This window comes from Sorex fumeus, unplaced genomic scaffold (assembly GCF_029834395.1).
Source record: "Sorex fumeus unplaced genomic scaffold, SorFum_2.1 ptg000126l, whole genome shotgun sequence".
Lineage (NCBI taxonomy): Eukaryota > Metazoa > Chordata > Mammalia > Eulipotyphla > Soricidae > Sorex > Sorex fumeus.
In genome coordinates this window covers 6,861,002-7,001,000 of record NW_026606183.1, presented here as the reverse complement: position 1 = coordinate 7,001,000, position 139,999 = coordinate 6,861,002, and the positions used below count along the sequence as shown (strand labels likewise).

The 139,999-nt window shown below is 50.4% G+C and overlaps 7 protein-coding genes across 11 annotated transcripts in view; 2 read left to right on the top strand and 5 right to left on the bottom strand.

Moving 5' to 3' along the window:
* Positions 1 to 2,651, top strand: part of ZNF771 (zinc finger protein 771) — an 11,161-nt gene extending 8,510 nt beyond the window's left edge. For both annotated transcript variants that reach the window (XM_056137743.1, XM_056137744.1), the window contains exon 3: positions 1,631 to 2,651. In XM_056137743.1, the coding sequence (XP_055993718.1) occupies positions 1,631 to 2,443 (813 nt within the window). In that variant the 3' untranslated portion in view covers positions 2,444 to 2,651. The remainder of the gene's footprint in view (positions 1 to 1,630) is intronic.
* Positions 2,652 to 4,927: 2,276 nt separating this feature from the next.
* DCTPP1 (dCTP pyrophosphatase 1) lies at positions 4,928 to 9,847 on the bottom strand. The gene is made up of 3 exons (XM_056137753.1): positions 9,676 to 9,847; positions 8,941 to 9,051; positions 4,928 to 5,286 (listed from the first exon to the last, which is right to left on the bottom strand). Exons 1-3 carry the CDS (start codon positions 9,777 to 9,779, stop codon positions 5,007 to 5,009), a joined length of 495 nt encoding a protein of 164 aa, XP_055993728.1. The 5' UTR covers positions 9,780 to 9,847; the 3' UTR covers positions 4,928 to 5,006.
* An 11,597-nt stretch (positions 9,848 to 21,444) lies between these two features.
* SEPHS2 (selenophosphate synthetase 2) lies at positions 21,445 to 23,683 on the bottom strand. Its single transcript, XM_056137739.1, has one exon. It carries the CDS (start codon positions 23,517 to 23,519, stop codon positions 22,179 to 22,181), a length of 1,341 nt encoding a protein of 446 aa, XP_055993714.1. The 5' UTR covers positions 23,520 to 23,683; the 3' UTR covers positions 21,445 to 22,178.
* Positions 23,684 to 24,446: 763 nt separating this feature from the next.
* LOC130045029 (zinc finger protein 688-like) lies at positions 24,447 to 131,815 on the bottom strand. Of its 3 annotated transcripts, XR_008795510.1 has the most exons (4): positions 131,546 to 131,815; positions 131,185 to 131,298; positions 129,731 to 130,446; positions 24,447 to 24,479 (listed from the first exon to the last, which is right to left on the bottom strand). XR_008795510.1 is itself a non-coding variant. In XM_056137747.1 (3 exons), exons 1-3 carry the CDS (start codon positions 131,739 to 131,741, stop codon positions 129,941 to 129,943), a joined length of 816 nt encoding a protein of 271 aa, XP_055993722.1. In that variant the 5' UTR covers positions 131,742 to 131,815; the 3' UTR covers positions 129,713 to 129,940. The 3 variants fall into 3 exon arrangements, 2 of the variants coding, with proteins under 2 accessions (XP_055993722.1, XP_055993723.1); XM_056137747.1 differs by lacking the exon at positions 24,447 to 24,479 and having other exon boundaries at positions 129,713 to 130,446; XM_056137748.1 differs by lacking the exons at positions 24,447 to 24,479; positions 131,185 to 131,298 and having other exon boundaries at positions 129,713 to 130,446.
* ITGAL (integrin subunit alpha L) lies at positions 69,672 to 108,876 on the top strand. The gene is made up of 31 exons (XM_056137678.1): positions 69,672 to 69,780; positions 70,817 to 70,925; positions 71,421 to 71,515; positions 71,621 to 71,688; positions 74,743 to 74,860; positions 74,946 to 75,076; positions 76,555 to 76,700; positions 79,187 to 79,319; positions 79,449 to 79,593; positions 83,964 to 84,034; positions 84,116 to 84,248; positions 90,848 to 90,996; positions 91,219 to 91,356; positions 91,640 to 91,834; positions 91,924 to 92,054; positions 93,962 to 94,122; positions 94,242 to 94,393; positions 96,908 to 96,994; positions 98,770 to 98,823; positions 98,915 to 98,985; positions 99,659 to 99,800; positions 102,122 to 102,232; positions 102,451 to 102,530; positions 102,610 to 102,696; positions 103,653 to 103,728; positions 104,706 to 104,846; positions 105,008 to 105,061; positions 105,141 to 105,242; positions 105,498 to 105,593; positions 106,037 to 106,147; positions 108,721 to 108,876. Exons 1-31 carry the CDS (start codon positions 69,726 to 69,728, stop codon positions 108,874 to 108,876), a joined length of 3,498 nt encoding a protein of 1,165 aa, XP_055993653.1. The 5' UTR covers positions 69,672 to 69,725.
* Positions 112,709 to 115,321, bottom strand: ZNF768 (zinc finger protein 768). The gene is made up of 2 exons (XM_056137737.1): positions 115,056 to 115,321; positions 112,709 to 114,786 (listed from the first exon to the last, which is right to left on the bottom strand). Exons 1-2 carry the CDS (start codon positions 115,141 to 115,143, stop codon positions 113,189 to 113,191), a joined length of 1,686 nt encoding a protein of 561 aa, XP_055993712.1. The 5' UTR covers positions 115,144 to 115,321; the 3' UTR covers positions 112,709 to 113,188.
* LOC130045025 (zinc finger protein 764-like) lies at positions 120,928 to 124,664 on the bottom strand. Of its 2 annotated transcripts, XM_056137740.1 has the most exons (3): positions 124,399 to 124,664; positions 124,187 to 124,300; positions 120,930 to 123,610 (listed from the first exon to the last, which is right to left on the bottom strand). In XM_056137740.1, exons 1-3 carry the CDS (start codon positions 124,586 to 124,588, stop codon positions 122,709 to 122,711), a joined length of 1,206 nt encoding a protein of 401 aa, XP_055993715.1. In that variant the 5' UTR covers positions 124,589 to 124,664; the 3' UTR covers positions 120,930 to 122,708. The 2 variants fall into 2 exon arrangements, with proteins under 2 accessions (XP_055993717.1, XP_055993715.1); XM_056137742.1 differs by lacking the exon at positions 124,187 to 124,300 and having other exon boundaries at positions 120,928 to 123,610.
* Positions 131,816 to 139,999: the final 8,184 nt, after the last annotated feature.

Sequence of the window (139,999 nt, the reverse complement as noted above, 5' to 3'; positions counted from 1 at the left end):
TTTCTGATTTTATTTTTGCTTTTTGGGTCACACCTGGCGATGCACAGGGGTTACTCCTGGCTCTGCACTCAGGAGTTACTCCTGGCGGTGCTCAGGGGACCATATGGGATGCTGGGAATCGAACCCAGGTTGGCCGCATGCAAGGCAAACCCCCTACCCACTGTGCTATCTCTCCAGCCCCGTTTTTTTTCTGATTTTATCTTGAGAAGCCCAGGCCTCATAAAACTGGCCTGTTTTCTAATATCTCCATTTTAGACTTCAGTATATTAGGTTGGGCTGGAGCAATAGCACAGCGGGTAGGGCGTTTGCCTTACATGTGGCTCACCCGGGTTCGATTTGTCCGTCCCTCTTGGAGAGTCCAGTGAGCTACCGGGAGTATCCTGCCCACACAGCAGAGCCTGGCAAGCTCCCTGTGGTGTATTCGATATGCCAAAAAAAATAAACAAGTCTCACAATGGACACATTACTGGTGCCCGCTCGAGCAAATCGATGAACAATGGGAGGACAGTGCTTCAGTGCTATAGTACGTGGGTTTTACCCTTGCTTTCTTCACAGCTTCAGTCTGACTGGTGCTTGCTTTTCAGCTTGCTGAAGAGCCTGGGCCCTTGGCCTTATTTGACTCTCGGCTGCTCCCCAGCCTCCTTTGCTGGCTGACCCCTGTCTGTCCATTCCCTGTGTGATCTGCTCCTATTTGGAGATTTTAAAAACCATCTGCAGGGGCCAGAGCAATGGTACACTAGGTCGAGCACTTGCCTTGCTGTGGCTGACCCAGGTTCTATCCCTGGCATTCCATAAGGTCCCCAGGAGTGAACTCTGAGCACAGAGCCAGGAGTAAGCCCCAGGCATCACTGGGTGTGACCCCCAAAAGCAAAAATAAATACAAACCATCTGCTGGCTGATAATTTCCTAATTAAATCTCCAATCTACTCTCCTAGGCTCCAGATATGTCAGAATTAAAGATCCAATCAAAATCCATCCAATCAACTGAATCTAATCTTATCATCAAATCTCCAACCCCCAAATATGCAGAAGTAGATCTCTTCACTTTGCACCTCCCCGGCTGGCAGGCCAGTGTCTTCTCTTACCAGGCTCCTGTTTCTGCCCTTGATCCTCCCTCATACCAGCATCCCAAGGGAGCCCTCACAGTGGAACTGCCCACTGGATCCCTGGCTTGCTCACAGCAGCGCCTGTGCATTCTGCACTAAGCACTTCTTGCCATTCCTGGAACTCAGCAGGCAGCTCCTGCCTCAGGAACTCACTGTCCGCTCTGTAGGCCGTTCCCTTCTCCTTTACCTCTTTGCTTTTACCAGGAAGGTTTTCTGTCGTTTGGCTTTGTTTCGAACACCACTCAGTCGCATCCTAACCTTTCTGAAAGCAGGAATTGGGCGTTTTAAATGCAGCGTCAGCCACGTGGTCTTGCTCAGTATTTGTTGAGTGAATAAAGAGTAGACAGCAGATAGAGTGACATCTGCCTCCCCGTGTGGATCTCCTTGAATGTCCACAAGCTTCCTCGGGGGTGGTCACTGCTGCCGGCGCTGTCTGGCAAACGGGGCGCTCGGAGACCCATGTCTCTGCTTCCCGGGCCTAGGGGTCAGCGGACCTGTCCCTGACCTGTCCCCTCTCCCCGCAGGTCCCGAGCGAGGCGCCAGCGCCGCCTGCCGACCCGGCGCGCCCGCACGCGTGCCCGGACTGCGGCCGCGCCTTTGCGCGCCGCTCCACGCTGGCCAAGCACGCGCGCACGCACACGGGCGAGCGGCCCTTCGCGTGCACCGAGTGCGGCCGGCGCTTCTCGCAGAAGTCGGCGCTGACCAAACACGGCCGCACGCACACGGGCGAGCGGCCCTACGAGTGCCCCGAGTGCGACAAGCGCTTCTCGGCCGCCTCGAACCTGCGGCAGCACCGGCGGCGCCACACGGGCGAGAAGCCGTACGCGTGCGCGCACTGCGGCCGCCGCTTCGCGCAGAGCTCCAACTACGCGCAGCACCTGCGCGTGCACACGGGCGAGAAGCCGTACGCGTGCCCGGACTGCGGACGCGCCTTCGGCGGCAGCTCGTGCCTGGCGCGCCACCGGCGCACGCACACGGGCGAGCGGCCGTACGCCTGCGCCGACTGCGGCACGCGCTTCGCGCAGAGCTCGGCGCTGGCCAAGCACCGGCGCGTGCACACGGGCGAGAAGCCGCACCGCTGCGCCGTGTGCGGCCGGCGCTTCGGCCACCGCTCCAACCTGGCGGAGCACGCGCGCACGCACACCGGCGAGCGGCCCTACCCGTGCGCCGAGTGCGGCCGGCGCTTCCGCCTCAGCTCGCACTTCATCCGGCACCGCCGCGCGCACATGCGGCGCCGCCTCTTCATCTGTGCGGGCTGCGGCCGGGACTTCAAGCTGCCCCCCGGCGCCGCGGCTGGCACCGCCACCGAGCGCTGCCCAGACTGCGAGGGCAGCTGAGCAGTCGATCGTGTCCGCGCGCCCGCGCGCGCGTACGCATGGGGGGCGGGGGCAGCGGAGGGCCGCCCCGGGGGCGGGATGGCCAGCCCAGCTGCCCTGAATGTGGGAGGCGGGAGGAATCCCCTACTTGGGTCCTGGGAACCCCGTGCCCACCTTCCCTCGCTTCATCCTCTCGGCCCATGTTAGTGAATAAAGTATTATATCCTCACCTGCCTGTGCCTCTTTTTTTTTTTTTTTGCTTTTTGGGTCACACCTGGCGATGCACAGGGGTTACTCCTGGCTCTGCACTCAGGAGTTACTCCTGGCGGTGCTCAGGGGACCATATGGGATGCTGGGAATCGAACTCCGGTCGGCTGCATGCAAGGCAAACGCCCTACCCGTCGTGCTATCTCCCCAGCCCCTGCCCGTGCCTCTTAAGTGGGGGGGGGGAGGGGTGGGGAAGGGGGCAGAGGGCTGGACCCAGGCTCTGGCTCTGAATTGAGTTCTTGGGAAGCACAAGTGGGGCTACCAAGTCCGTAAGGCTTGTGTGTGGGATGATCCCACACTTGATCCTTAAATAGCCTCGCGACTCGGGTCCAGCCGCAGCGCAGGCTGGCTAACTGCTGCCTCCTGCATCTGCAAAGAGAGCAAGAGTGAGTGAACCTTCCCTGCACTGTTTTGATTTGTGGGCCACACCTTGCAATGTTCAGGAGTTACTCACGGCTTTGCACTCAGAATCATTCCTGGTGGTGCTCAGAGGACCATATGGGATGCTGGAGATTGAGCCTGTTTCAGCTGTGTAGAAGGCCAGTGCCTTAACGCTCTGTGCCATCTCACCAGCCCTTCCCTGCTTTGGGAGTCACACCCAGGATTGCTCAGGGCCCAGCATGCCAGGGATTGAATTGGAGCATTAACCCCTGTACTCTCTCAGGCCCCTACTGTGTTAAAGCTTTCAGTGTTTCGTTATTAGCTTACTTTGATCCTCAAAATTTAATGAAAAAGCCAATTGTGTCTGTGGCAGGTACTTCTGCCAGTGCCCAGGGGGAACATGTGATGCCAGGATCTAACCAGGCCTCCCATGCAAGCATGTACACAAGCCCCATCACCCTGGTGGGGTAGGGAAACCTGCATGAAGACAGGTCTTGAATTCAATCTTGGCCTTGCAGAGAAGACAAATGTATTTCAGGTGCTCAGGACTAGGATTTATTCCTGGCTCTGCGCTTAGGAGTTGCTCTTGGTGAAGCTCAGGGAAGCATATGGCGTGCCTGACTGAACCTGGGTTGGTCACACGCAAGGTAAGTGCCCTACGTGCGGTACTCACTCCAGCCCAGATCTGGATTGCTTGACTTCGAGGGAGCAAGGTCATTAATACATAAGAATGAGCCTGGCAAAGGAGAAATCCTCATCTTAATTATTTGGAAAGAGGCTCGGAGAGACAGTGAAAGCAGGTGAAAAGGTCTTTTCTCTGCATCAGCCTTCCTGGGGAGGGAGCCCAACACAGCGATCTCAGAGAGGGAAGCAATGCAGAGAAGATAAGGGGACACACACAATACTGGCATTGGGAGGGCAGGGACCTTTGGGGGGCTGGGGTGGTGTTGATAAAAGGACCCAAGTCACAAGAAGAAAGGACGCCATATTCTCCACATAAGACCCTGATCCTAATTTATAATGGGGTCCAGCTGGATTCTAGGCTGGAGACTGCCTTAACTATTGGTTTCCTGCTTTGGATCCCCCAAAATTTTGAGTTCAGAAGGCAAACAGGTAGTAATGATTGCAGGGCCAGGGTGACAGCTCAAAGGGCTGGAACCTATGGTTTACATACTAATTCCTGGCTCAGTCCAGCAAGGCATGGTCCCCTGAGCACCACTGGAAATGAACCCAAAACCCAGAGAGGAAAAACAGCAAAATTATTTAGTACCCCTACTGTGCGAGGCACTGTATTAAGATGTATATTAGACCTACAACCCTGTCAAGTAGGTATAATTTCATTTTGAAGATGAGCAAACTGAGGTGCAAAGATGAAGTAATTTGAAGATGCTCCTAAATAATCCTGGATCCCGATCTGGATTTTTGGGGTGGGTGTTGGGAGTACACCTGGTGGTGCTTGGGGCTCCCACATGCAAAGCAAGGGCTCTAGCCCTTCAATCCACGCCCTAATCCCAGAGTCTGAGTTTTTAACCATCACATGTAGTCTCTGAACTTCTTTTGAGACCCAGAACAGGGGAGGGAACTGCATGAAACCTCAGAGGGAAATTGCTAGAAATTGCTAGCAGTCGGGTCTCTCTGTCCTACAGAAGGGAAGTACTAACGACAGGAACACAGGAGTCGGGGCTAAGAGGCATCACTGGCACCTTGATCAACTTCTGAGTCTCCCCTGCCTCCTGACCCCCAACTCTGAAGAATCTAGAAGTTGTTAACCACAACTTCTACGAGAAAAAGGTTTATTGACTTCTGGAAAGTTTTGGGACCTTAGAAAGGTTGGGATCCCCCCACTCTATTAAGAAAGGACTAGAAGGAAGTTCCATGGCCAGGTACCCTCTGCTCCTTGGGTGCCACGTTTAATCAGAGAGTCCGTGCCCATTTTCTAGGTTGACGCCTGCTGTGCAGGCCCCACGGTCTGGTCTTCAGAGGTGGCCCCAAGGGGCAAGTCCGTGTACTTGCGGGCGGAGCCTCGGGACAGATGCGCTGGGTAGCGGCGCCGGTTGATGTCCATCTTGGCGAGCACTGCCTGGGGCAGATCCACACGGCAGCGGGCTGCTAGTGCCACCAGGTAAATGAGAACGTCACTAAGTTCCTCTTGAAGGGCTGCCCGATCCCGGGGAGGCCAAGCTTGGGGGCCCGGCTCCTCATCAGGCTTCCACTGACTGAGGACAGAACATACAGGTCAGCAGGCGCGCACACACATGCACACAGGTTGGTGCACGCACACACGTCACAGTTTGGTTTGCATATACACACAAACGCTGACTACGACAATGGGCTCTACCTTCTCAGAAGCCCCCAACCCTTGTAGCAGTGAACTTCCTCCCAAGAAAACTCACTGCATCCAGGCCCTGAGCAGAGAGTGGGGAGGATCTGGTATGCCAGCTGATGTTCTATTTTGGGCTTTTTTTTTTGGGGTTACACCCAGCCATGCTCAGGGGTAACGCCTGCCTCTGCACTCAGGAGTTACTTCTAGCAGTGCTCGGGTGACCATATGAGATGCCAGGGACTGAACGTGGGTCTTCAGTGTGCAAGGCAAATGCCCTCCCTGCTGCACTATCGCTCTGGGGCCCCCTGTCAGCTGATGTTCACATTGACCTGTGTTCTTTCCTGAGCCAAGGAGTCTCTCAAGAGAACATTTCACTTGACAAGACCCAATTCTCCTCTCATCCCTGATGCATATTTTAGAATAAACTAATCCTATAAACTAAAAAAAAAAAAAAAAAAGAATAAATAGATAAACAGGGGGCTGGAATGATAGTACAGCAGGTAGGGCTTTTGCCTTGCATGAGACCAACCTGGGTTCAAATCCCGGCATTCCCTGTGGTCCCCTGAGCACCACCAGGAGTAATTCCTGAGTGCAGAGCCAGGAGTAACCCCTAAATATTGCTGGGTGTGACCCAAAAAGGGGAAAAAAAAAGAAAAGAAAAAAAAACCAACCAAACCAAAAATAAACTGAATAGTCATTCTGGATGAGCCTCAGACCTGGATCGCTATTTTATCTACTACCGCAACAGTGTCATTTTGGGGGGCCGGGGGTCCATGCCTAGCAGTACTTGTGGACCATGTAGTGCCAGGGATTGAGCACAGCTAAGGTTTTAGCCCTCTGAACCATGTCCCCATCTCCTCGTCACTGTCGGCAGTGACCCCAAGTCTCACGCATTCAAGGAAAGTGCTTCACCACCGAACCACGTCTCTGGCCCAGTGCTCATCTTTGAAAAGCATTAAGTATATTTTATCTCTCCTGGTAAAATTCCCCAGTGGTGCTGAGATTAAAATCTAGGCTGGGGTTGGGGCTGGAGAGAGAGCACAGCGGGCAGGGCGTTTGCCTTGCATGCGGCCGACCCGGGTTCGATTCCCAGCATCCCATATGGTCCCCTGAGCACCGCCAGGAGTGATTCCTGAGTGGAGCCAGGAGTAATCCCTGTGAATCACCAGGTGTGACCCAAAAAGAAAGGGAAAAAAAATCTAGGCTGGGGAACTGGCATAGCCACAGAGCACATGCATGAAGCCCGGACACTGAAGAAACAACCACCCCTCCAATGCATCCTGATGAGCTCGCTCCTGCCCTCCAAGTGTTGCCATCTAAAGCTCTCCCTCCAGCTCCCCTCCTAAAGCCACTTTGCCTTCAGTGTCCTACAAACGGAGCAGGCTGTCACACGGTCCTTGACTTACTGCTCCCTTTGCGTTGAGGTTTTGTTTTGTGTTTGTTTTAGGGCCATACCTGGCAGTTCTCAGGGTTTACCCTGACTCTGCACTCAGAGATCATTCCTGGCAGGTTTGGGGGACCATGTGGGGTTCTGGGGATCAAATCTAGGTTATGTGTGTGCAAGACAAGTGCCTTACCCACTGTACTATCACTCCACCCCCTCTGCCTTTGGATGTTCCTTCTGCTCCCTACTCCTCCGGCTTCCAGAATATTTTTTTCCTTTAATGTCAGGTATCAAACTAATACCTCATACATGTACACCAGCAAGGAGCCACATCCCCAGCTGTGCAACTGCATTTCATTTCTAACTCGTTTGCTTTGTCTCTGCACCACGAAGGTGGAAATCACATGTCTTGTTCTCTTGATTCTGGAGAATCTAACAGAGAGAGGCTCAAAAGCCGGTTCCAAACAAACAGCTCTCCCGCTTGCACATCTCGGCGCCCTCGTTTCTCCATCCCACAGCGGCTGCCCTGGTCCCGCATGATCAGAGCAGCTGCCTCACCAGCTGCTTCAAGCCTCACTGACCCGGTTTCCCTGCAGGAACAGTGATCGCCTCACCACCCAGACCTGGGCAGGTGTTATAAACTCCATCATTTCCTAACCCTGGTTCTCTCTCTGGGTGCACAGCCTGCCCTTCTCCCTCACAGCCCTTTCATTACAGCTGTCTCCTGAGCTCCAGGCACGGGACACAGAGAATGAAACAGATTCCACAAATCCTTTCTCCTGGAGAGCCTTTCTAGAGACACCTGCATTTCACCTGCCCTTTGCCCCCTCTGCCTTTACAGATGCAACCTTGCCTGTGGAAAGCCACAGCAAGTCTTCTCTAAAATAAAGAGAAGCCTTCCTTTCCACCTCAGAGATAAGGTAAAAGGTGCTACCATCTCTCTTTTTGGCTCTTTGGGTTACCCCTGGTGATGCTCACGGGTTACTCCTGGCTCTACTCCCGGGAATTACTCCTTGCAGTGCTTGGAGAACCACATGGGATGCTGGGGATTAAATCCAGGTCAGCTACATGTAAAGCAAACACCCTACCTGCTGTACTATAGTTCTGTCCCCAACCACCATCTTTTAAAATTAGTATGCACATTTAATCCCTCCCCTCCTACCATACCAGTGATGCTTGGAATAAAATCCAAACTCTGGGGGATGGAGAAAAGGTGGGACACTTGTTTTCGTTCCACGGTACCCCAGAGGGTTTTCCAAGCCCTGACAAGAACGATTCCTGAGGGCTGGAGTGATAGCACAGTGGGTAGGGCCTTTGCCTTGCACGCGGCCAACCCAGTTTCAATTCTCAACATCCCATATGGTCCCTTGAGCACTGCCAGAAGTAATTCCTGAGTGCAGAGCCAGGAGTAACCCGTGAGCATCACCAGGGGTAACCCAAAGAGCCAAAAAGAGAGATGGTAGCACCTTTTACCTTATCTCTGAGGTGGAAAGGAAGGCTTCTCTTTATTTTAGAGAAGACTTGCTGTGGCTTTCCACAGGCAAGGTTGCATCTGTAAAGGCAGAGGGGGCAAAGGGCAGGTGAAATGCAGGTGTCTCTAGAAAGGCTCTCCAGGACCCAAAAAGAACAACAACAAAAAAAAAGAGAACAAAAAAAAAAAAAAAGAGCAATTCCTGATTCCTGAGCACAGAGCCAGAGTTGGGTGTGGTCCAAAAACCAAACCAAAAAAAAAAAAAAAAAAACCCAAACCCCCCCAAATCCAAACTAAATGGCTCAATAGTAGAGCAAATGCATTACATGCCTTATATGTGTGAAGCTCTGGTTCCAACCCAGCACTGCAAATAAACAAAAACCTACTCAGCGACCTGAATGGGCTCACTTCTGCCCCTTCCAGTGTCAGCATCTACACTGGAGTACACAGTTACACTGGAGTCTACACTGTCTACACCTGGATCTGCCTTGGTGTTTACACAGCTCTTCCCTTTCCTAGCAGACTGGCTATCCTTAGAGGGCAGAGCAATTGCATCATCTCTGTATCATCCTGGCTCTAAGCCTGACACTAAAGCAGAGGAAATGAAGTCCTGGATATTTGATAATCAAATTCGATGACACTTCTCCCTCCACCCCCTCCACACACTTCCAGAAAGCTTAGCGTCTACTCACAAAAGTTCTGCCAGCTCCCCCACTTCCCCCACCAGGGCCAGGAGAAGGTTCCGAGGCTGGTGGAACTGTTCCCAGTCTCGTTCCGCAGCAAATTCAGCATGGAGGCGGCGGCTGGAAGAGGAGAAAGCCCAGGTCCCAAGGTTAGCGGGTGGGGAAGGAAACTGAGGGCCCACCTCAGTGTTATGTAAGGGGTACACGGGAACATGTGACCAAGGGATGCAACTATTTCTTTGGATGGCCTTAAGCCATTTCTTCTCCAAGATGAGGTTCTTGGTTTCCTCATCTATAAAATGGGTGCGTCTTAGTCCATCTCCTGCGGCTGCAATTTCATGCTCGCGCAACGTCCCTAACTCTGCATCCTGCCGGGCTTACAGAGTGCAGTTCCACAGGCCTTTGCCAGAAGACGCCTTCCTACATTTCCTCCAGCAAGAAATCTCTCCCGCCTCTCGGGCTTTGCATATGGCAAAGGAGAGGAGCCTAAGGACCTATTTCCTATTTCCCCAGGTTTGGGCGGTGGGTTGGTTCTAATCTTGCTCACCAGGAGCCACGATTTCCCTGGCCCTCAGGTATGCATTGCTAAACTTTTTGCAGACAGGTTTGAAGGTTCGCCCCGGGGAGCCGGCTGAGCTGGGACCCAAGCGCGTAACTGAAGTTTTCCAGCCCACGTGGAGGGACCCTCCCTACTATGGAGAAAGGGGCGATCTCTCCAGCCCAGAGGGGGCGAGGACGGCTTACATGTCCTCGAGCGTGGGCTCCGGGCTGAAGCTGAAAGAACCGGCCGCAGCAGTGCCGGCCTCTTGCCCCGTGTCCCCACACGCCTTCCCTCCCGGCGCAGACATGCCGCCCACCACGCCGCAGCAGGGACCGCAGAGGACGCGGCGCCAAGCTCGGAGCCCGCCTCCGCCGCGACCACCAATCCCAGGAGCTCACGGTGGCTTCACGGGGCGGAGTCGCAGGGAAAACCAATGACTTAGGCGGAGTTCACTAGAGCCCGCCTCTCACCGGATTGGACCAATCAAGACTTCTAGCGTTCGCTCCTCGGCCTAGGCCCTCTAATTCTTAGATTCTTAAAGATATAGGAGCCAAATACAACCCGGGCAGAGACAAAGGGCAGAAGGGTGGGAGAGCGCAAGCGCGTCACTTCTCTTGTGGGCGCCAGAGGGCGCCAGAGCGAAATGGTGACGCAGGGACCTCTAGAGGGTAGAGGCACTTTGGAGAATCCCTGCAGTGGGGGCTGTAAGCAAGAAAGGGGTATTTGGTTTAAGGATGCAGGAATGTCTACAGAATACAGCTGGTCTAGGGAGTGAACCGAAACTACAGTAGCGTTTTAGCGTTTTAGTAGAACGTTTTAAGCGTTTTAGTAGACTTGTCATAGCGATGACGTCATTCAATCCTTACAACGACCCTATCAGGTGGGTGATAGCGTCTTGGTCCCCAAGGTAATGGAAAGGCTCTAAATCCTCTCCGGGAGTAGCCCCTCCAGGACGGTACCTGGGGGGGAGGGGTTGGTGAGCACTGAGATAAGCATTTCCTACTATGGGGCACTGGGAACGTGGAAGATCCTTCGAAACTGGGCTGATCTCTTGACCCCGTTGCCTGTCATTGATCAATCTATGGCTGAAGATGTGGCCTGGTTCTTTCTCGGTTGTTTGGTTTGGAAGCTTCCCAGGCTGCCCTATTCAAAGCACACTCTTCACGCCTGCGACTCATCTCCGTGGCCAGGTTCTTTTTCACTTCTTTCTTTTTAAAACATTCTCTTTTTATTGGTTTGGTGGAACCAAGATAAGTCGGACAGGTTTTATTCTCAGGTTGAAACTGATTGTTCTTAGGGATCGGAGAGATTGGCTTGCACAGAGGTACTGGGATTCGGTCCGCTGCACTCCATGTGGTTCCCTGAGCCGCCAGGAGTGATTTCCTGAGCTCAGAGTCAGGAGTAAGCCCTGAGCACCACCAAAAACTAAAATATTGGTTTTGTTGGTGGAATTCCACACTCCTTATAGCTTTTTTTTGGCGGGGGGAGAGGCGGCAGTTAGGGGAACCAATCACACTCAGCAGGTCATTCTGGCAGTGCTTGAGGGACCATATGCAGTGCTGGGGATGGAACTGGGGTTGGCCACATCAAGTCAACTGTCTTACCCCTGTACCATCTCTCCGGTTCCAAGGACTTTATTTTTCTGGGAGGGGACAGGTACACTTGGAGGTGCTCAGGGTTTATTCCGAGTTTTGCATTCAGGGTCACTCCTGTCCGTGCTCAGGGGATCATATGGGGTGCTGGGAATTGAACACATTTCAGTCATGTACAAGGTAAGCTTTCTCCCTACTATACTGTTTCTCTGGCCCTGCCCAAGGAATTTTTGTTTGTTTTGGGGTCCTACCCAGGAGTGTTCAGGGCTCACTCCTGGTTCTGTGCTTAGGAATCACCCCTAGAGATGCTTACAGACTGCATGCAAGACAAATGCCTAAGTGCTTGTACTATCTCTCTAATCCCATTATTGCAGGTAACTTGTGTGAAGTGGTTAGGAGAGAGGCAGCAGCCTCGAGAAGGGAGTCTACTACTTCACTCTCTGCCAACCTCAGTCACCCCAGAGAAGTGCCTGGGAAATCTAGGGCTGATGGAAGTCTGCAGTGAACCCCTGCCCAGTACAGACCTCGCTTCTCACCAGCCCCACGAGGCAGCCATTAAGCTGGCCTGAGTCCACTTCTTGTGCACTTTGTGGAACATGATCCCTGTCACCCAGATTTCTGGGGGAGCCGTGGACTCAGGCTGGAGTGAGGAATTGTTCTTTGCAGGAAAGGAAAGTCTGTCCTAAATCTTACCCAGGCTTTTCTAGGTTCATCACCTTTCCCTCACAGAAAAGAATTTCAGTAGATAGTGAAGTAAAACAATTTTATTCAGAGATTAAGAGGAAGGAAAGAGGAGGTGAAGAGAGCTGAGAGTTCACACCTCAGGTGGAAAGGCGGCCACAGCCCCCAAATTGGGAGGCCCACATTTGTTTTGGCAGAATTGGTCTTATTTATTTGTTTATGATTTTTGGCCACACCAGCACAGCGGTAGGGCGTTTGCCCTACAAGCGGCCAACATGGCCGACCCGAGTTCGATTCCTCCGCCCCTCTTGGAGAGCCCGGCAAGCTACCGAGAGTATTCGATATGCCAGACACAGTAACAACAAAGTCTCCAATGGAGACGTTACTGGGCCTGCTCGAGCAAATCGACGATCAACGGGAGGGCCTTTACCTTTACCTTTTGGCCACACCCAGTGGCTCTAAGGGCTTCTTTTTTTTTTTGTAGGAGTACTGCTATTTATTCAGCCACTGATTAGCTGATTGAATTGTGCATGAACTCCACCTTACTTTTTTTTTTTTTATAATTTTATTTATTGAATCACCGTGAGAGCAATTACAAAGCTTTTGGGTCTAAGTCTCGGTCATACAATGAAACACCCATACCTTCACCAGTGCCCATTCTCCACCACCAAAAACCCTAGTATACCCCCATCCCACACCCTCCCCCCACCTGTGGGGCAGATGATTACCACATTATTCTCTCTCTCTACTTTGATCACATTCAATATTTTGACACCAGACCCACCATTATTATTTGAGATTTTACCCCAACACTCAGATCTGCTGAAAAGGCAACAATAGACAATTTGTGTTCTATTTCTGGTTATGAATAACATATGATGTCGCGTGGCTGCAGTAGGGCCATGTGATTTTGAAATTCCGAAATTTTAACACTTAAATCTGGAGGGATTACTGCCAAAAGTCACTGGGTTTCGAGATTTGCTCCTGGGTCTCTGGGATCATGGCTGTTGAGCTGCTTGATCAGGAGCCAGAGAGGCTGTTCGTGGGCGATGACTTGTGGTCTCGTTGGGGTGGGGAGGACAGGCCCAGCTCCACCCCATCCCATGAAGCCCAACAAGTTTCGTCACTGCGGGCCCAAGCTTGACTGTCCAATGGCCGCTGGAGGATTGCGGCCACCGAGCCACCAGGGGGAAACAGGTGGGGGGGACAGCACCCTTTCCCCCCTGGGGTGGCCTGGCGACAGTAACCTACTGCAGGGTCCAGACACATTTCTGCCAAAAGCTGCTGGGTTTCGAGATTTGTTTCAGAGTCTCTGGGATCAAGGCCGTTAAGCAGCTTGATCAGGAGCCAGAGAGGCCATTCGTGGGCGATGACTTGGGGTCTCTTTGGGGAGGGGAAGACAGGCCTGGCTCCACCCCCATCCCGTGAGGCCCAACAAGTTTTGTCACTGCGGGCCCAGGCCTGACTGTCCAATGGCTTCTGGAGGATGGCGGCCACCGAGAGGCCAACAGGGAGCAGGTGGAGTGACAACACTCTTTCCTCCCTGGGGTGGCCCGGTGACAGTAACCTACTGTGGGGTCCGGACGCATTTCTGCCAAAAGCCACTGGGTTTTGAGATTTGTTTCTGAGTCTTTGGGATCATGGCTGTTAAGCAGCTGGATCAGGAGCCAGAGAAGCCATTCATGGGCGATGACTTGGGGTCTCGTTGGGGTGGGGAGGACAGGCCCGGCTCCACCCCATCCCATGAAGCCCAACAAGTTTCGTCACTGGGGGCCCAAACCTGACTATCCAGTGGCCTCTGAAGGATGGTGGCCACTGGGCCGCCAGGGGGAACAGGCCAAGGCACGAAACCTATTCCCACCTGGGTTGGCCCAGCACTGGTAACTACTGCAGGGACCGGATGCATTTCTACCTAAAGCCGCTGGTTTCCAAGATTCGTTTCTGAGTCTCTGGGATCATGGCCATTAAGCAGTTCAATCAGGAACCAGAGAGGCCTTGCCTCCAAGTATATAGCTGAGCCGTAGGTGGTTTGTGGGTGTGTTTCCCACATACCTAACTTTTGGCCGTTTACTTTCTTGGTAAACTTTGCCCCAAGTTTTTGGGGTCTGGCCAAAGGCACAGCAGCAATTTTGGGGTATCTGGAAGTCTGAAGGTGCCATCAGGCTGCTGATGCACTCGCCTCACAGGTACAGATTGGCTTCTTTTTTTTTTTTTAATGTAGGAGTACTGCTATTTATTTAGACACTGATTAGGCTGATTGAATTGTGCATGAACTGGACAGGGCTTCTTTTTTTTTTTGTTGTTATTTTTGTTTTTGGAACACACCCAGCAGTGTCAGGGGTTACTCCTGACTTTGTATTCAGGAATTACTCCTGGCAGGCTTCAGGGGACCCTATGGGGTGCTGGGGATTGAACCTGGGTTGGCTGAGTTCAAGGCAAACTCTCTTACCCATTGTACTAACTCTTTAGTATCTGCTCAGTGTTTCTTAATCTGGGCTCTGCTCTTAGGGGTCACTCCTGCTGGAGTTTGGGGGACCTTATGAAATGCCAAGCATTGAATCCAGGTCAGTCATGTGCAAGGCAACCATACTACCCACTGTCCTATCACTCTGGTCCCTTATAGAGTTGCTTCTATAGATTTTATCCCAAGCTGTGAAACTTTCTATCTAGATAAGAGTCCATAACTGAGCTGGAGCAATAGTGCAGCAGGTAGGGCGTTTGCCCTGCATGCGGCCAACCTGGGTTCAATCCCCAACATCCCATATGATCCCCCAAGCACTGTGAGGAGTAATTCCTGAATGCAGAGCCAGGAGTAATCTCTGAGCATCACTGGATGACCACCTCCCCCCCCCTAAAAAAGCCCATTGCTATGGCCTTGTCAAGGAGAAGAAGAACTTAAGCCTTTTGGTGTCCACTTCACACAACCCTTTGTTTCTGCTGGAATGTCTCTCCAGAGGGGTGGTTCAACCTTCTCTGGACCTGTGTTGGTGCCAGTTGGAGTCTTAGCAGTCCCCAGTTCCTGTGTTCACATAGTGGGTTCAGTCATAGTGGGTCTTGTTACTTCAGGGCTCGTTACTTCAAGTCTCATCTTTTTTTTTGGGGGGGGGGGAGTGGAATCCACACCTGGCGATGCACAAGGAGTTTACTCCTGGCTCATGCACTCAGGAATTGTTCCCGGCGGAGCTCAGGGGACTATATGGGATGCTGGGAATTGAACCCGGGTCGGCTGCGTGCTTGGCAAATGCCTTACCTGCTGTGCTACCTGCTTGCGAAGGACTCACTTCCAAGGGCCTCCTCCTGTCCCCCTGCCTGCCTTGTGGCAGCTTTTCACACGAGATCTTGCCTTCCTCTTGCATTTGTGATGTGGGTCGTCAGAGGTGCGTCCTCTGTCAGTGCTTCTCCCTTGTCTTCACATGACAGGTGTCCACAGGCTGTGTTCTGTGATGCGGTGGGATTACTGAGATCCCAACGGTTTTCATGCTGCACCTACGTTCCTTCTGGACTTCCAGCTGGTGTTTGTACAAATAGGCTAGTTTCTCATCTTGTGCCAAGCAGGATTGATCCCAGGGATATTCTCAGATATTAGACTTGAAACCATAAAATATACTGGCGAAAAGGCTAGAGTGATAATACAGTGAGTAGGGTGCTTGCCTTGCAAGTGGCCAACCCAGGTTTGATCCCTGGCATTATATATGGTCCCCCCAGCCCCACCAAGAGTGATCTCTGAGTGCAGAGCCAGGAAGAAGTCTTGAGCACTGCCAGATGTGACCCCAACAACAACAACAACAACAACAACAAATAAGTAAATTAATTAAAATAAGAAAGAAAGAAAGACAGAACGTTCCAAGATATTGGCTTCCGGGGTGATTTCAGATATTTGAATCCATTGCAAGGAAAATCTGGTGCTGGCTCACCTGGCATTCTCCCTGAGTTACTAACTAAGTAGAAGGCAGAGCTATCCAGGGTCTGGTTCTTGACAACAAGGAGTTAGAAGTACGTTGGAGACTTGTAGAAAGTGGTATTTAAGTGGGGCTGGAGAGATAGTTCAGGGGTTAAAGTGCATGCCTTGTGTGTAACCGATCTTTGTTGTTCTTTGGTTTGGGGGCTTCACCTGCCATTATTAAGAGTTTACTCCCAATTCTGTGTTCAGGGATCACTCCTGGCTATACTCAGATGGCCACATGTGGTTCTAGGGATCAAACTGGGGTTGGTCATGTGCGAGGCAAGTGCCCTACCTCTCTGACCCCGGGAACCTTGTTTAATCCCCAGCACTGCTTATGGTCCCCCAAGTATGGCCAGGATTGGCCCTTGAACTCCACTAGGTATACCCAACCTCCTGTCCCCAGAGAAAGTGATGTTTGAGTAAAAATGAAGGGAAATAGAGTTCTAGGTAGAACCAACCAATACTCAAAGCAGGAAAGACTTGATAAAATTGCAGTCTCAGAAATAAAGTGAGGGGCTGGAGCAATAGCACAGTGGGTAGGGCATTTGCCTTGCACGCGGCTGACCCGGGTTCAATTCCCAGCATCCCATATAGTCCCCCAAGCACCGCCAGGAGGGATTCTTGAGTGTAGAGCCAGGAGTAACCTCTGAGCATCGGCTGGGTGTTACCCAAAAAAGCAAAAATAAATAAATAAATAAAGTGAATAAGGGGGAGAGTGGTTGGATATGACTGAGAAGTAAATGGTCTTTATTATGTTTGGATGTGAAGTCTATGGAAGCCCTTTGGAGGTTTTTAGGCAAGAGAGACAATAAGATCTTGTATTTATGAGCCCTCTGGCTGCTGTATTAAGAATGAAGGGAGGGGGCTAGAATGATAGTACAGCGGGTAGGGCATTTGCCTTCCACTTGGCCGACATGGGTTCAATTCCCAGTATCCCATATGGTCCCCTGAGCACCGCCAGGAGTAATTCCTGAGTGCAAAGCCAGGAGTAACCCCTATGCATCTCCGGGTGTGACAAAAAAAAAAAAAAAGAATGAACTGGAGGACCTAACAAAGGGTGGCTGCCTCATATGTGATTGTGGCTGAGCTTGTTCAAATTCCTGTATATCGCATATGGTCCCCCAATTGTGGCTCAGCAGGGTTGAGTGTGGTCCCCCAAACCAAACCAAAGCAAAAGAATGACTTGGAGAACCCCTGGAAGATGAGCGTGCCTTACTCCCTAGCCGCTGTGGGTCATTTATGCAGTTGCATAGCTGAACGTGGGGGTTGCAAGAAATTTGGCAACAGTAAGTTTTCAGAATGCACAATTTCAAAATTGACCATGTAATGCATTTGGGGTGTTTCTAGCAGCATTTGCCCAAAATGCATTTCTTGGGAGATCAGAAAAAGTTGAATAATCCCTAGCTTAATGCACGTATCTGGAAAGTGCAAGACCACGCATGAATTCACGTGTCACCCATGTGTGCCAAGGTAATCCTGACTGCTACCCATCAGGGTCCCTAGTGAGAAAGGGCTGAGAAGATGGGTCAGTGGCTTAGAAAGCGCCTCGGGCAAGCGTAAATTCCTGAGGTTAATCTCCAATACAATGTATGTCCTGATACTCCTGAGCAGCCATTGGTCTGGGGTCTCCATTGCAGACTCAGAAATGTTTAATAACAAGAAGCATGGGAGAGGCGGGCATATGCACACACTCTCTCTTCTGCTAGTCAAGTTGGGTCACATTTCCCACTAGAGTCAATTGTCACTTTGTCACTTGCCATCCCGTTTTTCATCGATTGCTTGAGCGGGTGCCAGTAATGTCTCCATCCCAGCCCTGAGATTTTAGCAGCCTCTCCTTACTCGTCCTTCCCAACACTGCCGTACTGGAGGCTCTTTCAGGGTCAGAGGAATGAGACCCGTTTTGGTTTTTTTTTTTTTTTTGCGTCACACCTGGCAATGTACAGGGGTTACTCCTAGTTCTGCACTCAGGAATCACCCCTGGCAGTGCTCAAGGGACCATTTGGGATGCTGGGAATCAAACCCGGGTGGGCCGTGTGCAAGGCAAAGCCCTACCCGCTGTGCTATTGCTCCAGCCCTGAGACCCGTTTTTGTTACTGTTTTTGGCATATTGAATACGCTACAGGGAGCTTGCCAGGCTCTGCTGTGTGGGTGGGATACTCTTGTTAGCTTGCAAGGCTCTCCGAGAGGGATGGAGTCAAGCTGGTACTATTGGCTCCAGTCAAACTCTTTGGGAAACCCTGGAGTGGAACATAGCAGGGAACTGGCCTATAAACTACACAGGCAGTTTGGGGTGGGGAACCTGAGTCAGTCAGAGGAGATGGGAAGCTAAGAGGTGGGTGATTCCATCCATCAATATCCTTGGGAAGATTATTTCACTTCTCTGAGTCCCATTTTTGTGTTACAGTGGGGACCTGGGCATATTGTTTTCAAAGGATCCTTTGTATGCTGGAATGCAATGTGCATTTTTGCAGGGGGCAGGGGTGGTCACTCCTGGCTTTGCACTCAGGAGTTACTCTTGATGATGCTTGGGGACCATACAGAATGCCAGGGAATCAAACCCAAGTCAGGCACAGGTAAGGCAGGTACCTTACCTGCTGTACTATCTCTGCATCCCCCACTCAGTTCCTAGTTTTAGTTAACTTTTTCAGAAGCCTCATGGCAGAGACATTTTTACCTAGTTTATTCCACTCAAGTCCCAATACCTTTAGCCATCTCCCTGCCAGAGCACTGCCCAGACCTGGTACTTGAGTAGATCTAAAAAATATGAATTTATTGTAGTACCTCCCTTGGGGTCCTCTCCATGACTTACTGGTCACAGGTGGGTACTACCATGCCAGTGAAGAAACTGAGGCCCAGAGACCTGAGATTAGCCAGAATGCATTCCCTGATGCTTCTCAGTGAGTGGAAGTCTACCTGTGCCCCCAGACCTGCACACGAGACAGCTCACACGTGTGAACGTGTGCTCGTCACCTTACTACCCTCTCTCCCGTTATTTTTTGTCTTCCCTTAGCTTCCTTTCTTCTTCTGTCCCTTAGCTGCCCTTTTCTATTCCTTCTCCTTCATTTTCTCCGGTGCCTTCCTTCTGTGTGTACCCATGATTCTGTTCTGATCCCTACTCCAGGCTTGTTCTCTCCACCTGCTACCTCCATTTTGCTGCCAGCCTCTCACCAAGGAAGTTGGATGACTTCCCTGATCTCAAGGCCTCACCCTTTCTAGTCTGAGCCCAGACCCGGGAAGCATCCACTTATTCCCCTGCACTTTCTACTGCCAACTCCTAGTTAAAAAATAAACCTGGGGCTGGAGCAATAGCACAGCGGGTAGGGCGTTTGCCTTGCACGCGGCCTACCCAGGTTTGATTCCCAGCATCCCATATGGTCCCCTGAGCACCATCAGGAGTGATTCCTGAGTGCATGAACCAGGAGAAACTCCTGTGCATAGCTGGGTGTGAACCCGCCTTCAAAAAAATCAGAGAAGTGGCTGGAGAGGTAGCTCAATGGGCTGAGAACATGCAGGAGATTCCCCCTAGCACTGCCAGGAGTGACCCCTGAACAACATGGGATGTGGCCGAAAATTCAGAAATAAACTGGTAAATGTGTATCTCATTTTGATTCAATTAAAACAACTAATTAAACCAGGGGCCGGAGAGATAATATAGAGGGCAGCATGCTTATCTTGCATATGACCAAACCAGGTTTATTCCCTGGCACCTCACCGGGTCTTCTGAGCACCATCAGTAATGATCCCCGGCCCCCAAACCAAATAAAACAAAATAAAAATAATAATTCGGGGCCAGAGATATAGTACAATAGGCAGTGCACTTGACAGCAGTTATTGGCCAATCTTAAAATTCCCCAAAAGTGCCCCCCCAGCTCTTTCAGGACCCCTAGCTGCCAAAACCCCAAATAATACTAATAAATCAACTGGAAAGGTTTAATTGCAAAAACCAGGACCAAGGTCTGAATATCTTCTCCAATGTTGAAGGGATTGGTGGTACCAGAAGAGGGAGCTGGTGCAGAGGCTGAAGGGCATGCTTTGTATATGGGACCCCTGGATTTGGGTTTAGTCCTTGGCACCTTATGGTGTCCCAACACTGCTGGGAATAACCCACAAGCAACATGCTTAGAATATAGCCACCCCACCACACTCCCCAGCACTTCCTGGTGTAACCCCCAAACAAAAAGATTGCTTATACCATTTTCCACCACTAGGAGACACCAAGAGCAAGGAAAAGTGTGAAAATAATGGGGCTTGGGGTTCCCAGTGTGGATTTCTTTACCTCTCTGTTTCAACATATCCTGAGTACCATGTGCCAAAGGTGGTTTTAAGTACTGGGTGTGCAAAATACCTCCTGCTATCTTGGAGTTTACATAATGGCAGTAAGGGACAATCATAAATTAATACACTCTCAAGATGATTATAGATTAGGATAAGAGCTATCTAGCCAATGATGAGGCATAGAGTAGTTAGGTGTTGGAGGTCAGAGAAAGCTGATTTTATTGTTTTAGGGCCACATTCAGTGGAGATCACTCTTGGCAGAGCTCAGGGGACCATATGGGTGCTGGGGATAGAACCTGCTTGGCCATGTGCAAGGCAAGCACTATACTATCTCTCTGGCACCAGAGGAAGCTTTTAAGGTTTAATTTGGACTGAGACAAGACTGAGAATGAGCCTGATAGGCCAAGAGCCTTAGGTGAGGTTTCAGACATGAAGAACTAGAAGCACATAGGATCTGGATTTGAATGAAGCACCTAGTGGAAGGCTAGTGGGCAAGAAGTTAATGAGAGGGAGAGTACCACAAATTGGGAGTTTGTAGTATGAATGTTATGAAAGGTTATTTAAGCAGGACAGGGGCAGAAATGTGGGGGCAATCTCAGCACCACCTGACACCACTACCCCCAACCACAGGTGTGACCCTGGTGGCCCCATGATCACTGCTTGAGGTCCTGTGCATCCCCCCAAAGAACTTTGACCAAGGAGAAAAAATAAAATTTATTGAAATTTGTTATTGCTAGATTTTGTCTGTTTTGGGATCTAATGATGCTCAGGGACTACTCCCAGCATATTGCTCTGGCCCTTTATCTCCCTAACTCAGTATTTATTATTTTTGGAGGGGGTTGAGGGGTAGGTGATTGGGCCACACTTCTGGCTCTGGGCTCAGGGCTCACTCCTCACCAGGAGACCGTATGGGTTGTTAGGGAGTTGAACCCAGCTTGCCCATGTGCAAGGCAAGCACCCTACTTGCTGTGTTATCACTGTCCCAAATACTTCATTTTGTATTCTTATGTAAATACCTGTTGCTGAATACTTGGGTTTTTCTTTTCTTTTTTTTTGGCTCACACCCAGCAGCGCTCTGGTCTTTACACCTGACTCTGTGCTCAGGGATCACTCCTGGCAGTGCTCTGGAGACCATCTGAGTACAAGGGATTTATCCAGGTCAGCTGCATGCCAGTGCCCCACTAGCTGTATAGCTAGCTGCCATGTGTAGCTGTATAGCTAGCAGGCTCCTCAGTTCCAGCCTGCTCATTTGTATACAAGGTTTATGTAGGGTGGGGGTTGGAGTGTTGATAACGCCTTTATTTTTTCCATTAGGTTTTCTTATCTTTCTTTTTACATTAAATGTATCAATACTCCTGCAAATTTCCTTTTCCCAGAACCCTCCCAGGTTCCTTGACTCCAAAATTTGTCAGACTCCAAATAAGTAACTGGCTTATTCCATATGATTGTGAAAGATACAGATAGCAAGGATCCACACAGTAGAAGTTTTGCGACAAAGTTTTTATTTCACCAAAAATTTGATTAAATTAACAGACTCTTTTAGCACAAGACTTACATCTTATAGGCCATCAATGCCTGGCCTCTGGGGCTTGTTCTGACTCTCCCAATCCCTAGTGGGGTTTAGAGGGAGAGACATCATTAATAGAGGCCAAGTCAGACGGCTACAGCTCTTCCTTTTCCAAGCCTTGGACAAGCTGCTCAATTCTTGTCCAAAGCAGGAAAGAGCTAGTATATCAGAAAAAAAAAATCGAATAAACAATTTGACACTGCATTGTAAGATCTCAATTTTTTAACAGCATTGGTCCAGTTATTCTGATCTAAATGTTTTTTAGCAATTTGCTATTTTTTTCTTCTTTTTTGGTGTGTATGTACTTTGAATCATCTCATTCTCTGTGCAAAAACCAATTAATTCTGCACCAAGAAAAATCCCCCATACCTGAAAAGCTTTATCCTGCCCTTAGAAAGAGGAAACAGGTTTTCCTATTCCTCTTCTATGCAAGAGATGAACATACATCCCATCCCCCTCCCCAAAAGTTTAAAAATGTTATTTCTGGCCTTGGAATGTGCAGCTTTTGATGGGCTGAGTCAAATCACCTGGAGAGGGTAGCTGGAACTAGGATGCAGGCAGCCTTCTTTGGAAATTTCTCCTTAAAATCAACTCCTGAGGACTGCTGCACAATGTCTCCTCGGTCCAAACAACTTCTGCTAGCCCATCTCAGGAGCTAGCCTCAGAGGAGACATTGGGATTGTCAGGGGCTAAAGCAGTTGCGGTGGACCCACGAGGTAGGACTTCAATGACGCGAGGCTTATCAATGATTCGGGCAGTCCGGTTTCCCTTTTCCACAATGCCGACAATCCATGCCTGGAGGCCCTCTCCATACTTGGAAGATTTGATTTCGGAACAGAAGCGAGCTGCCTGTTCTCTAGGTAGACAAATGAGGAGTCCACCGGAAGTTTCAGCAGACGTTCCCTGAAGGAGACCAAACCGGCCACTGGCCTTGCTGATGGCAGCCATTTTAGCAATGATCGGCAGATTATGTATGACAAAGGACACTTCGTTTCTTTGTTCTTTTGCCAGGTTCTGAGCGTGGCCGAGGATGCCGAAGCCAGTGATGTCAGTGGCGGCGTGGGCATTAAATGTGTGCATCAATCCAGCGGCCGTTCTGTTGAGGGTGGCCATGTTGAACATGGCCTCTTGATAAGCCAGTTCTACCTCTTCTCTGGAGACCACCATCTTGATCTTATTCCATCGTTCCGGGTTGTCCAGCCACTGGTGGGCGTTGACGGCAACCTGGGTCCCTAAGGGTTTGGTCAGCACGAGCACATCGCCCACGACCGCACTGTCGGGCATTATAAATTCATTGGGCTGACAAACCGCGGTGGCGACCCCGCCGACAATGATCCAAGGGTTCACCACGGTCTGCCCACCCGTCACCGCCGTGCCGCCTTCCTCTGCGGCGTCGCGGAACCCTCGGATCATAAGCGGCGTTATCTTTTCTCGTTCCTCCTCGCTCATGCTCTCGCTGACACTCAGGAGCATCAGCATGTTGTCACATTCGGTGATGCCCATGGCGTAGAGGTCGCTCAGCACGTTGGCGCAAGCGATACGCCCCATCATGTAGGGATCTTCCACCAGGGGGTAAAAGAAGTCTGTGGTCTGCACCAGGGACAGGCCCCCGTGCCTCAGGGGGATGACACAGGAGTCCAGGCCGATGTCCAGGGCCGGGCAGCTCGGGCTGGCTTCCGCCCCGGGCAGGCCGCCTTCCTGCGGCGCCTCCTCGTGGCCGCCACCACGGGACCGGCCCAGCGGGGTCCCGTCCGGCCGCATCAGTCCCGCCAGGAGTTTGAGCAGCGTCTCCTGCGGGACCTTGCAGCCTCAGCCCTTCATGCCCGAGAAGCCGGTGAGCCGCCAGCTCGGGCTGAGGCCCAACGCTTGGGGTTCGAAGGGCCGGTAGTTGGAGAAGCCCCGGCCCAGACACCAGCCCGCCGGGCCCGAGGAGCCTTCGGCGGCCGCCATCGCCTCTCCGCCGGCGCCGCAAGCCGCGGCTTCCGCCATCACGCCGGCCCGGCCCGGAGCGCAGAGAGAGCGGGGAGAAGGCAGGCCCGCAGCTGGCGGCTCCGGCTGCGGGGACCAACAGTCAGAGATTACCGCGGGTATTCTCCGGCGCCACTCGCGCAGCACACTCACGCCGCTCCGCGCGCCGACCTTCCTGAGGGACCGCCGGCCGCTTCCCTCTTTATAGTCCCCGCTGATTGGCAGCCCTTCCGCCCAATCGCGACCTCGCCCCCGAGAGGCGGGCCTTCTTGGCCTGAAAAACGTACGTGGTGTCAACCCACCTGCAGCCTGCGTCACGGAGCCGCGCGGTTTCAGAAGCAGCTCCCGGCTTCGCCCGCTGCAGGAAGGTAACTGACATCTTGGGAGTGCCTGACGCGGCGCGGCGCCCCTGGAGGCGGTTCACCATGGGCTGCAGTTTCCAAAATAATAAAACCCTTCCTTTGGCAAACCTCAAACCTCCAGCAACTCAACTCTGAGTCAGAATCGGTCAAAGGTCACTTGACCGAATACAGGATCAGTCCAGGGTAGGAATATAGACCGTGGGGGAAGGGGAAAGGAGTGCTTAGGCAGCGAGCAAAGGGCAGCAGCGAAATAAGATTAAAATAGAGTTTAAAGAATTTTTGGCCCCTGCGTAAGTTCTGCTAGGCTACTGCTTGTCTGAGTCATTTTCCCTTTTCTGACATAAGTTGACTCATTTGATCAGCAAAGTAACTTACTCAGATCTTTTTAAAATTATTATCTCTTTATATTGAGAGAAAGTGTGTGTGTGTGTGTGTGTGTGTGTGTGTGTGTGTGTGTGTGTGTGTATGACCCAGGTAGGACCCAGAATCTCCTACATACAAGGCGATTGCTCACTGCTGAGCTATATCTGTATTTTCTTGCAGAGGTTGCTCCTACCTCTACACTCAGGAATCACCCCTGGCGCTGCTCAGGGGACATATAGGATGCCGGGGATGGAACCTGGGTTCATCGTATGCAAGTGTTACCTGCTGTACTATCTCTCCGGCCCCTATATCTGTATCTTTTTACTATATAAGAGGATTTGTAGTGTATTCATAATGGGCAGTTTGTCGGTAACTGTTACAGGATAACCACACTGCCTCTGACTCAGCAGTTCATGAACCAGTTCTAGGACATTGTTCTACCTATGTATTAGCCTGACCAAAGCTCCATAATGCTTAATTATAAGTTAAGAGCTTGGGCATGGACGAATGCTGTCATGATCCAAAAAGTAATAACTAGATTTGGACCCTGCTAGGGTTAGGAATGACTAATCTGGCCTGAGTGCTGTAGTCTGAGTCTGTGGCAAGATGTTCCCAGGAGAGCCGCCCTACAAGCCTCAGTGTTATCTCTTACTGTGTCCATATAAAAACAACTAGTATTAAGATGTTGATAGAGTTATTGGACTAAGTAAAAGAGAAAAACACCTTAAGGGGTATTTTGCCCTTGGGCAGTTAGGAAGGGCTTTGGGATACCTCTTAAGTGATGCTCCCTTTGAATTTGGTGCGCTCTCAGGAAGGGCTTTCTTATGTTGATTTTGCTACCTGACTGGGTGCAGTGTCAGCCCAGAGTGTGGGAGAGGCAAGAGAGCTGGAGAGAGAAAGAAAGAGAGAGAGAGAGAGAGAGAGAGAGAGAGAGAGAGAGAGAGAGAGAGAGAGAGAGAGCAGCACCTTGATGGACCGTGGAGAGGCTAGCAAGGGGGGAGACAGAGAGAGAAGAATGTAGACGAATACAGGAGCAGGCACGTGGAGAGAGAGCCCAGGCTGCGAGATGGAGCGTGGAGAGATGAGCGGGAGAGACAAGAGGAGATGGGAATGAGAGGCAGTGTGAGACTAGAATGGGAAGCTCAGGGAGACTGGGGCAGGCGCTTGGGGAGAATGGAATAGACGGTATCTGATCAATCAACCGGCTTGGCCCTCATTTCTTCCACTGTCTGCCCCACCGCCCGGACCGCCCTGGCTGCAGGAACTGCCCGAGCCCACCCCGAAACATGGGCGGCTAGGGGGAGAGCCATTGCCCGCCGTCCCCCCCCCCCCCCCGACTGCCCTCAAATATTTTTTACAGCCAAATTAATGTTTTCAGGTTTGGGTGTAATTATCCGGGTGAAATCACTTTGTCATATGGAAGCTATTCCCCCCCCCCCTTTTTATTGATTCACCATGGGCTGGAGCGATAGCACAGCAGGTAGGGCATTTGCCTTACACACAGTCAACTTGGCCGACCTGAGTTCGATTCCTCCGCCCCTCTCGGAGAGCCTGACCAGCTACCGAGAGTATCTGCCCGCACGGCAGAGCCTGGAAAGCTACCCGTGATGTATTCGATATGCCAAACACAGTAACAACAAATCTCACAATGGAGATGATACTGGGCCCGCTCGCTCGAGCAAATGGATGAACAATGAGAGGACAGTGCTACAGTGCAGTGCACGCATTAGCCAATGAGAGGGAAATGATACTATTTATTATTGTGCTGTTTGTAGTCTCAACGTACTAGAAACAACTAAATGTTTATCAATTTTGATACACCACAGGCACCTGAAATAACAAAACATTGATATATTGAAAATACAGATCTAGGACTGGAGCAATAGCACAGTGGGTAGGGCATTTGCCTAGCACGCGGCCAACCTGGGTTCGATTTCCAGCATCCCATACAGTCCCCTGTGCACCGCTGGTAGTAATTCCTGAGTGCAGAGCCAGGAGTAACCCCTGTACAATGCCGGGTGTGGCCCCCCCCAAAAAATACAGATCTAGTAGGCACAGTTTTAAATGCTTTACATATGTAAAATTAAATGACCTTTCCCAGGATACAGGAAATTTGGAGTGAAACTGGATATGAATCCAGACAATTGGCTCTAAATGCTATCAGAGTTTTGTTTTTATGATGATCCCAGGACCTCACATAAACAAGGCAAGCACTCTATCTGCTGTGCTATCTCTCAGGCCCAAGTTTATACCACAGTTACTTTCTCCATTCATCTGTTATTGGACATTTGGGCTGCTTCCATATCCTGGCTATTGTACATAACTGCAATAAAATACAAATGCATATATCTTTTCCTTTATTTGGTTTTGGGGCCATACCCATACCTAGCTCAGCAGAAATTACTGCTGGCAATGCTTGGGGGATCAAATATAGGTCAGACGCATAAATGGCAAATGCCCTGCCTGCTGTACTAATGCTCCAGGATACATATATATTTTTTCTTTATATATATATATATTTAATGAAACTCTAAGAAAAATTGGATTATTCACAAAATATAAAGAGTATATGGGTCTTAAAAGGGGTTTCCTTCCTCCATCTTCCAGAGGTCAATGGACAGCCAGGTAGGGGCCTCATGAGATGGGGGCATGGCTGGTCCTTTTCTCCCCTGCCCCAAGGAGACTTTGAGTTGCTGCCCACCAACGAACCCTCTGGCTACTCAACAAGCAGCTTAAACCATAATCCCAGAGACTCAGAAACAAATCTCGGAACCCAGCAGAAATCCCTCCAGATTTAATTATTAAGATTTCAGAATTCCAAAATCGTGTGGCCGTTGTATACATTATCAACAATAGAAAACAACTTGTCTACTGTTGCTTTTTTGGCAGATGTGAGTGTTGAGGTAAAATCCCAAGTAATAATGGTGGATCTGGTGTCGAAGTATTGAATGTAATCAAAGTAGAGGGAGAGTTATATGGAAACCATCTGCCACACAGGTAGGGGAGAGGGTGGGATGGGGGTATATTGGGGTTTTTGGTTGTGGGAAATGTGCACTGGTGAAGGGACAGGTGTTTCATCATTGTATGACCGAGACTTAAATCTGAAAGCTTTGTAACTGCTCTCACAGTGATTATTTATATATATATATAAAAGGGGTTTCCTGTTTTACATTTTTAGACAAGGAATTGGGGGAGTAAGGCGATTTAGGCCACACCCACAGTGTTTAGGCAATATTCCTGCCTCAAGACTGACTTTTTATTTTATTTAAATTTTTTTTTTATTGGATCACCATAAGATACAGTTACAAACTTTTATGATTACAGTTCAGTCATGCAATGATCAAGCACCCATCCCTCCACCAGTGCACATTTTCCACCACCATTGTTTCCAGTGTTCCCCCCTGCCACCCCACCCCTCCAATATATTATATCTTTTAAAAAATGTTTTTGTTATTTGGAGATATATGCATAGAAACAAAATAGCTTTATTAAGTAGAAGCTCAAATTTTACTTTATTTTGCTCTTCTTTCTTTACTTTTTTTGGTTGGTTTGTTTTTGGACCACACCCAGCAGTGCTCAGTACTCCTTGCTCTGCACTCAGAAATTAGTGCTGGCAGGCTTGGGGAACCATATCAGATGCTGAGGATTGAACCAAGATTGTCCATGTGCAAAGCAAGAGCCCTTCTCTCCGTACCATCTCTATCCAGCCCTATCATTTTTACTTTCTTTTCTTTTTTTTTTTCTTTTTGGGTCACACCTGGCGATGCTCAGGGGTTAGTGCTGGCTCTGCACTCAGGAATTACTCCTGGTTGTGCTCGGGGGACCATATGGGATGCTAGAAATCGAACCCAGGTCAGTTGCATGCAAGGCAAACGCCCTACCCGCTGTACTATCACTCCAGCCCCCTCATTTTTACTTTTTTTTTTTTTTTACTTTTTGGGTCACACCTGGCGATGCTCAGAGGTCACTCCTGGCTCTGCACTCAGGAGTCACTCCTGGCAGTGCTCAACCATATGGGATGCTGGGAATTGAACCCAGGTCGGCCGCGTGCAAGGCAAACGCCCTACCCGCTGTGCTATCACTCCAGCCCCTCATGTTTTTATATTCATAATTCAGATAAAATTCATGTTTATGAATATATTTCTTTAATGGCAAGTGTCCTACCTGCTGTACTATTACTCTGGTCCCTGTTTTTAGTTTTTTAAAATTAGAAAAAATTCCAAGTTCAAATAATATGGTCACAATAGTGTTAAAGTTTATGGTATTGATGTACAAAGTTACAGCACTCCACAACCAACATAAGTGTCTGTGATCCCCAATAGAAAGAGCTCTCCTAGAGGCAATGAAACAGAGGTTCCTAAAGTTTTACAGTTTGTTCAAGGTCATAGAAGAACCAGGATCTCAACTGATTCTAATTCTAATGTATGACTGCCTTCCAATTCACTACATACCGGATTATATAATTTTAAAAACCAAATATAATAATGAGTTACAAGATCTACGAATATTTTAATTGTAAATTGCACATAACAGCAGTTACCATATTTAAGTGCACAGCTTGCTTGTGTTAAGTACCTTCAAATTATTGTGTGATCAGTCCCCAGTGATCTTACAATCAGTATTCCACATGTCTTCTGGGGCACATATGCAAAACTTTCTCTAGGGCATGTCCTATGGGCAGAATTGCTGGAATATTCTATATATGTTTGGAATTACGTGAGGTTTATTGGTAAAGACAAAATTGTTTTCCAAAATGGTCATACCAATTTAAACACCTGGAGACAGTTTTAAACAGGGGCTGGAGCAATAGCACAGTGGGTAGGGCATTTGCCTTGCTTGTGGCTGAACCAGGTTTGATTCCCAGCATCCCATATGGTTCCCCGAACACCGCCAGTAGTAATTTCTGAATGCATGAGCCAGGAGTAACCTCTGTACATTGCCGGGTATGACCCCAAAAATAAAAATAAATAAATAAACATGTACTACATTCAAATGCTTAGAAAATTAAGTTTCAGATGTTAAAAGAATAAAAACAATGAAGTGGAAGAAAAAAATATCCTGCCCCTTAACCATCTCATTCCAGTGCCATCAGTTTCTGCTGATTTTCCTTCCAGAAATATGCTACACATGTATTTCTCCCTCATACAAAAAACTGTGCATTCGGTACACAGTATTCTGAAACATACTTCTCTTCTTAATAGGTACTTGGGGATTTAGCTCATTAATAGTGTAATCTCTGAGCTCAGAGCTGGGAGTAAGTCCTGAAAACAAAAATGTTGTGGTATATATACACAATGGAGTATTACACAGCCTCAGAGGGAAAAAAATGTCATGCAGTTGTGGCAACTTGGATGAAATTGGAAGGGTGTCACGCTGAGTGAGCCAAATCAGAGGCTGAAGGATAAGTATGTGATGATCTCACTTATCTGTGGTAAATAGAGAAACAAGAGTGTGGACAATATCCATCTATAATAAACCTTGGGCACTGATCACAGACCTGAGAGTACTGATTTGGGGAAGGGGGTTGATGTGAGGAGCAATGAGGTTCACTAGAAGTAATATGGGAATTCAGGCAGAGGGTCTGATGAAGAGAGGTAACAGTATGCACCAAAATTATAATAGTCAGGTGCCGGAGAGGTAGTACAGTGGATAAGGCAGCCGACTCAGGTTCGATCTCTGGAATCCCATGTGGCATCCTGAGCACCGCCAGAAGTAATCTCTAAATATTGCCGGGTATGGCCCCAAAACCAAAAACCAAAACAAAACAAAAAAAACCCAAATCAAAATTGTCCAGCAACAAATAGTGGGGAGTTGTTGGAAAGGAGGGTCATACATACGCATGGGGTGGAGGGTCATGGGCAATTCAGTGGAGGGGTGTGCACAACTTTGTAGATCATAAACTTAAACACTCCCTGATGTAATTAATATAAAAAAGATAAAGGCAAAGCAGTAACAGATAAAAGACCACAGGAATGTAACTGACAGTCCATCGCATTAATCAACAACTGCACTCTTTCTTTCTTTCTTTCTTTCTTTCTTTCTTTCTTTCTTTCTTTCTTTCTTTCTTGGTCACATCCATCGATGCACAGTGGTTACTCCTGGTTCATGCACTCAGGAATTACCCCTGGCAGTGCTCGAGGGACCATATGGGATGCTGGGAATCGAACTCGGGTCAGCCACGTGCAAGACAAACGCCCTACCCTACCCGCTGTGCTAACGCTCCAGCCTCCGCACTTTTTGCTGACTCTGGTTATGTCAGTCCAAACAAGAAAGGTTTCCTATGGAAGCTGCAGTAACTTTTTATTACTATGGATCATCACTTTCTATGCAGCTCTTTCCTACAGTTTTAAGAATATTCTGCTACCATGGAGACCGCTTCATCAAAACCACCCTCATAATGACTGCCTGAACTTTTTTTTTTTGTTGCTTTTTTTGGGTCACATCTGGTGATGCACAGGGGTACTCCTGGTTCTGCACTCAGGAATTACCGCTGGCAGTGCTCGGGGGTCCATATGAAATGCTGGAAATCGAACCTTGGTTGGCCGCGTGCAAGGCAACCGCCCTACCTGCTGTGCTATCACTGCAGTCCCTGCCTGAACTTCTTCCGCCAAAACTTCCCCTCATAGATCCATAATTTGACTGCTGTTATTCACTATAATTTCCAAAATCATTGTATTTCCTGCCATCATCATTGTTACCATGACCAAAAAAGTTCCTCCATTGTGTTAGACCCTTTACCACCTCCACCATATCCACCACTTTGGTTTCCATATCCTGGTCCTCCACCACCATAGCCCCCTCTCCTACTCTAATCTGTAACTTCTTAGAGCCTCCACCACCACCTTTAATTTATTTATTTTTGCTTTTTTGGGTTACACCCAGCAATGCGCAGGGGTTACTCCTGGCTCATGCACTTAGGAATTACTCCTGGCAGTGCTCAGGGGACCATATGGAATGCTGGGAATTGAACCCGGGTCGGCTGTGTGCAAGGCAAATGACCTACCCACTGTGCTATAGTGCTAGTCCCTACCATCACCTTTAAATCCTTTATATTCACCATTGCCTCTTCCATAACTACCTCTGCTACCAACACCTCCACCATCACAGCCTCCTCTTCCACCAAAGATTCTACCATGACCAGTTTCCTCCACTACCTCCAAATTATCTCCATGTTTTCTGAGGTTGCTGTATCCACCTCCATGACATCTTTGCCTCTATCAAACAGCATTTTCTGTTTAGTTATGGCCTTTTCACATAACAATGATACCCATTAATAGTGTGGATTTCTGAACAATTTTATCAATGGCGAAATTACAAAGAAAAAGTTACAAAACCAAATCCTCTTTTTCCCCCCTCAGCTGGTCCTTCATAACTTCTGTGGTACTAATTTTGCCATACTTTTCAAAACATTCTCTCAGGTGATGTCTTCTGTAGTTTCTTTAATACCTTAAGCGAAATATTTCTTCAATGTTCTGTGGGTACCAGGCCTTACAGAATCCTCTAGAAACATTTCTCTTTGGCTCCGCTACACACCCAACCACCTTACGTGGTCAAGCACACAGGCTGCCTCCACCTCTTCAATACAAGAGCAAGTCACCAGGGGCCAGAGCGATAGTACAGTGGGTAAGCAGCTTGTCTTGCACGTGACAGACTTGGGTTCGATCCCTGGCACCCCATATGGTCCCCTGATTTCCCAGAAGTGCAGAGCCAGGAGTAAGCTCTGAGGATAACCAGGTCTGGTCCAAAAAACCAAAAGCAAAACAAAAGAGTACATCACAAAGTCAGAACTGCTGGAAATGTTTTTGGGTGGGATCTCTCATTACCACACAATCTCTAAGTAAGCTCATTTCTCAAAAGCCTCTCTCTCTCTCTCTCTCTCTCTCTCTTTCTCTCTTTCTCTTTGCTTTTTGGGTCACATCCAGTAATGCTCAGGGGTTACTCCTGGCTCTAACTCAGAAATTACTCCTGGCAGTGCTCGAGGGGCATAAGGTATTCTGGGAATTGAACCTGGGTTGGCTATGTGCATGGCAAATGCCTTCCCTGCTATACTATCGCTCCAGCCTTCAAAAGCTTCTCTTAAACTGCCATCCATAGTTTCAAGACTCAAACTGTTTTCTCAACTTCTCTGTCTCCTTTGGATTATTACCCACCTCCTACTCACCTGACCAGTTGGGGGAGGTGAAGGCAACTTTTTACCTCTACTCTGAGTCCAGACTCACTTCTTCCAACTCAAACTGAATAAGCAACTGAAAGGTAGAATTAGCACTGCACTGTAGCACTGTCCTCCCGTTGTTCATCGATTTGCTCGAGCGGGCACCAGTAACATCTCCACTCTGAGACTTGTTGTTACTGTTTTTGGCATATCCACAGGGAGCTTGCCAGGCTCTGCTGTGTGGACGGGATACTCTCGGTAGCTTGCCGGGCTCTCCGCGAGGGGTGGAGGATCAACCTGGCTTGGCCAGGTTGGCTGCCTGCAAGGCAAATGCCCTACCCACTTTGTAAAGATAAATATTTTTATCTTTAAAATAGAGTAAAGAAAAAAATTTTTTTTGCTTTTTTTGGGTCATACCTGGCAATGCACAGGGGTTACTCCTGGCTCTGCACTCAGGAATTACCCCTGGCAGTGCTCAGGGGACCATATGGGATGCTGGGAATCGAACCAGGGTTGGCCGAGTGCAAGGCAAATGCCCTACCCGCTGTGCTATTGCTCCAGCCCCAAGAAACATATTTTTGAGTTAGCTTTTCTCGGGGGGCCCTTCCTGGCAATTGCTGGCCAGTTGTGTGGGCTGTTCCAGTTTGGGACAGAGAATGTGGTCCAAGCTCAGGTTCCCCAGGGTCTTGGAATGAAGAGTGCCACAACTTCCGGTGAGCACCACAGTTGGGCAAGTGTGCTCAGGTGCTCTGGGGCCTCCAGGGCTGCACGCAGCTATTCTGAGGCTCCATGTGGTGCTGGGGTTGGAATCAGGGTCAGTTGTATGCAGGGCACACACCTTAAGCCCTGTCCTGTCTCTCTGATCCCAAGATAAAGACAGTTTTTGGAGGTCAGAGAAGGTCAGCAGCAATAGCACAGGGGTTTAGAACTCTTGCCTTGCAAGAGTTTAAATTTTAAATTTCAACTTCAAGTTTAAAGTTTAACTTCCTGGTGTCTCAAGTACAGCAGGTATGATTCTGCAAGTCTGCATTTGAGTCTGGCAGCTCTGAGACAGTCCCATTGCTGGGGCTCCAAGCAATTTCCAGCTGCATCGCATGAGGCAATGGTGTGTGAGCAGCACAAAAATGGCGTCAAATGGGTCACACAATGGTGTGCGACCCCTGGTGAGTATATAAGAGATGTGCAAGCCAGGAAGTGCAAGGAGAGCACTGTGTGAGCACTGCAGCAGCCCTGAGTGAGCACCACAACCATAATTTGTGGGTCAACGAAGAATGTCATAACTTCCGTTGAGAACCACAGCTGGGCAAGTGTGAAACCCCTGGTCATAACACTAACAACAGGAAGGAGAGTAGGAAATAAACACATTTAACATTTTTTAAATTTAGTTTTGGGTCCCTACCCGACAGTGCTCAGTGATCACTTCTGGTAGAGCACAGGGGACCATGTGTGGTGCCGGGGATGGACATGGCTCAGTCATGTGCAAGGCAGGGACCTGACTTGGGGAATACTTTTTTTAAAGATTCACGGACACCACATGTACTTGGCCATGTGGACAAAAGCAGCACATGGGTTTGGGCAGCATATATGCTAAAGTTGTTCTTTAAGTAGTGAGAATGTGGAAGGGATACACTATTTTGTGTGGCTGAAAACAAAGAAACAAAACTAAAACAGTACAAGTAGGCCAGGGATTTGCTACACGGCAGAGCACATGCTGAGCATATTTGCCACCATGAGTTCAGTTCCTGGGACTGCATGGTCCACTGAACATGCTGGTATAGGCCTAAGAACTCCTGCTCCACAGCACAGTGACCAGTGGTCAGGCCACCCCACTGGCCGAGCATTACTGGAAATTGGTGTTGGGACAATATACTCCTGAAAATCATAAATATCTTTACGATTTTGTAACTCATGGTGATTCGAGAAAAAAAAATCCCTTAAGAGAGAAAAATGAACTGAACAGGTATTTTGCACCTTCATTGTAAGTAAGCTGTATTTCAACATTAAGAAAAATCAATATGGGCTGGAGCGATAGCACAGTGGTAGGGCGTTCGCCTTACAAGCGGCCAACGTGGCCGACCCGAGTTCAATTCCTCCGCCCCTCTCGGAGAGCCCGGCAAGCTACCGAGAGTATTCGATATGCCAGACACAGTAACAACAAAGTCTCCAATGGAGACGTTACTGGGCCCGCTCGAGCAAATCGACGATCAACGGGAGGGCCTTTACCTTTACCTTTACCAAGTATTCAGGAACTGATGACTGGATAAAGAAACTATGGTATGTACATACAATGGGATAGTATTTGGCTACAAGAAGATATGAACTCATGCAATTTGCTGCTCCAGGGTTGGAACTGGAGAGAATCTTGCTGAGTGACATCAGCTAGAGGAGAGGGACAGACACAGAATGATCTCTCATATGCAGGATCTAATCACTTAATCACTTAACTTCCCGTTAGTCGTCGATTTGCTCGAGCGGGCGCCAGTAACGTCTCCATTTGTCCCTGTCGCGTGCTAGTGTAGCCCAATGGCATCTGTTCGCTCCGGGAACATGAAGGGCCTCAAACCGATCGTTCATGATCTTGACGAAGAAGTCTGACCATCTGGTAGGTGGGCGGCCACGCGGTCTTTTGACATCCCATGGAATCCGATCAGTAACAGCTCTAGTCCAACGGTCGTCTTTAAATCTCATTACATGACCAGCCCATCTGATTTTCGACACCTTGGCAAATGAGACAGCGTCCCTGATCCTTGATCGTCGACGGATGTCAGAACTCCGGATTCGTTCTCTCATTTGAGTGAAACGTGATATTCCAAGCATAGCTCTTTCTATTCTTCTTTGGGAGACCTGAATAGCGTTCTCATCTTGTTTGCGTAGGGCCCAGGTCTCTGAGGCATATGTTAATGCAGGAAGAACAGTGGAATCAAAGAGATGTGCCCGGAGCCGGAGGTTCTTCGTCCTCTTAGCTATTTCTTCGACGTTCTTGAAGGCGTTCCAAGCCGCTCTCTTCCTCCTGTGCAGCTCGGGTGCCAGGTCATTTGTCATGTTGACCTCTCGACCTAGGTAGACATAGCTGTTGCATTCGGAGATGGTCGTTCCATTGAGAGCGAATGGGGCGTCAGGAATAAGGCTGTTTCTCATAAACATTGTCTTCGTAAGATTCAGCTGTAGTCCTACCTTTCCACACTCACGGTCAAAGTCGGCCAGCATTTGTGCCGCTTGGCTGATGTTTGGTGTTATTAAAACAATGTCATCAGCAAAGCGGAGGTGGTGTAGTTGCTGACCATCTATCTTCACTCCCATTCCTTCCCATTCCAGTCGTCGCATGACGTTCTCGAGGGTGGCACTGAAGAGTTTCGGTGAAATGGTATCACCCTGCCGCACCCCTCTCTTGACATCAACAATCACTTCTTTGTAGAATGGTGAGATCCTGGTAGTGAATCCGCAATACAGCTCACGGAGGATCCTGATGTATTGGGCTTGAATGCCCTGATTGGCTAGGGCTTCAATGACCGCTTCCGTCTCAACAGAATCAAAGGCCTTCTTTAAATCAATGAACGTTAAACAGAGCAGCATCTTGAACTCCCGAGAAACCTCAATGAGCTTGGTTATCGTGTGGATATGGTCGATGGTGCTGAATCCTTTGCGGAACCCTGCTTGCTCACATGGTTGTCCTTCATCTAATGTTCTGCCAATCCTATTCAGGATGACTCGAGTGAACAACTTGTAGATGACAGACAATAGGCAGATCGGGCGATAGTTGCCAATGTCATGGATGCAGAGATGCGATCAAGGAAGACCTCAAAGAGAGAAGAGCAGAAGTACTGGTAGATGCGGCAGAAGCCGGGAAAAGTATTCGTAACGCCCGCCTGTCCTTCGCCAACTACAAGACCAAGATGACTGCCCTCCGACGTCCTGATGGATCCATCACATCCTCCAGAACGGCAATGGAGAAGATTATCCATGACTTCTACTCAAATCTCTTCGATAGCCATGTCCACTTGCCAACATACCAAATTCCACAGGATGGGTATGTTGTTCCCAACGTTCTCCCCTCCGAAATCCGACACGCCATTTCGTTGGTAAAGAAACAAACAGCACCCGGCCCAGACAAGGTCAGACCTGAACACCTGAAGAACCTGCCGTCAGTACTCATCAATACACTGGCTCGGCTCTTCACTCGCTACCTTTCTGAATGCAAGGTTCCGTCCCAATGGAAAACCAGCAGGACCGTACTACTGTTCAAGAAGGGAGACATGCAGGATCTAAGGGAGTAACAAAAGGCCACCAGCAACAGAATTTCAGATCTGGTCTTCGGAACTGAGTTCACCATAGCGTGGAGATGGCAGTGGGTGTGGGATGCGGGGGTACGGGAGGCTCAAGGGGATTCTGAGACAATGGTGGGAGGAAGCGTTCACCCTTATGGATGGTGTGGGGTTGGAAAACTGTATGTGTGCAACCCTATCATTAATAGTACTGTAAATCACGGCAATGGAAGTAAAGTATGTTTTATTAAAACATAAAAAGAAGGGAGTCAGAGAAAAGTTTTAATTTTAATTTAATTTTTTTTCTTTTTTTGTCACATCTGGCTATGCTCAGGGGTTACTCCCGGCTCCACACTCAGGGATTACTCCTGGTGGTGCTCAGGGGACCATATAGGATGCTGGGAATCGAACCCCGTTCGGCCACGTGCAAGGCAAACGCCCTACCCACTGTATTATTACTCCAACCCCGAGAAAAGTTTTAAATTAAATTGTCACTGTCACTGTCACTGTCCTCCTGTTGTTCATTGATTTGCTCGAGTGGGCCCAGTAACATTGTGAGACTTGTTACTGCATTTGGCATATCCAATACGTCACGGGTAGCTTGCCAGGCTTTGCCGTGCGGGCGAGATACTTTCAGTAGCTTGCTGGGCTCTCAGAGAGGGGTGGAGGAATCGAACTCGGGTCAGTGGTGTCAGCTGGATGCAAGGCAAATGCCCTATCGCTGTGCTATCAAAAAGCAATAGATGAGGAAGCAAAAGGCTGGATTGTATCTGACCTCTGGGTGTGGCTTATCCTTGAGCTCTCTGTCATACAGTTTCCCGACCCATCCAAGGAGAGTTACGCTCTTTGCTTTGGTTCTGCTCTAAAGAGTTGAAAATCTCCACCATGAAAAATTCTTGGCAAAATGTTCAGCACATGGGGCACGTGAAAGGCCGGTCACTAGGAGAACCAGAAATGTCGCCCTATAGCCGAGGCCTGGGTTTTCAGCGACAACCAGATCAGGGGCACCTGCTGGCTTTGATCTTTGCACTTTCACCTCTCAGCATTCAGCGCAATTTGTAATCCTGCTCTCAGGAGTTGGTGCCTCGAGTCTGTAAGCTTCGTGTTCAGGACTCCTTGGTTCTCTCACATGACAGCAACTGAATGAAGACAGTTGTGTCGCTGGGGCCAGCTCTCATCCTTGATATCCTCCCTCAGTCCTCACTGCAGTTCCAGGCCACTGGCGCAGCTAACTCCGTTTTCCAGATGAGGACACTGAGGTCCCTGAGGGGAGGTGTCACTGGCTGGGAAGCAGCTGCCTGAGGATGTCACCTAAGCCGGTCCTCTCTGAAATAGCATGCTCAAGTGTCATTCTGGAGGCGCTCCTTGATAAAGTGACAACACCCCCACCCCACTTGGGATCTTTCAGGAAGCAGCACTCTGGGAGGACAGTTTCTACCCCGGGAGCATTATGATGCAGGACAGTCAACAACTTTAGCCAGTGGCCAATGACCAATAACCAATGACGGGTTCAGAACAAGTAGTTTATGCGCCCATTTTCCTCAGGTGACTGGGGTGGTCCTTGTGACTGTGTCAGGAGCCTGGAGACAGGGCTGGAAGCAGGCAAGGCAGAGGTGGAGCTTTCAAGAATCAGCCGCTCTGAGGCGAGTCTGCATTTATTTCCACACAAAACAGAAGCTCTGGGACTAGAAATTGTTCCCCCCCCCACCCCAGAATCATGATAGTAATTTAGCTCTAACACTACACTTCAAGCAAATTTTAAGTTTTTTGAAAAATAAAATTATTGGGACTGGAGTGATAGCACAGCGGGTAGGGCGTTTGCCTTGCACGCGCCCGACCTGGGTTCGATTCCCAGCATCCTATATGATCCCCCAACCACGGCCAGGAGTAATTCCTGAGTGCATGAACCAGGAGTAACCACTGTGCATCGCTGGGTGTGACCCAAAAAGCAAAAAAAAAAAAAAAAGAAATTATTATATATACATTAGTAATTATATATATTTTTATTTATTTACTTTCATTTTGGGTCGAGTCAGGAGTAACAATTATTCTTGGTGGTTCTTGAGGTACTATATGCTACTATATGGTGTGCTGAGGATTGAAATTGGGTTAGTTGCATACAAGGTAAATGTCCAACCTGATGTACTATTACTCCGGCCCCTACATCACAGTTTTTGTTTTGTTTTGTTTTCAGGTCACACTGACTATGCTTAGGTATTACTCGGGTCTGAGCTCAGGGGAACATATGGGTTGCTGGGGATGGAACCCCGGTCAGCCACACGTAAGGCCCTACCTGCTCCGGCCTCCCCACTCCCCTATGTAAAGATTCAATCTTTATTTTTGGTGCCAGAAGTCAACTCAGGAGCATGCTAAGCATATATCCTATCACTGAACATATGTTATATCACTGAATATATGCTTCGTTCATGAGGGGCCTAGGGTCCACTGTGCATGATGCTTAACCCTGGGATTTACTACTGGGTGGCGTGCTGAGGCAAACTGCCTGGTGGTGTCAGGAGGGAACTCAGTCTTCATGCTGCTAAACATGTGTCCTATCACATTTCTTTTGTAGTTTTGAATACTTTTGCTCTAGCGGGCTCAGTAGCATCTCCATCATGAGACTTGTTGTTACTGTGTTTGGCATATCGAATACATCACGGGGAGCTTGCGAGTTGGCGAGTATTTTAAAAATACTTTTAAAAACATTTATTTAAAACACTGTGATTTACAAAGCTGTTCATTATACAGATGTTTCAAGCATTTAATGTTCCAACTCTTCCCTTGACCCACATCCCCTTTCCCTTCCAATCCCAACTGGCCCCCTTTGGCAACTGACAAATTTGCTTTATATTGTTTATTTCTTTTTTTTTTTTTTTAATTTATTTATTGAATCACTGTGGGAAAGGTTACAAAGCTTTCAGGTTTATGTCTCAGTCATGCAAATATCAAACACATTTCCCTTTACCAATACTTATTTTTTACCATGAAGAACCCCAATAAAACCCCACCCCCCACCCCTCCCCGTCCCTGTGAAGCAGATGAATTCTAGTTAACACTCTATCTGCTTTGATTAGATTCATTGTTTCAATAAAAGATTCACCACTATTATTTAGAGTTTACCCCCCCCCCCAAATCAGACATGCTGAAAAAGCATTGTGAAGTGATTTGCTTTCTACGGCTGGGTTCAAGAATTAAATGTTGGTTTTGGATTTCTGCTCTTTTACCTATTGACCCTGGAAGTATTTCTACTGAAAGTCAGATAGTTAAGAAATTGGTTTCTGTGTTCTGGAGTCCTGGCCGTGCTGGAGAGCCGCTCGCGGGGGGCAACCGGTGGCCTCGGTAGGGCGTGAAGGGCGGACCGAAACACCCCCCTTCCCATGAGGTTTTAGTCGCCCCCACACTCCCGGCTCATACCTGCTGTCCACAAGGCTCCCATGTGGCCGCCATCTTTCTTTCCAAAGAGGAGAGGGCGAATGGGGCAACACCCTTTCCCCTCCGGCAGACTTGATGGCCTGGATTAACGCATAGTCCTTTCACTTTTCTGCTCCAAGCTGCTGGGTTCTGCATTAAGTCCTTGTGCTTCTGGGGCCGTGGCCGTGCTGGAGAGCCGCTCGCGGGGGGCAACTGGTGACCTCGGTAGGGCGTGAAGGACGGACCAGAACGCCCCCCTTCCCATGAGGTTTTAGTCGCCCCCACACCCCCGGCTCATACCTGCTGTCCACAAGGCTCCCATGTGGCCGCCATCTTTCTTTCCAGAGGGAGGAGGGCGGAAGGGAGCAACACCCTTTCCCCTCTGGGCAGAAATGATTGCCTGGATCAACGCATAGTCCTTTCACTTTTCTGCTCCAAGCTGCTGGGTTCTGCATTAGGTCATTGTGCTTCTGGGGCTGTGGCCGTGCTGGAGAGCCGCTCGTGGGGGCAACTGGTGGCCTCGGTAGGGCGTGAAGGGCGGACCGAAACGCCCCCCTTCCCATGAGGTTTTAGTCGCCCCCACACTCCCGGCTCATACCTACTGTCCACAAGGCTCCCATGTGGCCGCCATCTTTCTTTCCAGAGAGGAGAGGGCGAATGGGGCAACACCCTTTCCCCTCCGGCAGACTTGATGGCCTGGATCAATGCAGAGTCCGTTCACTTTTCTGCTCCAAGCTGCTGGGTTCTGCATTAAGTCCTTGTGCTTCTGGGGCCGTGGCTGTGCTGGAGAGCCGCTCGTGGGGGGCAACTGGTGACCTCGGTAGGGCGTGAAGGACGGACCAGAACGCCCCCCTTCCCATGAGGTTTTAGTCGCCCCCACACCCCCGGCTCATATCTGCTGTCCACAAGGCCCCCATGTGGCCGCCATCTTTCTTTCCAGAGGGAGGAGGGCGGAAGGGAGCAACACCCTTTCCCCTCTGGGCAGAAATGATTGCCTGGATTAACGCATAGTTCTTTCACTTTTCTGCTCCAAGCTGCTGGGTTCTGCATTAAGCCCTTGTGCTTCTGGGGCTGTGGCCGTGCTGGAGAGCCGTTCGTGGGGGGCAACTGGTGACCTCGGTAGGGCGTGAAGGACGGACCGGAACGCCCCCCTTCCCATGAGGTTTTAGTCGCCCCCACACTCCCCGCTCATACCTGCTGTCCACAAGGCTCCCATGTGGCCGCCATCTTTCTTTCCAGAGAGGAGAGGGCGAATGGGGCAACACCCTTTCCCCTCCAGCAGACTTGATGGGCTGGATCAACGCATAGTCCGTTCACTTTTCTGCTCCAAGCTGCTGGGTTCTGCATTAAGTCCTTGTGCTTCTGGGGCCGTGGCCGTGCTGGAGAGCCGCTCGTGAGGGGTGACTGGTGACCTCGGTAGGGCGTGAAGGACGGACTGGAACGCCCCCCTTCCCATGAGGTTTTAGTCGCCCCCACACCCCCGGCTCATACCTGCTGTCCACAAGGCTCCCATGCGGCCGCCATCCTTCTTTCCAGAGAAGAGAGGGCGAATGGGGCAACACCCTTTCCCCTCCGGCAGACTTGATGGCCTGGATTAACGCATAGTCCTTTCACTTTTCTGCTCCAAGCTGCTGGGTTCTGCATTAAGTCCTTGTGCTTCTGGGACTGTGGCCGTGCTGGGGAGCCGCTCGTGGGGGGCAACTGGTGACCTCGGTAGGGCTTGAAGGACGGACCAGAACGCCCCTCTTCCCATGAGGTTTTAGTCGCCCCCACACCCCCGGCTCATACCTGCTGTCCACAAGGCTCCCATGTGGCCGCCATCTTTCTTTCCAGAGGGAGGAGGGCAGAAGGGAGCAACACCCTTTCCCCTCTGGGCAGAAATGATTGCCTGGATTAACGCATAGTCCTTTCACTTTTCTGCTCCAAGCTGCTGGGTTCTGCATTAAGCCCTTGTGCTTCTGGGGCTGTGGCCGTGCTGGAGAGCCGCTCGTGGGGGGCAACTGGTGACCTCGGTAGGGCGTGAAGGACGGACCGGAACGCCCCCCTTCCCATGAGGTTTTAGTCGCCCCCACACCCCCGGCTCATACCTGCTGTCCACAAGGCTCCCATGCGGCTGCCATCCTTCTTTCCAGAGAAGAGGGCGAATGGGGCAACACCCTTTTCCCCTCTGGGCAGAAATGATGGCCTGGGTTAATGCATCGTCCGTTCACTTTTCTGCTCTAAGCTGTTGGTTTCTGCATTAAGTCCTTGTGTTTCTGGGGCTGTGGCCATGCTCCAAACTTAACTCTGATTTTCAGGGAGAAAGATTGGGTGGTTTACTTCTCATTGATCACTTTGTATATAGAGAGATGACGCGCGGCCGCTTATGCGGCCGCGCGGTTTTGAGAAAAAGTCCTCGTTCCCGCATACTCGAGCTGTGTTTGTAGAGGCTTCTGGTCACCAGGGTTCCATCTGGGGGAGGCGGGATGCGGCGCCTACTCCATCTGGAACTTCCCGGTGCTCTCGGCTCTTTTTGGAACCTGTTTTTTCTTTTTTCTTTTCCTCCGGGATCCCGCACCCTCCATGTGTTCCTTCTCTTATTCTGAACGTTTCAAAGATGGCGCTGGGGGGCGGGCTGTGGGCATGACTTCCGGGATCAGAGGTTACCTGGGAGGTGTAGTCCGGCAGATTTGAGAAAAAGTCCTCGTTCCCGCATACTCGAGCTGTGTTTGTAGAGGCTTCTGGTCACCAGGGTTCCATCTGGGGGAGGCGGGATGCGGCGCCTACTCCATCTGGAACTTCCCGGTGCTCTCGGCTCTTTTTGGAACCTGTTTTTTCTTTTTTCTTTTCCTCCGGGATCCCGCACCCTCCATGTGTTCCTTCTCTTATTCTGAACGTCTATATTGTTTATTTCAACAAAACTTTAAGAACTGGAAAATAGAATGAATTATTTTCAGTAAGGACCAATTAGCGATTACTATATGATTTTAATCTATGTAGCACTGTAGCACTGTTCTCTCGTTGTTCATCGATTTGTTTGAGAGGGCACCAGTAAAGTCTCCATTGTGATACTTGTTACTGTTTTTGGCATATTGAATATGCCATGGGGAGCTTGTCAGGCTCTGCCATGTGGGTGGGATACTCTTGGTAGCTTGTCAGACTCTCTGAAAGGGAAGGAGGAATTGAACTTGGGTCGGCCACGTGCAAGGCAAACGCCCTACTCGCTGTGCTCCAGCCCATTTTGACCTAAATAAGAAAATTAAATAAGAAAATTAAAAGCATTTAATACAATATAAAAATGCCTATTCTCACTTACATATATATGTTTTCAACTCTGGAATCTAAAGTATATTACATCAAATTTTATTTTATACTTGGATCTCATCATGGTAATAATCATGCCTCAACTGTAATCCATAACACTTTTAAAGCAATGCTGTGTTAATATATTTTGGAGTTTTCATGGAATAGGTGAGGCCTACATATGTAAATTTCCCCTTACCCTTTATATAAACACAAAGTTGTTTATGATGATTTGTTACAGGCACTCAATATTCCAACACCTATTCCAACACCTTTCCTCCATAATTGTCTCCAATTTTTGTTAACCACCCCTGAAGCCTGCCCCCATAGCATGCCCTCAATAATTTATTTTCTGTTGCTTGATATCAATAATTTGCTAACAGAATGACCAAAAAATGTTTCCTTAGAAGAAAGGTAGGGAAAATTGTTGTTTCTCATCATGGAGCCATTAAGCCTTTGTGTAAGAGATTACTAGCATGATGGTACAGGTTAAGACTTTTGTGTTTATATTTTGCTATTCAAGATTGGTTGTTTTCTGCATTACATCCCATCCAATCTGGTATGCTGAAACTGATTTATCAGTATTGTAGAGTTTGAGATGTTGCTCCAGGAAGTCTGGAATTTTTAAAGGAGTGATACAGCTGGAGTTAAATTTTTAACTGAGTGGAGGCTTTGGGATGTATGCATGACTTCCAGGGCTTCTGAAAGTACATGTTGGGTGGGATGGGGGTGATGGGGGGATGGGAGGGATACTGGGAGCATTGGAGGTGGAGAATGGGCACTGGTGGAGGGATGGGTACTCAATCATTGTATAACTGAAACCCAAGCACAAAAAATTTGTATGTCTACAACTGTACCTCATGGTGTTTCACTAATAAAAATTTCAAAAAAAAAAAAAAGAAAAGAAAGTACATGTTCGATCACTTGGAACTATGTGCCAGCTTTTTCTTTTATTTTCTTTTCCCTTTTTTTTTCCTTTTATTTTTGGGGGGATTGTCTCATACTGGCTGTGCTCTGGGCTTACTCTTGATTATGTGCACAGGATTACTTCTGGCTGTGCTCTAGGGGAAACCAGACGTGGTGTTGGGGAATCAAACCTAGGAAAGCTACGTGCAAAACAAGCACTTTTCCCACTGTACTATCTCTCTGGTCCCATTCCAGCTTAAAAAAAAAATTTTGGAACCAGAGCGATAGTACAGCAGATGTGGTGTTTGCCTTGCATGTGGCTGATGCAGGTTTGATCTCTGGCATCCCATATTGTCCTTCAGGAACACCATCAGGAGTAATTCCTGAGCACAGAGTTGGGAATAACCCCTGAACATCACTTGGTGTGGCCTCCCCAAGTGAAAGAATCTCCCTGCAAAAGAGTAGTTGGGCTAGAAATAGTAAAACCTGTAGGACATTTGCCTTGCACACAACTGCGTTCAATCCTTAGCACCTCCTATGGTCCCTCAAGCTCTGCTAGGAGAGATCTCTGAGCACAGAGCCAGGAGTAAGCCTTGAGCACAATCAGGTGTGGCCCCCAAATCAAAGTTAAATAAAATTAAAAAAATTTTTTATTGCAGTAAACAGACATTATATTAAACACTGAAAAATGTTTTCAGTAGATTCTTTTTTTTTAATGTTATACGAGCTCGAACGGGCCCAGTAACGTCTCCATTGGAGACTTTGTTGTTACTGTGTCTGGCATATCGAATACTCTCGGTAGCTTGCCGGGCTCTCTGAGAGGGGCGGAGGAATCGAACTCGGGTCGGCCATGTTGGCTGCGTGCAAGGCAAATGCCCTACCGCTGTGCTATCGCTCCACGTTATTTTGACAAAAATGAGAAATAAAGGTATACCTCAAAAAACCAAACTTTTTAAAAAATGTAGTACAATTAAATTCTATCCTTAACACTTTTTTGATTGGGAAATGTTTGATTTTAATCAAAATGTGTCATTGACTTTAAATTATAATGTTATTACATTAAAATTAAGCTTAGATCCCTATATTTAACACTTAGAGTAACCTCATACAAAAATATTTGGAAGAAGCAAGAAGCAAATAAGACCATATTACTCAACAAAAGGCAAATATCAAGTATGCCAAAGTACAGGAAGGGCATGAATCAATCAAAAACAAAGGAACAGAGACAAACTGAAATAATAGCCACAATCTGTTTAAATAGATATGTATATATATATAAATATAATACATACATACATCATACAATTGTCAGTAATTCTTTCCACTAATTGTCAGTAACCAGAATTTAACGATCAAAAGGTATAACGAAGCCAGACATATCAGAAAGCAAAAAAATTATACTTCCCTCTACAGGAGACAACACTGAATTCTTTTCAGTAGATTCTAATAAAAAATTTTTCCTACTTCATAATCATTCTTGTGTCATTATAGAAATATCAAAAAATGTTGGAGTGATGGTACAGTGAGGAGGGCACTTGTCTTGCACAGGCTGATCCGGGTTTGATTTTTGGCATCCCATAGGATTCCCCCAAACCCTACCAGGAGGGTTCCTGAGAGGAGGGCCCTTAGCAACACCAAATGGTGGTCCAAAAAAATTTTTTTATCACAAATTGTAATTTAATTTAAAAAAAAAAGTCAAAATAACTTGAACTCTCTTCTCCCAGAGAAAAACTGTAACACTTTGGAGGAGAGAATTTTAGTTTAATGTTCTTCATGCAAAAGAAGGCCTGCATTTTCACATACTGAAGTCGAGGGGCATCCTGTGAGAGCCCCCCACCCCAGCCTGTGGATCAGTGTCCATGCCACCTCCCCTAACTGCCACATCCGACATCATTTTCTACAACTCTTACCGTCACCAGTAACCCGGGTCACCTTGTTTCCAGTGATTCCTGCCTCAGGGTCTTTATACTTGCCACTGGCTCTTCCTGAAACACTTCTGGACAACTGCCTGCCCTTTTCTTTCTTCATTCCCAGGGGTGCTCAGGAGTTGTACCCAGTTGGGTGCTCTGGGTTGTTCCCAGCAGTACTCAAGGAACCATACAATTCAAAGGATCCCTGTCTCTACACATATATACATATATATGCTTGCAAATATACTTAGCTTATTGAACTATCTCTCTGACCAAATGAATGGTATCACTGTATCACTATCATCCCATTGTTCATGGATTTACTCGAGCAGGTGCCAATAATGTCTCTGTTTGCCCCAGCCCTGAGATTTTAGCAGCCTCTCCTTACTCGTCTTTCCCAACGCTGCCATATTGGAGGGTCTTTCAGGATCAGGGGAATGAGACCCATTATTGTTACTGTTGTAACAATATGAAGAATTGTTAATATTGTTTCAACACTTTTTAATATCAAAAAATGAATGGTATTATTCTTTAATGAGGGGCTAGTTTGAGAGGGTATTTAGGAATACCCAGCAGAGTTAGAGATTACCCTCAGCTCTGTGCTCGGAGTTCACTCCTGGTTCTACTCTGAGGACCTTGTAGCACTAGGAATTGAGCTGGGGTCAGCCTTAACCCCTGTGCTCTTTCTCCAGCCTATATATATATATATATATATAATATATATATTTATTTGTATATATAGAGAGTACATAATTCATTTACAGAAAGAAAGTAATGACTAGAAAGTAGATAAAGAACCAAACATAATAACCTCTCAGGGTCTGTATTGCAAATCATAATGCCCCAAAGTAGAGAGAGATTATGGGGAATCATGTCTGCCATGGAGGCAGGGGGAGGGCGGGAAACGGGGGGTATACCGGGGATATTGGTGGTGGGGAATATGCACTGGTGGAGGGATGGGTGTTTGATCATTGTGTGATTGTAACCCAAACATGAAGGCTTGTAACTATCTCATGGTGATTCAATAAAATTAAAAAGAAAAAAAAAGGAAAGGAATGGCTAAACAATGCCCAGCACATTGACAAATTCACAAATGTTGGCTGACAACCTGTTTAGTGCCAAACATCGACACTAGCAATCTAGCAGTGAGCCCAGCTGATGTCATCTGTCCTGATGGTGAGGACACACTGAAGGAGAGAGACACCAGCAAATATCATCACAGCCAGTTCGGGTTAGATACTGAGGAGGAGAAATGGACTCTGGATGGAGTGGGGTAGGATGACTGTTGTGTGTTTGTGTATGTGCTCTGTGTGAGTGGCCAGGAAATGTGTTGCTTAGAAGGTGTCTTGGAAGTGAGCCCTGGAATACAGAGGAATTAGCATGCAGATGACTGGGTGTGATTTAGCAGAGAGAATGGCAAGTGCAGAGGCCCTGAGGCAGGGAGGCTCTGGGGACTAGGAGGCCAAGGTGACTGGTACGTGGTGACTGGGACAGCCGCAGCAAATGAGGACGCAGCAAATGTGGTAAAGGGTCGAGAGAGATGGCAGGCCAATGACTCAATGGTCACTGTGGATGGACATAACCTGACTATAATTTTTTTGTATGGGGAGGGGGCCTCCTATATGATGTCACAGATTGAACCCAGGCCAGCCATGTGCAAGACAAGCACCCTTCCTGCTATACTATCACTCAGCTCCAACTGTAGATTTTTATCTGCAGAGTCAAACTCAGGAGTCCAAAATCTCTGACTTGGGGCTGGAGAGATAGCGTAGCGGGTAGGGCGTTTGCCTTGCATGCAGCCGACTCGGGTTCGATTCCCAGCATCCCATATCGTTCCCTGAGCACCGCCTGGAGTAACTCCTGAGTGTAGAGCCAGGAGTAACCCCTGTACATCGCCAGGTGTGACCCAGAAAGCAAAAAAAATTAAAAAAATAAATCTCTGACTTGCTTTTTCTGTTGGTCCGAGCCCCACCACTATGGCCTGATGTCCAGATCTATGACGTCCAGGTATTGCTGCTCCCTGACCTGGATCTGACCTGGGCCAGGCACAGCCTACCTCACCAGCCCTGGCTCACTGCACGTGCCTTCAGCAACAGGTCCTGCCTCAGACATGAGAAACAACACCTGTAGCCACATTTATCACACGTTTTTGTCATCTGAGAATCAGAAAACTTTGACTTTTATGATGGGAAATGTGAGAAAGTCACCAGTGACTCACCTCTTGTCAAGAGACAAAGAGAAAAGGAGAGAGAGAGAGCCCCAGAATGATGGTAAAACTCAAGGGAGGGGGGATGCAGAGATAGATGAGGGACCTGGCATGTGGTTCAGCAGGAGAGCATTTGCCTTTATATATATGAGAGAGAGAGGGAGAGAGAGAGAGAGAAACAGAGACAGAGACAGAGACAGAAGAGAGACAGAGAGTGTGTGAGAGACCGCCTGAAGTGTTGGTGAAAATTCAGAAAAGGCCTCTGGCCTATTTGCTAGTGCCACGTGGGCGGGGACACGGTGGCAGAGGTGCTGTTGGAGAGAAGAGAGGTGTTTCTGCGGGGTTCATGGCCACGGCTGGGCCTTTGGCTTTGTCTCGCGAAAGATCCGGGCCATTGAGGTCTTAGGCCACAGGAGCAGCAAGGCCACTTTGGTTTTGGGTGAAGCTGGGCTGGGCTGTGCCGGATGCCCAAAGAATGATGAGACTCCTGCAAAAACCTGGATACCGGGGGGCTTGTGTCAGGTGGTTACACTGGAGCTGGTTTAAGGTGGTCAGATCCTGGGAATTTGGTGAGGGGCCATTCCCAGTAGAGCTGGGAACTGGGGTGGTGGTGCTGGGGCAGGAGGGGGGCGCCTGTGTACCAGGGATCAAGCCTGAGGCCTCATAGGTGCGAGGCATGTGCGCTACTGCTTGAAGGAAGAGTCAAAAGACTTCCTGATGGAGTGAGCGCAAGATCTGATGGGTCACTGGGGGTTGGCTGGAGCAATAGCACAGAGGGTAGGGCATTTGCCTTGCACGTGGCCAACCCGGGTTCGATTCCCAGCATCCAATATGGTCCCCTGAGCACCGCCAGGAGTGATTCCTGAGTGCATGAGCCAGGAGTAACCCCTGTACATCGCCAGGTGTGACCCAAAAAGCAAATGAATAAATAAATAAATAAAAGATCTGATGGGTCACGGGGAGGATCCTAGAGCCGAGGGCTTTCTGGCTTCAGCAGAAGCTGCAGGACTGGCTTGCAAGGCCTGTGTGTGGTCTGCTCTGTGTTTGGTGGCCAGGTGGACAAGAGGCTGGAGAAGAGGCCGGAAGAGCCGCTTGACTGGGGTTCTCTTCAGGGGTGGGCGACAGAGAGCGCTGCTCTCAATCTCCCAGATGTCCTTTATATCCAAAAAACATTCTTTTTTTGGATTTTGTTTTGATTTTTTGGGCCACAGGCAAGCACCCTACCTGCTGTGCTATTGCTCTGGCCCTTCCAACAAACACTCTTATTTTCTTTTTCTTTTTTTTTTTAGAATGCAAAATGGTTTTCCTTTCTTTCTTTTTTATTTTTCCTTATTTATTTATTTTTTAAGGAAACCCCAGAATGCAGTTTGTTTTTTTAATTTTTTTTATGTTGGAGTACTGCTATTTATTCAGCCACTCTTTTTTATTTTTGTAATTTTTATACATTTTATTTTCATAAAGTCGTTCACCGGTGGTTGGTGGGAGCAAGCAGAGAAGCTCTGTCCCTGGGTCTGCCGAGCCTGGAATCCAAGGTCTCAGAGAGTTCCGCTTATCTTGTTCTGTGGGTCTTCAGTAGTGCATGAGTCTCGGCCGGAGCTGCCACACGGGATGGAATTCTAATCAGGAGCCCCACCCTACCCTGCCCTGTCTGCTTCCATCAACCTCCCAGGGATCGAATTGCGCACAGGAGACCCACCCTACCCAGATAAATCCCCCACTGGCACTTCCACTATCGACACTACTTCCACTACCCAGCCGTCGCCACACTTCAGGACGCTTTCCGGACCGCGGCCGCACGACACATCATAAGACACTAAATAACCATCTTCCGGAATTGTCGTACCGTATTTGATAGGGTTCAAACATGGTAACACCTACAAGGGTGATTAGAGGTCGCCCCAAAAACCTCTATCCCTCTCGGAAAGACTGGCAAGCTACCGAGAGTATTCCGCCCGCACGGAAGAGCCTGGCAAGCTATCTGTTGTGTATTCCATATGCCAAAACCAGTAACTACAACTGGTCTCATTCATCTGCCCCTGAAGGCTTCACCGACATGGCAGCACTGAGAAGGATAAGAAAGGAGAGGCTGACAAAATCTCAAGGCCGACCTAGGCTGCCACAACGAAGGAAGACAAAAATGATCGTCTGTACTTTCAATGCACGTACGCTAGCATCAGATGCATCCATCGAGGACCTGATGGTACAAGCGCGAATGATCAAGTACGACATCATTGGTCTGACCGAGACAAGAAGGCACGAATCTCACCATGCCGTTTTCGACACTGGAGAAGAATTGTTCCTCGGAACATGCGATAAAAGAGGTGTCGGAGGCGTAGGTGTCCTTGTCAACACAAACTTGGCCAAGAGCATTGATTCATTCGAATGCCTAACAACCCGAATCGGACGTTTACATTTGAATAGATGTGGCTCACTGCCTGCAGTTTCTATCTTCGTTGTCTACGCACCAACATCTCATTATGATGAAAGAGAAATCAAGAAGTTCTACATGGAGCTAGAGAAGTTCTATAAAGAAGACCACACCGTCTACAAGATCATTGTGGGTGATTTTAATGCCAAGATAGGACCGAGAAGATCAGCTGAAGAACTTGACATCGGGACCCATGGCCTAGAATGGAATGAACAGGGTGAGAGACTGTCTGAGTTCATCATGTCGACCAAGACCATTCATGGTAACTCAAAGTTCCAGAAGGCAGAATCTAAACGTTGGACATGGGAGTCTCCCGGTGGACGATTCCACAATGAAATAGACCACATCATATTCAATCGATGGTTTTGCCTGACCGATGTCGCTGTTGTCCCAAAATTTCGAACGGGATCGGACCACCATCTCCTTCGTGCAAAATTCTACTTCACAGACCGGGGAGAAAGGGCTGCAAAGTTCAAAAAGAGAACTCCCAGAATGACCACCAACTGGGAACTCTTTGGTACTATTGTGGCAACATGGGAAGATGCCATTGTTGACAATATTGATGAGGAATACGATCGACTGGTTCAGCACCTCCATGAATGTGCGAGGAACGCCAAGAGAGAGATAGCCACAAAAAATCACCTATCTTCGAAAACTCTTGAGCTAATTCGCCAGCGTGGTTTGGCGCATGCCTCAGGCAACCGCAAGCTAACGTCCGAGCTCGAAAAGCAGTGCAGAGATGCGATCAAGGAAGACCTCAAAGAGAGAAGAGCAGAAGTACTGGTAGATGCGGCAGAAGCCGGGAAAAGTATTCGTAAGGCCCGCCTGTCCTTCGCCAACTACAAGACCAAGATGACTGCCCTCCGACGTCCTGATGGATCCATCACATCCTCCAGAACAGCAATGGAGAAGATTATCCATGACTTCTACTCAAATCTCTTCGATAGCCATGTCCACTTGCCGACATACCAAATTCCACAGGATGGATATGTCGTTCCCAACGTTCTCCCTTCCGAAATCCGACACGCCGTTTCATCGGTAAAGAAACAAACAGCACCCGGCCCAGACAAGGTCAGACCTGAACACCTGAAGAACCTGCTGTCAGTACTCATCAATACACTGGCTCGGCTCTTCACTCGCTACCTGTCTGAATGCAAGGTTCCGTCCCAATGGAAAACCAGCAGGACCGTACTACTGTTCAAGAAGGGAAACATCCATGACATTGGCAACTATCGCCCAATCTGCCTATTGTCTGTCATCTACAAGTTGTTCACTCGAGTCATCCTAAATAGGATTGGCAGAACACTAGATGAAGGACAACCATGCGAGCAAGCCGGGTTCCACAAAGGATTCAGCACCATCGACCATATCCACACGATAACCAAGCTCATTGAGGTTTCTCGGGAGTTCAAGATGCTGCTCTGTTTAACGTTCATTGATTTAAAGAAGGCCTTTGATTCTGTTGAGACAGAAGCGGTCATTGAAGCCCTAGCCAATCAGGGCATTCAAGCCCAATACATCAGGATCCTCCGTGAGCTGTATTGCGGATTCACTACCAGGATCTCACCATTCTACAAAGAAGTGATCGTTGATGTCAAGAGAGGGGTGCGGCAGGGTGATACCATTTCACCGAAACTCTTCAGTGCCACCCTCGAGAACATCATGCGACGACTGCAATGGGAAGGAATGGGAGTGAAGATAGATGGTCAGCAACTACACCACCTCCGCTTTGCTGATGACATTGTTTTAATAACACCAAACATCAGCCAAGCGGCACAAATGCTGGACGACTTTGACCGTGAGTGTGGAAAGGTAGGACTACAGCTGAATCTTACGAAGACAATGTTTATGAGAAACAGCCTCGTTCCTGACGCCCCATTCGCTCTCAATGGAACGACCATCTCCGAATGCAACAGCTATGTGTACCTAGGTCGAGAGGTCAACATGACAAATGACCTGGCACCCGAGCTGCGCAGGAGGAAGAGAGCGGCTTGGAACGCCTTCAAGAACGTCGAAGAATTAGCTAAGAGGACGAAGAACCTCCAGCTCCGGGCACATCTCTTTGATTCCACTGTTCTTCCTACATTAACATATGCCTCAGAGACCTGGGCCCTACGCAAACAAGATGAGAACACTATTCAGGTCTCCCAAAGAAGAATAGAAAGAGTTATGCTTGGAATATCACGTTTCACTCAAATGAGAGAAAGAATCCGGAGTTCTGACATCTGTTGATGATCAAGAATCAGGGACACTGTCTCATTTGCCAAGGTGTCGAAAATGAGATGGGCTGGTCACGTAATGAGGTTTAAAGACAACCGCTGGACTAGAGCTGTTACCAACTGGATTCCACGGGATGTCAAAAGACTGCGTGGCCGCCCACCTACCAGATAGTCGGACTTCTTCGTCAAGGTCATGAACGATCAGTTTGAGGCCCTTCATGTTCCCAGAGCGAACAGATGCCATTGGGCTACACTAGCACGCGACAGGTACAAATGGAGACGTTACTGGCGCCCGCTCAAGCAAATCGACGACTAACGGGAAGTTAAGTGATTAAGTGAAGTGAAAGTCGTTCACAATAGTTCATTACAGATAATATTCAAACACCCACCCAACCAGCAAGTATCTTCCAGCCACAATAAGAGGGAAGTGTGTAAAAGTTGCTGATTTCATTCTGGAACCCTTTAAGCCCGTATATAAGAGAATACAAGCAAGTATGTTAAAACCAAACACATGTGTGCTGCTTTAGGTACATCAGTGGGCTAGAGTAGGTTCCATGAATGCGACTGAGCACTCCAGGAAAAATTGCATCTCTCCCTTCTGGGAGCTTTGTTTTATAGTCTCTGGATCTTGACCATTGATGAGGTTACTTTGCGCCGGAGGCAGTTTGTGGGTGTGACTGCCAAGCTACTGGAAAACTGGGGATCTGGGTGGAGGAGGCCCAGTCCCGATTTGATTCGAGCAGGCTTGGAGATCTCAGCCACAGGTCCCGCATACCTGGGTTTCTCGGTTGGTTCCTTCATGGGTGAAGCTCATCTGAGCATGTGGAGAGTGGCCTTGAGCATGGCTGTGCCTGGGTTCTGGAGGTTTTCGGCTGCTGGGGCTGTGCTTGGGGCGGGGAGGGAAACTCAACCCGCTCCCCTCTGAGGGGGCCCCCGGTGAAGACAGCGTGGTGGGGGGGGAGGGGCAGGAGATTCTGCCAAACATTCTTATTTTCTTTTTCTTTCTTTCTTTTTTTTTTTTTTTTTTGGTTTTTGGGTCATACCCGGCGATGCTCAGGGGTTACTCCTGGCTCATGCACTCAGGAATCACTCCTGGCGGTGCTCGGGGACCATATGGGATGCTGGGAATCGAACCTATATCGGCCATGTTGGCTGTGTGCAAGGCAAATGCCCTCCCCGCTGTGCTATCGCTCCAGCCCCATCTTTCTTTCTTTCTTTCTTTCTTTCTTTCTTTCTTTCTTTCTTTCTTTCCTTCCTTCCTTCCTTTCTTTCTTTCTGCCAAACATTCTTATCTTCCTTCCTTCCTTCCTTCTTTCTTGGGGGGCACACTGGGTATTGCTTGGTTCTGCCAAACACTCTTATTTTCCTTTCTTTCTTTCTTTCTTTCTTTCTTTCTTTTTTTTTTTTTTGGGTCACACCCGACGATGCTCAGGGGTTACTCCTGGCTCATGCACTCAGGAATCACTCCTGGCGGTGCTCAGGGACCATATGGGATGCTGGGAATCGAACCTATATCGGCCATGTTGGCTGTGTGCAAGGCAAATGCCCTCCCCGCTGTGCTATCGCTCCAGCCCCATCTTTCCTTCTTTCTTTCTTTCTTTCTTTCTTTCTTTCTTTCTTTCTTTCCTTCCTTTCTTTCTTTCTGCCAAACATTCTTATTTTCTTTCTCTTTCTTTCTTCTTTCTTTCCTTCCTTCCTTCCTTCCTTCCTTCCTTCCTTCCTTCCTTCCTTCCTTCCTTATTTTGGGGAGCACACTGGGTGTTGCTCAGGGGTTACTCCTGACTCTGCACTTAGGAATTACTCCTGGAAGTGCTTGGGGAACCATCTGGGATGCTGGGGATCAAATCTGGGTGGGCCACATGCAAAGCAACTGCCCTACCCTTTGTACTATGTCATTGACCCCAAATACTCTTATTTTCAATACTGCAAGAAGCGCTTCTCTGGGATTCCATATCCCGAGGTTTCCCCAGTTCTGTCATTTATCACGTTGAATTTCTTCTTGTCCATGGTTTCCCCTCCCCACCAGGACCCTCACCTTATGATGTTCCATGAACCTGAGTCCCCAGTGCAGAGAGAGCCCTTGAAAGTATCTGGCAAGTGAATTGATAGAATGTAATGAGGGAGTGGTCAACACCCTATATTGGCATAAAGATAAAGAGAATGCTCTGCAGTTCCCACCTTTATGACTGTGCTCATCTACTTTTTATGCAAATCATTGCGTGGATAAACAATGTAACTAAAAAAGAGTCAGACTCAGACACTGTTCTCTAATAAGAATGCAACATGTACCTAGTAATGATGTACACAGTTCAGGAAATATCCTCTCCCATTAAAAAAATGTACACAACAACAACAACAACAACAAAATGTTTATGAGGTGAAGAAGAGGGAGAGAGGGGGGCTGGAACGATAGCACAATGGGTAGGGCATTTGCCTTGCAAGTAGCTGACCGGGTTCCATTCCCAGCATTCCATATGGTCCCCTGAGCACCGCCAGGAGTAATTCCTTAGTGCAGAGCCAGGAATAACGCCTGAGCATCGCTGAATGTGACCCAAAAAGAAAAAAAAAAACCTGCCACGCTGTCAACGGTGTCGCCCACGTAGCAACCTGCTAAGGTGACCTGGGCCTGGCCCAGGCCCCGCGGGAAAGGGAGGTTCGCGACCTTTGGGTCTATGCCTCCGGCGCCCCCCTTTTTCTTATCCTGCTTTGTGTGCTTCTGTGGCACTTTGGTATGTGGCTCTTCTGCATCCCGGATGGAGTTTATAATGGTTGCCTGCCAATTTTACTTATAAGTTAGGTATTTAGAATTAATAGGTAGAAGCTTTGTAGTTATAGTTTGTTTTTAATCATTGTGAAATCTGTAGGAAACTAAGGAGATGTTAGGTTCGACAAAGGTCAGGAGTCATAAGTGAAACCAAACAATAACAGGAGCCAGAAAAACCGCCAAATATTGTGGCTGAAACAATTAGATTCTTAGCATACAGTACAGCCCTTAATTTCAAGCAAGGGCGCCTAACATAAAAGAAAACAATAAGTTACCGTATGAGAGAATGAGGGACATTGTGAAACCTTTATCCCCCCATACAAAAACTGGTCTAAGCACATACATCCTGGAGTTTATTAACAGAAAAACAAAGTGTTGCAACCCAATATATGGGAAGATCCGAGACCCTTCCTGGATTGTGATGTGTGGTTAAGACCCTGTCAGATGAGAACAAAAGTTGCTGAAGAAAAACAATGATAGAGAACTCTGTAGAAAGGGGAACCATGGTTAGACATTAAATCCTGTGTAATCACTGTAAAGAATTCATAGGTAAATGTTTTGTCCTAATTTAAAGCAGGAAGTGTATTAAGGAAGTGTTTTTGTCCCTCGATATTTTTTGGAATATGTCACCAATAAGTAACCACGATATGATGTAATGTCCAATTGTATTCTGGCCCTTTGTTCTATGATTTTGCCTTGATTGTATAAAAAGGAACTCTGTGCTCAGTAAATTTGCAGCAGCACTCAGCCTCACTTGTGTTGGTGTCTGTCTGTCATCGCCGAATCTCCTGCTTTCCTGTAAACCTTCTCCCACGTTCCCTCAGCCTGGTGGTTCCCGACCGAGCCAGTCTGCGGCAAAAACCCAGAAGAAGAGGGAGAGAGGTGGAGAGAGCCTTCCTGCATGACTTAGGCACGCATGACGTGACTAAGTTGTAGCACACTGTTTGGTGATTTTTTTTTCTACTTATGACATGACAATATTCTTATCTAGCGGATGATATGCCTCTAAAGGATGAATAATAGCCTACGAAAGGATTTACTTAACCTGAATTAATTATAAATTCATGTAACTACCTTTCTAGTATTTTTGGAATTTTTGTTTACTTCCTTAAATTTGTTTTCATTTCTTCATATTTTTGTTTTCTTAGGGCCACCCCAGCAGTGCTGGAGACCACCAGGGCTGTGCCCCTCAGTGCTCTACATGCCACAGGGTGCCCGGGATTGATCCTGTGTTGGGGGGCCTGCAAAACCACTCTCCGGCCCGCGGAGGTGGCCCTAGGATCCGTAGGTGCAGGGAAGGACCAACCGAATGAACACAAGACACAAGAGACAGAGTATAGTTTAGAAACAGAGAGAAAAAGGGACAGGCTTTATTGAGGCATACAGGCTGTTTATATAGGGTCTGGGATAGCCCAGTCACAAGCAGAAGCAATATAACCATACATGGTAAGGTCAGCAACAAGAGCTTTACCTAACATTCAAGGTAGACATTTGTACATCAAAGGGTCTTGTGGCAGTAGGTGCATCCTGAGCTTTACATTTGTATATCAAAGGGTCTTAGGGCAGTAGATGCATCCTGGAGGTTACTATAGATAAGGCCAGATAAGATAACTGTCAGCCTGATGTTATGTGGCTATAGATCAGGCATCCGCTGAGGTCAGGAAGCCCTGGGAGACTGTCACCAATGTCTGTCCCAAGCAGTTCCTAACATGGGAACCACGGCTAGGGTCTATGAGAGGGCTCTTGGCTTCCCACAATCCTGGGTCTTTGTGCTTGCCAAGTATGTGCTATGGCTCTCTGAGCTACTTTCCTGGGCCTCTTTTCTGCCTCTTGTTTTTTGTTGGGGAGATACACCCAGTTGTGCTCAGTGCTTTCTCCTGTATCTGCACTCAGGGATCACTCCTGGCAGGCTCGGGGGACCATAGGGGGTGACAGGGATTGAACCTAAGTCAGCCATGTACAAGGCAAGTGCTCTACCTGCTGTCCTTTTGCTCTGGCCCCAGCCCTTTTCTGCCTCTTAAAAGATTTCCTTGGGACTGGAGTGATAGCACAGCGGGGAGGGTGTTTGCTTTGCACACAGCTGATATGGATTCGACTCCCAGCATCCCATATGGTCCCCTGAGCACCTCCAGGAGTGATTCCTGAGTGTAGAGCCAGGAGTGACCTCTGAGCATCACCAGGTGTGACCCAAAAAGTAAAAAAAAAAAAAAAAAAAAAAAGATTTCCTCAACCATTCTCATGGCATTTATTTTGGAATTTTAGGAGGGTAATTGAAATAGGAGCTCTATGGGTAGGCAGGGACTGGAGCTGTGATCTGGGGAACTCCGGGGAAGTTGGGAAACAAGACCCCACTGAATTCAGTTCTCCATCTGAATTTCTGCTTTCAGAAGTGGGCTTCGAGAGTAAAGAAAACAGGCTCTTCCTGGTCATCTCTGCAGCATAGAACCAGGTTCGAAGCACGAAGCCGCAGAGGAGCAAAGTTACATATAATACAGGAAAGGCTTTGCCCATAGGTGGAGGTGCTGGGTCAGTGGGTCTCTGAGAAGTCCTGAGCTTCCTGTCTCTGGGGGTGTGTAAGCAGGGCCTGACGGAGGGTGTGATACTGATACAAGGGACTTTGTGCTGCGGGGAGCATTAATTTAAGTGATATTGGTCAGGTCGAAAAACTATAAAAATTTGTTATTATGCTATAATCCAGAGGCTCCCAGACTAACTTGGCCTACCACCATCTTTTCATAAAAGCATCACTGGGGGCTGGAACAATAGAAAAAAAAATCATCACTGGGCACCCCTTGGAAAGCTACTTTCTTTCAGTGAACAAACAAAGCACTCCCAATGGCACCCTAATCAACTTCAGCACCTCCCCCCAACACCATTCCAGCACTGCCCAGGACAGTCTCAGCCACTTTGGGAAGCACTGCTTTAGTCCAAGTCATACAAGATGGCGTGGCAAAGTTGGCGTGACGCCTTAGAGGACTCGGAGATTGTGACAAGAGGGGACATGTATCCAGGCCATGGGCCGGCTTGTGAGGGATGAAGAAAGAGGCTAGGGAAGATCTGGGGAAGTTATGGAGTGATGATGAGTTTTGTCCCAGGTGACAGAGAACTTGTGGTGCCTCTGCCCAGCCCAGCTACCTTTTCTGGATCAGGACACCCCTTTCCAGGGGGAAGGGACGATAGCCTGATGATGGTTTGCTGTTGCATTGAGAACCTGCTCCCTGGTCTTGCTGGCTAGATAACGTGGGCGCCAGACTCCTGCTGGCCATAGTCTCCCTCCTAAAGGTCTGGAAACGCAGGGGCTGAAAAGCCAGTGCAGTAGCAAATAAAGCACTTGCTTGACACGCGGTTCACAGTTCGACCCCATACGGTCCTCCAGCACCTCTAGGAGTGACCCCTGAGCACTGAGTTAAGAATAAGCCCTGAGCACTGCTTGGCATAACCCAAACACAAGCAAACAGAAAACCAAAAGATGGAAACGCAGAGGTCACAGAGTGTGAGGTTAAGTAAAGTGGAGATGAGACTGCTCTGGGGGAGAAAGGTTGGTGGCGGGTGATTAAAGGAACATTTTTAGCAGGGGCCACACCTGGCAGTGCTCCGGGCTCTGTGCTCAGGGATGGCTCCTGGTGGGGCTCAGGAACCATAGGGGGTGCCAGGGATTGAACCTGGGAATATTTATATATTTTTATTTATTTATTTTTTAATTTTATTTTTGGCATTTTGGGTCACACCCGGCGATGCTCAGGGGTTCCTCCTGGCTCTGTGCTGAGGAATTACTCCTGGAAGTGCTCAGGGGACCATATGGGATGCTGGGAATAGAACCCGGGTCAGCTGCATGCAAGGCAAACGCCCTACCCACTGTGCTATCACTCCAGTCCCGATATATATATTTTCAAAGCTGGGACTAGAGAAATCATTCCAGAGAGGTGGCTTAAAGGGCAGCCAGAGTTCTGTGCTGGGCTCCCGGAGCCTCAGAGCACCGCAGGGTATGACCCCAAAACAAGACGTTACTTGTGCATCCTGGAACCCCAACCGCCCCAAGGACACATGTAACATGTTGTATAACTCGAAGCAGAGAGACATTCTCCATAAGTGCCACATTTCCCCTCTGCTTGGCCTTGAGAGGGCAACAGGCCAATCGCAAGAATTGCTGTAGCCAGCTCTCAGCTGCAGAATGACAGCCCAGGGCTGAGGCAGGGAGGGGGGCATGGGCAAAATTAGTGGAGCAGCTCACGGACGTTGGACCTTGGTGAAAGCTGAGTGGGGGGGTGCGAGCAGTAAGGCACTCCTGGGTGTCAGCATGATTAGGTGGTTATGATAATACGGTTTCTTTGCTTCACGTTTGACTGAGGGTGCTGAGATGAAGTATGTGATAGTACAGAGGAAGGAAGTGAAACCCAAGAGGTAAGATTTGTCAGCACAGCACAGCCACCAAACACTGCCCAGATCTGCTTTCTGAGGTTCTGGTCTTGGTTTCTGTGCTCCCTTCGGCCACAAAACCCAACTCTGGGTCCAGAGGCTGGAGGTGACAACCTGGGATGCAGTAACCTAGGGAAAGTGGGACCATGGGCTGCCCCCCTGAGAGAAGCGCCTGGGGTGTGTTCAGTCAGTGCTCCCTCAGAAAGGCCGCTAGAGTTTCCACAACTTCAGAACACTCTAGGCCGAGAGACCCTGAGGACTTTGGATGAGGTGGTGGCCTGAAGCAGTGCTGGCCCTTCAGGGACCTCCCTGGGGACCAGCCTCTTTCTCACGGGAGTTTCTTGGGAAAAGCGGAAGAGCGCTGAGGTGGCCCGGATGTTTCAGAGTCATTCTAACCAACACAGTCGAGTCACTGCACCCAGGAGGAAGTGGTGGGTGGAGAGCTCGGGCCAGGGCACAGCAGATGGTAGCTGGTGGCATTTGTGCAGCCCCAACCATGCCCAGGAGCTATTGCAGCTCAGATGGCTTCTTTCTTTCCTTCCTTCCTTCTTTCTTTCTTTCTTTCTTTCTTTCTTTCTTTCTTTCTTTCTTTCTTTCTCTCTCTCTTTCCTTTCTTTCTTCCTTCCTTCCTTCCTTTCTTTCTTTCTCTCTCTCTCTTTCTCTCTCTCTCTTTCTCTTTTTTCTTTTTGCTTTTTGGGTCACACCCAGTGGTACTCAGGGGTTACTCCTGGCTTTGCACTCAGGAAATACTCCTGGCGGTGCTCAGGGGACCATATGGGATGCTGGGATTAAACCCGGGTTGGCCACGTGCAAGGCAAAGGCCCTACCTGCTGTGCTATCACTCAAGCCCCTCTTTCTTTCTTTCTCTCTTTTCTTTCCTTCCTTCCTTCCTTCCTTCCTTCCTTCCTTCCTTCTTTCTTTCTTTTTTTCTAGGCGGGTCACACCCAGTGATGCTCAGGAGTTACTCCTGGCACTGCACTCAGGAATTACTCCTGGAGGTGCTTAGGGAACCATATGGGATGCTGGGGATCAAACTCGGGTTGGCCATGTGTGAGGCAAATGCCTTGTACTATCTCCCTTGCCCCTCCTTCGCTCTCTTTGGGAGAATAGTTTTCTGTTTCAAAAATCTTGAGTTTGGTCGGTGGGGGAGGGGGGGTCAGGTGCTTGCTTGATATGTGGCTAAACCACTTTTGATCCCCAGCACCCTAGATGGTCCCATGAGTCTGCCAGGTGTGAACTGCCAGTACAGAGCCAAACTAAGCCCTGAGCACCTTTGGGTGTAGCCCCAAATCAACCAACCAAACAAACAAAATCTAGATCTTGGAGAGCAAAAGGCCTGGAAACCAGGAGAGTCCCAATCATTCAGTCAGTCAGTATTGAAGGACTGAAAAACTTGGCTTGTGAGGCCCCAGACATTAATTTAGATACTGGGGACATGTAATTAAAACAACAACAACAACAGCAACACACACACACACACACATATACAAAAACAGCAGCAAAATGCTAATGCCTGGGGAGGGCGGAGCTTACAGTTTGGTGGGGAAGATGGAGAGAGAATTGGGTAAATCAGTAAAGGAGAGAGCTTAAGTCAACAGTGCTGAGGGAGCAAAGATCTCAAAGAGAGAAAGGGATGAGTCAGAAAAGTTCCCAGGGAAGTCAAGCTTGAGAACAGCCTGGTGCAAAGGCCAGAGGCAAAGGCAAGCCGAGTGGGCTGGGAGGAGAGGGTGGGAGGGTCGGGAGCCAGGAGCTAATGAACTCCTGGTACTTTCCACGCCCACAGGGAGAACTTTGTTCTTGAGTAAATGGGGAGCCACTGGAGAACTTTGAGCAAGACTGTGAAGTGACCTGATTTGTATTCTAAGGGGACTCTAGCCCTCTGCATGGATAGACGTAACAGGACCCCAATCAGGGGCTTGCTGCAAGGTCCAGGTGAGATGTCCATGGCTTGAACCAGGGAATGAGCTGGTAAGGATGAGGTAAATCACCTGATTCTCACTCAGTGCTTTCAATTGAGCCTAAGAAAAAGCAGAGGGAGGGGGCCAGAAATGACAGTATAGAAAATAGGGCACTTGCCAGGGTTCCATCCCCAGCACCCCATTTGGTACCCCAGTCCCCGCCAGGAGTAATCCTAAATGCAGAGCCAGGATTATTGCCAGGTAAGGCCCTAACCAAAGGAAAAAACAAGAGGGAGGGAATTCCAATCCTTTGACGAGGACAAACTGTGCTTCAGGCAGATGTCCACTCGAGAGAGGCCTTTGTCCCTGCTCTTCTGGAATGACATGTTGGGGTCCATTTCCTGGTCCTGTACGCAAGAAGTCAGAGCAAGCAGAGCTGCCAGGTGCTGACGTCCTGAGTTCAGTGCCCTGAGCGGGGCTTTGAGCCTGGTGTGCCCAGCTGTCAGCCACAGGGCTGCTCCATCCTGCCATGACCTTCTGCAGAGAGCACCTCTGAAACAGCCTCCCACTGCACCCCCTGGGACACCCCTGGGAGCTTCTGGTTCTGGGTCATGAGAGGTACCTCGGACCTGAAGCCATGCCAAGAAGCCAGACTTGAAGGGCCTAAGCCACTCAAGTACTGCCGCTAGGGCGTTTGTCTTGCAGCGCTGCTGACCTGGGTTTGATTCCCAGCATCCTACATGGGCTCCAGAGCACCACCAGAAGTGATTCCTGAGTGCACAGCTCTGGAATAACCCCTGAGCATCACCTGATGTGACCCCAACACAAACAAACAAAAGTAGTCAGACATGATGTGTGTCGGCAAAAGGGGTATTATCAAGGTTTTGAAATCTAAGAGCGAATCCAACAGCCACTAGGCTAGTGGAGTTCACGTTTGATCCCAGCACTAAGTGGTGCCCTCAAACCAAAAGTAAAATAAAATAAGAAAGGAAGTCCTAACATTTGCAACAACATGGATGGGCCTAGAAGGTATTATGCTCTGTGACAGATACTGTATGATTTTACTTCCATGTAGAATTTTTTGGGGGTAGAGGTTGTTTTCGTTCCGGTGTCATACCCAGCAGTGTTCAGGCAAGAGCACTATCCACTGTATTATCTCTCTGGCTCCACATGAGAATTTTTAAACAGAAAAAAAAAACCACCAAAAAAACAAACAACCTCCCCCCATCTCCCCCCCCACAAAAAAAACCCAAAAACAAAATCAAGAGCAGCTCCTATGTACAGAAACCAGACTGGGGGTTATCAGAGAAATGGGTGAGGGGCAGTCGAAGCTTCTTAACAACTTAACTTCTTGCAACTTAATCCAACTTAACCTCACTGAACTATTTCTACTACCCCCCCAAATAAAATTTAAGAACAATTTTTTTTCTTTTTGGGTCACACCTGGTGATGCACAGGGGTTATTCCTGGATCATGCATTCAGGAATTACTGCTGGTGGTGCTTGGGAGACCATATGGGACGCAGGGAATCGAACCCGGGTTGGTGTGTGCAAGGCAAATGCCCTACCCAATGTGTTATCACTCCAGCCCCAAATTTAAGAACATTTTTGCACTGATAAGGGTCCCATGTCCTTGGCCATTCAGTATCAACTAGTGGAGACTGCAGGAGAATCCATTTTGATCTCGGTCCTCCTTGGTCTTCATCATCATGGTTAAATACACATCCACCTGACATTTCTCTGCTGCTTTCTGTTCTGGCAAAGTATGTTCATTTGTGCAGTCTTGGCTCCTCATAAATGTATATGAGTTTCCTGAAAAATTACTAGCATATCCATAAGCTGTTATGTCACTCGGTTTCTGCTGGGCATAAAACCAGACCTCTACTCCCTCCCTCCCTTCCTCCCTTCCCCCCTCTCTGTTTGTGTGCAGGTTTTGAACCACATCAGCAGTGCTCAGGCCTTACTCCTGGGAGGCTCAGGGGACTACATGGAATGCCGGGGATTGAACTCAGATTGGCCACATGTAAGGCACACTCCATACCGACTGTTCTATCACTCCAGCCCCCTCTTCCCTCTCTTTGAGGCCATTTTCCAGCCTAGGCAGGTAGCCGTCCTTCGCAACTTAAGTTGTCCTTAGCAATAAAACTCTCGTTCCTGTGCATTTGTTCCTGTGCCTTGTCTGGGAAGACAGGGGTCTAGAAGCACAATTTCCAGATACAAAAAAAGGCCAAGTCTTGTGGTTGTAGTGTACAGCAACCGTCCCTGGAGTTAGCCACACTTCAGTGTGTGTGTGAAAGTTGCTGAGAGAATTCATATCAAAATCTGGGAATGGGGCGGCACAGGGATCCCTCAGTCAGATTCCTAAGCTGGACAATCAAACACAATATCAGACAGATGAGGGAGAAAAAGCCAAATTTTGTACCATATATGGAGAATTCTGCATGTCACTTCTAAAGCACATGGGACAAAGCAGGGACGTATAAGCTCTGCTAAGGGATTTGGAGTGTCAAGGAGAAAAAAGGGTGTTGCTCACAATGAGGAGAGTGACTTCAGATGACAAAAACCTGTCTCAGATTTCTCTGATCAAGAAGTTCTTTTTGGGGCTGGAGAGACAGTACAGCAGGCAGGGCTTGCCTTGCATATGGCAGTGTTCAACCCTGACACCATAGATGATCTCCTGGCACTGCCAGGAGTGATCCCTGAGCACAGAGCCAGGGGTAAGCTCTGAGCACCTCTGGGTGTGGTCCAAAAACAAAAACAAAAAAAAGGAAAAAGTTTTTCTTTTTTTTTCTGAATAGATCTCTTAATCTAGGTAAACGGGTAAACCACACTCAAAGTTGTTGTTGTGGCCACGCCCAGTAGAGTTGGGGGGCACAGTTGACTCAGAGGATGGTCCCCAGGACCTTGCAAGGCATGTACTCTACCACATGCTTTGTTGACCATGCGACCCCTCCTGTCCTTAATCCCCAAATCATGGTGGCACATGTGAGGAAAGGTGTCCTATGGCAGACATCTTGGGACCCTTCATCAGGGGGGCTATATTTTGGATGCTCAGGGATCACTACTGACTGTGCTTGGGGACTGTGTTTGGTGTCGGAGATCAAACTTAGGTCGGCTGCATGCAAGGCAAGTATCTTCCCAGCCCCCACCTTGGGACCTTTATAGAAAGTGATCTTATATGTTGAATATGGTCTAAAGGAAAATCTTCAAATTGGAGATGGTTTATTTGGCTATGTATTCTGGGTTAGGTGTTTGTGGTAAGATAATTAGAGTTTTCCCAAACAGGTTCAACCTGTATGTTTAACAAAACAAACTAGTATTTTTTTTTTGTCATGAAGCATGTTCGCAACTGTTAACAGTGACTATTTTGAGAGTTAAGAGTGGAAGGCAAATAGGGCCTGAGTGATAGCACAGCAGGTAGGGCATTTGCCTTGCACGTGGTCGACCCAGGTTCGATCCCCAGCATCCCATGTGGTTCCCCAAGCACCTCCAGGAGTAATTCCTGAGTGCAAAGCCAGGAGTAACCCCTGAGCATCGCTGAGCATGACTCAAAAAGGGAAAAAAAAAAGAGTGGGTGGCAAATAGGGCCAGAGTGATAATACAGCGGGTAGGGCGTTTGCCTTGCACGTGGCCGACCTAGGTTTGATCCTATATGGTTCCCCAAGCACTGTCAGGAGTAATTCCTGAGTGCAGAGCCAGGAGTAACCTCTGAGCCTTGCTGGGTATGACCCAAAAAGCCAAAAAAAAAAAAAAAAGAGTGGGAGGCAAATGTTCAAAGAGTGGTTTTATCATTTTACTTTATACATTGCTGTACTGTCTATATTTTATTTATTGATTGATTTGGGGGCTACACCTGGCTGGGCTCAGAGCTTACTCCCGGCTTTGTACTCAGGAATCACTCCTGGTCAGTGTGGGTGCCAGGGACTGAACCCCAGCTGGCCACGTGCAAGACAAATGCCCAACCCACTGCACCATTGCTCTGGTTTCTGTACTGTTTAAATTTTAAAATGTTCTTTTTATGCTAATATCCAAGGCCAGGGAAAACAGGGGCCAGGAGGACTGGTCAATGGTCAGAAGCTGGCCAAAGAGTGTGTATGGGACAAAGGGCAGTTAGAATAGAGAAGGGACCAGTATGACAATAATAGTTGGAAATGATCATTTTGGACAGGAACTGTGTGCTAAAAGTAGGTAAAGAGAAGAAAAGTGCCTGCCGTAGAGGCAGGCAGGGATGGGTGGCGGGAGGGAAACTGGAGACATTGGTGATGGAAAATGTACACTGGTGAAGGGACGGGTGTTGGAACACTGTATGTCTTAAATCTAATCATTTGTAATTTTGTATCTCACTGTGATTCAATAAAAAAAATTTAGCAAAAAATAAAGTGTTCTTTTTTTGATTTTAAAACAAAAAAATTTGGTTTGATATAAGTGAGAATTTCTGAATCGTGAATCAAAGAAATCCCGATTGCCTGATTCTGAGTTTGGAAAAAATTATTTGGCATCAGGTACTAAGAGGAGCCAACTCTCGTGGCACATCTGCCTGGTGCTGGTGCTGGTGGGTTATGGTGGGCCCACTGTCGGGGATCAGCACCGGAAAGGAGTCTGCAGGCTGTCAGGATGTGCTCGCAACCCCGGGAGAATCCAAAGGCACCCCCCACCATCTCACAAACTAATGCACTTCCTCTGCTCTTTTGTGTTTTTAATATTTTTAGTTTTCTTAAATTACGCAAGTCTTACATCCTCATTGTAAGACAAATGCAGACAATGGAGAAATGTGTGCAGCCTCTTTGTCCATCTGAGCAGGACAACGTCCAGAGTTGGGTCGTGTGTTTTTTCAGATTGAGTTTACATGCATAATTTCATTTTCCCAACTTTTTTTAGATGTTTCTCGTGTACTACACACAACACACAATTTTAAATGATACAATCCCGGGTTTTTAAAGTATTATACAGAGTTGTGCAATGAAACCACTAATCTGATTCCAGAATATTTCCTGACACCAAAAAAAAAAGACCATAAATAGTCCCTCCTTACTCACCCACGCCCTCCTATCCTGCAACCACTAACCGACCATCTGCCTCTGTAGATTTGCTTCTTCTGGAAGTGCCATTTAATGGAACAATATAATATATAGTTTGTGGCCTGCTTTTCTCACTTAGCATATTTATCTTTCCATATCCATATCATGTATCTGTCTATTCACGACTGAATAATATTCCATTATATATACCACACTTTATTTATCTGTTAGTTTACGGATAGTTAGGTTGGGCCCAGTTTGGGTTTAATATGAATAAATAACACTGCCAGGTACATTCATGTGTTTTTATATGAACCCAAGTTTTTAAATCTTTTTAGTATATACCTAGAGAGGACTAAAATTCTTTGCTCAGCTCTGAGAAGCTGAAAGTCTAAGGCCTTTGGAGGGGCTAGAGTCAGAAGGAGGCCTGCCTTGTTCTAGAAGAAGTCATGAAGAAAAATCCATATGCAGTAGAGAAATCCATCACTTTCCCATGTCAACTGCTGTCCAGAAGGGAGTGACAGGAAAATCACCAACTAGTACCCAGCCAAGAATTTCCTTCCCTTCCCATCTTGCCTTCATGTGTAGACAATACTCTTAAGTCAGAACAACCAGCACAGTTTGACACCTTATACTGTACAAATGTAAAACATCCCTGTTAGAACTTACTGCAATGTTTTTGAATGCTGTTCTGTTTGATGTAGACAGTGATTGATTACTCCCTTTCTTTCCTAGGTATGCTAGCTCACCAAAGCTTGTCACTGAATGAACAGTTCTCTTAAACCTGGTACTCAAGACTGATTGTCTAATCAACTTTGTTTGACTATTTTTTTTTTCATTTCCTCTTTTCTAATTCCTTAATTTTGATTTTCATTGAGACTTTTTTTTTTGTTTTGGATTTTTGGGTCAAACCTGTCAAGGCTCAGGGTTTGCTCCTGGCTCTGCACTCAGGAATTACTCCTGGTGGTGCTTGGGGAACCTTATAGGATGCTGGGGATTGAACCCGAGTCAGCTCATGCAGAGAAGATGGAAGTACCTGCTGTACTATCTCTCTGGCCCCACTCTGAGACTTTTTAGTCTAGGAATTGCTCATTCATATGATAACTCTTCCCACCAACCTCACAGTGCACAGGTCCTGATTTTGTGACCTCCTCACCAAGACTTTGTTTTTCGGTGATGTTGGGAATCGATGCCAGTTTTTGCATGAGGAAGGGACGCTCTCTACCGCTGAGCCACATCTTCCATCTATTTTCTATTTTCATCCTGCCGTCTTAGTGAGTATAAAGTAGTACCTTATTTTGGTTTTGATTTGCATTCATTCCAATAATGATTATGTTAAGCATCTTTTCATATCTTTAGTAACTGCTCATGCATGATCTTTGGAGAAATGTCTAAGTTCTTTAACCATGAAAGAAATTGGGTTTATTATTGACACAAGGCTCTTACATATTCTGGATACAAATCCTGTGTCAAGGTGCTAGAGCGCTAGTACATAGTACAGTAGGTAGAACATATGCCTTGTACCTGGCCAATGCGGGTTTGATCTCTGGCATCCCATATTACCCCCTAAGCACCACTAGGAGTAATTCCTGAGTACAGAGTCAGGAGTAACTCCTGAGCATCACTGGGTATGACCCAAAAAGCCAAAAAAAAAAAACAAATCCTATCTTGATATATTATTTCCTAATATTTTCCCCTACTCTCTGGAATTTTTGTTTCTTTTTGAGGGGGTGGATTCTCTTGGTGGTGGGGGGGGGGCGTGGGATACCTGTCCCTGTGCTCAGAGATCACCCCTAGTGGTGCTCAGGAGTCACTCTTGGCATTTCTAAGGGAACCATATGCAATGCCAGTGACTGAACAGGGTCAGCCACACACAAGGCAAGAGCCTTGTTCATTTTATAGAATTAAAATGAGTTACTAAATCCTCTGTTACGTAACATTTGGGGGGGTTGCTTTTTCATGCTTGGTTTGGTACGGGGGCCACACCTGGCAATGCTCAGAGGTTACTCCTGACCCAGTGTGGAGGGATCATGCAGAGTGACAATCAAACCCAGGACCTTCCACAAGCAAATCATTGGTTCCAGACTTCTGAGCTACCTCCCAGTCTGGTCACTTGCTCCTTTTCATTAGTAATGGGTCTGGGATCTCCGGTTCCTTCGGGTGACTCAGCATTCCAGGGTGTAGAAACTAGCCGAATGAGCCCGTCCACTCCTGAGCATCATAGAATCTTAAGTTTGTGCAGTACCAGTGGCTCCAGGCACCAGAAGTAGTCACTGACCCAGCACTTCCTGGGTTCTCAGTCTCTCCTGGCTGGGAGCAGAGTCCCCCAGGCAGGGGTTTGCTTTCCTCTCTCACTCCCTGTACCCCTCATGAGTCCCAGGGCCAAGCACACAGGAGGGTTGGAGCAGTGGAGACAACTGCTTCTTCTCATTGGCGATATGCAAACTTAAAACAGGCAGGGAAGCAGGAAATGTTTAACCTGCTTGCACTTCCTTTCCTGTGGTTTCACCACCCCTATAAGCACTCCCTCCCACCAACACTTGTCACCCGGCTAAAACCTTGGTGTGAAAGTTTCAGTGTAGGCCTTCCTCTATCTTACAGAAGCTGCCAGAACATCCCCAGTGGAGAGAGATGAATACCTGTATCATCCACGTGAGGCTGCTGCTGTCTGGGCCTTTGCTCCTGGGTAGGCAACAGGGAAGGGAAGGGATGAGTGTATGTGTGTGTGTGTGTGTGTGTGTGTGTGTGTGTGTGTAAGACTAGGGAAGCTGCAGGCTGTGTGGATCCCGAGCACAGGAGGAGCTGCTCTAAGGATGGAATTGGCTGCAGGTAAGAAGGGCCCAAGGAGGGAGAAGGAGGAAAAGAAAGAGAAGCAAGGTGAGTTTAAAATATAGGCAAGAGGTTTGAAAGAGAAGACATAGGAGGAAGACAAAGGAGCAACAGTTCGAGACGGGCTGCCAAAAGGGAGATGATTAATTGGCCCCAAATCTGGTTTGGGGCCAGTCATACCTGACCCTCCATGTCAGTTCTGGTCCTTTTTTTGGCCTCCTACTTTTCATCTGAACAAGCAGCCAGGTCAGCATCTTCCTCTCTGAGAGAAGCCTTGGTGGAAGGTCTGTAGGAGACGCCAGGATGCCAGAAGTTGGGCACAGGACCTGGGATGGGTTAAGAGGGACCAGGGTGTGGGAGAAGATTGAGGAGGTGACCCCTTGGAGCCCTGGGGATCTTGAAAGCCTGGCTCAGTAGGAGAAAGCCTGAGGAAAACTATCACCCTGCTGGGTTGTCAGGGGCAGGGGCCCCAGCCTGGGGTGGGGGGGAGGGGGGGCGGGGAACGGATGTGTGGGAAGCTTAGGGCAGCCCCATGTTGCTCCTTACCCCAATCCTGGCCTCCATGTGGTCTGTGGGCCTTGCATTTGCTCCTCTCACCAGCTTCCTCCTTGTTATCTTTCCATCTTTGCTGAAAGGACAAACAGGAAGTCCTCGTGGCCTTCCTGGCTCTGGGTCAAGGGTGCTGCTTCCATATTTCCCTGCCTCAGTGGGAGTTTTAAGGGGGAGTTCCCAGGGCACCCAGCCTGCTGACGTGGGAGGCCTATGTGTCAACCATCTGCTCCAGCATGGGGTGACTCTGGGGGTGGGGACGCTCCCCAAAGTAGAGGGTTCTGGAGGGTTTGTTGAAGTGGCCCCAGGCAGGAAGTAACTAACAAGCCCTTTGTCTCCCTCAGGCCTTGCCTCGAGCTACAATCTGGATGTGCAGCACGCCCAGAGCTTGGCCTTACCCGCTGCCGACACTGGCAGGCACTTTGGGTACCGGGTCCTGCAGATTGGAACTGGGTGAGCTGCAGGCCTGGAGATTCCCCGGGGATTGGGGACCTTGGGGACCGGCAGGTGGGCAGGGCCTCCCACAGCATCCCCTCAGCCCCGAGTTCTGGCCAGCACTTCCTGGGTTCTCAACAGCTCCTGGCTGGGAGTAGAGTCCCCGAGACAGAGGTTTCCTTTTCTCTCTCCCTCCCTGCACCCCTCGTGGGCCCCAGGGCCAAGCACACAGGAGAGGGACCAGTAACAACACCTGACTTGATGACCCCAAATGAACACATAACTGTGGGCTACAGTTTTTCTAGTGGATGGAAAAGCACTTTCACCTTCTAGAATTCTGACTGCATCAGATGATTTAGCCAGGATTCACAGGGCACTAGATGGTGGGTTGTCTGAGAGCCTTCCCGGGGAGCCGCAGGTTTGCTTTGAGGTACCTGGTGGGAGATCTGAGCCCCTGGGTAGCAGGGGGCATTTAAAGAGCTCCATCTAATGCAATGCGAGGCTTCTCCCCAGGGTTGTCGTTGGCGCTCCAGGTGAGGGGAACAGCACGGGACACATCTACCAGTGCCAGCCAGAGACGGGACAGTGCCTGCCAGTCAGCCCGAGTGGTGAGCTCTGGTGGCCGCCGGGAGGGATGTCTCAAAGACACTGAGTCTGGCGCCCCATACCTGAAATGCCTCCGTCCCTCCAGACCCATCTTCTGTTGCCTACAGGTTCCAACGACACTTCCAAGTATTTGGGGATGACCTTGGCGACAGACTCCACAACTGGAAACCTTTTGGTAAGAATTCTGGGGAGTGTGAGAGCAGATCTGGGAAGACCGATGCTAGAAGAAACTGAAGATGAGGAAGGAGTCATGGGTCAAAGGTCCCATTGAAGGCTAGGGGTCAAGAAAATTGGGTGTGTGTTTCTAAGAAATAGCTATGACTTGGTTTGAGGCAGAGGGACCCCTCCTGACAATGCTGGGCCTGAGTCTGTGGTTCTGGGGCTGTCACACCCCAACTCACATATCTGCTTCTCCTTCAGTCACATCCCTGGCACATGAGTTTTGGTGTTACACACGTACCTTTTACTTTTGTTTTTGTTTTGGGGCCATAGCCAGCGATGCTCAGGGCTTATTCCTGGCTCTGCACTCAGGAATTACTCCTGGCTGTGCTTGGGGGACCATATGGGATGCCAGGGATTAAACTCGGGCCAGCCCCGTGTAAGGCAAATGCCCTACCGGCTGTATTATCACTCTAGCCTTTGCACCTTTTACTTTTCTTTTTTTTTTTTTTTTTTTTTTTTGCTTTTTGGGTCACACCTGGCAATGCACAGGGGTGACTCCTGACTCTGCACTCAGGAGTTACTCCTGGCGGTGCTCAAGGGACCATATGGGATGCTGGGAATCGAACCCGGGGTGGCCGCGTGCAAGGCAAACGCCCTACCCGCTGTGCTATCTCTCCAGCCTCATGCACCTTTTACCTTTCAATCATTAAGTATTTATTTAATGGTCTATTAGGAAATATTTAAAACAAGCACATCAAATTTATAATTCCTTGGACCACATTGCTTAGGAGAAGACTAAACTTTTAGCATGGGGCCAGAGTGATAGTACAGTGGGTAGGGCATTTGCCTTGCACATGGGCCAACCCAGGTTTGATCTCCAGCACTCTGTACGGTCCCCTGAGCACTGCCAGGAGTGACTTTTGAGTGCAGAGCCAAGAGTATACCCTAAGCACAGGTTTAGGTATCCTCCCAAAATATTTAGTGATTGGGAGGATACTCAGATGGCTGTAGTGCCTTAAATCAGTTAGCTCCAATGCCTACAGTGTACGAGGCCCTGCCAATCGCTGGCACCACATGCCCCCACCAGCTCCTCACCAGCACCAGCACTGGGTGTAGCCCTTATCCGCCAGTATCACATCACCAGATCCAACTATCCAATTGTCAGGCTTACACCAACAGGCCAAGCAACCCCTGAGCCCCCCAAAACACTTCTGGGGATCTCCTACTTAAAAACATTTTTTGCAGTAAGTGCTGGAAACCAAACCCAGGGCCTCCAACATGTGAGACACATGCTCCGCTCTGAGCCCCCTCCTCCCTCACCTCCCCCCACTGATTGGTTTTGGTTTGGGACCAAACCAGCCCCTGGCAGTGTTCAGGGGCTACTCCTGGCTTGGTGTTTGAGATGCCAGGCAGTACTGAGGACGGACCTGAGGCTCCTACATGCAAAGTGTGTACCCAGCCCTTTCAACTATCTCCCTGGCCTCGGATTTTTGTTTGTTTGCTTGCTTTGGGCTTGGGTGCTAAACCTGGCAATATCAGGGCTTACTCCTGGCTCTGCACTCAGGGATCACTCCTGGTGGTGGGTGCTCTGAGAACCATATGTGGTGTCAGGATTCAAATCGGTTGACCAGTGCCAGGCAAGTGTCTTAACTCCTGTACTATCTCTCCAGCCTTCCAATGAAAAAAAAATTGCCTTCACTGAAAATTTAATTTTAATTGCCTTCAGTTCTAATTGCCAGGTATGTGGCTTAGTGCCAGTGTGCATGCCTTGCACGTATGAGGTCCTGGGTTCAATCCCCAGTGCCAGAAAAAAAAATTGAGATATTAGTGGCATGTAGCTTATTTGTTTAATGTAGTCTCATTTATTTTCACTTCTGTTACCTTTGCTTTTGTGGTCGAATCCCCAAAATAATTACTTGAGGCCTATTTTGAGGAGTTGAATAAAGGAATTCTTTTAGAGTTTTATATATTTTGTGGTGTCAGGGATCAAGTTCAGGGCCTCCCACATCCAAGGTATGTGCTCTCCCACTGGCCCACTGGGACACATCCCTTTTCTTTTTTTTTTTTCTTTTTGGGTCACACCCCGCTATGCACAGGGGTTACTCCTGGCTTTGCACTCAGGAATTACTCCTGGCGGTGCTCGGGGAACCATATGGGACGCTGGGAATAGAACCCAGGTCGGCCGCGTGAAAGGCAAATGCCCTACCCGCTGTGCTTTCACTTCAACCCCATCCTTTGTGTTTCTTATGCCTGAGTACTTGATCATTACGCGTTAGGGTTTGCATATGATCCAATTTCATTCACATTCAGACAGCCTGTGACTGTTCATTTTTCTCAGCACCATTGACATAAGAGTCTGTCCTTTCTTCACTATATATTCTTGACTCCTTGATTATCACTCATTAATTGATCATGTATGTGTCCATTTATTTCTTGACCCTCTGGGCTCTTTCATTGATTTATGAGTGGAGAAGTGAAATATTGACCAGTAGTTTTTGGCACTTGTTTCCTTAGTTACTCTTGTTTGTTGTTGTCGTTTCGGGACTCTGGCAAGGCAAGCACCTTACCCACTGTTCTCTGGCTCTGGACTCCTTAGTCTCATATCCAGGCATTGTGCTAGGTCCTGTTAGAGGAAGGGGAGACACGGACGTGGCTGTGATTTGAGCCGACTTTTAAGAAATTGTGATCTGACAGGAAAGATCTTCATAATTGAAGGAACATATGTGTGTGTCAGGAGTGGTGAGTCATGTGATCTGGCTTTAGCACAGAATACCTGACTGGGAAGGGAGAAGAGTGGCCCTGGAAGCGTGAGAGAGAGTCCAGCTGTAACCAACACGAATGTCCAGCTATGGCCATTTGAAGCTTCCCCTAGACAGTGAATATCCAGGACCTACAGCATTGCTCATGGGGTGGACAGAACCACGTACAAGACTGGGTGTCTGAGGGTGGGATACCTTGCTAGGAAACCTGCCTGGGCAAAGGTTGGGACAACAACTCTAGAAGGTACTCTGGACGACAGATTCCCCACAGCAAAGGAGGCCCCACCTGCCATCTTTGTTTCCCTCAGGCCTGTGACCCTGGGCTGTCTCGGATATGTGACCAGAATATTTATTTAAGTGGCCAGTGTTACCTCTTTGACCCGAGTCTGGGACATCCTGTGCAACAAGGGCGTCCTGGATATCAGGGTAAGGAGCTGGGAGCCAGTGAGCACTGCCGGGCAGGCCACCCTGAGGGGCACTTCACCAACTGCCTTTGTTCCGGGCCTCGCAGAATGCATCAAGGGCACGGTTGACCTGGTGTTCCTGTTTGATGGCTCTGGGAGCATGAAATCTGAAGACTTTCAGAAAATTCTGGACTTCATGAAGGATGTGATGAAGAAACTCAGCAACTCTTCCTACCAGGTGAAGTGTTAGGGTGTCTGATTACAGGCAATAGTTGTCCCTGAACTAGCATCCGGCATCCAAGGAAAGGTTAGTATACTGGAGGTGACATGTCAGAGCCATGACAAGGCCATCAACATATCACGGGAAGGACCAGGCCAGGACAGAGGAGGCAGCGAGGACTCTCTCTGAGTTCTCTGTGTTTCTTCAGGGGCTTTTGCTTTTCTCTTCTCTTTCCCTTAGTGGCTCCCTCAGCTCTTTGCGGCCCACAATAGGCTCTTAAGATCACATGTTAAAGTTTCAGAGGGGTTTGCTGCTGTCATTGCAAACTACAAATTCTTAGGCAAAAAAAAAAATCTGCATTTTTTTGTGTGAAGCAAGGTAGTGTCTTTTGTTTGCTTGTTTGTTTTTGTTTGGGTACCACAACTGACAGTGCTCAGGGCTCTGTACTCAGGGAATCACTCCTGGTGGTTTTGAGGGACCACATGGGACGCCAGAGATTGAACTCAGAACCAAGTATCTTAGCTGCTGTACTACATCTTCTGCCCTGCCCCCAGGTGTTAAAAACAATTTTTAAGTTGAATCACTGTGAGATAAAATTACAAGGCTTTCATGATTGGGTTTCAGTCATACAATATGGAACACGATGGAACACCCATCCCTCCACCAATATAGTTTTCCCATCACCAGTGTCCCCAGTATCCTTCTCCCACCCCCACCTCTGGAGCAGGCAGTTTCCTTCTTATTCTCTTTGGGCAATATGGTTTACAGTACAGATATTGAGAGTATCTGTATCATGTTTGGTCCTTTATCTACTTTCAGCACACATCTCCCCCAATACTTTTTGAGAGAAATTTAGAGATATGTGAGGAGAGAGAGAGTGAGCGCGCGTGCGCGAGAAAGAGATGTTCAAAAGAGAATATGAGTTTGAAAAAGCAAGCAAACCTTAAATGACTTTTAGAAGGAGATTATATACAGTTTCTCCAAACTGTCCTGGGCTGGAATTCTTAAGCTGATGTGGACCTTGCACTGTTGATGGTCCTGACTGTCTTAGCCTCGATTTAGTGGCCATCCTCAGCCCACAAATGGTGTCTGTGTTAACAGATTAACAGATTCCATCAGCAAAACTCTGACCACAGGTGAGGTAGACAAGCCAGAGAACGTGAGAGTGACAGCATGAGCGTGAAAATACAAGTTTGTTCTGTGTTTCTTGATCTGCTGCCCCATTTTCAGAAGAAGGAAGAGGCAAGAATGTCAGGTTGTTCATGTGCTGGATAAGATTAGTAGCAATTGGAGCAGACCAGTGGTGAGATCATGTAACAGGATTTTCTTTCTGTTTGTTTGGGGCCATACTCAGCAGTGCTCAGGGTGTACTCCTGGCTCTATACTCAGGAGTCTGCCAGGTACTGAAGCCGGGTCAGCTGGTGAACAGGGCAAGTGCTCTATCCACTGGACTATTGCTTCAGGCCCCAGGATTTTATTTTTCCTTTTCTTTCTAGTTTGCGGCTGTGCAGTTTTCCACGAATTGCAAAACAGAGTTTAATTTCTTGGACTATGCTGATAAGAAGGACCCTGATGTTCTGCTGGCCAAAGTCGAACACATGAAGAAGTTGACTAATACTTTCTATGCCATCAACTATGTCGTGTGAGTTCCCTTTCCTGGGAGAGAACCTGTCAGGTGCTTCTGTATGTGCTCAGGAAGCGCAAAGTTATTTTAAGATTCAGCAGGGGCCTGGAGAGAGTGTGGCACGTCAGGCTCTTGCCGTGCACATAGCTGACCCAGATTCAATCTCCAACTCCCCATATGGTCCCCCAAACATCACCAGAAATAATCCCTGTGCACAGAGTCAGAAGTAATCCCTGAGCACTGATGAGTGTGACCCCCAAAACAATTAACTAACTAACTAAATAAATAAATAAAGGCATTTAAATAGGGGACAAAAGAGAGAGAGAGAGAGAGAGAGAGAGAGAGAGAGAGAGAGAGACACTAGGGATTAAGGAACATACTTTTCATGGGGTTGACCCCAGTTCGATCCCTGACATTTACAGTCTATTGAGCACAACTTTTAGGTACAACCCTAGAGGCCCCAAGCATTTCCAGGTGCTTCCCTGGAGGAACCCTTCCCCAACACACACACACACACACACACACACACACACACAGAACTTTCGGGGAATCTCAGGTAATCCCTGACTCTACAGGGGACCTGCTTTCTCGGATTCTTGCATGAAACTCCTGATCCGTTGGCTCAGAGTTAGTGGAAAGGCTGCCCAAACCTGAGCACAGCTTTGGAGCTACCCCACTACCACCACCACTAACACAGAATTCAGGTAAAGGGCCAGGGAGATGGCTCAAAGGGTTGAAGCTGCAAATTTGATCCTGGCACTAAATGGTACCCTTAGCACCAAGCTAGGAGACACTCACAACACCACCCCCCGCCCCCACCAATAGTGGAATAATTTCAATCCAGGATCTTTTGGTTGTAAGTAACAGACTTATGTTACTTTACGCTAACTAAATCCAAAAGGAAAATTCTTGGGGTGTTGCAAGCTTATTCATCGAGTCTTGGAATGAGAATAATTTGCAAACCTCCTGAGGGACTCAAATCAAGACCTGGAACATCTTTGGCAGGAATCACTTTTTGAAGTCATTGTAGGAACAAAAATTTCAAAGAGCCAAAATTATCCTTGAAGAAATCCTTGAACTGTTAATAAAATTCAGTATTAGATTCTATACTGAAAACTAGTGCAAATTTTCTGAATCTGCTACAGAAATGCCCTGAGTTGTATTGAAGGCCATATTGCATATAAAATATGCTTATCGTGGGCTAAAGAGATCTCAGGAGTCAGGGGCAGGAACCATGCATGTGAGCGAGGATTCAAATTCGATCCTTAGAACCACAGGCCCCCCACAGCATTGCTGGGGGAACCCTAGTGAGTCAAGAAGTCTGGTCAATGAGCACCACAGCATAGGGTCTTAGTTTGAACTGTCAGGTCTGGCTGGATAGTACCACTGGGAGTGACTCCCGGGACCCCCAAAACTCCTGCTGGGGAGACTTCCCAAGTTCACCTTTTGGGGTCAAAGACTAAGTTCAGTGACTGAGTACACATTTTGCATGTTTTTTTGGAGGGGCATCACACCTGGCAATGCACAGGGGTTACTCCTGGCTCTGCACTCAGGAACTACTCCTGGCGGTGCTGGGGGACCATATGGGGTGCTGGGAATTAAACCTGGGTTGGCCGCATGCAAGACAAATGCCCTACCTCTGTGCTATCGCTCCAGCCCCCACAGTTTGCATGTTTAAGACCCTAGATGCAATATTTGATACCCTCCCCCTAACAAAACCAACTTATCCATTTTGTGGGGGGCAAAAACGCTTATCATCTGGGGGAGGAAAGCCAAACTCAGCAGTGCTTAGAGCTTGGAGTCTGCATGCAGTGCCAATTACTGAATAAAGATCAGATGCTTGCAGGGCAGGGTCCGACCAGGCTGCTGTCCTGCTGTAGAGGAGGCTGCAGCCAGCACAGGACTTGAAGCTGTGGACTGCCTGGTGCTTGGTCCTTTCTTCTGCTCTTTTGCAAGCACTGAGCTCATTATCAGTGTCTTGGGCCAGACACTATAGCCACAAGTCCAGATGGTCCTTTCCTTGAAGAACCTGAGTTTGGGGAAAGCTGATCCGGAAACAGTTCCCTAGGGTTCTTGGACGTAGGTCTTTTAGGCTGCCCTGAGCTGGGAAAGGGAGCAGAGGAGCTGCTCTGGGAGCTTGTTCTGAAAGAATTGGTTCTCAAGAGCTGATTCTCTTCAACCTCAGAGCCCATTTCCTCATTGAAGCTTGCCTGGGTCTTCGGCATATCTGAGTTAAAGTTCATTGCCAAGTAGTTCAATGACAGGAGAGAGTCTGAGCTCACAAGATCTCCTTGCTGCTCACAGACTCTGGGATATTCTCTGGGCTACTTGAACTCTGCTGAGGAGAGGTGGGTGCCTCAAGGTGCAGTTGAGGACTCAGAATCCCAGCCCAGGAAATGAGAGGGCCTTTTGCTGAGTTAACAGGACTGAGGCTTCATGAGGGTGCGAGATCTCAATTAATTTGAGGGGGCGTCTCCCCCATCTCCTCCTTTCCTTGGACACAGGACAGAGGTGTTTCGGCAGGACAGGGGGGCCCGGCCAGATGCCACCAAAGTGCTCATCATCATCACAGATGGAGAAGCCTCTGATGTTGGCAACATTGACCAGGCCAAAGACATTATCCGCTACATCATTGGGGTGTGTATGGGCTCCCCTCCGCACCCTCCCTCCGTCTGCTTTTCCCTCTCCTAGTCCTGGGGTCAGGGTCCTGTGAAGACAGCAGGACTTTGGTCTGCCGTTCCTGGATGAGACCTTCTTCCCTCACAGATTGGAAGTCATTTTAAGACGAAGCAGGAAACGCTCAACATATTTGCCTCAAAACCCACAGAGGACTTTGTAAAGATTCTGGACACTTTCGAGAAGCTTAAAGATGTGTTCACTGAGTTGCAAAAGAAGATCTACACCATTGAGGGTGAGTTGTGGCCTCAGGGCCCATGGAAGCCATTAGCTGACACTATAAAACTCCAGCGCTTGCTAGCGAGCTGCCACTGGGCTGAGAGCACTTCTGAGGAGTGGCTGGGTGAGAAACAGCTTTCATTTCATCTACATTTGTTTTTCTTTTCTGGTTTTTGGGCCACACCTCGCAGTTCTCAGGGCTTACTCCTGACTGTGCACTCAGGGATCACTGCTGGCGGGACTCAGGGGTCCGTTTGGGGTGCCAGGGACTGCCCTCATGCAAGGCAAATGCCTCACCTGCTGTACTTTCATCTGAAATTCTGGGTTCAGCAAAGTACCAGAGCTGACCTTTGCCTTGCTGGCATCAACTGGACCTTGCTGATGACATGAGTCCCTCTTGTTCCCTCTCTCAAATTCCTCATTGTCACTTATCCTTGGTCTCAAACTACTGCAGAAGGGCAAGTGGACAGAGGTCAAGAGCTCAAGGCAGGTTTGGATTGTAGGTACCAGATGGAGGCTGGCTAGGAGGGACCCTTGTGTGCTGAGAGTGCATGCTTCCTGCTAGAAGTACTGTTGGCAAAAGCAAATTCTTTTGCTAGGTAAAATTCACTTTCAGAGCCGGTATAGGAAAGCTGAGGGAGCCTTGAAGAAGCAGGCGGTGTGTAATGGAACCAGGACGGGCCGCTCCAGGTTCACCCTGCCTGTGTGACCTCAGCCAAGTCCTTCTCCCTCTCTGAGTCTCTCTATTTCCAAATGGGAATTAAAAATAAGATGCTCTGGATTTCTGCTGTTTCACTTATTAACCCTGAAAGTATTTCTATTAAAAGTTAGATAGTTAAGAGATTGGTTTCTGTGCTCTGGAGTCGTGGCCGTGCGCCGCGCGACATCATTTTATTCTTAAACCAAGCTGTAGAAAGCAAATCATTTCACAACACTGTTTCAGCATATCTGATTGGGGGGGGGGGTGTCGTAAACTCTAAACAATAATTGTGCATCTTCTATCGAAACAATGTATCTAGTCAAAGTACATAGAGTATTAACTAGAACTCATCTGCCTCACAGGAATTGGGAGGGGTGGGGGGAGGTGGGGGTCTATTGGGGTTCGGGGTTAAAAATAAGTATTGGTAAAGGGAAAAGTGTTTGATACTTACATGACTGAGACCTAAACCCGAAAGCTCTGTAACTTTTCCCACAGTGATTCAATAAAGAAATAAACTATAAAAAAAAAAATAAGATGCTCTGGGGCTTGAAGGGTTAGCCCCTTTGTTTCAGCGCTGCTAGAACAAAGTGCCAACAGTTGGGGTACTTTAAATGGATATTAATTGTCCCATAGTCCTGGAGATTAGAGGTGAGAACCAAGGCATCATCCTGCCCTTTTAGGTGTCCTGGGGGCACCTTTTCTGGCACTTCAACTTTTCGTGTTCACTGGCACCTTGAAGGCAGGTCCCTCGACCCAGCCCCAGGCCTCCTTCTCCCTGTAGATTTTCTCTCCACCGTTGCTTAGACTATGTCTCTGGTTCCAAATTTCCCCTTTTTAAGGGTTCTAGTCATATTGGATTCTGTGTGTGTGTGTGTGTGTGTGTGTGTGTGTGTGTGTGTGTGTGTGTGTTTTGCGGAGGGGGGGGCGGGATGGGTCCACACCTGGCAATGCTCAGAGATTATTCAAGGCTTTGCACTCAGGAATCACTCCTGATGGTGCTCAGGGAATCATATGGAGTGCTGGGGATTGAACCCAGGTTGGCCAGGCAAGTGCCCTATCCACTGAACTATCGCTCCTGCCCCTGGTCATGTTGGATTAAAGTGCACCCTGACGAGCTAATTTTAACTTGCTCTCCTCTGTAAAGATGCTATATCTAAAATAAAGTTTAGTTCTAAGATATGAATGTCCCTCTTAAGGAACCCAACCCAGACCTTAAACAACAGCCTAGCCAAGTGCTCAGTACATTGTACGTGCTCTAGAAACCAGAGTTCTCATTAGCTCCCCCTGCTCCTCTCTCCTGGCCCACCCATCCTCACCGGGAGTTTAGACGCCGCCCCCACCCATCCCCAGGCTGGGAGAGGTGCTCCTTCACACAAGCGGCTGTGAAGGCTGTGTCCCCTTGCACAGTCCATGTGATGTGGCTTGGGTCCCGATAGTCTGCTTAGCGCCTGTCTCCCACACTGAACTGGAAGGTTGGTCATGGCAAATGTGGACACGCCCGACTGTCACTGGCACCAACTCTCACATTTAGTCAGTAAATAAACAAATCTGCATAGCAATGGCTACCTTAATTATTGGCTAGCTTTATAATAATGGCTACCCCAAACTAAAAAGGCTCCAAAACAATCAAGGCTACCGTTCTTGTAAGTTTCCATGTCGCCGCCCTTTACTATCCCCTTTGGTTCATACCTTTCAGCATTCTTCCGGGGATGATGGTATTGTTCTCACTGTATTAGTCCATGCTAACAACAACCCGATGCCAGGTTCTGTGAATAAGACAGCCCAGGATACTGCCAAAGCTGAGTTGAGATTGCAGTGGGACAGAGACAGAAAATTGCGTTAAGGGCAGGACAGGGCATGCATTAGGCAATGAGACTGATTTCCTTGCTGTAGCTTTTAGGAAAGCCTTTCTGAGATGTCTTTTTCCTAATGGATGTAAATTCGATTTTTTTTTTTGAGCTGAGACGTGAAAGATGAGAGTCACATGGTCAGGGAAAGAAATGTGGTCAAAGAACATTCCAGTTCAAGAGCAGAGCAGTGCAAAGGCCCAGAGCTGGGGCAGGGCTTAGCAAGCTAGAAGAATTCTAGAAAGAGAAATCTGGGCTAGGAGCATGGTGACAAGGGACAGAGAAATTTGGAGAGGAAGATGGGGGTCTTCCAGGCCCCCTGAGGAGTTTGAATTCTATTCTAAAGAAGAACAGAATTGGGGGGGGCGTGGGGAGCGGAGGCAGCACAGTGGTCAAGTGTTTGCCTTAATGTGGCCAACCAAATTGACTCCTGAGTGCAGAGCCGGGAGTAAGCCCTGAGCAGCACTGGGTGTAGCCCCCAAAGCAAATGAACAAAAAAGAAACTGGGCATTGAAGGACTGGAGAAGGGACACCGAGACAATGATGGAGGGCGGTGGACACCCTGGTGGAGGGTATGGAGTTGAGAGTCATGGAGCCCTATAATTAATAGCATTGTGAATCACAACATCTAAAATTTAAAAAAGAGGGGCTAGAAAGATAGCACAGCGGGTAGGGCATTTGCTTTGCACGCGGCTGACCTGGGTTCAATTCCCAGCATCCCATAGCATCCCATATGGTCCCCTGAACACCGCCAGGGGTAACTCCTGAGTGCAGAGCCAGGAGTAACCCCTATGCATCGCCGGGTGTGATCCAAAAAGCAAAAAAAAAAAATTTAAAAAAAAATTTAAAAAGAACAATAGGGCCTGGATCGATAGTACAGTGGGTTGGGTGTTTGCCTTACATGCGACCCATCCAGGTTTGATTCCCAGCATCCCATATGGTCCCCCAAGCACTGCCAGGAGTAATTCCTGAGTGCATGAGCCAGGAGTAACCCCTGTGCATCACCAGGTGTGACCCAAAAAGCAAAATAATTAAATAAATAAATAATAAAAAAGAACAAGAGGAACTAATGGAGGGTTTTAAGAGAGGGAAGTTGCGTGCGTGTGTGCTGGGTGTGCGTGTGCGTGTGTGTGTGTGTGTGTGTGTGTGTGTTATTACTCTGATTCATTCTGGAAAATGGCAAGTAGAAAGAATGAAATCCAAGGGACCAAGTCAGTAAGCACCCAAGTCTGTCATGCAGGAGGTGAGGTGGGTGGCAGTAAGGGCATGTTCGAAGGGAGGACACTGTGTTTTGCAGCAGGAATCATCGGGTTTTGGTGATGTGTAGGAAAGGAGAGGGATGGGAAGAATTAGACTTGAGTCCTGGGCATTTGACCTGACTGACATGTTGGGTAGAAGTTCTGTTCGCTGAAGCGGGGCAGCCTGTTGGGGGACAGGGTCGGAGCTGTGTCTCTGACCTGTTGGGGGACTGGGCCTCCAGAATTTGACCTGAATGTCTGCACTCCAATCACCTTCTAATCTGTATGACTCAGAAGTTCGCAGGCTGTTTGCCTTGCCCGGAGTCAGATGCTGGGCTTCCTTCTCAGTTCCTTCATGAACATCTGTTTGGACTTCTCCTCAATGGCTCTCGGCCCATTCTTTTTTTTTCTTTTTGGGTCACACCCGGCAATGCACAGGGGCTACTCCTGGCTTTGCACTCTGGAATTACTCCTGGCAGTGCTCAGGGGACCATATGGGATGCTGGGAATCGAACCCGGGTTGGTTGTATGCAAGCAAACACCCTACCCACTGTGCTTTCGCTCCAGCCCCTCTCAGCCCATTCTTGACTTTGTTGTTCAGGCACAAAACAGGACCTGACATCCTTCAACATGGAGCTGGCATCCAGCGGGATCAGCGCAGACCTCAGCAGAGTGAGTGAGGGGCTAGAGCGGCAGGCTGGGGAGTGAGGGGACAGCAGCTGACCCCCGTTCTCCTTCTCCTTCCCTGGGCAGGACCATGGTGTTGTGGGGGCAGTTGGAGCCAAGGACTGGGCTGGGGGTTTTCTAGAGATGAGCGCCGACCTGCAGGACAGCACGTTTGTGGGCAATGAGCCGCTGACACCAGAAGTGAAAGAAGGGTACTTGGGTGAGTGCTTCTCTTTCCTGTGCGTTCCTCCGGGGCCCCAGAGTCATGAAGACTGACTTCCAGAATACTAGTGAGCCCGGGAGATGGTGCAAAGATTTGGAGGGCACACTTTTATGTGGGGGCCCCAGAACCCCAACACCGCAGGCCCTTGAACACCACAGGGAGTGATCTTTAAACAGAAGTCAGGAGTAGCCCTTCATCATGGCCCCCAAACAAAACAAAATATGAAAGAAGTAACCCCACCATCTCTCAAAATAATAATGAAAGCAGGAGCTGGAGTAACAGTAAAGTGGGTAGGGCGCTGGCCTTGCATGCAGCTGACCCAGGTCCTATCCTGGCATCCCGTATAGTCCCCTGAACACCACCAAGAGTCATTTCTGAATGAAGAGCAAGGAGTAACCCCTGAGCATTGCTGGGTGTGACCCCCAAACCAAATTAATAATAAAATAATAGTGATAATAGTAGAAATGAAAGCAGGCTGTGGGTGTGGTTCAGTGGTAGAGCATAAGCCTTTTGTATGTGAGGCTCTGGGTATTTCAAAATGCACACACATATATGCATATGTATACATGTGTATATACATATGTTACCTTTACATATAGGAAAGCAATTAGGCAATGACATTGGCTAATTATAATTAATATATAATTAAATATTAATTTTATACATAAAAACTAGGCAACCAGCAGGAGCATATGGAGTTTAAATTGGTTCTAACATTCTTAATTTTTCCCTAGTAGCCCCTCCCCTGTGTACTAGTCAAGATGTTACTTTCTGTAACTTCTGGTGCTTTGTCATCTTGAGGCCTTACTGATGCCAGGGAGAAACGTCCACCCCTAGCCCAGCAGTTCCTGCAGATAGTGGTCGGTGAACAGCCCTGGCCATGTTCCTACCCCCTCCCTTATCGAACGTTTACACTTAGGCCAACACTTCCCCTGACCTCCTCTAGCAGGGCCAGGAGGACACCCAAAGACCACCCTCGAGCCAGAGCTGCCTAGCGTTATTCCAACTATCCAATCCTTTTTTCTTTCAATTTTCCTTTTTGGGTCACACCTGGAGATGCACAGGGCTTACTCCTGGCTCATGCACTCAGGACTTACTCCTGGTGGTGCTCAGGGGACTATATGGAAGGCTGGGAATCGAACCCGGGTTGGCCACGTGAAAGGCAAACGCCCTACCCGCTGTGCTATTGCTTCAGCCCCCCAACTGTCCAATCCTCTGCTGACATGAACTTGCCTCACCCATTCTTCCGTGGAAACCACAATAAACTCCATTAAAACTACCCATGCGCTTCTCACCTCCTCCCTGACCCTGGGGCTTCCCCCTGTGGCCTGGGGTGGCAATTGGGCCTCCAGCTGGGGAAACAGAGTGGTCACTCTCTGGGTGACAGTGACTCTCAGTGGAACCCCAGTGATTTTGAAAGAATCTGCTTTGTCGGCTTGATTAGCTGGGACTCCAAGGCTCGTTTGTCTAAGACGCCAGATACGGCAGGAGGGAGTCTGGTTAAACAGTTTCGGCTGCTTCTCTCGCCTCACTCTCATTATGCATGGCTCTGTGGCCACACATCCACCAAAGGCCATGCCAGTGACGAGCCAGGGGAGCCTCACCCTGCTCCTCAGAGGTGGCTTCTCTTCTGCTCAGAACATGGAGGCAAATTGGCCCCACCAGCCCCGGGACAGGGCTGCGATCAGGCTCTTCCTTTTCATAGGCCCAGCGCTAGCGCATCTGTCCTGTCTCCTCAGAAACACCACGTGCGCCGCCTACTCCTTCCTTCCGTTTGCAGAACCTAGAGTTCGTATTAAATTGTATGTGAGAATGCTTCTCTTCCTCAGGCATCCACCCTTCTTTTTTTGGGGGGGGTCACACCCAGCGATGCTCAGGGGTTACTCCTGGCTTTGCACTCAGAAATCACTCCTGGTGGTGCTGGGGGACCACATGGGATGCTGGGAATCGAACCCGGGTCGGCCGCGTGCAAGGCAAATGCCCTACCCACTGTGCTATTGCTCCAGCCTCTGGCATCCACCCTTTTAAGGCAAGCTACACCTGATGGGTTCTTTTCTCTCTCCTTTTCTTCCCCTTCCTTCTCTTTTCTTTCCTTCTATGTTCTTTACTGAGCAAGTATTATGTGCTCAGCACCATTCAAAATAGATGACCTGTATGAATATAATTTGTCTCCTTTTGTCACCAACAACATGGTACGTAGGTGCCTTTTATCATCTCAACTTCACAGATGTAGAAAACTGAGCCAAGACGAGTGTGAATGACTTGTTGAGGGTCCTGGGCAGGGTACTTGAAGATCATGTCCTCTTCTCCTGCTCAATACTGAGTTGTGAGTGCACAGCACTGCTCACAGAGAAGGGAGAAATCACCCCCATGCTTAACTTCTCCCCGGGCACCCCCGGCACGGTACCCAGCGGCACACACGCATGGGTAGCCATGAATACAAATGTGGGTGCCCTCAGAGCCACCATCCTTCACAGCTAGCTCAGGCCTCACTGGCGTAATGTTACATAGCTGACATCCATGGTCCTATTTATCTCACAAAGTCACTCTATGAGATTGTGCTAATCCATTTATTTTTTGTTGAAATTGAGGCTCAGACACTAGGGATTAGTAGCCCCAGATTCAGGCTTGTGACTCCAATTCCAAACCCTCGTGCGTCAGGAGGATTGGGAGATAGGTAGAAAATGGTTTTCACCCTTCCCCTGCTGTTGTGTAGTCTAGGGGATCTGCTGTCTGTTTCTCTCACACTTCTAGCTTTCTATGAAGACAGGGAAAATCAGGTGGGTTAGAGGTCACGCACACGAGACCCTCCCTGCTGACCCACTCGGAGTGGGACAGAGAACTGGGCCATCGGCCTGTGAGCAAGGAGATGCTCCCAGCGCGACCTTCCAGCTTGATTCTCTGTCTAGTCTTCTGCTTTAGGTTTAACTCCACTTTAGGTTCTATTTTATTTATTTATTTTGGTTTGGGGACCACACCTGGCTATGCTCAGGGACCCCTCCTGGTGATGCTCTGGGGACCATACACAGTGCCAGGAACCTGGGGCAGTCGCATGCAGACCCACCCCACCAGCTGTATCATCTCTCTGGCCCCCTGTTTTACTATTGTTTTTCTTTTTTTGTAGGAGTACTGCTATTTATTCAGCCACTGATTAGCTGATTGAATTGTGCATGAACTCCACCTTTTTTTTTTCTTTTTCCATTTTTTATAATTTTATTTATTGAATCACTGTGAGAGCAGTTACAAAGATTTTGGGTCTAAGTCTCAGTCATACAATGAAACATCTGTACCTTCACCAGTGTCCATTCTCCACCACCAAAAATCCCAGAATACCCCCATCCCACAGCCTCCCCCTGCCTGTGGAGCAGATGATTTCTACATTACTCTCTCTCTACTTTGATCACATTCACTATTTCGACACCAGACCCACCATTATTTAAGATTTTACCCCAACACTCAGATCTGCTGAAAAGGCAACAATAGACAATTTGTGTTCTATTGCTGGTTATGAATAACATATGATGTCGTGTGGCTGCAGTAGGGCCATGTGGTTTTGAAATTCTGAAATTTTAACACTTAAATCTGGAGGGATTTCTGCCAAAAGCCACTGGTTTAGAGATCTGCTCCTGAGTCTCTGGGATCATGGCCGTTGAGCAGCTTGATCAGGAGCCAAAGAGGCTGTTCGTGGGCGATGACTTGGGGTCTCATTGGGGTGGGGAAGACAGGCCCGGCTCCACCTCGCCCCCATCCCGTGAGACCCAACAAGTTTCGTCACTGCGGGCCCAAGCCCGACTGTCCAATGGCCTCTGGAGGATGACAGCCACCAAGTCGCCAAGAGGGAGCAGGCGGAGGGACAGCACCCATTCCCCCCTGGGGTGGCTCGGTGACATAACCTACTGCGGGGTCCGGACACATTTCTGACAAAAGCCGCTGGTTTTCGAGATTTGTTTCTGAGTCTCTGGGATCAAGGCCATTGAGCAGCTTGATGAGGAGCCAGAGAGGCCGTTTGTGGGCGATGACTTGGGGTCTCGTTAGGGTGGGGAGGACAGGCCCGGCTCCACCTCCCCCCCCATCCCGTGAGACCCAACAACTTTCGTCACTGTGGGCCCAAGCCTGTCCAATGGCCTCTGGAGGATGACAGCCACCAAGTCGCCAAGAGGGAGCAGGCGGAGGGACAACACCCTTTCCTCCCTGGGGTGGCCCGGCGACAGTAACGTACTGTGGAGTCCGGATGCATTTCTGCCAAATGCCACTGGGTTTTGAGATTTGTTTCTGAGTCTCTGGGATCATGGCCATTAAGCAGCTTGATCAGGAGCCAGAGAGGCCATTCGTGGGCGATGACTTGGGGTCTCGTTGGGGTGGGGAGGACAAGCCCGGCTCCACCCTCATCCCGTGAGGCCCTGTGTGTCTCGTCACTGGGGGCCCAAATGTGACTCTCCAGTGACCTCAGACGGATGGCGGCCACTGGGCCGCCAGGGGGAATAGGCCAAGACACTGTGTATGGTCCCCAGAGCATCACCAGGAGGGGTCCCTGAGCATAGCCAGGTGTGGTCCTCAAACCAAAATAAATTAAAAAAAATAGAACCTAAAGTGGAGTTAATTCCCACCTGGGTTGGCCCAGCACCAGTAGCCTACTGCAGAGACCAGACGCATTTCTACCTAAAGCCACTGGGTTCTGAGATTCATTTCTGAGTCTCTGGGATCATGTTCATTAAGCAGTTCAATCAGGAACCAAAGAGGCCTTGCCTCCAATTATATAGCTGAGCCGGAGATGGTTTGTGGGTGTGTTTCCCACATACCTAACTTTTGGCCGTTTACTTTTTTGGTAAACTTTGCCCCAAGTTTTTGGGGTCTGGCCAAAGGCACAGCAGCAATTTTGGGGTATCTGGAAGTCTGAAGGCGCCATGAGACTGCTGATGCACTCGCTCGCCTCACAGGTACAGATTGACCTGCTGGTGGCACCATACCCCCTTACTATTTTTTTAAATGTAGGAGTATTGCTATTTATTCAGCCACTGAGTAACTGATTGAATTGGGCATGAACTCCACCTTACTTTTATTTTTTTCATAATTTTGTTTATTTATTTATTTTCTTCTAATATTTATTTATTGAATCACTGTGGGAAAAGTTACAAAGCTTTCACATTTAAGTCTTGGTCATACAATGATCAAACACCTTTCCCTTCACTGGTACTCATTTTTCACCACCAAGAACCACAATATACCTTCCTCCCACCCCTCCCAATGCCTGTGAGGCAGATGATTTCTACTTAACTCTTCTCTACATTGATTACATTCATTATTTTGACAAAAGATGCACCATTATTGCTTAGAATTTCCCCCCAACAATCAGAATTGCTGAAAAGGCATTGTAAAATACTTTGTTTTCTACAGCTGGTTATGCGCATCATATAATGTTGCATGGCCGCGATAGTGGCTGCTCCATTTTGGATTTCTGCCAAGAGCCAGATAATTACAATATTGGTTTCTGTGCATCTGGTGTTATGGCTGTGCCAGAGAGCCGCTTGTGGGGAGCAACTCGTGACCTCGGTAGGGCGTGAAGGATGAGCCGGTACCATCCCCCTTCCCATGAGACTGCAGTTGCCCCTTTACTGTGGCTCATACCTGGCTTTCCTATAAGCTCTGAGGCGGCGGCCACCTTGTATGCGGTCCAGATGCATTTCTGCCAAAAGCTTTTGGGTTCCGAGATTTGTTTCTGAGTCTCTGGGATCATGGCTGTTAAGCAGCTTGATCAGGAGCCAGAGAGGCCATTTGTAGGTGGCAACTTGGGGTCTCGTTGGGATGGGGAGGAAAGAGCCGGTTCCACCCCCATCTGGTGAGGCTTGTCACTGCAGGCCCAAACCTGACTGTCCAGTGGCCTCTGGAGGATGGCGGTCACTGGGCCGCCAGGGGAAACAGGCCAAGGCGCAAAACCTATTCCCACCTGGAGTGGCCCAGCGCCAGTAACCTACTGCAGGAACAGGACGCATTTCTGCCAAAAGCCTTTGGGTTCCGAGATTTGTTTCTGAGTCTCTGGGATCATGGCCATTAAGCAGTTCGATCAGGAACCAGAGAGGCCATGCCTCCAATTATATAGGTGAACCCAAGGTGGTTTGTGGGTGTGTCTCCCACATACCTAACTTTTGGCCGTTTACTTTCTTGGTAAACTTTGCCTCAAGTTTTTGGGGTCTGGCCAAAGGCACAGCAGCAATTTGGGGGTATCTGAAAGTCTTACGGTGCCATCAGGCTGCTAATGCACTCGCCTCACAGGTACAGATTGACCTGCTGACGGCACCATACCCCATGTTTTACTATTTTTAAAAAGTCTGTCCATTTCCCCACTGGTCCTCAAGTGAGCTGACCTCGAGAGGATGTCCAGGTTTTCCTAGGTGTGATTTCCTGGTGGTTAGAACCATTTGAGGAGCAAGTCTGGGACAGGCCAGTGCTGGGTGTCCCTGAAGCACAAGGCTGCATGCTCTGGTCTTCCTTTGGGCTGTGTCCCTGCTGTGGGCTTCCAGAATTTTCTATCTTTCCCAGCTTGCCCTCGGCTGGCGGCCTCTGTTTCTCACCAAGACGCTCATGCTCTCTCCCCTCAGGTTACACAGTCACCTGGCTGTTCTTCAAAGAGTCCCCCCAGATGTTGGCAGCTGGAGCCCCCCGACATCAGCATGTGGGGCAGGTGCTGCTGTTCCAGAAGACAGAGGGAAAAAACTGGGAGCAGACCCAGAAAATAGACGGAGACCAGGTGAGCAGGGGGGCACCCCTGCAGACCAAGGGCAGGCCACGACCCTGGGCCTCAGCGGGCCCTCGGAGGTGAGTCCTGTCCTCACCACTTGCCACTTTCAGAAACGGACCCTCAGGAGCCTGGCCTGTCTTCTTGCCTCCGGGCTGAGCAGGATCAGGACAGATGGGGGCAGCTTGGGCCTGTGGTCTGCCGACAGGCACCTCAGGTCTCCCTCTCTCACAGGTGGGCTCTTATTTTGGTGGTGAGCTGTGTGCCGTTGACCTGGACCAAGACGGGGTGACAGAGATGCTGCTGATTGGTGCACCCCTGTTTTACGGGGCCCAGAGAGGAGGCCGGGTGTTTGTGTACCAGAAGGAAAAGGTGGGGACCAGCACATTGAACAGGAGGCGGGAAGACAGACCCACAAGCTCAAGCGGGTCCTAGGCATGCGGGGACTTCCCTGTCCCCACCTCCTTCTAAGATTCCCAGCTTTATATTACCAGCTGGGGAACTTTCTAGAACCACAAGGTCACATAGATAGCAGGAGGCGGCGCTGGGACTTGAACTCTGGGGGTATGAGGGCTCTGTGTGACTGTTCCTGTGGCAGCTCTGTCAAAATCACCTGCTGACTGTGGGGCTCTGTTAACTTGCTTCTTCCCAGAAGGACCTCCAGGCGATCTCAGAGCTACAGGGGGACCCTGGCTACCCACTGGGGCAATTTGGCGCGGCCATCACTGCCCTGACCGACATCAATGGGGATGGGCTGGCAGATGTGGCAGTGGGAGCCCCCCTGGAGGGGCATGGTGCCGTGTACATCTTCAACGGGCACCCCAGAGGGCTAAACCCACGACCCAGCCAGGTGCGTGCTCCCCCCCACCGGCCCTGGGGGACCTTCCCACCAGCCGGCCCCCTCCCCCAGCTCAGCAGGACCCTCTCTTTCCATCTCAGCGTATCGAAGGCACTCAGGTGTTCCCAGGAATCCGCTGGTTTGGACGCTCTATCCATGGAGTGAAGGACCTTGGAGGTGACGGGCTGGTGGACGTGGCTGTGGGGGCCGAGGGGCAGGTGATCCTGCTGAGGTGAGAAGGGTGTCCTGGCTCCCCCCACCCAGGGTGCCCAGAGCCCAGCATCTGCTCACTCACTTCCTTGCACCCTGCTGGGAGTCTCCTCCCCTGGCCACTGCAGCTGAGTCGGCTGTGGTTCAAACCCGGGCCTGGCTACTGCTAATGCAGTGACATGCAATGGCTTAGAGCCTAGTCAAGGGGCCTGGGGGACAGGACAGTAGCCAGGGGCATATGCTTTGGGGCATGTGTGTCACCCTGGTTTGAGCCCCTCTACCACATCACTTCCCTGAGCACTGCTGGGTGTAGCTCAATGGTCACAGCTCTGCCTGCTCAAGGAGCACTGCAGCCTGGGGCTGAGCACTGAGCTGTGGAGGCCAGTGGGTGGAAAACTGCCGGGAAGAGTCCCTGGACCCCCTGAGCAATGCTTAGGACCCCCCCACCCCCCACCAATAAAACTTAGGGGCTGACAGGGCTAGAGTGATAGCACAGTGGGTAGGGCATTTGCCTTACATGCGACCAACCTGGGTTCGATTCCCAGCATCCCATATGGTCCCCGAGCACCGCCAGGAGTAATTCCTGAGTGCATGAGCCAGGAGTAATCCCTGTGCAACGATGATGCAAAACAAAACAAAACAAAACAACAACTTAGGGGCTGAGGAGAAAGTACAGGGAGTAAGTCCTTGCTTTGCTTGTGGCTGACTCAAGTTCAATCCCCAGCATAACAAATGATCCTCCAAGTCTGCCAGAAGTGATCCCTGAGCACAGATCCAGGAGTAAGCCCTGAGCACTGCCAGATGTGGTCAATAAATAAATAAATAAATGAAAATAAAACTTGATCAAAAAACCTAAATTACTGCCACTCATGATCTGGGTAACCTTACCCCAATCACTTAACTTCTTGGGGGTCTCAGTTTCCTTATCTTTGTCATATGGGTGATGTGTGCTGCCTTACCCCTGTCTTAGTGTTCTGGAAGCACCAGCTAAGGTCAAATAGTAAATTAGTGTCTGTGGAGGGCCTGCTAGTTCTTAAATATTGAACCAGCACTGGGTACAAAGTAAGTGTGAGAAAAAACATAATGCAAATTAGACAAATAATGAAAATTAATGAAGGAAATACAAATTGTGGGAGCCAGGGAACTAGCTCAATGGGCTGGAGCACATGCTTAGCTTGGAGACCTGGGTTGGATACCCAGCACCCCGGCTCTGTCAGGAGCAATCCCAAGCAATGAGCTAGGAGTACCCCTCAGATACCATTTAACTGTGGCCCCAAACCAAACCAAAAGCAAACGTGATGACTGCCCCGAGGGAATTGAGCAGGGCACTGCGAGAGAAGCTTCTCTGAAGAGCTAATATTTGAGCTGAGACTTAAGAGAGGAGAGAGAGCCAGGCTTGCAGAATCTGGTGAGAGCACTTCCGGTGGAGAACACAAGGATGCACCGAGGCTTTTAGGCAGGCAAATGCCTGGCCTGGTTGGAAAACAGTCAAAGGCAAGAGGTAGCAGGAGTTGAGAGTGGGCGGGACGGATGATACGGAAAGTCAACTCAGAATTTTATTCTGAATTTCATGCAGCATCACTGAAGGGTAAGGGGCTCTTTTAAAATCTCACTCTAAGGCTGGAGTGATAGTACAGCGGTAGGGCATGTGTCTTGCACCAGCCAGTCCGGCTTCCATTCCCAGCATCCATACAGTCCCCCGAACCCTGTCAAGAGTGAGCTCTTGGGATCACAGAGTCAGGTTAAGCCTTGATCACCTCTGGATGTGACCCAACCCCTTTCCCCAAATAAAAATAAAATCTCACTGTACATGAAAACTCATCAGAAGATGCTAGAACGAACCAGGGAGCCCAGTCGCTCTTGCCAGACAGGAGACAGTGTCTGAGGCCTCGCCTGCAAGGACAAATGTCACCCTTCTCTGTTCTGCAGCTCCCGGCCTGTAGTGGACATCATCACGGTAATGTCCTTCTCACCTGCCGAGATCCCAGTGCATGAGGTGGAATGTTCCCATCCACCCAGCGACAAGAAGAAGGAAGGCATCAAACTCAGAGTCTGCTTCCAAGTCAAGCCTGTCACCCTCCAGTTCAAAGGTCAGTGCAATTCCCCTGTTCTGCAGAGCAGCTGCCCATCTCATATTCAGGCCTTTGGGCCTTTGGCCCCAGGATCTGCCACTGTTCAGAAGGCGAGATCTGCCTTCTCGCCTGCCCAGGGACCCTGGTTGCCAACCTCACATACACGCTGCAGCTGGACGGCCATCGGATGCGGAGCCGGGGCCTGTTTCAAGGAGGGGAACACAAACTCAGCGACTACACCATGGTCACCCCAAACCAATCCTGCATCGACTTTCGGTTCTACTTCCCGGTAAGGGAGCCAGAGGGGTTTCTGGGGAAGTGACTGGTGGAGGCGCAGGTTGCCTGCAAGGCGCACTGTCACCATCCCACCGGGACCTGGGGCCTGTGACTTCTCTGTGTCAACTCTCTCCCCTGCCCACAATTACACAGGCGACATGTTTGCTTCTGGTTGTTGAGCTGTGTTCATCCAGAGGCATTGTAACAGGATTGTAATTGCAATGTACTTACATTTCCCTACGTTTTTCATACTTCATATGTTTGTTGTTACCCAGTTGTTGTGTTTTTTAAAAAGTTGGGTTTAGGAGGGTCACACCTAACAGTTTTCAGGGGCTACTATTGGCTCAGTGCTCAGGGCCACTCCTGAAATGCTTAGAGCAACACATGGAGCCAAGGACTGAACCCCGGCTTTCCACATGCAGAGCACTTGCACTTTCTCCTCTGTTCTCATCATTATTTTAATGGCTACAGAATATTTGGTCTCAGTGGCAAGTTATATGCTGGTTCATTTACTAATTATTAACATCCATCCCAGAAAGAGTTCTTTGAAAATGAAAAGAAAGAAAAAAACACCCTGACAGAGGCGGAGGAGATGGTTCAAAGGGCTGGAGTGACACATCTTGGCTGCATAAGGACCCACATTTGAACCCCATAGCCCTGGTGGCTCCTAGCATCTCTGTTTGGTTTTTTTTTTGTTTGTTTGTTTTTGCTTTTTGTGTCACACCTGGAGATGCACAGGGGTTACTCCTGGCTCTGCACTCGGGAATTACTCCTGAAATATTCTCAGGGGACCATATGGGATGCTGGGAATCGAACCTGGGTCAGCCGCGTGCAAGGCAAATGTCCTACCTGCTGTGCTATCACTCCAGCCCCTCCCAGCATCTCTGGGCCTACTGCAAGCCCTGGCAGTTGGTCAGATGTCTCCTGAGCCTTGGGAGCACTGCTTGGGAGCACCTACTCAAAAAAGCCACATCTTGAACATTTTTTTTTACCTCCTCCTTCATTGTGATTGGCAGTGCTGCTGTGATGAGATGCCCGGCAGGGTCCTCTCATCTCAACCTGATGCTCCCTGGGGCTGCTCACAGATGGCAGTGCTCACACACCTGCCTGCAGTGCTCCAGCTGCATGCATGCGTGCTCCCGGGGATCGTACTCTTCGATGAGGCACATGAGTAGGGTTGTGGGGCTCACCAAGGGGAGGTGCAGGGTGCTCCCTATGTGCTGTCAGAAGTAACACCCTCGGGACACAGTGTTCACACATTTGATTACTTCCAGTGCTCGAAGCATAACCAAGTAGAAATAAGAGGCTCAGGAGCTCCCAGGCCAGGTCCAGCAGCAGGTGGCACCCTTCTGTGGTTTTCTTACAAGCTGCTTGTGGTGTGTCCAGAAATCCTCGTGGTGCTGAGGATCACAGGCACAGAGCTGCCAGGACTGTGCTAAGCGCATGTGGGACTTGAGGCAAGCTCTCTAGGCCCCTGCTCTGGTCCTGCAGGCCCCAAGGGCGTTTGTTGTTATTGTTTTTGTTTGTTGGGGTTTGGGGGTAAACCCTTGAGTGCTCAGAGCTGACTCGGTGCTCAGGAATCATTCCCCAGAGATAGAGATGCTCAGGGGGCAGTGTCTCAGACTCACACAACGCGCAAGCAAGTACTTTAACCCTTCCTGACCAGAAAGTGGGCTGCGGTGATAGCACAGCAGGTAGGGCATTTGCATTGCACATGGCTGACCTGGGTTTGATTCCTTCGTTCCTCTTGGAGAGTCGGCAAGCTACCGAGAGTATCCCGCCCACACGGCAGAGTCTGGCAAGCTCCCCGTGGCGTATTTGATATGCCAAAAACAGTAACAACAAGTCTCACTATTGAGATGTTACTGGTGCCCACTCCAGCAAATCAATGAACAACAGGACAACAGTGCTACAGGGCAGTGCTACTGTAGCCCCAGCCCCTGTTTTTTAATATTAAACAACCTCTAAACTGCCTTTGTCAAGCAGCACTGACAACATGAAGATTAAGATTCTTCCCTGTCCTCCAGGAATTGGCGTATTCAAATTACTCTAGAAGATTCTTTTTCTTGTGAAAGCTTTGATCATGGCTGCTCAGAGCAGTTCCAAAGATTCAGGCACTTCTGTTAGGAGCCCTGGGGGAAAGTGCTTTGAGGACTGGGAGTAGTGCTAAGAAGCACGTGAGATTTGTCATAAACAGAGAGACAGTGCAGGGGTAAAGGCATCTGCCTTGCCTGCAGCTGGCCCAGATTTGATCTCTGGCACCCCAAAACATCCAGGAGTGATCCCTGAGTACAGAGCCGGGACTAAGCCCTGAGCACTGCTGGGTATGGCCCAAACATTTTAAAAAAGAAAAAACGAGAGAAAAAGGAATACTGAAAAATAGAGTATTTCCACATGTTGGCTTCTAGAATGTATTTCCACAATGTTGGCTTCTAGAATGTCACTTGATAAAATGTGGGCCAGGTGTGCATTCAAGTGGAAATGTGGGAATGGTGAGACTTCTAACGGAGCCTGTCTCCCCCCTCAGGGCTGCATTCAGGACCTCATCTCCCCCATCAACGCCTCCTTGAACTACTCTCTCTGGGAGGAGGAGACACCAGAGGCCCGAAAGGCGGTAAGAAGAGCTCATGGGGGTCTTTAGGAAATGGAGGAAAGTAGACATTCAAGTCAGTGAGGTTCTTTTTTGGTGTTAGGGGTCCCTCCTCATGGAAGACGAATGCTCTCCCACTGAACTCCACCCCGGCCTAGGGGTATTTATTTATTTATTTATTTATTTATTTTTGGAGGGGCAATGACGACCGCACCTGGCTCTTACTCGGGAGTGACCTCAGCGGTGCTCCAGGACCCATGGGTGGTATCTGGGATTTGAACTGGGACTGGTCACGTACAAAACAGAGCACCCTCGTCTCTGTATACTGTGTCTACTCCCCAGGAGGCTTCTCTTTGTTTTTGTTCAGTTTTCTGTTTTAGGGTCATACCTGGTGGTACTAAGGATTACTCCTAGCTCTGGAATGACTCTTGGTGGTTCTCAGGGGACCAGATGGGATGCCAGGGCATAAAACCTGGGTGGGCCGTGTGCAAGGCAAGTGTCATACCTGCTGTTCGCACTCTGGCCCTAGGAGTCTTTTCTATGAAGCAATAGAAATCAAAGATGGCTGCCTGGAGCAGAATAGGGTTAGGGGGAGTATTTGTATTTAAGGGAAATTTGGGAAAGGAAGAGACTCTGGAACTCTCTAGCAGAGTGAATAAGAAAGCGACCGAACCTCCTCAGGGTACCCCCTTGCCCAGAAGTTAAAACTTGCATGTGACAGCCCTGAGTCTGGTCCCCAGAACAGCATGGCCCACTGAATACTCCTGAGTGTGGCCCAATACTAAAAAGAGAAAAAGATGCCGAGTATGAAGAGAGTGTGAACAAAAAGAGTAAATTTCAGCCCCTTCCTGGGGGGCGTTGCCTCGGTCAGAGAGCAGGGACTCTGTGTGGCTAAGGACCTGGTGCCCAGCCCAGTCACCAAAATAAGTTTTTAATGACTCTTGTAAATCAGGCAATGCCTTCCTTCAGACCTCATTGGTCAGAACCGAGTCACACGGCCGCACCTAAACAGGACCCCAAGAAAGCAGTAGCCATGCAGACTTCCGCACGGTTGTCTCCCTTGGTGTGGGCCTTTGATGCTCGGTTCTTCCTGTTCTCCAGTCTCTTCATCTGGATTCCACCCTTTAAATTTCAGTTCAGGGGCTGGAGCGATAGCACTGCGGGTAGCGCATTTGCCTTGCATGCAGCTGACCCAGGTTTGATTCCCAGCATCTCATATGGTTTCCTGAGCACTGCCAGGAGTAATTCCTGAGTGCAAAGCCAGGAGTAACCCCTGTGCATCACCAGGTGTAATCCAAAGAGTAAATTTCAGTTCAAGCGCCTTCAGGAAGCTTCCCTGATGCCCACATGGGGCAGGAGTCCCTGGTACATGCTCTTAAGTGTGCGGGCTGATACTTCTGTTCTCATCAGACAAAGCACAGGGGTTTCTCTGGCGTCTGTTTGGTTCTGTGAGAGGGCAGTGTGTCTGCCAGTGAAGAAAGCAGCATCAATCTGAGGAGAGATGGAGCTGCTCTTAGGTGAGAAATGAAGATTACGTCAGAGGCAGAATGCTCAGAGGCTGTGACACCAGGCCTTCCTGCCAGTGAGGGCTGCGTTGACAAGTTCCAGATTTCCTGTCAGGACAGGGATTGGACCCCCTCAGGGAGCTGCCTGAGGCTGAGTTGGAATGTCGGGGCCTGCCCTGGCAGGGACACAGCATGACTGGCTCTGCTGGGCACAGTCCTGAGCTCCCCCAGGCCTGCTCCGTGCATTCTGCCATCTCACTAACCCTCTTGTCTCCTGGCCTGTCTGGTCTACAGGGCCAGGACGTGCGGCCCATCCTGAGACCGTCGCCACACTCAGAAACAAAGGAGGTACCAGGGCAAGTGGGGCAGGGAGAGACCAGAGCCTGGCCCTCCTGGGGCTGCAGACCTGGGCCCTCAACCCTTTCTCTTCGGCTTTCAGATCCCGTTTGAGAAGAACTGTGGCGAGGATAAGCAGTGTGAGGCCGACCTGCAGCTGTCCTTCTCTGGAAGGTCTGAGTGGCTCTGCACGCCGCACCCCGATCCCACTCACTGAATTCCCAGGCACCTGTGTGCTGGAGGTCAAGGCTGCCTCACTGGGGGTGGCCCTGGGCCTCGCTGCCCCCGAGAAGTAGGAGCCATCGGTCAGGATGAGACAAGGGCACAGCACAGAAAGGCTGGGCAGAGAGGCCGCTTTTTTCGTTGTTTGTTTTGGTTTGGGGGCCACATCCGGTGGTGCTCAGGGTTTACTCCTGGCTCTGCGCTCAGGGATCACTCCTAGAGGGAGCAGGGGACTATGTAGGGTACTGGAGATCAAATCCGGGTTGGGGGACTGGAGCGATAGCACAGTGGGTAGAGCATTTGCCTTACACGAGGCCAACCCAGGTTTGATTCACAGGATCCCATATGGTCTCCCAAGCACCGCCAGGAGTAGTTCCTGAGTGCAGAGCCAGGAGTAACCCCTGTGCATTGCCGGGTGTGTCCCAAAAAGAAAAAAAAAAGTCAGCTTTGTACTAGACAAGCGTCCTGCCCACTGTCCTGTCACTCCAGCTCTGCTGGCTCTGCATATTTATTGCTACATTTACTGGGAAGCAGATCCCCCAGCTAAGCAGGTATCCCCAACCCCCCTCTGCTCCTGCTTCCTTTTGTCTTGGCACACACAACTTTGTCCTGATCTTTCCCCCAGCTCCACAGCTCTGCGACTGACACCTTCTGCCAGCTTCTCTGTGGTGCTGACGCTGAGGAACGTGAGAGAAGATGCTTACTGGGTCCGGCTGGACCTGCGCTACCCCTGGGGCCTCTCCTTCCGCAAAGTGGGGGTACTCAAGGTGAGGAGCTGGCTGGGCCCCTGGGGGAGCCACCAGCATGAACAGGTGGCAGGGTACCTCTGGGTCTTGCCTGCTGGTCACTCTCTAGTTCTTCGGGCCTCAGATTCCACAGTGGAAACCAGAGGCTGGGGATACCCTTAGCGAGTGAGACATGGAGGCCAGCAGCAGCTCAGGGACAGTGACCCCTGTGTACCTGTGACCATAGTGATGTGCACTTTAGTGAGAGCCACCACCTCTCCCTGCAAGGGGTCACCCTGTTTGTTTGCTTGGTTTTTTTTGTTTTTTTTTTTTTGCTTTTTGGGTCACACCCAGTGGTGCTCAGGGGTTACTCCTGACTGCACTCAGGAATTACTCCTGGTGTCCAGGGGATCATATGGAATGCTGGGACTCGAACCCTGGCTGGCCTTGTGCAAGGTAAATGCTCTACTTGCTGTGCTATCACTCCAGCCCCTGTTTGTTTTAATGGGGCCTCCCTTGGTGGTGCTGGGAGAAGCAGGCAGTGCAGGGGATCAAACCCAGCCATGAGCTCCCCCCTGAACTGGGGCGAACCCAGCCATCACGTTTTGAAGACTTGTCTAGGTTGTTTCATAGACGCTTTTGTTTTATCATTACAAAAATGATCCCAGGACCGGAGCTAGTACAGCAGGTAAGGCATTTGCTTTGCATGCGGCCAACCCGGGTTCGATTCCCAGCATCCCATATGGTTCCCTGAGCACTGCCAGGAGTAATTCCTGAGTGCAGAACCAGGAGTTACCCCTGAGCATCACTGGGTGTGACCCAAAAAAGCAAAATTAAACAAATAAATGTAAACAAAAGTGATCCCAGATCCCCACAGAAAGTTGGAAATCTGCAATTTACAGACAACCGTCACATATGCTCTATAACTGACACTTATTCATATATAATTTAATATCCTGGTATCTGTCTTCATGTTTATCAGTGCACAGACCCAAAAATTACATATGCATTTATTTATTCTAAACTTGTCATTCATTGGCATTGTGCTTTCCATGTTGTGTGTGTGTGTGTGTGTGTGTGTGTGTGTGTGTGTGTGTAAATGTTCATTGTGGTAAAATAGGCATAAAATCTACCATTTGGGGGCAGAGAGAAAGCTCAATGCGGAGAGCACATGCAAGGCTTGTGGGAGGCCCAGCTGTGATCCCTGGCACTGCGGGTCCTCTGTACACCCCTGGGAGTAGCCCCTAAGCACAGTCAGGTATTGTTGCCCACCTCCCCTCGAAAAACAAACTACCACTTTACGCACGGGATTTAGCTGACCAGTAGAGAGTCTGCCTTGAATGTTTAAGGGCCTTCCTGGCCCTGGGGAAAAAAAAATCAAACTTTCCATTTTAGTCCTTTCTTGGAGGGTTAGCGCAGGGGTGGAGCAGCCAATTCGTGGCTTCATGTAGAGTCCACGGAGTTGTGCAACCATGACCGCTGTGAGCACTTTCGTCATCACAGACTCCCCCCTCTTAAGCAACGATTCCCCCTGACCCGAGTTGGTGTGCAATCAGCTCCCGTTTCCTCCCCCGTGGGGAGACCCCGGGGAGACTCTGAACCTCCCCATCCTCAGAGACTTTATCTAAGGGAGGCTGCCCTGTCCTGGCAAGTGTGACCAAGCGGAAGTGGTAGCCAGCTCGTTGCTCAAACCCTTGCTGACTGCGTGGACTCGGCAGCCCTTGAGCTGCCCCCCAGGCCTGTCCAGTGACTGGGCCAGAGGCCCCGACTGGCTTTTCTCCACAAATGGCTCGATTCGTCCAGGTTTCTCTGTGATCACCTGCGATAAAGCTGCCTGTCCCCTGATTCCTTGGCCCCATTTCTGAGAACAAGCATCCCCTGCCCAGGGACAGTGCCCTGATGGGAGTGGACCCTGGTGTGCAGGGTTTCTGGTCACCTCAGGTGCCCTTTCTTTTCTTTTTTTGCTTTTTGGGTCACACCTGGCGATGCACAGGGGTTACTCCTGGCTCATGCACTCAGGAATTACTCCTGGCAGTTTTTATGGGATGCTGGGAATTTGCTCGAGCGGGCCCAGTAACATCTCCATTGGAGACTGGGTTGGCCATGTGCAAGGCAAATGCCCTACCCACTGTGCTATCGCTCCAGCCCCAAAAATCATCTTTTTTTTTTTCCCTTTTGGGTCACCACCAGCTATGCTCAGAGGTTACTTCTGGCTCTGCACTCAGGAATTATTCGTGGTGTTGGGGAACCATATGGGGTGCCGGGGATTGAACCTGGGTTGGCCGCATGCAAGGCAAATACCCTATCCGCTGTGCTATTGCTCCGGCCCCTCAGCTGCCCTTTCTAATCCTTCTCACCTCTAGCCCCACAGCCAGATCCCTGCAAGCTGTGAGGAGCTTCCTGGGGAGCCCCAGGCCGACCTCAGGAGACTCACCTGCAACGTGAGCTCTCCCATCTTCAGAGCAGGCCGCTCAGTGAGTACGGAGTCCTGGCAGGGAGGGGCCAGCCCTGCTCCCCCGGAGAGCCAACACTCAGACTGGAGAGCTTGACCGCCGTGGCTGCGCCCTCGCCACTCAGGCTCCCTGTCTGAACACCGGAATCAACCCCTAGTCCAGTGCTTAGAACGCCCCGAGCTCTCCAGGAGGTGGCTGGTGTCTGAAATTCAACCCTTCCTTCCTCCTCCTCCTGCCAGGTCGACATGCAGGTGATGTTCCACACCCTCTCCAACAACACCTGGAAGGACTATGTGGAGCTACACGCCAATGTGAGCTGGTGAGAAGCCCCAGGTGCCCTGCACCCCCGCCCCCTCACCCAACTGCACTGCCCCTAACACGCCCCCTTCCCTGGGCAGTGAGAACGAGGACACCAGCCTCCAGAAGGACAACAAGGCCACCAGCAACACCACAGTGCTGCATCCCATCAACATCCTCACTGAGGAGTAAGTCCTGCTCAGCGTCACCCTCAGCCCTCCAGACCTCTCAGCCTCCCCCGTGGAGTCCCCTGGCCCTGCCAGGGTCATTAGAACTGATAATATGGTTGGGGTGGGGGGTGGTGAGCAGGAGGTTGGCTGGTTGGTTTGACCACCACACCCAGCGATGCTCAGGGGTTATTCCTGGCTCTGCACTCAGGGATCATTCCTGGTGGAGCATGGGAGGACCATATGGGATGCCGGGGATCAAACCTGGATCGGCCACGTGCAAGGCAAATGCTGTCCCCACTGTGCTATATCATTCTGGCTCCTGCCAACAGTTTTCAACCCTGCAGAGTGTGGGCCTTGGAGGAGTGGCGTGAGGAAGTGGCAGGGGAAGGGGAAGTGCCTTGAGGGTTGACCTAAGGCCCTCTGGGCCTGGGGGCCACTGGGCAGCTCCCCAACCTTCTCAGAGCACGCTGCGGAATGGAGGGCAGGTCCAAGAAGCGCTGAAACCTGCATGTGGAGGAAAGTTCGCCCAGCCCTGAGCCCCACTTCCAGCCAGGCCTGCCTCCCTGCCTTCCCAGGGCCAAGCAGGGCAAAACCAGTGGGGAAGCAGGCCCAGGGCCCCTCGCCTGCAGGGCTGACAGAGTCACACTCCCACCAGACCAGTGTGACAGGAAGTACCCTCAGAGAAGGAGGGTGGGAGAGCATCAGCCTGGGTGCATGAGGACTGAGCGCAGATGAAGAGAAGCGGGGCCAAGACTAAGCCCAAAGGTGGAGGATAGCATAGTAGGGAGGGCACTTGCCTTGCATGCAGCCGACTCAAGTTCCATCCCCAGCATCCTACAGGGTCCTTTGAGCACCACCAGCAGTAATTCCTGAGCTCAGAGCCAGGAGGAACACCTAAGCCTCGCTGGGGGTGGTCCTGAGCCGGCCCGAGCCTGGCCTGCCTTTCCCCTCACCTCCGCTCTTCTCTGTCTCAGCCAGGAAAACTCCACGCTCTATGTCAGCTTCACCCCCCAGGGGACCAGGATCCACGAGGTCACACACTTCTACAAGGTAGGATTCAGGGTACAAAGGTCTTTAGAGGTCAAATGTCATTCAGCTCCCTCCCAGGGCCCCAGGAGACAGGACCCAACTGGACAGCAGCATGTCCCCAGCCTTCCTCCGCTGGGAAAATTATCGGTACAGTGCAGAACGGGAGCCTCTGCTTCGCTCTCCAGACATTCCATAAGCCACTGTTGTCATTTAGGCCACAGGCTAGGTGCTGGGCAGCACCCCGGGTTCTCACACCCACCAGAAAGCCCCCCGGCAGATTGAGCTTATCATGCCCATATCCCAAAGAAGACATCCAGGTCCTGGACGGGCCAAGCCGCCTGCCAGAGAACAGCTGGAAAGGGAAAGGTCAAGTTCAAGCCCTGGCCCCATCACCAGGTGCCGCAGCCACGTTCAGGACCCATCATTGCTCCTGTGCTTGGACACAGAGCTGTCTGCTTTAGGGGGCTCCCCAGAGGGTCATGTCCCGAGGCTAAAACTTGAGTCCTGGGGCTGGAGTGACAGCACAATGGGTAGGGCATTTGCCTTGCACGCAGCTGACCTGACCCGGGTTCGATTCCCAGCATCTCATATGGGCCCCCGAGCACCACCAGGAGCAATTCATGAGCACAAAGCCAGGAGTAAACACTGTGCATCACTGGGTGTGACCCAAAAAGAAAAGGAAAGGAAAAAAAAAACTGAAGTCCCCTCGGTCTTGTAGAGGCGACCCAGAGACCAGATCAGGCATTAACCCAGTGGAGTCATTCCACTTTTCCGTGGAGGAAACGGTTTCCTCCAGAGAGGGCCCCAGACCAGGAGGTTGGAGCCACCTCACCAGAGCTGGCCATGAGGAGGGAGTGGGCCTGGGCGCTGTGGCTGGCAGCTGAGCTGTGGAGGCGACAGGAAAGCCCGTGGTGCCTGTACTGTGGGGTTTGGGGGCTGCACCCCGCTGCCCTGACTTGGGCTGAGCCAGCTCTCCAGCCCTCTGCTACCCGTGCCAGGTGAGGATTCTGCCCGTGCCAGGGGAAGATACTGTCAGTGGCCAAACGCCCGACCTGGAGGCGTTGGTGAGGGTCCCGGCGCCTCAGAGTGAGAGCCTCATCGAGCAGACGTGGAGTGTAAAGATGTGGGCAGACCAGCAGGTTTGTGGGGGCCCCCGGATGAGAAGGGAGCCAGGACGGGGACTCCTGAGGGACCTGGGGACGCAAGGGGAAGAACCAGGGTCCCCGGACTGGTGGGGAGGAACGGGCAGCTCCCGGGGGCCCAGCTCTGAGCTTACTGACCGTCTCACTCCCCTTCCCAGGCCTCTGACCTCAGCTGCCACCGGGAGGAAGTCACACGGCTGAGCCTGCCTGAGGTGCGGCCTGTGGGCTGGGGGAGAGGGGGACAGTCCAGGGCCGGCCCCAACCCCGCGCCTCCGCCTTCCTTTCTCCCAGAAGCCTTGTCTGTCGGCAGCCCAGCTCCGCTGCCTGCTGCCCTCCCAGAAGGAGCTTGATCTGCAAGTGGCGGGCACGTTGGAGCTCAAGGAGGACATCAAGGTAGGGCCCGCAGGCAGCAGACGCTCCCAACGCCGCAGCTGTGGGGCAGAGCTGGGCTGGGGGACACTGTATAGACAAACTCTGCCAATGTGGAGGGTTGCCTCAGAGCATTCCAGGAGGGAACTGAGCAGAGATGGGGACCCGTGGTCCTGTTCCCGGCTGCTCCCGGGATTCATGGGGCGGGCAGCACTCAGTGGCCCCTGGATCCTTCTTCTCCCTGGCCTGACGCCCCCGCCCCCCTCTGCGGCCCCCCAGGACTCCGCCATGCTCAGTCTCTGCAGTTCTGTCTTCGTCTCCTTCAACAGTCCCAAGTATTTCCACCTCTACGGCAGCAACGCCTCCCTGGCCCAGGTAGCTGTCCTCTGTGAGAGAAGGATCTGGAAGAGGGAGGCCGAGGCACTGTGGGGATGCGTCAGGGACAGGGATTTGGTGGAGCCACAGACAGTGAGCTCAGCAGAGAGCAGCCAAGGCCGGCCTCCTGTAAAGGCGACCACAGTGGCTTGAGAGCAGGAAGCACAGGGGTGGCAGGGAGCTGGAGTTAGGAAGGAAGGCAAGCAGAAGTCAGCTTCTAGAAGATTCTGCCCACAGAGTGGAGGTGCTGGTCATCCACGGCCGAGGGGAACCATTTAGGGGCTTGAGGCAAGGATGGGGGCTGCCAGTTCACTGCAGGAGCTGTGGGGGTCCGCACCGAGTTGGGATCAGGTATAGACCAAGTGGGAAAGGCTGGAGCTGGATTTGCAGGAAGTGGTGAGGGACACGGCTTCCTCCCTGCACGCCCCCACCTCCTTCCCCAGGTCGTCATGAAGGTTGACATCATATATGAGAAGAACATGCTCCACCTCTACCTGCTGAGCACCATCGGGGGGCTGTTGGTGCTGCTGCTGATTTTCGGGGTGCTCTACAAGGTGAGGGTGATGGGACTAAGGGGTATTGCTGAATCTCCCAGGCTGGGGAAGTGGGTCTGGAGTCAGGGAGGAGAGTACAGAGAAAATCAGAGACAAGATTAGAAAGAGCCTCCAGCCCAGAGAAACAGGACAGGAGTTAGGCGCTTGCCTTGCAGGGGGCAGACCCTGCTTAGACCTGCGGCACCTCGTGTGGTCCCCAAGCACCACCAGGAGTCATTCCTGAGTGCAGAGCCAGAAGTAGCCCCTGAGTACCATCGGGTGTGGCAGGCAGGCAGGCAGGCAGGCAGGCAGGCAGGAAGGAAGGAAGGAAGGGAGGGAGGGAGGGAGGGAGGGAGGGAGGAGAGGGATGGAAGGATTGAAGGAAGGAAGGAAGGAGGGAGGGAAGGAAGGAAAGGAAGGAAGGAAGGAAGGAAGGAAGGAAGGAAGGAAGGAAGGGAGGGAGGGAGGGAGGGAGGGAGGGAGGAGAGGGATGGAAGGATTGAAGGAAGGAAGGAAGGAGGGAGGGAAGGAAAGGAAGGAAGGAAGGAAGGAAGGAAGGAAGGAAGGAAGGAAGGGAGGGAGGGAGGGAGGAAGGAGGGAAGGAGGAAAGGAAGGAATGAAGGAAGGAAGGACAGAAGGAAGGAAGGAAGGAAGGAAGGAAGGAAGGAAGGAAGGAAGGGAGTAAGAAGAGAAAGAAACTCAACTCTCTCCTATAGAGGCCACAGGCCCACAAAGCAAGTAAGACTCCCCACCCTATAACTCTCCCTGCCACCCCTACCTCTGATCCCAGCAGAGCTAGTACTCAGCCATCAGAGGGAGGGAGTGACCTTGGTATGGAGGGTCCAGGCTGGCACCAATTAGTCACTGCCTGGCACCACAGGGCACAAAAAAAGAGGAAGAAAGATCCACTAGGAGGCCTGTATGTGCTGAGGCTGGAAAAGGAAACCTGATGGGGTGGGGGGGAGGGGAGGGGAAGGGAGTGTAGTCCTGGAAGGCCTCCCCAGGGCGGTGGTCTTGGAGTGGGATTTGAAGGATGAACAGAAGTTATCCCAGACCGGGAGTGTTGTAGGGAAGATGTTCCACGGGGAAAACCAAATCCTCCAGAAAAGAGAAACTGGAAAATCAAACTTTCTTCTTATTGTAACCCCGAGTTGTCCTTAATAACCATTTTGTTTATATTCTTCTGGGTTCGGGTTATTTATAATGTTTCATTATTGAGGTAACATGGATTCATCTAGAGCTCATGCCTGCAGTACAGAGTTACTGCACCTCCAGCACCCCCAGTGCCCAAGACCCCCCACTGCTGCCCCTGCCTGGCTTTAGCCAGCCCCATGCAGCCCCCAGCCCTCTTTCTCCCCACTTGCTAACCTCAGTTCTGTAGCCCAAGAACTTGTTCCCATTTAACAGTCTTTCCCTTGCTTTGTTTCTTTTGTTGTTAGTTTGGTTTTATTTTGGGGGGCCATTTCTGGCAGTGTTGTGGGGCTACTTCTGGCTGTTGAAGTCACTCCCAGCTGGCTCTGGGAACATGCCGTGCCAGGGATGGAACTCAGCCCTCCCACATGCTCTCAACTTCTTTTCTTTTTTTCGTTTGTTTGTGTGGGAACCACCCCCAGCTTTGCTCAGGTCTTACTCCTGGTTCTGTGCTCAGAGATCACTCCTGGCAGGCTCCAGGGACCATATGAGGTGCCTGGGATAAAACACAGGCCAGCGGTATGCCAAACAAGCGCCCTATCTGCTGGCTATTACTCCAGCCCTTCTGCTTGCTTGCCTTTTTTCTTTTTCTTTTATTGGCGGGGCCAAGGGGTAGCTATACCCAGCCATGCTCAGGGTTATTTCTGGCTTTGCACTTAAGAATTACTTCTTGCGGTGTTCAGGGGATCATAATGGGATACTGGGACTGAGTCCGGTGGGCCGCATGCCAGCCCGCACTGTCCTATGCGCCAGCCTTTCTACTTTGCTTCTTTATACACCACATATGTGTGGGATCATCCAACATTTGCCCAAAGTCGAAAGGGCAAGATTTTGTCTTTTTTTATTTTTTTATTTTGGGCCCACCAGCAGTGTTCAGGGGATGGCTCAGGGTCGTGATAGCTGCCAGTGAAACACGTATACCTGCCTCGAGCCAGCTTCCCAGCCCTGTCCTAACATTCTGTAGAATTCCCCGAACAGAACATGAATACAGCAGGTAGGGCGCTCTAGCCTTGCACGTGGCTGACCCAGGTTCTATTCCCGGCATCCCCCAAGTATCGCCACAAGTAATTCCTGAGTGCAGAGCCAAGTGTAAATCCTGAGCATCTCCAGGTGCGGCCCCAAAACCAAAACAAACGAGTAAATAGAGTTGACTTCCCTGCCTGAGCCGAAGACTAGGTACACCTGGTTTCAACAGCTTAAGCGGAGTGTACTCCTCAGCCCTGTCTCGGCACAGGTCGGTGGTGTCCATCAGTGTCCCTCGTCAGGCCCAACCAACTGGAATGGACCCATGTGCAGGTTCCGCCCACGCCACAGACCCTCCCCCCCTTGTTTTCCACCAGGAAACAGCCTTTGTGCTCCGTGTGAAGGGGCCGGCACCTCACTCACACTCTGCCTTCCCACAGGTTGGCTTCTTCAAACGGAATCTGAAGGAGATGATGGAAGCAAATGGAGACACTCCGAATGGGCTCCCTGCGGCAGACTCAGAGCCATCAGCCCCACAGGAGGAGGCCGTTGAGCTCCTACCGGAGGAAAAGGCCCCGGAAGCAGATAAAGCCTGAGGCCATCCCAGCGCTGCCCTTGCAGCCTGGTGCCAGGTGCCTCTGCCTGGGTTTCACCTCTTCCTGGCCTTTTTCCTTCTTTCACAGAGCCTCCTGCCTGCCTCTGCTGCAGGCTGAAGGAAGGCTCTGAGGGATGGGCCGGAAGCGGGGAGCCCTGTCTTGGAGAAGCTCGTGCTCTCAAGACCTACCCTCCACTCTGCTGCCCTCTGGCCCTCAACCCTGCCAAGACCTCCAACTCCCACGTCCTGCCTGCGACCCAAAAGCGAGTTTGACCATGTCACTACAATGAGGCTGCCTCCCCGCCCTTGCTCTTATGGCCCAGTACTCTTTTTTTTCTTTTTGAGTCACGCTCAGGGGTTACTCCTGGCTCGGCACTCAGGAATTACTCCTGGCGGTGCTCAGGGGACCGTATGGGATGCTGGGAATCGAACCCAGGTCGGCCACGTTCAAGGCAAACATCCTACCCGCTGTGCTATGCTCCAGCCCCTGACCCAGTGCTCTTAAAGTGCCTCCCAAAACCACCTTCGCTGTCCCTTGCTGCCCTCCAACCCCCTCTGATCTCTGCTCCACCCCAACTCCCTCAGGAATAGTGCTCCCCTCTTGGAGCCCCGCTCTCCCCAACTGTAGAGTTCCTGTCTGCCCCACTGACCACATAGCACAAGCCTCGTCTGTCCAGGCCCTATATGATACCGGCCCCTACGACACATGGTTCTTGCATTTATTCATGCAATAAATGTGAACCAGTGATGTTCTTGTGCAAACCTGCTCAGTTAAAGGAACATTTTTTTTCTCACCATTTTACTAGGCAGCTCTCCTTTATCTTTTCTTTCTTTTTCCGCCACAATCGATGACCCTCACAGACTGACCAGTTCTTGACACCATGGTTCCACTACCCTCCACCCAGAAGCAAGGAGAGAGAATGAAGGAGGCATAGAGGAGCCCTGGAGATTCACTGTTCTTGAAAATCTGACCTCCCAGTTCCTAGTGATGGGAGGGCCTGACCCTCAGGCCCCACCTTTAGAAGGGCTGGTCTGAGGGGCTGGTCACTGCTGCCCTCTTGTGGTCAACAGGAAGGGCTATTAAGGCTGCTGGGTCCTGCACCAGCAGAGGCCTCCAGTAGCCCTCTTCTGCCACCAGGGAATAAAGGACCATTCCCGAGGTTGGCCCACCAGGCCCAGAACCATCTCTCCCAGCTTCTGGCTGCTCTCACACTAGACAGACCACCACGCACCAGCCCCAGAGATCATGGGACTGGCCCATAAGCAAGACATCAAGAGCGAAGTAAGGCTCACTTTCTTTTTTTTCTTGGCTTTTTGGGTCACACCCAGCGATGCACATGGGGTTACTCCTGGTTTTGCACTCAGAAATTACTCCTGGCGGTGTTCAGAGGACCATATGGGATGCTGGGAATCAAACCCGGGTCGGCCGTGTGCAAGGCAAACGCCCTACCTGCTGTGCTATCGTTCTAGCCCCGTAAGGGCCACTTTCCCAGAGAAACTTTCCCTGGCAGGACTCTGCATGGCATTGGAGGTCTTGTGAACTGTTCCCTTCACTCTCAGTGTTTTTTGAATGTTGTGTGTTGGGGCCTATTGTATGGTGTGAGACCAGCAGATAAGTGCTTACCTCACAGATATCTGTGCCAATGGGAAAACAGGGACTGGAGAGATAGTTCAGCAGGAAAGGTGCCTTGCATGTGGCATACCCTGATTTGATCCCCAGAACCACAGTCTCCTAGAACTACTAGGAGTGATCCTTGAGCGCAGTGACAGGAGTAAACACTGAGCACCACCAGGTGTGGCCCACCACACACACACACACACACACACACACACACACACACAAAACCTCCCAGATGTAGCTCAGTAGTACAGCATTTGCCTTGCATGTGAGTCTCTGCTTTGATGCTCAGCTCTGCAAAAATAAGCACTACTGTGATTCAGTAGTGGTCAGTTGGTTGAAAAATAAGGCAGGAGAAGCAGGTTGAAGGGTTATGGAGAGACTCTGCCATGTGTCAGGGAATTTTGAGGCAGTGATATTCCGAGACACTAAAAAAAGTGGATAATTTCATCAAACTTACAATGATTGGGAGGAGGCTGGAGAGATAACACAGTGGGTAGAGGTACCGGAGCCAAGTACAGTGGGGAGGACGTTTGCCTTGCACATGGCCCAACTGGGTTTGATCCCCAACATTCCATATGGTCCCCTGAGCACCGCCAGAATTAATTCCTTAGTGTAGAGCCAGGAGTAACCGCTGAACATTGCCAGGTGTGGCCAAACCCCAATGCCTCCCCTGCAAAAAAAGTGCAAAATAAAATAGGAAAGCTGAATTGCATAATTGAAATAAATGTTTAGGGATCCAGAGAAAAAGTTCAAAGTGACCGGGTTTAATCCCCAGCACCACATGGTCCCAAGTAGCACTAGGAGCGAGCCCCAAGCACTGTGCTGGTATTAACCCCTGAGCACTTCCTGAAAAACAAAAAGGGACCAGAGGGATAGTACAGTGGCAAGGCCACGCCTGCCAGAAGTGATCCCTGAGAGCAGAACCAGGAGTAAGTTCTGAGCACAGCAGGGTGTGGCCCAAAAAACAAAGAATAGAAGTAAAAACCAAAGATGGGCCAGAGAGATAGCACAGTGGGTAAGCATGCCTTGCACACAGCCAACCCGGGTTTGATCCCTAACATCTCATATGGTCCCATCACCAGGAGTAACCCCTGAGTGCAGAGCCAGGAGTAATACCCGCCCCCCAACCTCTGCTGAAAACAAAGCTAAAGGAAGGTCTAAGCAAATGCCTAAAATTAAATATTGGTCAGGTAGTCAAATACAATTCTATTCAACACAGATAAACTATAAGTAAAATTTGGAGTATGTTAATATTTGAAACGGTGTGGTAGGCTGTCTGTACAAAATGTGTCAAGTGTGCGAAAGTTTCCTTTTTGTTTTGGAGTCACACCAAATGGTGACATGAGCTTACTCCTGGATCTGTGCTCAGGGATTTCTCCTAGTAGGTTCCGGAGAGCCTATAGGGTGCTGGGGATCAAAGCCAGACCAGCTGCAAGACAAGTGCCCTGCCAGGTGAGGCCGAGCTGCAGGGGGCACGGAGGGGCACAGCCAACTGGATATCTTAGCCGCACGCTCACAGGGCAGGTCTCTGAGCTCCATTTTTTTCAGCTGTGAAAGAGGCTCTTATTCGCCAGCTGTCTCATAATGTGTGGCCTCTTTCTCACTGAGATCCCAACAGGCCCCAGAATCCCCAGGCTCTGATGGCCCCGTTTCCCATCCCCTTCTAAAGAGCCATGTTGGAGGATATGGCTCTGGCAGGAAAGGTGGAGTAGTGGTGGGGTGGTCCTGTCCACTGGCCCTCCCAGGGGTCCTAAGCGGGTGGCAGAGCTGTGGCTGGTTCAGGCCAGTCTGGGGAGATGGTGTAGGAGGTTGCCTCCCCGTGGGGTTGCGACTGTCAGCACCTGTACAAAGTGCTGGCCAGAGGTTCTGGGGGACAGGGGTGAGGGGCAGGGGGCGGCACATCTGTGTGCTAGGAAGCAGGAAGGGTGGAACTCAGGTTCAAGGCCTGGATGTGAGAATCAGGGTATTTTCTGATCCAAGGACAAGCCGTATTTGGGAAGGGATTGCGGAGTCACAGAGTAGGGTTTCCTCATGTCTCAGGGGGTCGGCGTGGGTGCAGATTCACAACAGACGTGAACTTGGTAGACATGGCCAGGTCTGAGCCGCAGTCTAGGAAGACTAACTGAATATAAAGCTCTTTGCTGCTAAGGCCCATGGGTTCACCCTACGACTCTCACTGCCCAGGGCACAGGGCACGCACACATTTTAAGGACGAGTTGTTCTTATCACATAAAGGCTTTTATTGAACTCAAATTCAGGGGTTCCAAAGTCTGAGTAGGACAAGGAGGGAGGTTTGCACTCAAAGGCCCGGTCCCCCGGGTCTCTCCACCCACCTGCCCTCTTACCCCGTCTTCCAGACGCCACGAGGTTCTCAGCAGCTACCAATCTAAGCTACCCCCACGCTAATGACTGACGCAACCCTCCCTCCCCTCCCCCCACCCCATTTAGCACTCTGCCAAGTCAGGCACCCGTAGGTGGGGCAGGCTGATGCCGGGGCCAGCAATGCCCCCCTCCTTCCGGCTGTCCCCGAGCCTCCTGCTGCCTGCCTGGCCTCCCTCCTGCACCTACTTCCAGCACCCTGGCCCCGCTCCTCCCAGAACCTGACTCCCCCACTCGGCTCCATCCTCTCCGAAGGGTCCGCTAGCTCCCTGCCTCCCTCTCCTGGGTCCACCCTCCCGGTCCCCAGAGGCGGTCAGCGCCTGCCGGCCGCATGGGTGCGCTGGTGGCGGATGAGGTCGGAGCTCTGGGAGAAGGCCTTGCCGCAGTCGTCGCACTTGTAGGGCCGCTCCCCGCTGTGGACCCGGTGGTGCTGCAGCAGCGTGGAGGAGCGACAGAAGCCCTTGCCGCAGACAGCGCAGCGGTAGGGCCGCTCACCCGTGTGCGAGCGCTGGTGCTGAATCAGCGTGGAGGAGCGGTTGAAGGTCTTGCCGCAGTCAGGGCAGCTGTAGGTACGGCCGGGCAGGTGGGTGCGGGCGTGGATGGCCAGCACTGAGCTCTGGCCAAAGCGCTTCCCGCACTCAGGGCACTTGAAGGGCTTCTCCCGGGCATGGCTGCGGGCATGGGGGATGAGGGCTGAGCGCTGCGAGAAGCTCTTGCCACAGATGCCGCAGCTGAAGGGCCTCTGGCCGGTGTGCACCCTCTGGTGACTGCGCAGGGAGGAGTTCTGGCTGTAGCACTTGCCGCACTCCGGGCAGCTGTAGGGCCGCTCGTGGCTGTGGGTGCGCTGGTGCCGCAGGAGGTAGGAGCTGTCGCCGAAGGCCTTGCCACAGTGTGGGCACTTGTAGGGCTTCTGACCAGAGTGAGTGCGCTGGTGGCGAAGCAGGTAAGAGCTGTCAGCGAAGGCCTTGCCACAACGAGGACACTTGTAGGGCCGCTCGCCCGTGTGGGTGCGCTGGTGCTTGATGAGGTCGGAGCTCTGCGAGAAGGCCTTGCTGCACACCTCGCACTTGTAGGGCTTCTCCCCCGTGTGGATGCGCTGGTGCTGGATCAGGGTGGAGCCCCGCCCGAAGCTCTTCCCACAGATGCCGCAGATGTTCGGCCGAGGACCCTGCCCACCCCTGGCCCGGCCCCCTCTTCGACCTGGTCCCCGCAGAGGCCCCGACAGGCCCAGGGGATTCTGGAGCATCTCAAACTGGGGTGTAGACAGCAGGGTCCCCGTGGGCATCTCAAAAGGCGGACCCAGAGGCAAACCCTCTGTGGGCTGCTCCCCAAAGCCCTGGGTGAAGGAGTCCAAAGGGTGGCCTCCCAGGGGGATGCTCAAGGGGGTCTTTTCTTCAGAACTCAGCAGTGTTTCTGCACTTTCCTCGAATTTGGAACTTTGAGCTTCAAACTCAGGGCTCTGGGATTTGAATTCAGCATTGTGAGTTTCATACTCCGGGCTCTGAGGTTCATACCCCGGGCTGCGGGGCTCATACCCAGGGCTTCGGGGTTCATACCCTGGGCTACGGGGTTGATACCCTGGGCTGCGGGGCTCATACCCTGGGCTACGGGGTTCATACCCAGGGCTGCGAGGCTCATATCTAGGGCTGCCATGTTCAAACTCAGGGCTCTGAGAATCTGACTCGGGGCTTCTGGGTGCGAATTCGGGGCTTGGGGGCACAAACCCAGGGCTTCGGGACTCAAAACCTGGGCTTTCAGGTTCAAACCTGGGGCTGTGGGGTTCAAACTCAGGGCTTTGTGGCTCAAACCCAGGGCTCTGGGGGTCAAGACCAAAAGGTATCTCTTCAACCTCATAGTCTCCAGTGCCTTCTTGCTGAGAAGTTTCCTCTTCCTCATTCTCACTCTTATTGCCTGCAGGATCAGAGAATTACAGAAAATCCAGATCGTGTGGGGCCTGGAAGGTCACTCGGTCCCACCTTACTTGTCACAAACCTCCACCTCCTCCTGGAGCAGGGTCGCTGGCCCTGTGCAGGTGCTGAAAGTGCCCCCTCCCTCCCGAGCTGGACACCCGACCCGCCCCGCCTCCTCCGAGGCCGGGGGTCTGAACCCCCCCAACCCCCCAACCGTGGCCCCCTCTCCCGCTCCCAGGCACGCTCCTCGGAGGGCGTTTCCTCCCTCACCTTTCAGGGACCCTTCGGGGCTCCCCATTTCGTCAGGGCTTTGCACATCCCGTGGCTCGAGGCCCCACGGCGACGCCTCCCGTTCCATCCCCGCCGGCTCCCAGTGCGGCGGCGGCAGCGGTGACGGCGGACGATCCTGCGACCCGGCCTGAGTGCCCCGAGACCCGGGCCCTCGCCGCCCGCCCGCCCACTCAGCGCCGCTCGGGGGACCCGGCTGCCCAGCCCCGGGCCCCGAGGCCGGACGTCTTGACCCCGGGCCGCTCCGGCCCGCCCTCCCCGCGGCCCCGCCCCCACCCACAAGGTCTCGGCTCTCCTCGGGCCCTCGCAGGCCCCCCGCAGGTCGTGGCTTCGGAACTGAGGGTCTTCACGACTCGTCCAGTCACTCCCGGATACCGCTCCCAGCCCGAGACCCCGGAGTCTGGCCCCCCAGCCCCGGGCTGGGCTGCGGCTGTGCGACCCCCCTCCCCCCGAACAGGAAGTGTCCGTCCTCGGCCAGTTCCCCCCGCTGGCTAGCGCCACGGCCTCTCTAGGAACGACTGGAGGTGGAAACTCGTTGGCATTAACCCTGGGCTGGATGGCCCCGGCGTGGAGGTGTGGGGAGGAGCGGGCGCCCTGGAGTCGGCGGGAGAGGCAGGGGCAAGTTTTGTGTGCCTGTGTCCTAGGTCTCCGTGGTTCAGGGACCGACCTGTCTGTCCCCCGGGGCCTGGAACCCGTCAGTGCTTGTGGCCAAGGGCGAGGCGACAAGCGAGACCAAGGTCAGAGAGAAGGAGCGACGCTTCCCGGCGCCAGCGGGGGCGGTATCTAGCTCCCCTCCTCTGCGGGGCCTCGTCGTCAGCCTCGGCCCGCGCCTCGGGAACCCGGACTGACCGCCCGTCTCGCCCTGGGCTCGTCGAGGTTCCCGCGGTCGCCCCCCGCCTAGCTCGAAATCCAGTCCTCCCGGCCTCCTGTCCCGCTTCTCCTAATCTTCACCCTTTCGCCCGCCAAGGGGGCCGGGACGGTTGCCAAGGAAACAGCCCCGCCCCCTGGCTTCCAGATGCACCGCCCAACCGTCGGGAAAGCTCAGGGATTGGCTGACGAAACTCGTTCTCAACGCCCTGCCGCCTCGACTGCTCCGACTGCCCGGCGTTAGTGGTCGCCGGGAAACGCGAGGCAGCTTTCTGATTGGCTGAAGGGCCGACTCCACCTTCCAGCGAAGAGTAGTGCCCGCGGGAGTAGGAGGCTGGTACCTGGCGTCTACCCTAGAGCGGGCTTGTGCTTTCAAAACTTTTCACGCCATTTACCCTTCATTATGTTTTATCTTTATGATTAATGAAAGCCAAGGGATCTGAGGCCAGACATCCTTCCTCCCCCGGTCTTCCTTCCCCACACCCAGCACTTTTCTTCTTCCCACAGGAGTCTAGGAGAGAGCAGGGAGGAGGTGGCAGTAAGGAGCTTCCTCCCACAGAGAGGAAACTTCTACTTTTCTACTACCTTGCCTCTTCACTTCTATTTTCCATAGCCCGAGTTTAACTCAGTGTTTGGGCCCCTTTGGTCCGTGGATCCTGGAGGCAGGGAAGAAACCCTGGGTTCCATCCGGGCATCAAAAAACAAAGGATCCTAGGAGATTTCCTTCCAGGTGAGGACGATACAGTTCAGGAGGCAGGAAATGGACAGGGAACCATCTGGCCTTTAAGGAAGCTTAGAATTCTTTTTCCCTTAACTTGAACCTTGAGGAGGAAGGGGCCTGAGGATCACTGCCCTGAGAGCAGCTTTGAACTAAGGAAAAAATAGCCCTGGAGAGTCAATAGGATTCGATTCTTTTCCTTTTTCTATCTTTGCCATTGTAACTGTTTGGTGGGTTCTTAATTCATGAGACAAATTCTACGGAATGAATGAAGCAGGAACCATGGACAGTATGCTGTTGCCTTCAGACAAGTGAAGGGAAGAAAACAGTGAAGGGAGAAAAGATGTCATCTTCCATTTTCTAGGGGATGGGGGAGAATAAGTTAGATAAGTCTGAGTGTTAAAAAAGTGCCAAAAAGTGGACCTACTGGTATAGTACAGCTAAGACATTTGCCTTGCAAGCATCCAACCCAGGTTCCATCCCTGGCACCCTATATGATCCCCCAAGCACTGCCAGGAGTAATCTCTGAGTATCCCCTTGTATGCATCACAAAAACAAAACATACAAGCAGTCCTTACTAACAATGGCTCCCAGGGGTCAGCACTATGCAGACCAATTCAAGCAGAACACCCAACACTCTTCAGAAAGGGATTTTGGGAAGAGCTGGATATGGGCCATTCCCTCAGTCATCCCAAAGCACACACACAAAGGCAAAAACAAACTTCTGGGAGACACTTTCATTTCCAACCTGCTTGACCAACCAGAGAAGTCAGACAAGAGGGCAGCCACACCTGCAAAGTGTAGCCAAGCCTCCCGCCACAGTTCTTGCACAGTCCACTGAACGCACGCCCTGGTGAGAACATCCAGCTCACTATACCTGGTGGTTTGGCCTGGTACATGACGGAGAAGACACAAATGCCTCTTACAGGCTACTTGAGCCCCTCTGCCTGTATTGTATGATCCATAAATCATGTCCTAAAAGTCCTTGGCAGAAAGAAAGATCCCCACTCTGCATGGGACACAGCTCCATGATCAGCAGCCATTGAGTCGGAGTTTTGAGTGGACACCAGCATTCCTAACAGAGGTGCCATCTCCAGCAGCTTCCTCAGCAGTGGTTTCATCTAAGCAATGGCCCTTCTAAAAGCAGCCGGTTCCGACCTGCCACATGCACACCACAGGAACAGCCTCTAAGAAGCCTATGACTATCATTCCTTCTTTGGCTGTTGTCTGTTTGTTGGTGGTGATATTGTTGTTTGTTGTGTTCAGGGGCTCTTCCTGCTCAGCACTCCTGGGTGCTCAGACCATGCAGTGCCAGGGATGAAACCTGAGGCTCCTGCTTACCAATCATGCATGGTTTGAGCCAATGGCTGAAAACCAAATCACAGGGTTTCATCTGGACCCAGCACCAACTAATCTGAGGCAGGAGCCAACCGCCCATATTCTATTATATCCTGAGGAGGAACCGTATGAGTGTCCCAATTTAGGCCACCATTGTGTTACTGCATCAGTTGGTGTGCAGCAGCGCTGGGGCAGAGCTGTTCTGTGCAACATGGAATATATATTGCAGTCAGTCAGCCCCACTGCAGGACCCTAACAAAGGTGCTTAGTGGGAAAGCGGTTCCTGCATGAACTGCTCACAGACTGCATACAGAAGTCAAGCCCGTGAAGAGGCCTACCAAAAGTTCCAAGAGATTCTCCAATAGATGCAAGATTTGAGATGACCAGAAGAGAACAAGCCATGCACACGCCCCTTTAGAAAGGACAGAGAATGGGAGTCTGTGCACGGCTCAGTCACCACCTGCCCCCCAGGGCCTGGCAAATCTGGATCCACCCTCACGTTGGCAAAACTAAGAGCAGCTGAAAAATGATGTCTTGTTTAGAGCAGCTGTTCTCTCCAACTGATTCAACAGGCTGGGACAGGGCCCAAGCAGCTAGTTATTTTAAAAGGATGCTGCAGGACCGGAGCAATAGCATAGCAGGTAGGGCACTCTCCTTGCACACAGCCAACCTCAGTTTAATCTCTGGCATCCCACCTGGTCCCCTGAGCACTGCTAGGAGTAATTCCTGAGTGCCAAGGCAGGAGACACCCCTGAGCATCACCGGGTGTGGCCAAAAACTCAGATATAAATGCTGCAGGGACACTTGTCTTACATGTAGCTGACCTGGATCTGATGTACTAGCACCTGAGCACTATCAGGTACCATCCCTGAACACGGAGCCAGTAGTGATCCATGAACACTAGCGAATGTGAGCACACACCTCAAAAATGTTATGCATGAAGGACTGGGGAGATGGTTTGTCTGAAGTCCCACACTCAGACCCACAAAACCCCTCATCCCCTGAGTTCTGCATTGTTGAATTTGTTGGAAGTAGCCCCTCCTCCATGAATGAAAAACTGCATGATTCTGCACAGAATTTCTGTGGGTCAATTATCTGTACATCCTGTTCCTAAATGGGATGCTGAGGATCAAACCCCAGTCAGCCACGTGCAAGGCACGAGCCCTACCGGCTCTGGCCACAGGACCTTGAGAACTTGGTCTTTTATTTTTGTCATGTGGCCAGTCATTGGCAAAGACAAGGATCTCTCCTGTTGCACCAGCGAAGCAGTAGGGAAACCTTCTGGTTTCCTGCTTCCAGGTCTGAGGTGCAGAGACATGTGGTAGGAGAGAAAAAGCAGCCCTGGCTTTGGTCACTCTGCCAAGTAATGAAGGCTAAAAACAAGCACGGCACCAGAAATTGATTAAAGGATTAGTATGCACGCCCAGGGGTCCGGGCTTGATCCCTAGTACGGTGTGACCTCCCTAGCCATCTGGGCGTATCACAGCTCCAGAGGCCCAAAAAACATCTGATTAAATGAAGGTGGTCAAGAAGAAAAACAGAGTGGAGCCTGTTTGGGGGGCCCTAATCAACCTTCAAACTTCGAAGTACTTAGAGAAAGTGGTAATTATGGATCCTTTAATTGACAAGCTAATGAGGCTCCAGGTGTTTTCAAGTTTGTGCTAACTGGTATTACAAGCTGGGATTTCCCCAGGCAATGCTGAGATTGGGGGCGGGAAGTTTGTGCACTGGCTTTTCTAGGGAATTGAAAACTGGCACAAGGTTAGTTTCTACTGCCAAGTTGCCTCTTTTTGGCCATTTTCCCATTATCATTTCATTTCATTTCATCATCCTGTTAATCGTCGATTGCCTCGAGCAGGCCCCAGTAACGTCTCTTTCATCCTAGCCCTGAGATTATATTCACGGCTCTTTAGGAGAATGAGACCCATCATTGTTACTGGTATTTGGCATATTTGGTAGGCCACGGGGAGTTTGCCAGACTCTGCCCTGTGGGCAGGCTACATTCGGATAGCCTGCAAGTTTGTCCAAAGTAGGAATGAGGTAATAAGATGTCTGCTCTAAAAACTTACGGTGGTATTGATAAAGTGACTTTGAAGACTAGGTTGGAATCAAGAGAGTTCATTTCTTTATGGAGTATCTTTTCCTGAAAATTGTATCCCTTCCTCCTTTCTTCCTTCCTGAGCCTAAAGCGGGTCAAGGTAAGGACACTAAGCAAACTCCAGCGACTCTTTTTCACATCCTTGGCCAGAGGCGAGGCACTCTGTCCTTGGCTTGCTGCTCCTGTTCCATGGATGAAGTGGGCCCTGACCACAAAGGAGTTAACAGACTGAAAGCAGAGCAGCAGTGGTCAGGGAACCTGAGCAGAGCAGAGCAACCAACACGAGTTCAGCCTGGCTACCAATCATTCCTAGGCTAGTCTCCCTTTGTCCCCCATAGTGGACACCTAGCATGAAATGTAAGCCTAACTCCTCTGCCTTCAAGCCTCCTTCAGCTGCCTTCTCTTACCTTGCTCTGCTATGTGGATGTTTTGTCATTCACTTTTACCTGGACTTTAGTGATGCTGAGCTGGTCTGTCTCCAGTTCAGCCCAGTGTCAGCATGCCATAATGAAGAGTGGACACCAGCAAGAAGCATTGGGGTGATGTGGCCTTAACTATGAGCCCTGGAGTCTTGCCTTGTGATCTGAAGTCGGGTTGCCTAGGGGCTTGAGATAGTCCAGTGGGTAGGGCGCTCGCCTCGCATGTTCCAGAGCCAGGTTCCGTCTCCGGCATCCATATGGTCACCTGAGCACCACCAGTTGCGCAGAGCCATGAGTAACCTGAGCATCACTGGGTGTGCCCCCAGGACCCCACTCCCAATCCCGAAGACAGCTGCTTAGCTGTCCTGCCTGTGTCCCAACGGCAGAACGAAGATCTCTTCTGGTTCAAAACTGTGATGAGTTCTTGGCAAGGTCTCAGGTGGCCGAGGCCTAAGGCACAAGGAGATCCCAGGCAGGCCCGAGTCAGGAAGGCAATCTTGGCCACTTCTTCAAAAACAGAACAACTGCTGGCCAGCTAAGTGTAGTGCTATGCTATGGCAAACAAACTACTTGTTTTTGGGTAAAAGATTCAGCTGCCTCTTCTTCATCTGGCTGTCCTCTATGAGCAAGTTACTCCTTAAGCGCAGGCCAAGCTGTGAGCAAGATGGCACTCTGTAAACCTTTGAAAGCACAAAGCATGCTTTTTCTTCTCTCCTGGCACCTCTTCACATATATGCTCTCTACAATGCCCAAGTCACCGTGAGTGCTGTAAACCATAGTGTGCAAACTCAGTGACAAGAACCCAGCAGTTCATGGAAGTGAACAGAACTCCTAAATTTTAAGTGAAGTTCGTGCTGAACACGCATGAAGATACCGGCAGAGGAACAAAGGCATGCGGGTCTCGGGGCTGAGATCTCCAAGCCTGCTCGGATCGGGGCTGAGCATCTTCCACCCAGATCCTCCAAATTCCAGTAGGCAGGGATCACACCCACCAACTGGCCCCCTGTAATCCCATCATCGACCAAGACCCAGAGACTATAAAACCCAGCTCCTGGAAGCGCGCGGCCGCATTCACCATGACATCTTATTATCTCATTCCTACTTTGGACAAAATGGCAGGCTACCGAATGTAACCTGCCCACACGGCAGAGTCTGGCAAACTCCCCGTGGCGTACCTAATATGCCAAATACCAGTAACAATAATGGGTCTCATTCTCCTAACTCTGAAAGAGCCTTGAATATGGCACTTTTTTAAAAATCTCAGGCAGGGCTAGGACGAAAGAGACGTTACTGGGGCCTGCTGGAGGCAATCGACAAGTAACAGGATGGTCGTGATCGTCGTGATTGTGATCATGCTGAACATAATGGATTCTGCTTTCCCTAACGGGACAGCTCCTGCCAAATGTTCTCTGGGGGAGCTTAAGTCATTTCCAAGTCCTGGTCTTTCCAAAACAAACCAGAAACTTGGATCCTTATATAGAATTCCTTGATTTTTAAATATTTGAGGGGCCACAACCAATGGTGCTCACGGCTTACTCCTGTGCTAGGGCTCATTCACTTCTGAGGGACCAGGGTGTGATCATTCTGGGGTCAGTCATGTGCAAGCACCTTACCTCCTGTACTCTGCTGCCCCTCTTGTTTTGGGGCCTGGTGATGCCCAGGAGTTACTCCTGGCTATGCATTATCACTGGTGGGGTACTCAGGGTACCATATAGGGTGCTGGAGCTTGAACCTGGGTTTGTTGCATGCAAGGCAAGTGCCCTGCTCACTGTACTATTGCTTTGTCCCCGGCCTAAACTTTTACACCGTAATCTGTATTTTGTAACATTTCACAAATGCTCTCTGGGCCTAAAACAGTACAAAGGCAGCTGTGGGCCTGATTCAGTATAAGGTCCTTGGTTTTTTAACTCTGGTAATAATGATAATGGGTGAAATAAAGTTCTCCTCTACCTCAATCCTTTCAGCACAGGGAAGGTAAGATACGGCCTTTGCTTTCCTGTAACTGGTGTAGTGGGAATCCTCAGCCCTAATTGATCAAAGGGTGTTTCTTGAGTCTGGGAGATTAGAAAGTAAAATATCAATGGATCAAGCTGATGACGGGCTCAGACTCCTCTTCACTCAGATCCAGCTGTGATGCCGCTGGAGCTCCAACACCACCAAGATTTTCACCTCTGGCCTACTGACCTTTGAGGCCATCACCCGCACTCCTGGAATATGTCTGGGTAGTGCTGAAATCCCACAGGCGGGTCCAGGTCTCCTCGGCCAGGGGCCAGGGGGCCAGGCATGACACTGACAACCCGGCCTCTGCGCCCCCCAGCACCTGGCCTGTGGACCCACAGGTGCTTGGTCACTGCTGACTTCTGGCTGAAGCACCGGCCACACTGAGGACAGGGGTACGGGCGCTCGCCACTGTGGGTGCGACGGTGGACTACTAACTCTGAACGCTGGCGGAAGCAACGCCCACAGTCTGGGCACGGGTAGGGCTTCTCCCCCGTATGCGTGCGCATGTGGCGACGAAGGTCCGAGGCATGGGCAAAGGCACGGCCACAGTCAGGACACGGGTAGGGGGTCTCGCCGCTGTGTACCCGCTGGTGCTGGCAGAGCGCTGAGCTCTGGCTGAAGCAGCGGCCGCAGTCAGCACAGCGGTAGGGCTTCTCACCCGTGTGCACCCGCAGGTGGGTCGTGAGGTTACAGCGCTGGGTGAAGGTCCGGCCGCAGTCGGGGCAGCGGTGGGGCCGCTCCCCCAGGTGGAAGGCCCGGTGCTTGCTGAGCGTAGAGGCCTGGCTGAAGCCCTTGCCACAATCCGAGCAGCAGAAGGGCTTCTCCCCTGTGTGCGTGTACAGGTGTCGGATCAGAGTGGAGTGCCAAGCAAAACTCTTCCCGCACAGGTGGCAGCCGTGACGCTGGTCTGCCCGCGGGACAGGGAGGGGGGCACAGAGCCGGGAACAGCCTCTCAAGGGCTGCTTCAGACCACCAGGGCACCGGGCAGAAGGGGCTTTGACAGTCTTCAGCTCAAGAGGTTCTCCATATGCAGAGAGGATCTTCTCTGGAGTTGCAGTGTCTTCTCGCTGTCCCTTCTTGCCCTTGTTTCTGGAATCTAATGGAAGAGAAGGTGGGAACTCAGCACCTAGCAGGTCCTGGAACCCCACACCCACCTGGGGAAGTCTCTCAGCCCAGCATGGGCACCATTCCCACCCACCACTGCCTCTGGCATCAGCAGGGCCTGGGAGAGTCTGGGCTTCCTCTGCACAGAGAAGGTAGGAAGAACAGATGGTTCTAGTGCAGGGCTGGAGAAAATGGGGAGCAGGATGCCCAGCGATGAGTGGCCGCTATTCCAGAAAGACTGGGACATGGGCAAGTTCGGGGCTTGTGGCACAGACAGAAGGGAAAGGGGAGAGCAATCAGAAAGGCAAACAAAGGCCGTGGCAGAGGAGTAAGTGCAGGGAAACAGCAGGAGGAGACGGCGCTTGGGGCAAGCACAGGCTGCAGCTCAGCGGCCAGGGCAGGGGGGTGAGGGGAGGGCATGGCGGGGGCCCCCTCACCCGCTCACCACGGGTGAGCTGAAGCCAGAGGCGATGCTGGAAAGGGAGCGATGGGTAGGCGGTTCCGTGGACAGGGAGTGACAGGATGGGTCAGGCCCGGGGCGGCCCCCGCAGCGTCCCCACTACTTCACCTGGCTCTGCTCGCGGAGACCACGCTCCCGCCTCCGGATCCCGGGCCTCAGCGTCCCCCAGCTCGGCCTCCTCCTCCACCCAGGAGATGAGGGCGGGCTTGGCGCCTCGGAATCCTGGGGAGAGGACAGGGAAGCGCGCTGCCGCCAAGCCGCCCGGTGCACTCGCGTCCCCCGACCCGGGCTCCCCACTGCACGCGCGGGCCGCGCCTCACCGAGCGCGCACAGGTGGCCGTAGGTCTCGCGCATCACGTCCCGGTACAGGGTCCTCTGCGGGGGCGCAAGGCACCCCCACTCCTCGGGGGAGAAGTACACGGCCACGTCCGCGAACCTCACGGGGTTCCGCCCCTCGCGCGCAGTCCCGTCCGCTTCCCCCGTGGGCAGCGGGGCCAGAGGCGGCGCCATGGGCAGCGCCGCGGGATCCCGGCGCAGAAGGCTCCGCTGGGACGGCCGAGGAGGGCGGGCAACCGTACCGTTAGAAGCTGCCCCCCCGCAGAAATGGCGGCGCCGCGGGTCGTGACCTTCGCCCCGGCGCAGGCGCGTACGAGGACGGCGCCACGCTTCCGGGTTGCCGCGCGTCGGGCCACAGCCAAGATGGCGGTGTGGGTTACACGAGTTGGGAGACCCGGGCCGCGCCGGCCGCGCCCCTAGGCCGGTAGGCGCGCGGCGCCGAGGACCCGGGGAACGGCCTCGCTCCTTCCGGTGCAGCGCTGCGCAGCAACCGCTCAGAGACCGACGCTGGTCGCCGCAGTTCCAGGCTGGGGCTCGTTTAGTCCCTGGACCGTTTCTAATTGGGCTCGGGCCCTTCAGGGTTTATGCAGTGCGCTCTTCTGCGACCTGACTGCCCGCCAAAAATCATATAAAAAAACCTGCCCCTCTACACACTCTTGTCCGTTGTGGCCTGGTGTGTAGGAGCTACACGGGAGCCGGTCTGCTAAATGTCCGATTTTGCCCGCTATAAAAAGGTGGAAGCCGGGCTGGAGCAATAGCACAGCAGGCAGGGCGTTTGCCTTGCACGGGGGTCGATCCGCATTCCATTCGCAGCATCCCATATGGTCCCCTGAGCACCGCCAGGTGTGACCCAGAAAGCAAAAAAAAAAGGGGGGGGGGCAGAGGGAGAAGAGAACACTAATGTGACGGGTAAACAAGAATGCCTATGTCCTTGTGGAAACTTGTTTGAGCCGGAGATGCTGGGAGATTGTCTTTCAGGATATCGTGCAGCCAGCCCAGAATTAAAGAGTAGGGAGGCGCTGGCTTTGCGGACTGAGTCCAAGGTCGGGTGGTCCCTGCTACCTAATAATAATAATAAATTAAAGCGATAGTAAAGCGGGTAGGGCGCCTGCCTGTCCAGACCGGGGATTTTTAGGTTTTTGGGTCACACCCAGCAATGCTCAGTACTGATTCCTGGCTCAGGAGTTACTCCTGGTAGGCTCAGGGAATCAGATGGGATGCTAAGAATTGAACCCGTATTGACCACTTGCAAGGCAAGAGCCTTACCTACTATACTATTTCTCCAGCCCCAGACTTGGTTTTAGTTCTTAAGGAATTTTTACTTTTAACTTCAACTTGTTGGAATGTGAATCTATCAAGTGCAAGGGAAGTGCCTTAATCCTTCAACTAACTCTCTGGGCACTATATTCTGATTTGTAAGTATTCACTCAATAAACATCTATTTCTCTGATTCGTGCATGAGTTCTTTCCAAAGGGTCAAATAGACCTGCCTGTGGACCAGGAGCCTTTAGCCATAACCAAGCTTCTTAAAAACAGAACTACCAGGGGGTATGGTGCCACCAGCAGGTCAATCTGTACCTGTGAGGCGAGTGCATCAGCAGCCTCATGGCGCCTTCAGATTTCCAGATACCCCAAAATTGCTGCTGTGCCTTTGGCCAGACCCCAAAAACTTGGGGCAAAGTTTACCAAAAAAGTAAATGGCCAAAAGTTAGGTATGTGGGAAACACACCCACAAACCACCTCCGGCTCAGCTATATAATTGGAGGCAAGGCCTCTTTGGTTCCTGATTGAACTGCTTAATGGACATGATCCCAGAGACTCAGAAATGAATCTCAGAACCCAGTGGCTTTAGGTAGAAATGCGTCTGGTCTCTGCAGTAGGCTACCAGTGCTGGGCGAACCCAGGTGGGAATAGGTTTTGTGCCTTGGCCTGTTCTCCCTGGCGGCCCAGTGGCCGCCATCCGTCTGAGGCCACTGGATAGTCACATTTGGGCCCCCAGTGACGAGACACACAGGGCCTCATGGGATGGGGGTGGAGCCGGGCTTGTCCTCCCCACCCCAACGAGACCCCAAGTCATCGCCCACCAATGGCCTCTCTGGCTCCTGATCAAGCTGCTTAATGGCCATGATCCCAGAGACTCAGAAACCCAGTGGCTTTTGGCAGAAATCCCTCCAGATTTAAGTGTTAAAATTTCGGAATTTCAAAACCACATGGCCCTACTGCAGCCACACGACATCATATGTTATTCATAACCAGCAATAGAAAACAAATTGTCTATTGTTGCCTTTTCAGCAGATCTGAGTGTTGGGGTAAAATCTCAAATAATGGTGGGTCTGGTGTCGAAATAGTGAATGTGATCAAAGTAGAGAGAGAGTAATGTGGAAATCATCTGCCCCACAGGCAGGGGGAGGATGTGGGATGGGAGTATACTGGGATTTTTGGTGGTGGAGAATGGGCACTGGTGAAGGTACGGGTGTTTCATTGTATGACCGAGACTTAGACCCAAAAGCTTTGTAACTGCTCTCACGGTGATTCAATAAATAAAATTATAAAAAATGGGGGAAAAAAAAGTAAGGTGGAGTTCATGCACAATTCAATCAGCTAATCAGTGGCTGAATATATAGCAGTACTCCTACAAAAAAAAAAAAAACAGAACTGCCAGTCCTGTCCAATAGCCTAGCTCCAGCTCCAACAATGAGCAGTGCTGGGGGATATTCCATGCAATGTGTTGTCCTGCCTTTTAAGCCATCTCCCTGATCAAGAACGTTCTACGAGCTCATCAGTGCACTCAGGGTAAACATCAGTCTCCTCTGGAGGAATCTGTGGCACTTCCAGACTGACTCTGCCTCTCCTGCATGTCTCTGTTGTTCTTTACATAGGTCTTCATGCTTTCGAAAAATGGCCTCTTCACGTCAGAATGAACCATTTTCTCACAGTAGCCTTCCTTCCTATAGAAGAACTACCCAGTTATCTCTTGGTCCTACTCACATACTACTACTACTTTTCTACTGTATTAGAACAAAATAAAATTTTTTTTGCCTGTTAAATATGAATACGCAAAGCACTGTTATCCCATTGGAGCCGAACATCAATATTTGAAGGTTGATGTTAGTTGATGTTAGTTGAAGGTCGATGTTAGATGCAGAGCTAGGACAACAGGGAAGGCATTTGTTTGCCGCACACACAGCTAACCAAGATTGATCCCCAACTTGCGTATGGTCTCTAGAGCCTCATCGGGAGTGATCACAGTGCCACAAATAATCCCTGAGCACGACTGGTTGTGGCTCAAACACCAAAAATTAAATAAATATAAGATAGGTGTTATTTTTCAGGTTTTGTAGAGAAAGTAAGCATAGAGATGACTTGGGATTAGAAGTGAGTTTGCCAAGATCACACAGGTAAGATGCAAGTGGATCAGGATCTAAACGCACAGTCTGAGTCCAGAGTTCACTTGTTCAGTGTCTCCTCTACTGGGTCTAAGTCTTTTCTGTTTTTTTTTTCTTCCTTTTAGGTCACACCCAGTGATGCACACTAGTTACTCCTGGCTTGTGCACTCAGAAATTACTCCTAGTGGTACTCGGGAGACCATATGGGATGTTGGGAATCAACCTGGATTGGCCAAGTGCAAGGCAAACGCCCTACCCGCTGTTCTATCGCTCCAGCCCCGACCTCTTTTCTAGAAAGCAAGGCTCCCTTTGTCCCACTTGCCAGGTCCTAGTTAATGCCGTGGGAAGCAATGCCATCTCCTCCCTGTAGCACATGCTGGCGCCTTTCCCATCAGAGCGGGGCAGGGGTGCCCCGAGACTTCTCCCAACAGTTCATTCACAGCCCCAATCACTCTTCCCTCCTAGAATGTGGGTTCTGAGTCAGCATATCCTTAGAGTTCAGCACAAATTTCTGAGACCCAGGGGGCTTGTAGAATGAATGAAGAAAAGCAATTAGTCTTCCTATCTTGGAATTTCCTTACTGCCTGGTTGTCTGCAATGGAAGGCTCTGGAAAGAAGGTCTTTGGGTGCTGACTGTACATTCTAAGTGGAAAGTCACTGATCTTTCTGGATCTTTTTTATTGATTTGGCTAGGCTGAGCTCTCCCCACCTCATGCCATCCCCAGGCTTCCTGTGATTCCGGTGCCCTCACCTGACACTCCTCACCTCAACCTAGCGACCCCTCTCTGAATGGGAAATGAAGACAAAAATCCCTTTTCCTGCCACTGCTCCCTGAGCTCGCCCACTGCCTCCTTGCTCAGCCCTAATTCTCGCCCTACCCACATCTGACAGCTCACAGGAAATGGTAGAAGGAGCTGGGCTATGTGTCAGTTTCCAGATTTGCTGCCTGACTGCAGTGAAACTCTGAGAAAGGTCACTTCTCTGAACCTCATTTTACTCATCTGGAAAACTGATACTCATGCCCAGCTCCCTAGCAGGCGTCTTGACACTTTCCAAACACAAAATGGTCACAGTCATCAACTTTCTCAATAAATGTTTATTGCACATTTATCATGACATACAGATTACCCTAACATTTCAGTCTGCACAGGAACTCTCTCCTTTGAGGTAGACATTAGCAAATCTCATTTTACAGATGAGGTGCTGAAGCTCACGGAGGGCACTTTCTAGCCGAGCGGCCTCCGAGCGAGATCTGCGTGCATTGGGTCCTCTCCCACTCTCCTCACTGCCTGGCCCGGGATGGTGCCAGTTAGCCAGGGCTTTGCCTTTACCTGGGGCCCCTCGAGGCCCAGTGCCCCTCTGCAGCTCACTCTTCTGTTTTTTTTTTTCTTTTTGGGTCAGACCTGGCAATGTGCAGGGGTTACTCCTGGCTCTGCACTCAGGAATTACCCCTGGCAGTGCTCAGGGGACCATATGGGATGCTGGGAATCGAACCCGGGTCAGTCACATGCAAGGTAAATGCCCTATCCGGTGTGCCATCACTCCAGCCCCCCCTTCTGTAAAGAAACAGCAAGAGGCTACTTTCTGAGATGATGGAAAGGTCTCATCTGTACCTGCTGCTGAGAGAACACGGGAGACCAGCACCCCCATTCTCTCCATCTGTTCTGAAAGTTGTGGGGAAAGAGCGACAAGCCTAATCTTTTGTTTTGGGGCCACACCCCGCGATCCCCAGGGGTCAGTCCTGGCTCTGCACTCAGGAATTATCCCTGGCGGTGCACAGAGGACCATACTCAAAGGACAAACCTAATCCCTTTTGTTTTGTCTTGTTTGGGGTCATACCTGGGGATGCCCAAGGGTTACTCCTGGCTCTGCACTCAGGAATTACTCCTGGAGGTGCTCAGGGGACCATATGAGGTGCCAAGGATAGAACCCTAATCAGCGGCATCCAAGGCAAACGCCCTACCTTGCCCCCTGTACTATCACTCTGGTCCCCAAGCCTAATCTCCCATCTTTACAGGCACTTTTCTTTTAACAAGTCTGGAAACTTGAAGGATCCCTGCAGGAAGCCCAGGGGATGAGTTTCAGTTCCCAAGTCCGGGAGCAGCTGCCCAGCTCCGGCCCAGCCCGGTCACGACCTGGCTCACCCACACTCCTCGAAGATATCAGGGTAGTGGCGGAACAGCACAGGCGGGTCCTGGTCGCTCCGCACCGGGGCCCCGGGCACGGCCCGGATGCCTGGCCGCCGCCCACGGCGGCCCCCGGAGCAGGAGCGGTGGATCCACTGGTGGGCCTCCACGGCGAACTTCCTCTTGAAGCGCATGCCGCACTCGGGGCAGGGGAAGGGCCGCTCACCTGAGTGCATGCGCCGGTGGCTGACCAGCAGCGACGGGTAGGTGAAGCGGCGGCCACAGTCCGCACACACGTGGCGCCGCTGAGCATCCCCCGGCCCCGACCCCGGCAGGGCGTCGGCGCCCTGGTCCCAAGTCGCTCTCCGCGGTGCTTGGGAGCCAGTCTGGGCCTTGCTGACAGTCGAGGCAGCGCTATGTTTAATCGTTTCTTCCACGGGCTCCTTCCCAGGGTTCTTTCTGGATCCTTTGGCTCCTGATGCTTCTCGGAGTTCCACTTCCTTCTTGTTTGTGGTTTCTCCTAGGAAACAGAAATTTCCTTACATTTTAAACACATTTGCTTATATGGTTGGGGGTTAGAGTTTCTATGTAAAACTACTACCCAGTGACTCTCACACAGACAGTAAATGGTAAAAGGGGTTGGGATCAAGTGTCTTTAGAGAGACTTTTGGGGTCTGATTTGCATGTGTCCAATGGGAATCATAACAGCTTCTTCTCACAATTGCAAGTATTTGATGAGTATAAGCACATCAAGTACTTAAGAAGTACTAAACAAGCAGTAGCTATCTTTGGGGGTCCCTACCGCCCCCCTTTTTTTAAGATAAGACTTTTACAGATGTGGAGTCACACAAGTTCAGAGCTCAAGGATGTTCCAGATCATTCTGCCAGAGGCTGGAGAGGAGAGGCCCTTGGTGTGGATGACTGGGCATCTTCTCTGTCTTGCCTGAGGAATGTGACAGACTGTTTGAAGTTGCTTCCATTCTTGGGGGACATTTGGTGCCCTTGGAAAAGCAGTGTTTTTTCCAGGTGCCCTGCAACTTGACTTTTTGGACCTGGGCTCCTAATTCTCCTGCTTTGGTCTCCACATGATCTGATCCCCAATTCTGAAAACCGCAACTGTTCAGCCTTCCAGCGGACAGCAGGGGCCGGCTCTGGGTTCCCTCCTGGAGGCTGGCAGTCGCAATAGGAAAGAAAACAGCACCAGACCCGAAACCCTGGAGTGCCCACTGGGTGTGGGGACACTGGGCCAATCCCTCACCTCTCCGAGCAACTCCCCGGCTCTCCCCCTCCTCAGGATCCTGGGCGGCGGGGCTCCAAGCCTCATTCTCCTGTTCCATCCAAGAGATGAGGGCTGGTTTGGGGCCTGGGAATCCTGGGAGAGAACAGGGGTCATAGTGCTGGCCTGAAAGGTGGCATCGCCCTGCGAGGACGAGGGCACCTCCTCAGGACTTAAGCCCAACGTCCTGAGAGTCTGCAGTGCTCCTGCGTGGGGGAAGCGGTCAGGCGGGAGCCCTGGGAGTGGAGGGGACTGGTGCTGCTGGTGGCACAGTGCAGGAGCCTTCTAGAACTTCCCCTGTGAACCCCAATGGACGAGGAGATGGGCTCTGACCCGGCCTCACCGAGCGCGCCCAGGTGGCCGTAGGTCTCCCGCATCACGTCCCGGTACAGGGCTCTCTGCGCGGGTCGCAGGCACCCCCACTCCTCGGGGGAGAAGTACACGGCCACGTCCGCGAACCTGAGGGCCACGGGCTTGTGGCAACCAGGCCCGCTGTGCCCAGGTCTCGGCGCCAGGAGCAGGGCTGGGGGCGGCGCCATGGGGCCTCCCAGCCCCGCGAAACAACGGCGGGTCCCCGCGCCCAGCCTCAGCTTTCGGCGTCCCCGGGAAGGGGGTCCCCGCCCAGCCCAGGAGCCCGAACGCCGTACGGGGAGTCCCAGGGGGCAGAGACTGGCTGCTGGGGACTCGGGGGTCCTGGTGGGGATAAATAGCCCTCTCGGTGTTTATTCACTACTGGGCCGCTTGGACGCAGACACCGGGTTAGAGGACCCGCCCCGATGGTGCCCTCAGAAAAAATGGCGCCGTCCTGGCGTCAGTTGTCACGGGCGGCTCTTAAGGGCGCCGTCCCTTAGCATAATGCAACTGGACGCCTGTCTGGCTTTCCTGCCCGTTGGCCCACTTCTCCAGAAATACAATGGTCACTGCAAGTGGGATTTTAGCGGGGCTGGGGGAAGCGGGGACGGGGGAGCGGAATAGGGAGATGCAAGAGCCTCTTTGCCTTCAAAAAAGATGGACGCGCTCGTGGCTTCCATTGTTCCCAACGGGCGCTTCTCACGGAGGCCACTGATTGGCTGCAAGCAGGAAGTGTAACGCGCAGGGCGGGCTTAGGGCTGCCTTGGACAGCAGCGTTGGCCAGCCTGGAACGGGTCGTAGACTGTGAGCAGCCCTGGGATCTGGGCCAGGCTCCGGCCCTTGCGGGGAGACGCACGCCCCCTGCTGAAACGCCGGGCACTGCCGAGGCCGAGCCAGATGCTCGTGCACCCTGGGCTACTGTCGCGGCACTGACCTTCCTCCTGCATCTGCAGCTCGGCGCGCTCAGTCTGGGGACTGAAGCTTCCAGGGCAGGAGCGGGCTTGGTGAGGTTGGAATTGGAATTGGGGCTCTCTACATTGCATTTTAGGGACCGACCCGGGTTCAATTTCCGGCAGCCCATATGGTTTCCAGAGAGTCCCGCCAGGAGTGATCCCTCAGCACAGTTGGATGTGGCCCAAAACCCAAAAAACAATAAAGTTACATCTCAATTTTTCTGAATATAAAGTAATTCTAAATGTACAGTGGAAAAGGCAGCCATATTCCCTGGAAGCGACTCGCTTGACCTCAATTATTTTGAATTATATCCTAAATCTTAGTTCACCTAGTTTTGACAAAGGTATACACCTATATTAAGCATTGCCCCCAAACAAGATACAGACACTGATGTCACCCTTAGTGTTCTCCTGTGCACCCTTCACAGTCCACACACACTTGAAAAGTTTTAGTCTTTAACTTGTTATGGCCAGGGCTGGAGTGATAGCACAGCGGGTAGGGCGTTTGCCTTGCACGCGGCTGATCCAGATTCGATTCCCAGCATCCTATATGGTCCCCTGAGCACCGCCAGGGGTGATTCCTGAGTGTGGAGCCAGGAGTAACCCCTGAGCATCGGCGGGTGTGACCCAAAACTTAAAAAAAAACCACCTTGTTATGGTGGATACACCCCTGCAAGGTGGAGAATTAAACACATGAGCCCTCTTTTTTTTTTCCTGGGACACACCCGGCATTGCACAGGGGTTATTCCTGGCTCATGTACTCGGGTATTCATACCAGCATCCTGGTGGTGCTCGGGGGACCATATGGGATGCTGGGAATCTATCTCGGGTCTGTGGCTTGCAAAGCAAATGCCCTACCTGCTGTGCTATTGCTCCAGCCCCCCATGAGCCCTCTTCAACCCTGTCCCACACACTTTTTAATGACTGGAGAGATAGTACAGTGAATAGGGCTCTTGCCTTGCCTGAGGCCAATATGAGTTCAATTCGTGGCAGCCCCTGTGGTCCCCATGGGCATCCCATATGGTTCCCCGAGCACCACCAGGAGTAATTTCTGAGTGCAAAGCCAGGAGTAACCCCTGAACACCACCGGGTGTGACCCAAAAAGAAAAAAAAAGTATCTTGGGGGCAGAGAGAAAGTACAATGTATAGGACATTTGCTTGCACATAGCCAACCTAGGTTCTATCACTGATACCACATATGGTCCCCAAGACCTATCAGAATTGATCCCTGAGTGCAGAGCCAGGAGAAAGCCCTGAGCATCATTCGGTGTGGCCCCAGAAAAAAAAAAAAGTATGTTGAGTTCCGGGAGAGAGTATGGGGTTAGAACACTTGCTGACACTTGTTTGAACCCCTACCACCACACATGATCCCCCAAACACCTCCAGGGGACGCTCCTTACCAGAGAGTCAGGAATAGCCCCTGAGTACCGCTGAGCGTGGTCCAACGACACACCCTCCCGCAAATAATAATAAAACATCTTGAAAAATTTTTTTTTTTTTGCTTTTTGGGTCACACCCGGCAATGCACAGGGGTTACTCCTGGCTCTGCACTCAGGAGTTACTCCTGGCGGTGCTCAGGAGACCATATGGGATGCTGGGAATCGAACCCGGGTCGGCCGCGTGCAAGGCAAATGCCCTACCCACTGTGCTATCTCTCCAGCCTCGAAATATTTTTTTTTTTATTAAAATAACAAATGCCGAAGTTTCATCCAATGAGCTGGGATGAGGAGAAACTGGACCCAGGGGATGTAAATGGCATTCAGTTGTCTTTAGCACATTTTAAAGGAAAACAGGCAGTTAATATAAATGATAATTGACATAAAAAATATATTAGGGCCAGAGAGATAGTACAGAGGTTAAGGTATTTGTCTTGAAGGTGGCCAGCCCCAGTTCAATTCCTGGGACCACGTGGTCCCCTGAGCACCTCCAGGAGTGGCGCTCAGGGGCTGGAGTGATAGTACAGCAGGTAGGGTGTTTGCTTTGCACACGGCCGACCAGGGTTCGATTCCCAGCATCCCATATGGTCCCCTGAGCACCGCCAGGAGTAATTCCTGAGTGCAAAGCCAGGAGTAACCCCGGTGCATCACCAGGTGTGACCCCCCCCCAAAAAAAGGAGTGGCGCTCAGCCTAGGAGTAGCTTCTGAGCAACACTGGATGTGGAATCCCCAAAAGTAAACAAACAAAAAAAATTACATCTAGAGGAGATAAGGATCTAGAATATTTCTGGAGGCTAAGGGTTCAACCCCTAGCACCAAATGATCTCCTGGGCAACTTTGGAAGTGACCCCTAAATGGGAGGCAGGAGTTGCCCCTGCACACTGCCAGTATGGTCCAAACACCAAATCAAAATAAAACAAAAAAAATCAAATGCAGTAGAGGCAGAGCAGTAGTAGAGGGTTTAAAGTGCTTGCCTTGCATCCAGCTCACTCCAGTTCTAATCACATAGAACCAAGAGTAGCCCCTAAGCACAGCCGGATGTGGTCCCAAAACAGAGCAAAAAATGCAGCATTACTTCAATTCAAAAAACCAAAACTTACCCAGTGATGTTACTCAGTGGCACAGCATGGCCTTCCAGTTTGGTGAGATGCCCAGTGAGACCTCTGTAGCACCTGGCTCCATCCATGCCATCAGGAGTTTCCTGGCCCCTGAGCCCTGCTAGATGTGGTTCCCAGAACTAATAGCGATAACAGAAACCCACAAACACATCACTGTTTATAGGTAGAGTTTTTGGTAGAGAATGATGAAAAAGCCTGGAAGTAGTGGTTATGATTATGCCTCATTATAGCAGAGCGGGTAGGGCGTTTGCCTTGCATACAGCCAACATGACCAACCTGAGTTCGATTCCTCTGCCCCTCTCGGAGAGCCCGGCATGCTACCGAGAGTATCTCGCCCACATGGCAAAGCGTGGCAAGCTCCCCATGACGTATTCGATATGCCAAACACAGTAACAAGTTTCACAATGTTACTGGGCCCGCTTGAGCAAATTGATGAATGATAGTGACCATGTTATACATAGTCTTTTTTTGCAGTCGGGGGTGGGACTTTGGGCCACACCTGGCAGCGCTCAGGGCAACACTCCTGTCTGTGCTCAGGACCAGGGAGTGAACTAAAGTCAGCTGTAGGATAACATTGCTTTGTCCTTTCTCCCTTGCCACAGGAGCTTAGGTATATCCCATTTTAGGTCACACCCATCAAAATGCTCCCGAGTCACTCCCATTCTTTTGTTTATTTGTAACTACTTCCCTATGATCTCTTCCCCAAATAGTTAATCAGTTTATTCCCCTAATCAGATTCTGTTAATTTGTAAGGTCAGATCTTTCTAGGACACTGAACACATATTGTAAGTCAATATTGCCTTTCTCTTCTCCTTATGTCTATAGTTTACCTTAAGGCAATGTCATTTTGTATAGACACAAGAAGACAATTAATATTATGCTTTTGTAACTTGGAATTTAATGGCTTCGAATATTATTCATTCCTGGGCATCTGCCTTCTCAACTTAAGCCTCAGTTGCCCTCACTTCCTAGCGCCCCCAAAAGTAGGGTCCCAGCAAAGGACTGGATGAAACCAGGGCAAGCAGTAAGCTATGTGCTACCCTGGCATCAAGATGGGCCTGGCCAAAGTGCCACAATTCTTAACTATAAGAGCTTGATCATGACAAATGTTATCATGATCCAAAAGTAATGACAAGACTAGGATCTTGCTAGGGATAGGAAAGACTAATCTGGCCTGAGCACTGTAGTTAGTCTGAGATCGGGATGACACCTGGAGAGCAATTCTATAAGCCTAATGCATCTCTTACTGTGTCCATACAAAATGATTAATATTATGAATGCTTATATGTTGTTGGACAAGGAGAGGAGAAACACCCATTGGACTCCACCCTTGGGTGGGTCCTCCTAAAACAGAAAGAGAATCTGTTTTAGAAGCAGCATCCCCTGAGGGGAAGAACTTTAACCCTATTGATTGTGACCACACCTATGTGTAAGCCCAGCCCCTCAAAGTTTTGGGGATTTAACCAGACTGTAAGAGTGGGCTAGGGGTAAAGATTGAGATCGAGATTCAGAGTCAGAGGCAGGAGAAAGGGGTTCCAGATTTGGGCTCAGGAGAGAAGGAGAGGAGAGAGAGAGGAGTGAATGGGGATGAGAATGGAATAAACCGGCCTGGCCCTTGCTTCCTCCGCTGTCTGCCCCAGGAGAACCTGGCAGAATCTGGGTGGCTAGGAGAAGAGCCATCGGGGCCACCCCCTGGCCGCCCTCGGAGGTTTTTACAGTCAGCCATACACAAGGCAAGTGTCTTAACCCCTGAACTTTCTCTCTGGCCCTAAATGTACTTTGGGAATAAAAACAAACTTTCCCATGGGGGCCACCGTGTCTAAATCAGATGGTGCCAGGAGGCAGTATGCTGCTTGTTAAGTATGTCTCAAGCATTTTTACTGTCTTCCCAGCCCTACAAATGTGTTTAAAGGTAAAGGTAAAGGCCCTCCCGTTGATCATCGATTTGCTCGAGCGGGCCCAGTAACGTCTCCATTGGAGACTTTGTTGTTACTGTGTCTGGCATATCGAATACTCTCGGTAGCTTGCCGGGCTCTCCGAGAGGGGCGGAGGAATCGAACTCGGGTCGGCCATGTTGGCCGCTTGTAAGGCGAACGCCCTACCCGCTGTGCTATCGCTCCAGCCCTACAAATGTGTTTAATGTCACAGAATATATGACATTAGACATTTTCAATATACTGAAAAATGGTTAAAATAGGAAACTATTAACAGTACTGTAAATCTGTTTATAGATTTACATGACAATTCGCAGAACCTCAATCAATTAAAAAAAAATAAAAGGGTCAGAGAGACAGTGTAACAGGTCAGGTACTTACACGTGGCAACCTGGGTTCGATCCCCAGCATCCCATATGGTCCCCTGAGTCTGCCAGGAGTCAGCACTGAGTGCAGAGCCAGGAATAACCCTTGAGCACTGCTGGGTGCGGTCTCCCCACTCCCCAAAAGGGGAGGGGGGTGAAACCTACAGTCAGGGGTGCAGTTTGAGGTACTGTGCTTATAAATCAACAAGTAGTCTATTCTAGATCAGGGGTGTTGGCAGAAGACAGGAGACTGGCTATCAGCGATGGAGACTTTTCTCACAGCTCAATTCGCACCCTGCTCAGAGCTCCTTTCCACTGCTGATGCCCCACAGAGGCTGTTGGAGGGGCCAGAGGCTGCCAGGCACCCTTTGAGTTACATTTTAGGGGAGGAACAAAAAGCTGGGGCTGGGAGGCTGTGGTTATAGGAAGTGTAACAGCAATCACCTGTTAGGGCTGGAGAGCTAGCACAGGGGGAAGGGTGCTCGCCTTGCAGGTTACTGACAGTCTTCAGCACCCACTGCATATGGTCCCTGAGCCCTTCCAGGAATGACCCCTGTATGTATATGCCTGTCTATGGTACTCAGCCTGAGGGTCCTCATCAGCTTGCACTGAGGTTTGCATTCCTTTAATTGGGGTGCTTGCACATATGCTCGCCAGGGCCACCATTCTTATTGTTTTGGGGCCACACCCAGCGGTATTCAGGGCTTACTTACTCCTGGCTCTGTGCTCAAAGTTTGCTCTTGGCAGTGCTGGGAATCAAACCAGCATCAATCACATGAAGGCAAGCACCTTAATCCCTGTACTACCTCACCAGCACAAGGGGCAAGCACTCCTAATTGAGGCACACAGGTTACGGTGTGGTATGGTGTTCAACATGGGCTTGTTCGGTATTCACACAAGTACTCAGAGGTCACACTTCCTAACCGTGGTGCTCACACTTCCGTTGAGTTGTGGTGTTCGCCAGGAGTCACATCTCTTTGTAGTGGTGTTTACACACACCTGGTTGCAGTGCACAGAAATCACTGCATTTCCAGGGATCACAGACAGAGCCGAGTTGCCTGAATCATGCTTGTAGGGTAACAATTGATTTGTCCTTTCTCCCTTGCCACAAGGTGCTTAGGTTTATCAGGTTATACCCATCATGGTGCTCCCGAGTCATTCCCATTATTTTGCTTATCTGTAACCCCTTCTCTATGCTCTTCTCCCCAATCAGTTAATCAGCCTTTCCCCCTAATCAGACTCTGTTAATTTGTAAGGTCAGATCCTTCTAGGACACTGAACTTGTATTGTAAATTAATATTGCCTTTTTTCTCTCCTTAGGTCTTTTGAATAGTTTATTTTAAAGCAATGTCCTTTTTTGTACAGATACAGGAAGACAGTTAATATTATGCTTTTGTAACTTGGGATTTAATTGGCTTCAAATATTACTCACTCCCGGGCATCTGCTTTCTCGACTTAAGCCTCAGTTGCCCTTAATTCCTAGCACCCCAAAAGCAGGGTTTCAACGAGGGACTGAATGGACCCAGGGCAAGCTGCAAGCTACCCTGGCATTGAAATGGGCCAGGCCAAAGTGCCACGATTCTTAATTATAAGTTAACAGCTAGATCATAGACAAATGCTGTCATGATCCAAAAGTAACGATGAGACTAGAACCCTATTAGGAATAGGAAAGACTAATCTGGCCTGAGCACTGTAGTCTGAGATAAAGATGGACCTAGGAGAACAATTCTATAAGCTTAATGTATCTCTTACTGTGTCCATACAAAATGATTAATATTATGAATGCTTATATGTTTGTTGGACCAGGAGAGGAGAAACACACCCAGGGGATTCCGTTCTAGAGTGGGTCGTCCAGCTGAGAAGGTATCTGTCCTAGAAGAAGTATCCCCTGAGGGAAAGAACTTTACCCCTATTGATTGTGACCACACCTATGTGTAAGCCCCAACCCCTCATGGTTTTGGGATTTAACTAGACTGTAAGAGTGGATTATGGGATCCAGACTCCAAAAAGAGAAGGAGAAAGGGGATCCAGATCCAGATTCCAGAGGCAGAAGGAGGATGAAGGGGGAGGCAGAGGAGAGAGAGGAGTGAATGGAGAGAGGATTGGAATAAACTGCAACTAAGACCAACCAGCCTGGCCCTCATTTCCCTCTTTCGCCTGCCCATCACCATCGACCTCCCCGGGGTGGGGGAAGCGGCATGAGACTACCGAATGCAGACAGTGGGAGAGAGACTGCTGCTGTCTTTTTGAGTTTACACAGTGCTCAGCACATGTGGGACACCAGTGGTTTGAACTCATGACCATGTGCTTGCAGGGCATGTGCTTAAGTCACTAAACTCTTCAAACCCACAGAATACATTTTTGCCAATATGATAAGGTGCTTTTTCAAGGGGATGCAGGGTCTCCTCAAAAGACTGTCACTGTCACTGTCCTCCCGTTGTTCGTAGATTTGCTCGAGCGGGCCCAGTAACGTCTCCATTTTGAGACTTGTTACTGTGTTTGGCATAATGAATATGTCACAGGTAACTTGCCAGGCTTTGCCGTGTGGGCAAGATACTCTTAGTAGCTTGCCGGGCTCTCTGAGAGGGACAGAGGAATTGAACCCGGCTCGGCTAGGCTGGCTGTGTGCAAGGCAAACAC

Excerpts from the sequence above, each read along its gene's own strand:
- DCTPP1 (XM_056137753.1), bottom strand. The coding sequence starts at position 9,779 with ATGTCTGCGCCGGGAGGGAAGGCGTGTGGGGACACGGGGCAAGAGGCC. Across the intron at positions 9,052-9,675 it reads GAGCCCACGCTCGAGGACAT|CCGCCGCCTCCATGCTGAAT; the intron begins GTAAGCCGTCCT and ends CTCCTCTTCCAG. Across the intron at positions 5,287-8,940 it reads GGGGAGCTGGCAGAACTTTT|TCAGTGGAAGCCTGATGAGG; the intron begins GTGAGTAGACGC and ends TTCTGTCCTCAG.
- ITGAL (XM_056137678.1), top strand. The coding sequence starts at position 69,726 with ATGAATACCTGTATCATCCACGTGAGGCTGCTGCTGTCTGGGCCTTTG. Across the intron at positions 103,729-104,705 it reads AGGTCACACACTTCTACAAG|GTGAGGATTCTGCCCGTGCC; the intron begins GTAGGATTCAGG and ends TACCCGTGCCAG. Across the intron at positions 105,594-106,036 it reads GCAACGCCTCCCTGGCCCAG|GTCGTCATGAAGGTTGACAT; the intron begins GTAGCTGTCCTC and ends CTCCTTCCCCAG.
- ZNF768 (XM_056137737.1), bottom strand. The coding sequence starts at position 115,143 with ATGGAACGGGAGGCGTCGCCGTGGGGCCTCGAGCCACGGGATGTGCAA. Across the intron at positions 114,787-115,055 it reads CCCCGAAGGGTCCCTGAAAG|GCAATAAGAGTGAGAATGAG; the intron begins GTGAGGGAGGAA and ends CTGATCCTGCAG.
- LOC130045025 (XM_056137740.1), bottom strand. The coding sequence starts at position 124,588 with ATGGCGCCGCCTCTGGCCCCGCTGCCCACGGGGGAAGCGGACGGGACT. Across the intron at positions 124,301-124,398 it reads CGGCCACCTGTGCGCGCTCG|GATTCCGAGGCGCCAAGCCC; the intron begins GTGAGGCGCGGC and ends TCCTCTCCCCAG. Across the intron at positions 123,611-124,186 it reads GTCTCCGCGAGCAGAGCCAG|ATTCCAGAAACAAGGGCAAG; the intron begins GTGAAGTAGTGG and ends CTCTTCCATTAG.
- LOC130045029 (XM_056137747.1), bottom strand. The coding sequence starts at position 131,741 with ATGGCGCCGCCCCCAGCCCTGCTCCTGGCGCCGAGACCTGGGCACAGC. Across the intron at positions 131,299-131,545 it reads CGGCCACCTGGGCGCGCTCG|GATTCCCAGGCCCCAAACCA; the intron begins GTGAGGCCGGGT and ends GTTCTCTCCCAG. Across the intron at positions 130,447-131,184 it reads CCGGGGAGTTGCTCGGAGAG|GAGAAACCACAAACAAGAAG; the intron begins GTGAGGGATTGG and ends TCTGTTTCCTAG.